Here is a 119,585-nt window from a genome sequence, read left to right on the forward strand (position 1 = left end):
TGCTTTTTGTAAAGGCTGACTGGCCCGACAACGAGGTTTCCCCATTTATCCGCAGGTTTAAAAATAACATCTTTCAATTTTTGTAAATATTTTAGCGACATTTTTTTCCATTTTACTTAGGTTAGATTTCCAAGGCGTACATTGGGAAAGATTCTCAATGTCCAAAGTGACCAACTTAGTGAATACCTCAATGGCAGGACATAGGCTGAGGGCTGGAAATTTCTTAGATTTGTTACATAGATTACGGGGAAAGTCACTAACCTCTGAATTACTTTCTGCCTCCAGAGATTCCAGGGTTTCCAATGCTTCCCTTTCTTCTCTGGTAGGAAATAGGTCATGTAACGCTGTTTTGTAATGTAATTTTTTGTAAATGAGTTTCCTTGCAAATAGATGTGTATCTTTCACCGTAGTGAACTGGTCTAGGTGATGAGAGGGAGGATAGGTAGGGCCCTTCTCTAAGAGTGTTAGTTGAGTTGTGAATAAGGTATGGGTAGATAAATTAATTACCTTATCTGTCACCACCTACCTTTTATATACAGCTGGTATCTCTTCTTTGTCCAGACGTTTAGTATATATTGATCTGGATATTTTGGTTGTTTAACGTAACTTACAAGCACGGTATACAATCATACATATGTGTTATCCTGGCACAATTTTGTGCACAACGCCCCCCGAAGAGCCTCACGCGAAACACGCGTCGGGTCCCCAGCGAGACACCGGTCCATACAGCACTATGGGTATGTTATGACTCATCTTTATGTCAGTGTCAATTTCTCTTCCCAGGCAATGTCAGTATATTTCTGAACATCATAGAAGGTTACACATGTCTTATGGGCACCTTTACTGTTATGATGCCAAAACAACACATATGCATGATTGTATACAGTGCTTGTAAGTTACGTTGTCCAATTACTTGGTAACTGGATTTATTGATACTTGGATTGATAATATTGTCACTTCTTTTCATGTACCCATATTGGTGGACTCACATGGTTGTCTTTCTGTCCTTTGTGTAGTTTTCACCTATGACCTACTATTTTATTGGTTGTGCTCTATTTAGGAGTGTCCGTGGGACCTCCTTTTTTATATTTTTAATACACAATAAAACTGATTTTTTATCTGGAATCATTATGCCTGCTGAGCTATGCAAACTAAACTATTTACCAGTAATTTTCCTGAGTCTGCTGTTGGCGTGTGTCATAAAGGCAATATAACAAAAAAATTACTCTGCTATTGGTTAAATAAAAAGCGTATATTTATCTAGCAGTTGTGCATTTAGCGCAAAGCCTTCTGAGATACGCAAACTAAATTATTTACCACTAATTTTCCTGAGTCTGCTGTTGCCGTGTGTAATAAAGCTGATAGCTTACAAAAATTGCCCACACATTGCTACATACAGGGAATTTATACATAACACATCTGTGAGGCTACTTGTGAAAAATAAAGCCAGGGAATTTTTTTCCATAAAGCATTCAGTATGGGAAAGGGTGACGTTGAGGAACGGGGATGTGGATGTGGTGGTGCCCAAAGGTCAGAAGTAGTGATGAGCGAGTGTGCTCGACACTGCTTGGTTCTAGCCCAAGCATCTCACTGCTCGACATTCTTGGCGAGTATTTCCGGGATGCTTGGGCGGGAGCTCGGGTCCCCGTCCTGCATGTTTGGTGCTCTTAAGAGAGCCAATGAACATGCAGAGATTGTCTGCCACTCACTGTAATGCCGTAGCCATCTTGGTTGTGGCATTAGAGTGATTGGCTGGCCGCATATCGTCATCGGGTATATATAAGACCTGGTGCCCCTATGCTCATCACAGTCTAACCCGGAAACAGGCAGAGTAGGGAGAGGTGCTGCTGTGTGAAGGACAGAATTGGCGGTATAATAGTTAGGTATAGGTATTCCACACCAAGATAGATATCCATCTGAACTAACAGTCCTTCTGAGGACTAATCCAGCTGCATATATTCAGTGGTGATAGCAGGAGTTAGGCAGGCAGGTTTTGTGGACACTGTATACAGCACAATAGGGTCCATTGCACGTTCTGTCTGCTCCTGCTGTTACAGATATCTGTAGACATGGCCCCAGATATCAGGGGCCAGGGCTAATTTTTTTTAATCTTAATCCTGATTAGTAGCTTAAAAAGCAATACAGTACACCATTTTGCTGCTCCATATGCTTGTTAGCAGAATACAGGCATTTTGTTTTATTTTATTCACATTGCTGTATTGTAAAGCGGAGACAATTTTCCATCATCACACCTGATCCCATATTACTGCCGTAATAATAGACATTTTGTTGAGCGTGCGAAATATACTCTATTTAAAGTCAGCCAGCTGTGTGTTGTTGAACCTATTCACACTTGGTGGTTGAACAATGCTATACTAAGAGGCCCCAGCCTAAAACCATGGTCGTCACACCTGATCCCATATTACTGACATAATAAGACATTTTGTGGAGCATACCAAATATACTCGATTTAAAGTCAGCCAGCTGTGTGTTGTTGAACTTATTCACACTTGGTCGCTGAACAATACTACACTACAAGGCCACAGCCTAAAACTGTGGTCGTCACTAGTGTTGAGCGAATTTGTTCGGCGAATGTGCGAAAGTTTCAAATTCGGCACGAATATGACACGTTCGGATTCGTGATCACAAAGGCGAGCAAACTTTCTTAAAATCTGAAAAGTTTAAGAATTTGCACGGGACCATGAATACAGGGCAACCACGACATTTTGAACAGTTTTGCTAGCATAGTGCAAGTGTATGATGGGTGGTGATATGTGTCGGGTGAGTGTGGGGGCTGTGGAGAGCTTAGAACAGGTCAGATCAGCGGCGCACTTTTCTTTTTTCCTGTGGGCGGTAACTTTAACTGAGGAAAGCGCAGCCAGCCAATCATAGCGCAGGAAGCATTTACACTGTCCAGACATAAGGGCTTCTGCAATTGGCTGCAGAAATCACATGTCCTCTCAATATAAAAAGCGGCCATGTTCCCTCAGCTCCATTATATCCATGTCACTGCTGGACGCAGACGCAGCTCAGTGTTCTCCTGTGTAATGAGAGATATTAGCTAGATAGATGGGCGCTTGTGTGGTAGTCAGATAGTGTAGATAATTCCTGGCCTGTGTACCTCTGCAACCGCTGGGGCAGCACATTTTTGGTGTTCTTGTGCAAGTACTGAGATTCTGACAGAAACAGAGGGCCAATGCCATACAATAGTGCTGTGCACCGCTGGTATAGAGCTCCATGTCTCAGTACACCTTGAATCTTTTTTTGCACTTGCTAATGTGATCAAGCAAGCGCAGTGCACCTTTTCATTTAGTGGGGTTGACATTGTGCTCTGCTATTTTTCTGTTGCTATTGTGATATTGAAAGCTGTGTGCACTAAATATTTTTTTAGTGTCAGATACTATTTTAGTGGAGTTGAACTTCAGGTGGTTTCAGAGTGAAAAAATACATTTTCACTCTTGCTACGCCCAGTCCAAAAAATGTTTTTTCCTGTGCCAAAAGTCATACAGTGCTATAAGCCTGCTACTACGTCAGTGGCGGTCAAATTCAGCTTGTACGCACAGTCAAACCTATATATATTTTTGGTTGGCAGACAGAGTCCACCAAAAGTTTTTTACTGTGGCAAAGTTGATCCAGTCTGTTAAAAGGCGGATCCTATTTTAGTGGAGTTGAACTTGTCCTGGTTTCACAGTAAAAAAAACAAAAACTTCTCTTACCTGGCCCAGTCCAAAAAATATTTTTTCCTGTGCCAAAAGTCATAGAGTGCTATAAACCAGCTACTACGTCAGTGGTGGTCAAAGTCAGCTGGACGCAGAGCTTATGCAGAGTAACCCAAATATATTTTTAGCTCTGAGTAAAGTGATACAGCTGGCTAGATCTGAGTTTGAAATACTTTGGAGCATATATTCTATGTCATACTGGCCTCATCCACATTCAAAAAAAATAATTTCTTCTGTTCCTAAAGTAATACAGCAGGGGACATCTCAGTTTGAAATTGTTTGGAGAACATCTCGTAGGTTTTATCGGCCTCATGCACACTAACAAATTTCTTTGTCTGTTAGTAATGTTATACGGCAGGCCATATCTTACCTTGTCATTTAGTGTCACTGAAATTCAGGTGTGTGCTGAGCTATTGCACAGGAAAAAAACATATTTTTCTTTAGTTAATTGTTTGTTCCTACGTCTGTATCTGACCAACATGAGTGGGAAAAAGAGAGGGCGTGGTAGAAGGGGGAATAGGCTTGGTGTTCAAGGTGTATGTGGGGTATGTGGTAATGTTAGTGAAAGCACTAGTGAACCAACACAAACAGGTCCTATCCAAAGACAACTGACAACTTATGTTAGTCCTTTGGCAGCCGCACAGCGATACGCCTTGTTGATAAGGCCCAGAAAGAGCAGGTGCTCCAGTGGATGGCAAGCTCTGCTTCCAGTGGCGTCTCCGCCTCTTCCTCCACCTCAACATCACACGCAGTACAGTCCTCAGAGGTGGCACCCCAATTACTCATGTTTTCCCCTCGTCACAACTGCCCAGCTGACTGTAGCGAACCACAGATGGGCGAGTCTGTAGAACTATTCACCCATTCTACACCATGGGCATCAGAAGTGTACTCCAAACAGTCACAGAGTCAAGGGGAGGAAAGCATCTGCACCGATGCCCAAAATTTTTTTAGCTTGGATTCGGGGCAGGACGAAGTAGGGTAAGAACAGGTTCCTGAACCTCATCACCAGACGTTAACCACAGGGGAGGGAGGTGATCAAGATGAGACTCGGATACCTGAGGCTCATGCGGATTGTACTGTGCTGTCAGGGCAACAAGAGGAGAGGGGTCACTCTGAGGGCGGGGAATGGGATAACACATTTGATGATGACGAGGTTGAAGATCCTACTTGGTGTGAACTCAGAGTGACGCAGCGGAGTAGCTCATCAGAGGAGATGGAGGAGGAAGACGAGGAGGTTACATTTCACCCTATGGCACAGACATGGAGTGATGCAAGCACGAGGAGCACTGCATCCTTCCTTGTCTAAATCTACGTGTGCCTGGGTGCATTTCACCACAGACACCTTGACGACTAAGCATAGCCAAGGGCGTTACATCTCGCTGACTGGGCACTGGGTGACTCTGGTGGCCGTGGGGGAAGGGGCTGATCCACAAATCTTGGAATCCCCAAGGCTTGCAGAAGAAACCTCTGCATTTCCCACTTCCTCCCCTGCTTATGCGTCCTCCACCTCCTCTAGGGCCTCCAACTGCACAAACAACCTCGGCCTTAACGAGACACGCATTCCAAGGGTGCGGAGCGAATACACACCACCTCCATAATGCGCAGTCAGGGCTCACCATAATCAGGCAGTCTTCAAATTAATATGCCTTGGAAATCGCAGTCATACAGGTGAAGAGTTGTGGGCAGCTCTCCAGGCTCAGTTTGAGCAATGGCTGTCTCCGCTGAATCTAGAGCCAGGGAAGGCCATGTGCGATAACGGTGCGAACCTGTTAGCGGCCCTAGGCTGAGGCAAGCTCGCACACGTGCCTTGCATGGCTCACGTAATCAACCTGGTGGTACAGCGATTTCTCCGCCACTATCCTGGCCTGGATGAGCTGCTTCACAAAGTACAGAAGCTGTGTGCTCACTTCTACCGTTTGCAACCCTCATGTCATGGTAGAAGTGGAGGGTACAGTCAGCGTTCTCACGTTAGGCCTAACGTGGGAACGCTGCCTGTACCCTCCACTTCTACCATTTATGGGACTCCCCATCTAGAGACACCCCTGATACAGGAACTGCAGCTCTTCACAGGCTGATGAACCCCTGTCTTTTGTTAAGCTTCTGACTGCAACTTCTCTCTACATTCTATGGTGCCTTCCTACTAAAACAAACTTGATACAATAGCGACTTAATGAATAAGGCCAGTGTGGCCGAAACATCTACCTATTGTCGCCTTCACCACTGTTATTTTTCCTACATTTCATTTGTATGAATAAATTGGCACTAAAAAGCAAAACTTCCTATGAGTTTGCGATGAATTAATTTTTACGTGATTTGAGGACATTTCCAGTCCATTGCATCTGCACCTCAACTCTATTTGACAGTGTGCACGCTAATTTTCTATTTTCTGCCTAGCAGGGGTCAGAGACGCCGATGCTACAGTACCCCCCCCCCTTTACGCCCCCTCTTTTTTAGGCCAGAAAGAAATTTTTCAAGGAGAAACGGGCATGGATGTTCTCCCTGGGTTCCCAAGTTCTTTCTTCTGGGCCAAACCCCTTCCAATCCACCAGAAAAAAGGTTTTTCCTCTTACCCTTTTGGTGGCCAGAATATTCTCTACCTCAAAAACGTCCTCAGCGGAAACCGGAGCAGAGGAAGAACCTGGATTGTTGGGAAAAGAATTAAAGACAACTGGTTTGAGGAGAGATACGTGGAAGGAGTTGGGAATCCGTAAGGTGGCTGGGAGTTTTATCTTGTAGGCCACTGGATTGATTTGTTTAAAGGACTTCAAATGGACAGATGAACCGAGGGCCCAACTTGTAGGAAGGTATTTTGAGCCGAACGTGTTTGGAGGAGAGCCAAACCTTGTCTCCCAGACGGAATTGAGGCGGATCCAGACGTCTCTTGTCAGCATATCTCTTCATCCGCTGGGAGGACTGAAGAAGTGCGGACCTAATATTCTCCCAAATGGTGGAAAAATCGCTGACCAGAGACTCCGCTGCAGGGTTGTCCACAGAAGCGGAGACGGGAAACGGAATTCGGGGATGTTGACCATAGACTATAAAGAACGGAGACTTGGAAGACGATTCGCTCTCATCGTTGTTTTAGGAGAATTCGGCCCATGGCAGGAGATCCACCCAATCAGTATGGTGAGCGTTAACAAAGTGCCGGAGGTAGCTGGTAAGGATCTGGTTTATCCGCTCCACTTGACCATTGGACTGTGGATGGTAAGCAGAGGAGAAATCCAGGGTGACATCCAGCAGCTTACACGTAGCTCTCCAGAAACGTGAGGTGAACTGAACCCCTCGATCGGACACGATGTGGAGGGGTAGGCCATGGAGACGGAAGATGTGAAGGAAGAAGTCCTTAGATAACTCAGATGCAGATGGGAGACCAGGCAGAGGGATGAAGTGAGCCATTTTAGAAAAGCGGTCGGCGACCACCCAAAATGACAGTACAACTGGCAGAGACAGGGAGATCTGTAATAAAGTCCATAGCAATGTGTTGCCACGGGGCATCAGGTATGGGAAGAGGCAGGAGATGACCGGCTGGTAGATGTCTGGGAACTTTGTTGCAGGCACAGGACGAACAGGCTGAGATGAAGTCTACCACATCCTTGCACAGGGTAGGCCACCAGTAATGCCGGGTGATGAGCAGGAAGGTCTTCTTTTGGCCAGCATGGCCGGCTAGTTTAGATGAATGACCACAGCGAAGAACTTTCTCACGATCTGGTACTAATACAAACTTCTTAACGGGTGGAAGACGAGTCAGATCCAAGGGGGCCACCTTCATCACCTTGGAGGGGTCGATGTTGTGCATAGGCTCCTCCTCTTTATCGGAGAAGAGGAAGGATCCGGACAAGGCGTCGGCTTTGACATTCTTGTCCGCTGGGCGGAAATGTAGGACGAAGTCGAAGCGGGCGAAGAACAAAGACCACCGGGCCTGACGCGGATTGAGTCTTTGGGCATTTTGGAGATATGCCAGGTTTTTGTGATCCGTATAGATGATCACCGGGTATAGAGCCCCATCAAGCAGGTAGCGCCACTCCTCCAGCGCCAATTTAACGGCTAACAATTCTCGGTCTCCAATGGAGTAGTTGCGCTCAGACGAGGAGAAGAGTTTGGAGAAGAAGCCACAGGTTACCATTCTCCCGGATGAAGACTTTTGGGTGAGCACCGCTCCAGCTCCGGAGGAGGAAGCATCAACCTCCAGGTAGAATTGTTTGTTGCAGTCCGGACGGTGCAGAACCGGGGCAGAGGAGAAGGCTTGCTTTAAGGAGAGGAAGGCCTGCTCAGCTTCGGGCGACCATACCTTAGGATTTGCTCCCTTACGGGTGAGCGCAGAAATGGGAGCAGTCCGGGAAGAGAAGTGCGGAATGAAGAGACGATAGGAGTTGGCGAAGCCCAGGAATCGCTGAATCGCCTTCAACCCCTCCGGACGGGGCCACTTTAGGACAGCAGAGAGCTTCTCGGGATCCATTTGTAAGCCTGTCTGGGAGATAACGTAGCCCAGGAATGGAAGAGAGGTTTGCTCGAAGAGGCACTTCTCGTATTTTGCACAGAGGTGGTTCTGCCTGAGCCTAAGCAGGACCTGATGAACATCCCTCCGGTGTGTGGGAAGATCCGGAGAGAAGACCAAGATATCGTCCAGGTATACCACCACGCAGGAGTAAAGAAGATCACGGAAGATGTCGTTGACCAGTTCTTGGAAGACAGCGGGAGCATTGCAGAGACCGAAGGGCATCACACGGTATTCATAGTGACCGTCCCGGGTATTGAATGCCGTCTTCCACTCGTCACCTTGACGGATTCAGACCAGGTTATACGCTCCACGTAGATCCAGCTTGGAAAAGATCCTGGCGCCCTTAAGGTGATCAAATAACTCGGAGATGAGCGGCAGGGAATATTTGTTTTTTACGTGATCTGATTGAGTCCTCTATAATCAATACAGGGGCGTAGCGAGCCATCCTTCTTCTTGACAAAGAAGAATCCGGCTCCAGCCGGGGAGATAGATTTCCGGATGAATCCCCTAGCCAGATTATCCTCAATGTATTCAGACATGGCCCGGGTTTCGGCCGCCGACAACGGGTAAATACGCCCACGGGGTGGAGTGGCGCCAGATACCAGGTCGATCGGGCAATCATATGGCCTATGAGGTGGCCGTGTCTCTGCTTCCTTTTTACCGAAGACATCCGCGTAGGACCAGTAAGGAGCCGGTAGACCGGGTAAATTAGCTGGGGTAGGTAGTGGATGAGTCGGGCGAACCGGAACCAGGCAGGTCCTATGGCAGTCCTGCCCCCATCGGAGTACTTCACCGGATTGCCAGTTCAGCACGGGTTCATGTGTCTGGAGCCAGGGTAGACCTAGCAATAGGGAGTGAGAGAGTCCGGACAGCACATGGAAGGAGATCTTCCCTGAGTGCAGCATTCCCACCTGCAGGGTTAGGGGCTCAGTGATGAGCAGGATGGTCACCGGAAGGAGTCTTTCATCCACGGAGCCGACAGACAATGGTTCAGCCAGAGGTTTGGTGGGAATTCGGTATCTCTCTACCAGGAACTGGGAAATGAGGTTTCCAGCAGCTCCAGAATCCAGATGAGCAGTTTCAAAGAGACGGTTCTCTCCCCAGGAGATAGAGACAGACAAAGTCAGGGATGGAGAGGGCTTACTTTTGCCTAGGGCGACCTCTCCAAGTGGTCCTAGGCACTGAAGTTTCCTGGCCTCTCCGGGAAGGAACGGATCAGGTGCTCTTTACTGCCACAATAGAAACAGCTCCCCTCGGCTCGACGTGACTCTTGGCGAGATTTGACCATCTTGGTCTGGTTGGTCTGCATGGGTTCGGGCGAGTGCGCCCAGGGAGTGACTGGTTGAGAGGCAGGTCTCTGGAAAGTAGGAGCAAGGCGGGAGAACTTTCTCTCCCGGGTGGTCTCTTTGGTGCTTTCTTGGAACCGGATGTCAGTCCGGGTAGCGAGTGACACCAGGTCATCCAGGGTGGTAGGAATGTCCCGACCGGCTAGCTCATTCTTAATCCGACCGGAAAGACCCTCACTGAAGACGGACAATAGAGCCTCGTTATCCCAGGCAAGCTCAGAAGCGAGGGTACGGAACCATATGGCATATTGGCCCACGGTGAGACTCCCTTGGTGGAGACGTAGCAGAGAGGAGGCTGAAGAGGTTTTTCGCCCTGGTTCATCGAAGACTTTCCGGAAAGCAGCGAGGAAAGACGACAGGTCGGACACCAGGGGATCCCCTCTCTCCCACAAGAGATTTAGCCATACCAGTGCTTCCCCAGTGAGATGGGACATGATGAATGCCACTTTGACCCGGTCGGAGATGAACTGATGTGCCAAGAGTTCAAAGTGCAGGGTACACTGGTTTATGAAACCTCGAGCTAAGGCGGGGTCGCCACCAAAACGAGGAGGTGCAGAAAGGCGGGGACCGGGGCTGGATGCCATGGTATTGGTGGGCAGCGGCGCTGCCGGAGCGGGAGTCGTACGACTCGAGGTGGACGAAGGAGGAACAGGCAGTGTGTCCAGGTGGGAGTTGACACTCCGCAGGAAGTTCAGGATGGTTTCCTGTTGGGATCTCTGACGGGACACCTCCTGGTATAGGTCTGAGAGCGAGGGAGCTTGGGTGCCACCGGGTTCCATGGCCCGAGCAAACTGTTACGGATCTGGGTGGTGGAACCTCTGTGCCACGGTGCAAGGAGGGACCCAGAGGGGCATAACTAAGTATCAACTCAGACCGACCCTGGTCGTACGGCGGCTAACGACTCCGTGACCAGGGAGGGACCGAGCAGAGGGACCAGGTGCTACTCTGGGGATGACCTTGTAAGAGAGCAGGTGGCTCCCACGGGTCAGAAGACTGGGACTGACCGGTATAGCGGATGGGCACAACAAGCAGGCAGAAGTCTCTGGGTTAGTTGACGGGTGGTCATGGCACGTGACGGCAGAGCAGGCTGAAGTCTCTAGGTTAGCAGACAGGTAGTCACAGCAGGTGACAGCAGGAGCCTCCAGGTAGGCCATCAGGTGGTCACGGCAAGTGACGGCAGAGCCTCCATGTAGACTAGCAGGTAACAGGAGGGTAACAGGCGAGTGCTCCCAGGTGAGCAGACTAGCAGGCACGGCAGGTATCAGGCAGGTAACTGGCAGGTGCTTCCTGGTAATCAGGCGGACTTGCCCATAGACAGACTGGCGGGTTGAACGGAAGACAGACTGTCGGGCTGGAGAGTAGTCAGACTGGCGGACTGGAACAGTAGTCAGGCTGGCAACTGGACCTGAGGGCTGAAGCAGAGGTAAGTATGCTGTGCATCAACTATTGCTCGGGCACCTCCATTTTGGAGGAGGTGCCTTATATATGGGAGGTCCTCTGGTTATTGGTCGGGGACTCCTTAGGACGATGCGCGCGGCCCCTTTAAGAGAGAGGGAGTGCACGCGCCCCAAGCACAGTGCCCGGGAAGCTGCGCGCGCCGGCAGCAGCAGGAAGAGGAGCGCAGGAGGACGCCGCGTGGGGAGCGGGGAGGTGAGAGGGACGGCGTCTCTGCCTAGCAGGGGGCAGAGACGCCGATGCTACAGTGTAGTTTTCAAAATGGTGTTACTTGTGGGGATTTTTCACTATTTAGGCACATCAGGGGCTCTCCAACATGACATGGCGTCCACTAACGATTCCAGCCAATTTTGCATTCCAAAAGTCGAATGGGACTCCTTTCCTTCCGAGCCCCCAAACACTAGCTTTCCACCACATATGGAGTATCAGCGTATTCAGGAGAAATTACACAACAAATGGTATGGTGCATTTTCTCTTTTTATTATTCTGAAAATGCTAAATTTGGGCATAAAACAGAAGTGTTGTGGTAAAAATAAGATTTTTTTATTTTCTCGGCTCAACGTCATAAACTTCTGTGAAGCACTTGTGGGTTCAAGGTGCTCACCACATATCTTGATAAATTCCTTGACGTGTCTAGTTTCCAAAATGGGGTCACTTGTGGGGGTTTCCACTGTTGAGGCACATCAGGGGCTCTTGAAACGCAACATGGCGTCCACTACCGATTCCAGCCAATTTTTTGTTGCAAAAGTCGAATGTGCTCCTTTCCTTCCGAGCCCTGCCGTGCCCCCAAACACTAGTCTTCCACCACATATGGGATACCAGCGTATTCAGGAGTAATTGCACAACAAATTGCATGGTCTATTTTCTCATGTTAGATTTGTGAAAATGCAAAATTTTGGACAAAAGTCAAATTTTTGTGGGAAAAAATAAAATGTTCATTTTTTTCCATTCACATTCCTGTGAAGCACCTGAAGGGCTAATAAACTTCATGAATGTTGTTTTGAGCACCTTGAGGGGTTCAGGTTTTAGAATGGTGTCACTTTTGGTATTTTCTGTCATATAGACCCCTCAAAGTCGCTTCAAATGTGATGTGGTCCCTAAAAAAATGGTTTTGTAAATTTTGTTGGAAAAATGAAAAATCGCTGGTCAACTTTTAACCCTTATAGCTACCTAATAAAAAAAAAATTTGGTTCCAAAATTGTGCTGAAATAAAGTAGATATGTTAGACATGTGGAAAATGTTATTAACTATTTTTTGTGAAATATCTCTCTGATTTAAAGGCATAGGAATTCAAAGTATGAAAATTGTGACATTTTAGAAATTTTCCATATTTTTTTTCACAAATAAACGCAAGTCATGTCAAAGAAATTTTACCAATGTTGTGAAGTACAACATGTCACAAAAAAAAAAAAAACAGTCTCAGAATCAGGGGGATCCGTTTGAAGCGTTCCAGAGTTATTACCTCATAAAGTGACAATGGTCAGAATTGAAAAAAAATGGCCTGGTCACTAACCTACAAAGTGGCTCGGTCCTTAAGGGGTTAAACGGAGTATAATTATTATTATTTATTATTATAGCGCCACTAATTCCTTGGTGCTTTACATGTGTAACAGGGTATACATAGCAAACAATGAGTACAATAATTTCAACAAAAATTAGTCACCGACTGGTACAGGAGGAGAGAGAACCCTGCCGGCGAGGGCTCACAATCTACAAGGGATGGGTGAGTACAGTAGGTGAGGAAATATTTGACAGGTTCCCTAAAAATTTCTGGATTAGTACCGCAGTAATATCTGATATGTATGACGACCACGGTTTTAGGTACTGACCTTGTAGTATGGTATTGGTTAGCGACCAAGTGTGAATAGTTTGGAACAACACACAACTGCCAGACTTTAAATGGAGTATAAAGAACACCTTGTAAACACCACAACACACGGCTCCACTTCGTACACCTCATACACGTAAAGCTCTGCTACGTACGCCTTGTACACGCACGGCTATGCACACCTCGTACACGCACGGCTCCGCTTCGTACCCCTTGTACATGCTGTGACGGATCAGCAATTGGGTAGGCGCAGTTTCACACAGGAATGCAGCCTGCAGGTTCAAAAACAAAGTGATGGTTTATTAAATGTCCATAAACCAACCAGGAAAACAAAACATATACCTTTTTGTGCCAGAAAAAAAGCTGTTAACAGAACAAAACTCAAAATAACCAGTCCATATGCAGCACGGCTTCAGCCGTTTAAATGTAGTGTTTTTCTCTGCCTCCAGCAGACTCTGAGCAGCACATGCAAGGTCTGCTCACCTTGCACAACACACAGCACACTGAGACAGGAGCAGCTGTCTTAAATCAGGCCTTCCAAGACCTGAACGGAAGGTAAGTGAGCAGCTGATCCCCTCCCCCAGCTTTTTCAGCTGCTTGTAAAACCCGGCCCTTTAATGCGGGCCCATTAACTCCCTCTCAGCACTATGTGTGCTGGAGCCTGCTTCTTCGGCGGGTCCTACATCACCGAAGCTTGGTACTTCGGGGACACATACCTCCCGTCCACGACCTGTCCGGTAGCAACCTTACAAACCCCCATTCTGCCCAAAGCGGGAGCCTTGGCACCTTCTGCCACCATACAACAAACCCTTGACAGGGCATCAGCATTCCCATGTTGTTTCCCAGGCCTATGCTCTACCTGGAAACTAAAATCTTGTAGGGCTAGGAACCATCTAGTTACTCGGGCATTGTTCCCCTTCTTTTCTCGCATTCACCGCAGTGGGGCATGGTCCGACACTAACCTGCACCATCTACCTAACAGGCAATATCTCAGAGTGTCCAACGCCCACTTGATGGCTAAACATTCTTTTTCGACTATAGAGTAGTTCTTCTCGCATGTGGACAGTTTTCGACTGAGGTACATTAGAGGGTGTTCGTCTCTGTTAATCTCCTGGGACAAGACTGCTCCCAGCCCGACATCCGATGCATCCATCTGGACCACAAACTCTTTGGAGAAGTTGTGCGCCACCAAGACTGGCTGTTTACAGAGGGCCAGTTTCAATTCCTGGAAGGCCACTTCAGCTTCCGTGGACCATTTGGCCATAGCTGACTTCGTCCCTTTCAGCAGATCCGTCTGCTATCAGGGCAAAGTTAGGGACAAATCTTCGATAGTAGCCCACGATGCCTAGAAATGCCCTGACCTGCTTCTTCGAGAGGGGCTGTGGCCAGTTCAGGATCGCCTCGACCTTATTTATTTGTGGTTTTATTTCCCCTCTACCAACCACGTAGCCCTGATACTTTGCTTCTTCAATCTCCATGGCACATTTCTTCGGGTTGATGGTAAAGCCCGCCTTCCTTAGGGCGTCAAGTATGGCTTGAACTTTTCCAAGAATACGTTCCCAGTCCTGGCTGAATATGAGGATGTCATCTAGGTAGGCCGCTGCATACTTTTTGCGGGGTGCTAAGATCCGGTTCATGGCTCTCTGGAAGGTGGCCGGAGCTCCCTGCAACCCAAAAGCCATCCTGATGTATTGATAACATCCGTCTGGCATCGAGAAAGCCATCTTCTCTCTGGCCTCTTTGGACTGGGGAATCTGCCAATATTCTTTGGTGAGGTCCAGGGTGGTGATGTACCGAGCGGGTCCTAGCCTTTCAATAAGCTCATCTAACCTAGGTATTGGGTAGGCGTCAAACTTCAAGACCTCGTTCAGCTTCTGATAGTCGTTGCAAAACCGCGATTCTCCATCTGGTTTCGGCACAAAGACTATAGGACTGGACCAGCCACTCTTGGACTCCTCAATGACTCCCAGGTTCAGGATCCGCTTCACCTCTTTCGAGATCACCTCTCTGCAGGCCTCTGGTTCTGATATGGTTTTAGGTTGACATGAACATGAGGCTCTGTGAGTACTTCATGCTCTATGGCCTGATTGAGTCCTGGCAACTCCGAAAACGGGTCTTTATTTTAATGTAGCAACTCTTTGCACTGTTGCTTTTGGGCACGTGACAGTGACTCTGCCACCTTGACCTCTTTCACATAAGAGTCAGGCTCCGCCACTAAACACGAAGCTTCCACGGGTTCCCTATCTCACTATGGCTTAATCAAGTTGACGTGGTACACCTGGTAGGGCTTCCTTCTCTCTGGCTGGTAGAGTTTATAGTTGACCTCACCAACCTTTTCAACTATTTCGTAGGGGCCCTGCCACTTCGCTAAGAATTTGCTCTCCGCTGTAGGTACCAGTACCCGATCCCTAGGATTGAAATGTCTCACTTGTGCTGATCTATTGTTCACCCTAGATTGCGCCTCTTGTGCTTGGAGGAGGTGCTCTTTCACGATGGGCATCACCCTGGCAATTCTCTCTTGCATTTGGGCCACGTGTTCGATTACACTCTTGCAGGGTATAGACTCCGCCTCCCAGGTCTCCTTTGCCACATCCAGGAGTCCTTGGGGGTGTCAGCCATCCAACAGTTCAAAAGGGGAGAATCCAGTACAGGACTGTGGTACCTCTCTGATGGAGAAGAGAAGGTACGGAAGTAGGCAGTCCCAGTCTTGGCCGTCCTCTCTACGACCTTCTTTAACATTGCCTTCAAGGTTTTGCCAAACCTTTACACCAAGCCATCCGTCTGTGGATGGTAGACTGAGGTCCGTAGTTGTGTGATTTGCAGAGTTTTGCACTACTCTCTCATCACCTTTGACATAAATGGGGTCCCTTGATCTGTTAGGATCTCCTTAGGTAACCCCGTTCTAGAAAAAAAATGGACAAACTCCCGAGCTATATACTTGGAGGAGTTACGTAGCGGCACAGCCTTCGGATACCATGTCGCATAGTCGAGTACCACTAGGATGCACTGATGCCATCTGGTGGACTTTACCAGGGGCCCCACCAGATCCATGGCTATGCGATCAAAGGGCACCTCGATGATAAGTAACGGCACCGGAGGCGTGTCAACAGAGTGGTCAGCTGGGACAGGACCTACAATAATTTACAATTTCTCGGTGACAACCGGGTCAATACAACCTCTGGAGGATTCGTTCCTGTGTTTTTTCTACCGCCAGGCAACCACCTAACACATGTGCATGGGCCATGTCTAATACCTTACGACTGTATGTTCCCAGCACCAGCAACTGCTCGACGAGCTCCCCTCTCACCTTGGTGACTCAGTCCCCATTGACGGCAAAGTATGGGTATCTGGTGTCACCCCCGGCTCTTGAGCAACAACGTGAAGTATAGACACATTATCAAATGTCCCTTTAAGAGTTAAATCCCTGAGTTGGGCAGTTCCACAGTTTCCCTTGGACACCTCCAGCTCAGGGATGTTGGCGTCAGGAGATCCAGCAGTTCAGACACTTGCATCCCGTTCACGGACACTGAGCACGCCAGAGGGCTCTCGCCGTGTTGATGAACCGCACTAGAGGCAGGGTAGGCAAAGTAGAAGCAATGCCGGCCTATGCTGCAGTCCATTGGCTCAGAGTTCCTGGGCCACCAAGCAGCTATATGGCCAGGGGCATCACAACTACAACAGAGGATGGATTGGGACTGATTCCCCAGCTGCGATTCATCTGCCTCTTGGACTTTGGACGAACGCCCAGTGAAGATTTAGTCCCCTTCTTTTGGGAGCCCCAGAAAGGTGACCTAACCACTGCTAGACCACCCAGGGAGCCCTCTACTGCCCGGTACCTCTCTACTAGGCCCACCAGGTTGTCTGCATTTTGGGGATCTCTCTGGGCAACACAGGACTGAATCGGCTTCGGCAGAGAGTGGACAAACCGATCCACGATCCATGACCACTCTCTCTACCATCTGGCTGGGGAACAAGTCTCTGGCTGCAGCGACTTTTGTACCAGGTGCAGAAGATCAAACATTTGTGACAAAGGAGTTTTGTCCCTGTGGAAGTCCCAGAGGTGGACTCGTACTCTGACTGCCAGGGTTATGCCCAGCCGCCCCAGGATCTCAGCCTTAAACTTGCTATACTCCTTAGAGTCCTGCTGTGCCAGATCAAAATACGCCTTCTGTGGTTCCCCGATCAGATATGGCGCCCACTGCTCTGGTAGTAGTATCTCATGGTCCGCCACCCTCTCAAACACGGCCAGAAACGCCTTGACGTCAACCCCCCGGAGTCATCTTTTGCAACGCCCCTCTCACGGTTTTCCTCACCTGGGTCTCATCGCTTTGGCCTGGAGGTGGTGCGGCTTCTCCGATACGGAGGGCCTCCGCCAGGAGCGTCATCTGTTCCTGCTGCTGTCACTGCTGTATCTATTGCTGTTGAAGCTGGAACTGTTGTTGGTCTGCTGAGCTTGCTGCTGAGGTATATTCGCCTGCACCAGTTGCTTTATCAGCTCCTCCATGTTGCCGGACGAACCTTGCTGGCTGGCGGCCTTCACCCAGGACATATACGTTTTCCTGTAGCAGTCACACTGCCCCTTGGGATTTGTGCCCGCATTCTCCACCAATCTGTGACAGATAAGCTCTCGGGCCGGCGCAGGTTCACACAGGAATGCAGTCCGCAGGTTCAAAAACAAACTGGTGGTTTATAAAATGTCCATAAACCAACCAGGAAAACAAAACATAACAGCCTTTTTCTGGCACAAAAGGTATAATAGAACAAAATTCAAAATAACCCGTCCATATGCAGCACGGCTTCAGCCGTTTAAATGTAGTGCTTCTCTCTACCTCCAGCAGACTCTGAGCAGCACATGCAAGGTCTGCTCACCTTGCACAACACACAGCACACTGAGACAGGCACAGCTGTCTTAAATCAGGCCTTCCAAGACCTGAACTGAAGGTAAGTGAGCAGCTGACCCACCATCCCCCACCCCCAGCTCTTTCAGCTGCTCGTAAAACCCGGCCCTTTAATCCGGGCCCATTAACTCCCTCTCAGCACTATGTGTGCTGGAGCCTGCTTCTCCGGGTCCTACATCACCGAAGGTTGGTACTTCGGGGACACATACCTCCCATCCATGACCTGTCCGGAAGCCACCTTACAGCGCACAGATACGTACACTTCGTACACGCGCGGCTCTGCTCCGTACATCTCGTACACACGCGGCTCCGCTCCGTACACCTCGTACACGCGCGTCTCCGCTCCGTACACCTCCTACACGCGCGGCTCCGACCGTACACCTCGTACCTGCGCGGCTCCGCTCCGTACACCTCGTACACGCGCGGCTCTGCTCCGTACACCTCGTACACGCGCGGCTCTGCTCCGTACACCTCGTACACGCGCGGCTCTGCTCCGTACACCTCGTACACGCGCGGCTCTGCTCCGTACATCTCGTACACGCGCGGCTCTGCTCCGTACACCTCGTACACGCGCGGCTCTGCTCCGTACACCTCGTACACGCGCGGCTCTGCTCCGTACACCTCGTACACGCGCGGCTCTGCTCCGTACACCTCGTACACGCGCGGCTCTGCTCCGTACACCTCGTACACGCGCGGCTCTGCTCCGTACACCTCGTACACGCGCGGCTCCGCTCCGTACACCTCGTACACGCGCGGCTCCGCTCCGTACACCTCGTACACGCGCGGCTCCGCTCCGTACACCTCGTACACGCGCGGCTCCGCTCCGTACACCTCGTACACGCGCGGCTCCGCTCCGTACACCTCGTACACGCGCGGCTCCGCTCCGTACACCTCGTACACGCGCGGCTCTGCTCCGTACACCTCGTACACGCGCGGCTCTGCTCCGTACACCTCGTACACACACGCGGCTCCGCTCCGTACACCTCGTACACACGCGGCTCCGCTCCGTACACCTCGTAAACACGCGCGGCTCCGCTCCGTACACCTCGTACGCACACGGCTCTGCTCCGTACACCTCGTACACACGCGGCTCTGCTCCGTACACCTCGTACACACGCGGCTCCGCTCCGTACACCTCGTACACACGCGGCTCCGCTCCGTACACCTCGTACACACGCGGCTCTGCTCCATACACCTCGTACACACGCGGCTCTGCTCCGTACACCTCGTACACACGCGGCTCTGCTCCGTACACCTCGTACACACGCGGCTCTGCTCCGTACACCTCGTACACACGCGGCTCTGCTCCGTACACCTCGTACACACGCGACTCCGCTCCGTACACCTCGTACACACACGGCTCCGCTCCGTACACCTCGTACACACGCGGCTCCGCTCCGTACACCTCGTACACACACGGCTCTGCTCCGTACACCTCGTACACACGCGGCTCTGCTCCGTACACCTCGTACACACGCGGCTTCACTCCGTACACCTCGTACACGCGCGGCTCCGCTCCGTACACCTCGTACACACACGGCTCCGCTCCGTACACCTCGTACACACGCGGCTCCGCTCCGTACACCTCGTACACACGCGGCTCCGCTCCGTACACCTCGTACACACGCGGCTCCGCTCCGTACACCTCGTACACACGCGGCTCTGCTACATCCACACTGTAAACCCCTGCTGACCCCACACATAAACTTCAGCTCATCCAGCACCATGACAACCAGCACAGCAGAGTCCTGCATCCACTGAGGCCCCTGATCATGTGACCCCTGACTCCTCCCCTCCTGTGACCTCATCACAGCTCCTGTGCGCACAGAGCAACCATATATGTGGTGGCGGCTCTGCAGGTGGAGGTATGTGGAGACCCCCATTACTGGGCGCAGGGGGCAGTAACCCCTTCAGCACGGAGACTCTTTTGGGGTCTAGTGTTGCCCCTTTATAAGAATCATAAGGTTTTTGTTCTGTTTCCTGTAATAGATACATACGACCCAACTATGGAGACAGGAAGGGAGGAAACGTATTGTTCTCATAGTACAGGACCCCTTTACTGCCCCACAGTGTAATGCCCCCATTATGCCCCTTATGCACTATGTATGATGCCCCCACACAGTGTAATGCCCCCATTATGCCCCTTATGCAGGATGTATGATGCCCCCACACAGTGTAATGTCTCCATTATGCCCCTTATGCAGGATGTATGATGCCCCCCACAGTGTAATGCCCTCATTATGCCCCTTATGCACTATGTATGATGCCCCCACACAGTGTAATGCCCCCATTATGCCCCTTATGCAGTATGTATGATGCCCCCACACAGTGTAATGTCCCCATTATGCCCCTTATGCAGGATGTATGATGCCCCCACACAGTGTAATGCCCCCATTATGCCCCTTATGCAGGATGTATGATGCCCCCCACAGTGTAATGCCCCCATTATGCCCCTTATGCAGGATGTATGATGCCCCCCCACAGTGTAATGCCCCCATTATGCCCCTTATGTAGGATGTATGACGCCCCCCACAGTGTAATGCCCCCATTATGCCCCTTATACAGTATGTATGATGCCCCACACAGTGTAATGCCCCCATTATGCCCCTATGCAGGATGTATGATGCCCCCACACAGTGTAATGCCCCCATTATGCCCCTATGCTGGATGTATGATGCCCCCCACAGTATAATGCCCCCATTATGCCCCTTATGCAGGATGTATGATGCCCCCCACAGTGTAATGCCCCCATTATGCCCCTTATGCAGGATGTATGATGCCCCCACACAGTGTAATGCCCCCCATTATGCCCCTTATGCAGTATGTATGATGCTCCACACACAGTGTAATGCCCCCATTATGCCCCTTATGCAGGATGTATGATGCCCCCCACAGTGTAATGCCCCCATTATGCCCCTTATGCAGGATGTATGATGCCCCCACACAGTGAAATGCCCCCCATTATGCCCCTTATGCAGTATGTATGATGCTCCACACACAGTGTAATGCCCCCATTATGCCCCTTATACAGGATGTATGATACCCCCACAGTATAATGCCCCCATTATGCCCCTTATGCAGGATGTATGATGCCCCCACACAGTGTAATGCCCCCATTATGCCCCTTATGCAGGATGTATGATGCCCCCACACAGTGTAATGCCCCCATTATACCCCTTATGCAGTATGTATGATGCCCCACAGTGTAATGCCCCCATTATGCCCCTTATGCAGTATGTATGACGCCCCTACACAGTGTAATGCCCCCATTATGCCCCTTATGCAGGATGTATGATGCCCCCACACAGTGAAATGCCCCCCATTATGCCCCTTATGCAGTATGTATGATGCCCCACAGTGTAATGCCCCCATTATGCCCCTTATGCAGTATGTATGACGCCCCTACACAGTGTAATGCCCCCATTATGACCCTTATGCAGTATGTACAGTGGTGGCCAAAAGTATTGGCACCCCTGCAATTCTGTCAGATAATACTCAATTTCTTCCTGAAAATGATTGCAATCACAAATTCTTTGGTATTATTATCTTCATTTAATTTGTCTTCAATGAAAAAACACAAAAGAGAATGAAGCAAAAATCAAATCATTGATCATTTCACACAAAACTCCAAAAATGGGCCAGACAAAAGTATTGGCACCCTCAGCCTAATACTTGGTTGCACAACCTTTAGCCAAAATAACTGCGAACAACCGCTTCCTGTAACCATCAATGAGTTTCTTACAATGCTCTGCTGGAATTGTAGACAATTCTTCTTTGGCAAACTGCTCCAGGTCCCTGAAATTTTGAAGGGTGCCTTCTCCAAACTGCCATTTTGAGATCTCTCCACAGGTGTTCTATGGGATTCAGGTCTGGACTCATTGCTGGCCACCTTAGAAGTCTCCAGTGCTTTCTCTCAAACCATTTTATAGTGCTTTTGGAAGTGTGTTTTGGGTCATTGTCCTGCTGGAAGACCCATGACCTCTGAGAGAGACCCATCACCTCTGAGGGAGACCCAGCTTTCTCACACTGGGCCCTACATTATGCTGCAAAATTTGTTGGTAGTCTTCAGACTTTATAATGCCATGCACACGGTCAAGCAGTCCAGTGCCAGAGGCAGCAAAGCAACCCCAAAACATCAGGGAACCTCCGCCATGTTTGACTGTAGGGACCGTGTTCTTTTCTTTGAATGCCTCTTTTTTTTCCCTGTACACTCTATGTTGATGCTTTTTCCCAAAAAGCTCTACTTTTGTCTCATCTGACCAGAGAACATTCTTCCAAAACGTTTTAGGCTTTCTCAGGTAAGTTTTGGCAAACTCCAGCCTGGCTTTTTTATGTCTCGGGGTAAGAAGTGGGGTCTTCCTGGGTATCCTACCATACAGTCCCTTTTCATTCAGACGCCGACGGATAGTACGGGTTGATACTGTTGTACCCTCGAACTGCAGGGCAACTTGAACTTGTTTGGATGTTAGTCGAGGTTCTTTATCCACCATCCGCACAATCTTGCGTTGAAATCTCTCATCAATTTTTCTTTTCTGTCCACATCTAGGGAGGTTAGCTACAGTACCATGGGCTTTAAACTTCTTGAAGACACTGCACGGAAGACACAGGAACATTCAGGTCTTTGGAGATGGACTTGTAGCCTTGAGATTGCTCATTCTTCCTCACAATTTGGTTTCTCAAGTCCTCAGACAGTTCTTTGGTCTTCTTTCTTTTCTCCATGCTCAATGTGGTACACACAAGGACACAGGACAGAGGTTGAGTCAACTTTAATCCATGTTAACTGGCTGATTTAGTTATTGCCAACACCTGTTAGGTGCCACAGGTAAGTTACAGGTGCTGTTAATTACACGAATTAGAGAAGCATCACATGATTTTTCAAACAGTGCCAATACTTTTGTCCACCCCCTTTTTTAGGTTTGGTGTGGAATTATATCCAATTTGGCTTTAAGACAATTCTTTTTAGTATTTTTTCATTGAAGACAAAATAAATGAAGATAATAATACCAAAGAATTTGTGATTGCAACCTTTATCAGAAAGAAACTGAGTATTATCTGACAGAATTGCAGGGGTGCCAATACTTTTGACCACCACTGTATGATGCCCCACACATTGTAATACCTCCATTATGCCCCTTATGCAGTATTTTTGATGCCCCACACAGTATAATGCCCCCATTATGCCCCTTATGCAGTATGTATGATGCCCCCACACAGTGTAATGCCCCCATTATGCCCCTTATGCAGTATGTATGATGCCCCCACACAGTGTAATGCGCCCATTATGCCCCTTATGCAGTATGTATGATGCCCCCACACAGTGTAATGCCCCCATTATGCCCCTTATGCAGTATGTATGATGCCCCCACACAGTGTAATGCCCCCATTATGCCCCTTATGCAGTATGTATGATGCCCCCACACAGTGTAATGCCCCCATTATGCCCCTTATGCAGTATGTATGATGCCCCCACACAGTGTAATGCCCCCATTATGCCCCTTATGCAGTATGTATGATGCCCCCACACAGTGTAATGCCCCCATTATGCCCCTTATGCAGTATGTATGATGCCCCCACACAGTGTAATGCCCCCATTATGCCCCTTATGCAGTATGTATGATGCCCCCCACAGTGTAATGCCCCCATTATGCCCCTTATGCAGTATGGATGATGCCCCCACACAGTATAATGTTCCCACAGTACCGCCTGAGGTCCTGCAGTTTGAATAAGTCCTGAGGTTTTACAGTTTGAATAATCCCTCTGGAGTTGGTTTTCCCTCTGCCTGCTCCCCTACATATACCCTCGAGCATGTATACATTCATGTAGGGGAGCAGGCCTTACTAGATATCGAGGCTTTGTACAGTAATATATCGCATGAGGATGATATCAGTGGCGTAAGATGTTTATTGAAATCGATATCAATAGAGTGTAGTAGACATAATGACTTCATGGAGGATCTTCTAAAATTCATTCTTACTCATAACGTCTTACTTTTTGACAGGAAGTACTTAAACGAGCTCAGGGGTACTGCGATGGGGAGCCCCTGTACCCCCTCATCTGCTAATCTATTCCTGGGCTGGTGGGAGGAAACCAAAATACTCAGTGATGATTATAAGTAGTGGCAACCATATATTGGGGTATGATATAGATATATTGACAACATTTTTATCATCTGGTCAAGGACGAGTGAACAATTTCTTTAATTTGTCAGGGAACTCAATATCCATAGAGTGGCCCTTAGATTTATATCAGAGTTTAATTATTACCAGTTGCCTTTCCTTGATGTACCAATCAAGAAAGTACGGGATGGGAGCCAGGGCTGTGGAGTCGGTAAGCCAAACCTTTGACTCCTACTCCTAAATTTCCATGACACCGTCTCCGACTTCATGACTCCGACTCCCTCATACATGGCTCATGTTTAAGTGATTTACAGTAGGACACATTTTATTCGTTCTCCCATGACAGCACCACGAGAGAGAGGATCTGCCCATCAAGGACAGGAAACCTACGGGTTAAAAAGGGCGGCACCTCTCTCTCGCCTCAGTTTAGGTTTCCTGTCCGTGATGGGAGACCTCGCAGGCTTACCTGCAGAAGATGGTCTCTTGCCCCAGAGGGAGCCACAGGGCGTTGGATGGAGCTGTCTGTCCTGGGCCTCTGGAGACGCCACGGCAGGGCTCATTGGGGCACCTCCATGTGCGTTGCGGCAGGCAGTACGAGGCAGGAGATCCGGGCCGCGCCGGCGGGGCACGTGACAGGCGCGGCCCTGTGACGTATTTCCGGTGCGTCGGGGACGTCACCGGAAGTGGGCGGAGCTCGCGTGCGCAACCAGGAAGTGCGCGCGAGCATGAGGACGCCGAAGCCACGAGGAGGACAACGTCAGCTGGGCAGGCGGCGGTGAGCCCACCTGGGGGGGGGGGAACCACGTGGGAACAATTGACTCCCTCCTGGGTTCTAAAAAAGAAAAAAACCCACACATGGTACCTGGCATGGCCAGTATAAAAGAGTCCTGGCAACATACAAAGGTGCTTCCCAGCCCATTGTTATCTTGGTAGACATGGGAGATTCATAGGAGCAGCTTTCACCTCAGCAAGAGCAGCTGCTGCAGGAGCAGCCCTCTGGGGAGCCCTCACAACTGGTGGTGCAACGTTATTCCCGGTCTGGGTCTAGTCGTTCACCACTAAGAGCAGAAAAAATAGTCCGGTTCAGCGTGATTCCCCGCCTTTTATGATGGATTCTTCTGCTTCTACGGTACCAGATATTCTGTGGGGTAAGTGGAATCTTCGTGGAAGTTCTACTAATAGTTTCCTCCTCCTTTTTTCTTTCTATAAACTCCTCTTTCAGAGCAAGAAATGTTCAGCTAAAACGAAACATAAAGAATGTGCCTTATGCAGCAATCCGCTCCCAGATGCATATAATAAGAAATTGTGCCAGCTGTGTATTAACAAAGTAATGGCGGAGGAAACCCCTGGGTTGTCCCTGGACCTAAAGACTTTAATTAGAGAGGAAATAGGCAAGGCTTTGCAAGGCTCAGAATCTACTCATATTTCTCGGGAACCTGAGCCGGGTCCAGATATCTGACATTTCCTCCTCCGCTCTCTCTTCTTCTGATAGTGAATCGGATAGACAGTGTTTTCCTCTGCAGGAGGTTGATGCCTTGGTAAAAGCTGTCCGGTCTACCATGGGCATTGTAGACATGAGGGCAGAAAAGTCTGTGGAGGACTTAATGTTTGGTGGATTAGGTCAGAAAAAGAGAAAACGTTTTCCCGTGAATACAAGAGTAAAAGACCTCAATGATAGAGAGTGGAAAAAACCCGACAGGAAGGGCAGTGTTCCTCCATCTTTCAAGAGGAGGTACCCATTTGAGGATGCCATATGTTCCTCTTGGTCAAAAGCACCAAAGCTGGACGTTGCTGTCGCTAAAGCGGCAAAAAAGACTTCCCTCCCGTTTGATGACATGGGAGCATTAAAAGACCCCCTGGACAGACGAGCCGATACCTTCTTAAAAGGTGCATGGGAGACAGCTGCAGGAGCACTGAGACCAGCAGTAGCAGCCACCTGCACATCTAGAGCCCTGATGGTTTGGCTGGAACAGTTAAACAGTCAGCTAAGGGATGGTGTCTCTAGGAAGGAGATTATTTCTTCCCTTCCACTGATTCAGGGTGCAGCGGCCTTTCTTGCTGATGCGTCTGCGGACTTAGTCAGATTCGCAGCAAAGTCATCAGCTCTGTCAAATGCGGCTCGACGAGCGCTATGGATTAAATGCTGGCTTGGGGATGTACAGACAAAGTCCAGGCTGTGTGCAATCCCTTGCGAAGGGGAATATCTCTTTGGCCAGACTATGGACGAATTATTGGAGAAGGCCGGAGATCCTAAGAAGTGTTTTCCATCAGTACCTCTACCCTCCTTTAAGAGATCGTTTCGGAAAAGAAAATTCATCCGAAGAAGATTCTTCAGGGAACCGGACAAGTCCGAAGAAAGAGGTCGAAAAGGTAGAGGCCTTCTCTTTGGTTCATCTCCAAAAAATCAGCAGAAGCCAGGGAATGCACAATCAGCCCAGGTGGGAGGGAGATTGTCATTATTTTCCCCAGCTTGGGAACAGATTTCTCATAGTAATTGGATTTTGAGCCTGATTAAATATGGTCTAAAATTTCAATTTCAAGCTTTTCCTCACAAGAGATTCATGATTGTTCCCTCTAGTTCCTCCCCAGAACGCCAGACTGCCCTCGTATCGGAAATTCAAGTCTTAATAAGGAAAAACGTCCTGATTGAGGTTCCGGATTCAGAAAAGGGTCTCGGATTCTACTCCCCGCTCTTCTTGGTCCCAAAACCGGATGGGAGTTTCAGGACAATTATAAATCTAAAATCCTTAAATAGCTTCCTTAAAGTAGACACTTTCAAAATGGAATCCTTGAAAACAGTAATAAAGTTGCTTTTTCCCCACTGTTATATGGTAGTTCTCGATCTCAAGGATGCGCATTACCATATTCCCATTCATAGTTACTATCAGAAATACCTGAGGCTGGCCATTGAAATTGAGGGGGTGGTTAAACACTTTCAGTGCACTGCACTTCCCTTTGGGTTAGCAATAGCCCCGCGAATTTTCACCAAATTAATGGCAGAGGTTATGGCCCATATAAGAGAAAGAGACATTCTAATAATCCCTTACCTAGATGATCTCCTGATAGTGGGAAACTCTGTTGTTCAATGCGAGGCCCACCTTCGGGTGACCATGTCTGTCTTGGAGGGCTTGGGGTGGTTTCTAAATTTGGAAAAATCTAGATTAACTCCACTCAAAGCTCAGCAGTATCTGGGGGTCATGTTAGATTCTAAAAAACGGTTATGTTATTTATCTGAAGAAAAAATCACAAGAATCCAGGGTTTGGTAAGACAGTGTATGGATAAACCCTCTATGTCACTCCGTAAAGCCATGTCGTTATTAGAGACCTTAACCTCGAGTTTTTCCGCAGTTCGTTGGTCACAATTTCATTCAAGGGCTCTTCAGTGGGATGTATTGTATAACAACTCAGTCCTAGAAGGACATTTAGACCGTGAGTTTACCCTGTGTCCTCGGGCCATACATTCCCTTCATTGGTGGTTATGACACGATAATCTTTCTAGGGGGGTCCCCTGGGAGTGTAAGCCGATGGGAGTCTTAACTACAGATGCGAGTGCTGCAGGTTGGGGAGCTCACTTCAATGGGAACTTAGTTCAGGGGACCTGGTCAAGGAGTGAGATACAGTTGTCATCAAATGTTAAGGAGCTTTTGGCGGTGGATTATGCGTTCAACAAGTTCCTTACAGGGCCAGCATGTCCGTATACTCTCGGGCAATCAAGTCTCGGTAGCTTATATAAATCACCAAGGGGGAACCCGCTCAAGAGACTTAATGAGGGTAGCGGACAGACTTCTTCAGAATATCATTGTCTCTCCCTTTCGGCTATTCATCTAAAAGGGAAAGAAAACGTCTGTTATGTTCTGCTACCAGAGCTAAGGAAAGAGAGGAAATCTGTCCCTACGATAGAACTCAGCTGAATCCCTACGATGTAACAGGGAACCTGATCCTGCGATCAGACCTGCTAAAGTCCTAAGCTAGTCTGTACGGAGACCTATAGATGTGGGGAAGGAATCCCTACAAGTACTAAGGACTGGGAGGAAAATGGGACACCTCCTAACAGAAAGAGTAGCAGTCAGACAAACAAACAAAATATATAGAACACTGAGGTCCGTAGACCAAGCAAACTAACAGAGTTAGATACAGAGCACAGGCTAGCTAGAAAGTAGTTATACAATGAAGTCCAGCAAAGCCAGAAGGGCGGAGCAGGATTAAATAGGCCAACGAGGTCATGTGACCAGCAAAGGAAAAAACCTAAGAGCAAGGTTCTAACAGTACCCCCCCTTCTAAGAGGATCCTCCGGATCCCCTAGGACCAGGCTTATCAGGAAATCTCCTGTGAAACGCTCTGATAAGTCTGGACGCGGAAACATCATCTGACCTCACCCAAGAGTTATCCTCGGGTCCGAAACCTTTCCAGGCCACCAGATACTGCAAACTACCTCTATACCGTCTAGAGTTAAGGATGCGAGAAATTTCATATTCCCCGTCCTCCACCACCGGAGGAACAGAGGCAGAGGCGTCACCATCCGACACAACAGCTTTTTTTAACAGAGAGACATGAAATACCGGATTAATTCTCCAGGAGGTAGGAACCTCCAACCTAACAGCAGATTGGTTGACAACCTGAAGCACCTTAAAGGGCCCTACAAACTTGGGACCCAATTTCTTAGAAGGAATCCTCAACCGCAGATTCCTAGAGGACAACCAAACCATGTCACCAACAGCGAACAAAACCTCCTGTCGTTTCCTATCAAAGTAGTCTTTAGATTTTCTGTTGGCCTCCTGAAGATTACCACGCACATCCGTCCAAACTCTCTCCAAATCACCGGAAAAATTCTCCTCCTCAGGCACGGCAGATCCCAACTTGGAGAACGACCCAAACGACGGATGTCTCCCAGAACAACAAAAAAAAGGCGAACAACCAGCAGAAGAAGATGTATGATTGTTCAGAGCAAATTCAGCAAGTGGCAGAAACTCAGACCACCCCTCTTGATTGTCTGCCACAAAACAACGCAAGAACTGCTCAACATCCTGGTTTTTCCTTTCTGTCTGGCCATTAGATTCAGGATGATATCCGGACGAGAACGACAAATGAATTCCCAACCTATCACAAAAGGCACGCCAAAAACGAGCCACGAACTGAGGACCCCTATCAGAAACAATGTCAGTAGGAACGCCATGAAGTCTGACAATTTCCTTGACAAAGGCCTTAGCGAGAGTTTTAGCGCAGGGCAGTTTGACGAAGGGAACCAAGTGACACATCTTGCTAAAACGGTCCACGACCACCCAGATGACAGTAAAACCCTCAGAGGGGGGAAGGTCAGTTATAAAGTCCATAGCCAAATGTGTCCAAGGAGCACTAGTAACCTCCAAAGGACAAAGCAACCCCGCAGCAGGAGTATGTGAGGACTTAGATCTAGCACATATAGTACATTGACGCACCCACTTAATGACTTCCTTCTGCCATCCAGGCCACCAAAAACTGCGACCCACCAGTCTCTTGGTCTCAGAGATTCCGGGATGACCTGCCAACCGAGATTCGTGACACTCAATAAACAAATCTCTCCTAAAGGTCCCAGGCACAAACAACCTCCCATGAGGAGTGTTAGATGGGGCATTCTCCTGTGCTTTAAGAATCTCGTCTTCCAAAACGGAGTCCAAAGCAGCTATCACAACACCTTCTTGTAAAATGTTCTCCTCTTTCTCAGCACCAACTGTGGGAGAAAAACTGCGAGACAAGGCATCCGCCTTAACATTCTTAGTACCAGGGATGTAAGTAACGGAGAAATTAAACCGCGAGAAAAACAGTGCCCACCTAGCCTGACGGGCATTCAGGCGCTTGGCAGCATCAAGATATATCAGATTTTTATGATCCATAAGAACCTGAACGGGAAATTCCGCACCTTCCAAGAAGTGGCGCCAGTGTTCAAATGCGAGTTTAATAGCCAATAATTCCCGATTACCAATATCGTAATTCAGTTCAGTCTCCGAAAATTTTTTTGAAAAAAAAGGCACAGGGATGTAATCCATCCCCGTTATCCTGAGACAATACTGCGCCAACCCCCACCGAAGAAGCATCAGCCTCAACCAAAAACGGCTTAGTCACATCAGGCTGCATAAGGATGGGAGCAGAGGTGAACCTCTCCTTGAGATACACAAAAGCTTCAATGGCCTCAGAAGACCACTGAACCGCATCAGCACCTTTCCTGGTGAGATCGGTTAGAGGTTTGACAATACTAGAAAAATTTTTTATGAATTTTCTGTAATAATTGGCGAAACCTAAAAACCTCTGTATCGATTTCAAACCAGTAGGCCTAGGCCATTCCTGTACAGCTTGAACTTTAACCGGGTCCATCTCAAAACCTTCGCTGGAGATAATGTAACCCAAAAAACTAATTCTCTGTACAGCGAACTCACATTTCTCCAGCTTAGCAAAAAGCGAATTGTCCATTAACAATTGTAATACCTCACGTACGCTCCGCCAATGAGACTCAAGATCCGGCGAATAAATCAAAATGTCATCCAAATACACAACCACATTTTTGCCGATCAAAGGTCTAAGGATGTCATTAATAAGATTCTGAAAAAATGCAGGAGCATTAGTAAGACCAAAAGGCATAACCAGATTCTCAAAATGACCCACAGGAGTGTTAAAAGCAGTCTTCCATTCGTCACCCTCCTTCATGCGCAACAGATTGTATGCCCCCTTAAGGTCAATTTTAGAGAACCACTTGGCCCCCATTAACTGATTAAACAGATCAGGAATCAATGGCAGTGGGTAAGGATTGCGTACAGTAATTTTGTTAATCTCACGAAAATCCAGACAAGGACGTAAACCGCCGTCCTTTTTTTTTACAAAAAAAAATCCAACCGCCACAGGAGACTTAGAGGGCCTAATGTGACCGGCGGCCAAACTTGTCTGTATATATTCATCCAAAGCCTTCCTCTCAGGAATAGTAAGGTTAAATAAACGACTTTTAGGAAGAGTCGCTCCAGGGACAAATTCAATAGAACAATCATAGTCTCTATGGGGAGGCAAAACCTGCGATTCCTTCTCAGAAAAAACTCTCCAAAAATCCTGAATAGGAACAGGCAATTCTCCCCTATCCAAAGCTGCAATACGCCCGTTACAACACTTGTCATAACATTTATGGCTCCAGGATTTAATTTCATTGGTAGACCAATCCAGTACAGGATTGTGAAATTTTAACCAGGGCAATCCCAATATTACTGGAGAAGGCAAGTTATTCAAAACTACCAAATCCAATTTCTCATGGTGAACACCATTAATAGTGAGAGGAAATTCACAGACCTTGAGAGTAATATTCTTCAAAGGGGAACCATCCACAGAAACCACAGCAATGGGGGATGATAAAGGTTCGGGTTTTAAATTGAGTCTTTCCAAGAATCCCCCATCAATTACATTCAGAGTAGACCCACAATCAACAAACACCCGAAATTCCATTAATTTTTCCTGAGCAATCGTGGAAGCAGCTAAAAATACACCCTTGGAATTTAAACAGGCAATACGGGCATGACTGACCATTTTTTTTTCTTTCTTCATACGAAGCTCACAGCCTTTAATCAAATGACCAGATTTTCCGCAATAGAAACACAAGCCTTCAGAAAATCGACGGTCTTTTTCTTGAGAGCGAGGTGCCACCGATCCAATCTCCATCGGTTCACCACTGTTCGTACACACATTCTCATAACCAGAAACTGACATAGCAGAGGATTTGCTCTCATTAACCCTTGCACGCAGTCTCCTATCCACCCGTATAGCTAATTGCATAGCCTGTTGCAAATCTTCAGGTGTAGGATAAGCAATTAGCAGGTCTTTAACCCTTTCATTGAGCCCAGCAAGAAATAGACTTTTCAGAGCAGAATCGTTCCACCCTGTTTGAGTAGACCAACGACGGAAATGAGTACAATATTTTTCCACATTACCTAATCCCTGTTTCAAACGTCTCAACTCAGTCTCAGCTGATGCGACACGGTCAGGATCATCATATAATAGCCCCAAAGCAGAAAAAAAACTATCCACTGATCTGAAGCATGTATCACTAGGTTGCAAAGAAAAGGCCCACTCCTGAGGCTCTTTGCGCAAAAGTGACATTATGAACCCTATGCGCTGGGATTCATCCCCAGAGGACTTGGGTCTCAAACGAAAATACAATAAGCAAGCATTTTTAAATGAAAAAAATTCTCGGTGTTCACCAAAAAATAAATCCGGCAAACATACCTTAGGCTCCAAGAAATGTGCTCCAGGACAGTTACTCACGTGCTGACGGAGCTCGGCCACCTCCAGAGAGAGTCCCTGCAGGCGATGAGCCAAATCCTGAACCGACACCATGATGGAACAGAAAAATCTTTCCTTAGAGAATTTGCAGGCTGGACTTACTGTTATGTTCTGCTACCAGAGCTAAGGAAAGAGAGGAAATCTGTCCCTACGATAGAACTCAGCTTAATCCCTACGATGTAACAGGGAACCTGATCCTGCGATCAGACCTGCTAAAGTCCTAAGCTAGTCTGTACGGAGACCTATAGATGTGGGGAAGGAATCCCTACAAGTACTAAGGACTGGGAGGAAAATGGGACACCTCCTAACAGAAATAGTAGCAGTCAGACAAACAAACAAAATATATAGAACACTGAGGTCCGTAGACCAAGCAAACTAACAGAGTTAGATACAGAGCACAGGCTAGCTAGAAAGTAGTTATACAATGAAGTCCAGCAAAGCCAGAAGGGCGGAGCAGGATTAAATAGGCCAACGAGGTCATGTGACCAGCAAAGGAAAAAACCTAAGAGCAAGGTTCTAACAACGTCACAGCGGATTTCCTAAGCCGTATTTCCATAAAAGAGGGAGAATGGTCCTTGAATCCTCAAATCTTCTCCAGAATTGTGGCAATGTGGGGTCTTCCGACAGTGGACTTATTTGCGACGAAATGCAACCGGAAGGTGACAACATTCTGTTCCCTAGACCCCAGAGAAGAACCCCTGACAGTGGACGCCTTTATGGTTCCCTGGAAATTCCCTCTGACATATGCATTTCCTCCCATGATCCTGCTTCCAGCAGTTATAAGGAAGATCAGGGCAGACAGGGCCAGAGTAATACTCATATGCCCCTTTTGGCCCAAAAGACCGTGGTTCCCTTGTCTCCGAAAAATATCCATATCAGATCCCTGGATCCTTCCGGAGATTCCAGACCTTCTCACACAGGGTCCGGTTTCCCATACTCCAGCCTCGAGTCTCCATTTGACGGCGTGGAATTTGAGAGGGTGCTGTTAACCAACAAGGGATTCCCCGCAAATGTAGTAAATACTCTCTTGTCTAGCAGAAAACCCGTTACCACCCGCATTTATGCTAGGACCTGGAGGAAGTTTTTATCATTTACTGAATTTAAATCAGAGGAGGGGCCCCCTATTGGGAAAATACTAGAGTTTCTGCAGCGGGGCTTAGAATTGGGGCTTACCACTAGTACCTTAAAAGTACAGGTGTCGGCTTTGGGAGCTTTGTTTTCTTCCGATATTGCAGCTAATTATTGGATAGCACGATTTATAAAAGCTTCCTTTAGGTGTAGACCCATTATCAAAGCAAAATCCTCTCCCTGGGATTTGAATTTGGTCCTAGAGGCCTTAACTAATCCTCCCTTCGAGCCCCTAGATTTAGCCTCCCCAAAAATTATTCTCCTAAAAACAGCCCTGTTAGTGGCCCTGACTTCAGCCAGAAGAGTGAGTGACATACAGGCTCTTTCCATATGTCCGCCATTTACTCAGATTCTGGATGATAGGATTGTATTAAAACCTGACCCAGCCTTTCTTCCAGAAGTAGTCACTCGGTTCCATAGAACTCAGGAGGTAGTTCTCCCAACCTTTTGCTTTCCCCCCAAAAATCAAAAAGAGGAGAGGCTACACACTTTAGACGTGAGGAGGTGCGTACTCAAATACCTACAGATTTCACTCTGTTTTAGGAAGGATAATTCCCTATTTATATGCCATCAGGGGGCTAGAAAGGGTTGTAAGGCCTCAAAGTCTACGATTGCAAGATGGATTAGAGAGGCCATATCCCTCGCCTACTCCTCAGGGAATAAGGAGGTTCCGGAGGGGTTGAGAGCTCATTCCACCAGAGCGATAGCAACCTCCTGGGCGGAGAAAACGGGGCTTTCCATCGAAGAGATATGTAAGGCTGCCACTTGGTCTTCTCCTTCTACCTTTTATAGGCATTATAGATTGGACCTGGGTGTCTCTGCTGATCTCACCTTTGGGAGAAGGGTGCTTCAAGCGGTGATCCCTCCCTAATTTCCTTTCGTCTCTGTAATTCTCTCGTGGTGCTGTCATGGGAGAACGAATAAAGCCTTAGTTACTTACCGGTAACGGGATTTTTCGGAGCCCATGACAGCACCCGTATATTCCCTCCCTTCACTGGTGTTTTGCACTCCCGTAGAGTTGGCTTTCCTTTGTTTTGTGCACCTTTGGGAGAAGTTGGTGAAAGTAATGTACTTAATGTAATGATGTGTTTATTGTAACTAACCTTGGCGGTCCTCTCATGCTCTGTTAACTAAACTGAGGCGAGAGAGAGGTGCCGCCCTTTTTAACCTGTAGGTTTCCTGTCCTTGATGGGCGGATCCTCTCTCTCGTGGTGCTGTCATGGGCTCCGAAAAATCCCGTTACCGGTAAGTAACTAAGGCTTTTCTCAGCTAAAAGTCTAGACTCTTAGATCAGGAATAGGCAAGACATTTATAGGATTTTTACAGGATGAAAATGGAGAAATGGTAAGAGAGGATGTTGAGAAGGCCGAACTTTTTAATTCCTATTTTGCATCTGTTTTCTCTCAGAAAGAAAATGTAACATCAACTGATCTTCACTGTCCTTTTAAAGGAATAGAAGAATCCAAGTTATCTGTAAACAGAGAGATTGTGAGGGAATATTTAGCTAATATAAATGAGTTCAAGTCTCCAGGTCCAGATGAATTACACCCCAGAGTACTGAAGGAGATCGTAGAAGAAATTTTAGAACCACTCTCCATAATCTTTGAAAATTCTTGGAGAACAGGAGAAGTCCCAGAAGACTGGAGAAGAGCAAATGTTGTTCCTATCTTCAAAAAGGGGAAGAAGGTGGACCCAGGGAACTATAGGCCGGTGAGTCTGACTTCTATACCAGGAAAGATCTTTGAACAAATTATTAAACAACATGTATGTAAGTACATGGATAAGAATGAAGTGATTAACCAGAGTCAGCATGGGTTTGTAACTAACAAGTCATGTCAGACTAACTTAATTTCCTTCTATGACAGAATCACTGACTGGGTGGATCAGGGAAATGCTGTAGATATAGTATATCTTGACTTCAGCAAAGCATTTGACAAAGTATCTCACACCATCCTTATTGAAAAAATGACCAAGTATGCAATGGACCAGGCAACTGTTAGGTGGATTCATAACTGGCTTAGTGATCGGACTCAAAGGGTGGTTGTAAATGGCTTCACATCCAGCTAGATGAATGTCTCAAGTGGGGTACCACAGGGCTCTGTCCTGGGACCTGTATTGTTCAACATCTTTATCAATGATTTAGATGAAGGAATTGAGGGTAAACTGATTAAATTTGCTGATGACACAAAGCTAGGAGGGATAGCTAATACTAGAGAAGAGAGAGAGAGGATTCAAAAAGACCTAAATAAACTGGAGCAGTGGGCAGCAACCAGAATGTTTTTTAACAGGGAAAAATGCAAAGTACTACATCTGGGCAATAAAAATGAAAAAAGCATATACAGAATGGGAGGAATAGAGCTAAGCAACAGTACATGTGAAAAAGACTTAGGTATACTAATAGATCATAGACTGAACATGAGTCAACAGTGTGATGCAGCAGCAAAAAAGGCAAATACAATTCTGGGATGTATTAACAGAAGCATACAGTCTAGATCATGTGAAGTCATTATCGGTCTTTACTCCTCTTTGGTCAGACCTCATCTGGAATACTGTGTACAGTTTTGGGCACCACATTTTAAAAAAGATATAGACAAACTGGAGCAAGTTCAGAGAAGAGCGACCAGAATGGTGACTGGTCTGCAAACCATGTCCTATGAGGAAAGGTTGCAGGATTTGGGAATGTTTAGCTTGCAAAAAAGAAGACTGGGAGAAGACTGAATAGCTGTCTACAAATATGTCAAGGGCTGTCACATTTTAGAAGGATCATCTTTATTCTCATTTGCACAAGGAAAGACTAGAAGCAATGGGATGAAACTAAATGGGAGGAGACACAGATTAGATATTAGAAAAAACTTTTTGACAGTTAGGGTGATTAATGAGTGGAACAGGCTGCCACGAGAGGTGGTGAGTTCCCCTTCAATGGACGTCTTCAAACAGAGGCTGGACAGACATCTGTCTGAGATGATTTAGTGAATCCTGCTTTGAGCAGGGGGTTGGACCAGATGACCCAGGAGGTCCCTTCCAACTCTACCATTCTATGATTCTAGGACATTTCATAACTTTCCCAAATTCTTATGAAAAAATATTCCTCACAAACTGCATTGAACTACTGTACCCAATTTATTATATATTTTAGGCGTCGGAGTGGGTCCATTTTATACCGAATCCACCAAAATGGGCACCGACTCCGACTCCACAGCCCTGGTTTGGACCCTAGGGACACTCATCTACCATAAACTATTAAAGTGGGATAGCCACCACTGCATCCTACTAAAAAAAAAAAAAATATCCAAGGGCCAATGTTTTACAGTTGAGAAGAAACTGCTCTAATGTCACAGATATTAATATACAGGCAATAGACATGAACACCAGATTCAGGGAAAAAGGTATCCAAAGTACATTTTGGATTCCGCACGATTGTTTGCTGAAAAACAGGAGAGAGAGACACTTCTACATACCTAACCAAGACGCCAAGAAAAATATGGGATAACACAAGTAATAGGAACTTGTGACCATATCTTTAATATCCTCAGAAAACACTAGGATGTACTTGTGGCTGACCTGGACCTGAGGGTGCTTTGTGATCTGCTCCCACAATAACTTTCAGAAAGGGTTAGTCAATTAGGGACCGTTTAGTGCATAGTTTCTAAAAAAAACTGCACCCAAGGGGACATGGCTGGATAGAAGAATCTGGTTTCTTTAGATGTGTAGAAAGTTGTACATGTAATTGGATGAGACCATGTAAATCTTTCTCGAGTTCCTCTACAGGTGAAACCTCTTTCCAGAGGGATTATTCCAACTGTAAAACCTTGTATACTTGTATATGTGGCCACATGCACCTACCTCCTAGGTTATGTAAGCACGACCAAGAGGCAGTCTAAGAGGAGTGTCGGGGGGGGGGGGGGAGCATTTGGGCGAAATACACCATGGTTGGGTGTCACGGGTGTGTCAGAGGTGACAGACAGTCGCCCTGCAGGGGTTTGCAGGAGATCTCCACGTTTGGCAATGCAGACAGCTGCCTAGATGAGAGGCTGTGTTTAGGACCCAGATTCTACCTCCATTTAGTCTGGGTGTATATATACCTGGTGTGTCTATGTTGGCGTCGCCGGGTATACTCATTTCTACTTGGAACTTGGCTGAAGCAGTATCACGTCCTCTTTGGAGTCTTGAGGCCGTGTGCCCTGTTGGAGTTTCTTCTAAAGCAAAGTTTTAATTCCCCTGTGTTGTCTTTCCCTTTTGTCTTTAGAGTGCTAGCGGAGGTTGACTAGTGCTCATCTCCTTCCACCCCCAGCTATAGCCTTACGACAGGGATAGTTGGGCAAGGCATGTGATGGGCGACAGCTGCGGAGGCTGTATAGAGACGTTAGGGGGAGACAGGGTGATGCTAGTCCAGATTAGGAGGTCACCTCTTCCCCCTTTTCCATAGTGTCTGGGCTCCCTTTCCCTTTCTCCTCTGTGTTGCACTCACACCTGGCGTGACATTGGGACACCCCATTAGTGAGACACATGAACAGTGCACATTGAGGTGAAACAAGCGACATCTCCTTTTGCATCATTGAGGTGGTTAAACCCAATGTGAGAGGTGGTGATCTTAATAGATGTATCCTCAAAAAAGAAAGTGAATGTATTTCCAGACTGGATTCACTAGGCCCTAAGGGACTGAATGAGCAAATTTCCTATGCCTGTTTTGTATGAATACAGCCCCATTCTGGATTACATTTTAGGATTTTATACTCTACCCATTGCTACTCAGTTCCCTGTGAACGAGGTTCACATATTGTTTTACTTCATCAAGAGATCTGAGCTTCTATATCAGAATTATTTCTTATCAGTTATATCCCAATTATACTATTTAGTAACTAACAAGTGTGGTGTTCCTTGTGTATCTCTAATTATGCAATAGGGGTCAAATATGACCATTTAGGAGTATACTGTGGGCCACCATACCATATATTTTGTAGTGATAAAGTAGATCCACATGCCGATTGCATGATGGAAGGATGTGCAATACTTGTTTTTAGTCTCCCATGATACTGATCTCAGAGGATTTTTCTGTTGGTGGAATGCAATCCAATACCATATGCACTCCGGTGTGGAACGCAGACATATGGGCATGCACATTTGTGGACAATGATCCTAGATGGAATGATGACTACGGGCATGTGCAGTCACAGGTACGAGTTTCACGGCGGCAATCAGTTTATCTGGTGTTTCAGCATAAAGCACGTCACTTCCGGACATGCACACTAGGTGATGGACATTATCGAACCTCTAGCTCATGAGAAGTAGCGTAGGTGCAGTATATTATTGTAGACAGACTCTATTCTGTATATCCTGTGACAATTCACCTCTAGGAATGGGAATGAGCATCATAGTCTGGGAGGGGTTTTGGATGAAGTGGGATATTTAAACATGGACACCTGGCTATTAGGCACGCTATGTTGAACATCATGAATTATCATCCCTGTATCAAGCCTCCTAATGAACCTGTTGGGAAAATGCATTGAGGCGAATTATTGAAACATTCTCTGAGTACCATACCCTTTCCTTTATACATATTGTAGGGGATTTACTCACTGGGGCACAATAGGAGGAAAACAGGAGGCATGTTCTTAAATTTCATGTGGGTTTATTACTTCATAAACCCAGAAGCCAAACAGAAAAGCAAATAGCCTTTAGATCAGGCAAACAAAGTAAATGTCCTTAGCAGGTCTCTACTCAGCCAGGCCTGTGTGGCACACAAGCTGGGGTAGCGTCCAGTGTCTTGGCTTGGTCTGAAGACAAACATACACAGTAGGCCTTCTACCTCCAAACACACAGACTATGTGCCAAACAACAGCCTTCATTTTATAGGCTGTTAACCACACCCAGAGATGAGGTATGTGGGTAGCTGGACCCGCCCATTCTCTCCTAGCTACCCGTAACCCGGCTCCCAGGTGCACCAAACGATCTTCTTAGTGCTTATGTGCTCTAGAGAAACACTCCGGGTTACATCACACAGACCAGCCATCTCTGTGACACATACCTCCCATGGACTACGCGACCATTAGCCACCTTACATACCCCCCCGCCTAAACCTGTGGGGTTGACACCTTTTACTACCAGACAGGGGATTCTCGAGAGAGCATCGGCATTACCATGTAGCTTCCCTGCTCTATGTTCTACAGGGAAGTAGGAGTCCTGTAGGGCTAAAAACCCGAGGGTGACTCTGGCATTTTTTCACTTTTTTCCCTCATCCATCTGAGTGGAGCATAGTCGGATAATAATCTAAATTTTCGACCTAACAGTACGGTAAGGTGTCCACCGCACACTTTATAGCCGAGCGTTCCTTCTCTATGACCGAATAATTTTTCTCGCAGGAGAACAGCTTTCTACTCAGGTAGAGGACAGGGTGCTCCTCCCCGTGTATCTCCTGGGAAAGGACTGCTGCTAACACGACATCTGAGGCATCTGTCTGGAGTATAAACTCTTTCTTGAAGTCCGGGGCAACCAGGACCGGTTGCCTACACAGAGCCAGTTTCATCTTTTGAAAGGACGTCTCCGCCTCTGCTGTCCACTTGGCCTTGGCTGATTTTGTCCCTTTAAGGAGGTCAGTCAGGGGTGCGGCCATCATGGCGAAGTTTGGGATGAATTTTCCTGTAGTATCCCACGATTCCCAGGAAGGCTCTGACTTGCTTTTTCGACACCGGTCTCAGCCAATTTTGGATTGCTTCTACTTTAATATTTTGGGGTTTTATCTTGACTCTACCCATTACATATCCGAAGTACTTGGCTTCTTATTTCCCCATGCCACATTTCTTCGAGTTTATTGAAAACCCCACCTTCCTCAGAGCATCAAACACAGCCTGAATCTTTTCCAGATGACTCTCCCAGTCTGGACTGAAGATAATAATATTGTTCAGGTATGTTGCAGCATATTGCTTATGGGATGCAAGGATGCAATCCATAGCTCTCTGGAATTTTGCAGGGGCCCCCTGCAGTCCAAACGGCATACGGGCATACTGGAAGCATCCGTCCAGCGTAGAAAACGCAGTCTTCTCTTTGGCTACCTGTGCCATGGGGGTCTGCCAATATCCCTCCGTCAGATCCAAGGTGGTTATGTGCCTTGCTGGCCCAAGCCTCTTGATCAGCTCGACGACGCGTGGCATGTGATATGCATCAAATTTCAAACCTCATTCAACTTCCGATAGTCGTTGCAGAATCTCCACTCACCATTGGGATTTGGGACCAAGACAATCAGGCTCGACCAACTGCTCTTGGATTCTTCAATGACACTGAGCTTCAGCATACAAGCTACCTCTTTGGATATCAACTCTTGTCGGGCCTCAGGTATCTGATAGGGCTTCAAGTTCACCCGCACATGTGGCTTCGTCAGAACCTTGTGTTCTATGACCCTTGTGCAGCCCGACAATTCCGAGAACAGATCCCTATTCTTCTGCATCAACTCCCAGCACTGCTGTTTCTTGGCCTTCGTTAGCGTTTCCGCTATTGCGACTCCTCCAACGTCACCTTCTAGCTTGCCCAGCAAGCATGGAGCTTCCACAGCCTCTCTGTCTTGCCACGGCTTGATGAGGTTGATGTGGTATATCTGGTACAGCTTACGTCGTCCCGGTTGATGAACCTTGTAGTTCGCTTCACCCACTTTTTCCACCCTTGCCACATGGCCAAGAACTTACTTTCCACCGTAGTAATTAGCATGAGGACTCCGGTCTCCCGGATTGAAGTGCCTCACTCTGGCTGACTGGTTGTAGACTCTGGCATGAGCTTCTTGTGCCTGGAGGAGATGTTCTTTTACAATGGGCATCACCTTCACAATCCTCTCCTGCATCAGAGCAACCATGCTCGATGACGCTCCTATGGGGCGTGAATTCGGCTTCCCAGATTTCCTTTGTGACATCCAGAAGACCCTGCGAATGTCGGCCATACAGAAGTTCGAATGGCGAGAACCCTCTAGAGGCCTGTGAAACCTTTCGGTTGGAGAACAACAGATACGGTAGGAGACAGTCCCAGTCTCTACTGTCCCTTTCTATGTCCTTCCTCAGTATACTCTTCAGAGTCTTGTTAAACCTTTCGACTAGGCTATCCGTCTGAGGATGGTATACTGAAGTCCTCAGTTGGGAGATTTGGAGGGCTTTGCATAACTCCCTCATCACCTTACTCATAGAGGGAATTCCCTGGTCAGTGAGTATCTCCCTTTGGTAAGCCTGTTGGGGGGAAAAAACGTGGACCAACTCACGGGATTTATTCTTTGCGGAGGAGTTTCTCAGTGGAATCACTTCAGGATAGCGTGTGGCATAGTCCAGGATAACCAATATAAATTGATGCCCACAAGCAGATTCAACCAGGGGACTGACCAAGTCCATAGCAATTCTCTCGAACGGCACTTCAATAATGGGCAATGGCACGAGGGGACTTCAAAAGTGAGAGGTGGGGTCGGTTAACTGGCACGTAGTGCAAGACCTGCAATACTTAAATATTTCCCGGTGACATCTGGGCCAATAGAACCTTTGTAAAAGATAATGCCTTACCAACACCAGATGTAGCAAGCCTCCATGATAAAGGCGGGGCCAGCACATGTGCAAAATACTGATGCAGACAGCCACTCACTAACCTACCAATTCATGGAGGGGGGTGGCTGTCTAGTATTATACATGCACACCGATGGAGTCTGCATAGGGCGCCAGTCACACAGATAAGTGTGGTGCACAGTTTCTGGCTTGCAGCTTGTTGATGACACCCATACTATTAGATCAGGCGGGCTGCCCAGCACTATATACGTGCACCCCCACAAGACATACGCCCCAATTCCCCCAGCCAACACTAAAGAGGCCTGGCCTCATCCTGCAAAAAAATGTGCAAAAAAGATGAAAAATAGTGTAGAAGATAAATACACCACATGAGGTGTTGGTCGATATTTTGGCCAAAATACAGAAGCTCGCAACCCAAACGTCAAGGGTCCTCATACTTGCGAGTCCTAACACTAAACATTAAAAATGGTGAACATTGGACATAATTTCAAAAAACATCACAGTAAGGCTGTATGCCCACTATGCGTTTTTTAAGCGTTTCCGCAGCGGCAATTCCGCTGCAGAAACGCTTAAACGCTTGGTAGAAGGTCTGTCATGTTCCCCAATGATAATCCCATGTGCTGTGCACATGCTGCGGAAATTTCCGCTGCGGATTATCATTGCGGAAAAATCCGCAGCACTACCAATTATTTTGCGGAAGCGCGGCATGTTCGCCGCCATTGACTTACATTGGAACGCATGGAATCCGCATCATTGCATCTGCAGATGCGGAATCCATGCGTTTCAATGTGCGGATGGTACCCGGGTTTGGAGAAGAGGAGACTCTCCTCCGGACCCGGGTACCATAGAACCTGTAAAAAAAAGAATAAAATAAAAAATATACATTATACTTACCTTCTGATGGCCCCCGGTGTCCTTAGCGATGCGTCTTGGCTTGCTGGCAGCTCACGATGGTCTGAAAAGGACCTGCCATGACGTCAATTAGTCATGTGAGGGGTCACGCGACCGCTGACGATGGCAGGTCCTTTAGTCTACCGCGAGCTGCCGGCAAGCCAGGACGCATCGGATAAAGACACCGGGGGCCATCAGAAGGTAAGTATATATTTATTTTTTACCATTCTTTCGGTCACACTATATAAATCCATGCCGGTTGCATGGATTTATATAGTGTGACCAAGTTGTCAAGCACTTTCCAAGTGATGTTAAAATCGCTTGGAAAGCGCTTGACAACCCGCATGCGGAAATGCTTGTGAAGAACGCTTCACTTCCGTACAATCCGCATGCGTTTTTTCTGCCAAGGAGATGCAGAAACGCTCAGGAAAAAATCCAGAGCATTTCTGCATCGTGGGCACATAGCCTAAAAGATAATGCCTTACCAACACCAGGTCAGATTACCAATGCACTGCAGGATGCAGCAAGCCTCAATGATAAAGGCGGGGCCAGCACATGTGCCAAATACTGATGCAGACAGCCACTCACTAACCTACCATTTCATGGAGGGAGTGGCTGTGTAGTATTATACATGCACACCGATGGAGTCTGCATAGGGCGCCAGTCACACAGATATGTGTGATGCACATTGTCTGGCTTGCAGCCTATTGATGACGCCCATACTATTAGGCTGTGTGCCCACGATGCGTTTTTAATGCTTTTCCGCAGCGTTTTTGCATGTAGAAGGGCAGCAATGTTCCCCAATGATAATCCGCAAATTTAATTTCCGGTGTGGATTATCATTGCGGAAAAAACGCAGCACTACCAATTATTTTGCGGAAGCGCTGCGTTTTCGCTGCAATTGACTTGCATTAGTACGCGCCAATTCCGAAAGACTGCATCTATACTTGCGTAATTGGCACGTTCTAATGTGCGGATGGTACCCAGTTGTGGAGGACAGGAGACTCTCATCCACACCCAGGTACCATTAAAAAAGCTGTAAAAAAAGAAGAATAAAATAAAAAATAAATATATACTTACCTTCTGGCGGCCCGCAGTGCACTCCTCCTTGCTTCCCGGCACTTAGCGATGGAATGAAGGACCTGCTCTGATGTCAGAGTCATGTGACGGGTCACACGACGCTGACGTTGGCAGGTCCTTCAGTCTACCACTGCCGGCGGCCGGGACCGAGCGAAGCAAGACAGCGCAGGCCATCGGAGGGTAAGTATAGATTTATTTTTTTACATTCTCTCAGGTCACACTATATAAATCCATGCTGGTTGCATGGATTTATATAGTGTGACCAAGTTGACAAGCACTTTCCAAGTGATGCTAAAATTGCTTGGAAAGCGCTTGTCAACCCGCATGCGGAAACGCAAGTGAAGAACGCTTCACTTCCGCATGTCCCTGGCAGGAAAAAGACATGTACAATCCGCATGTACAATCCGCATGCATTTTTTTCTGCAAGGGAGATGCAGAAACGCTCAGGAAAAAATCCTGAGCATTTCTGCATCGTGGGCACATAGCCTTAGATCAGACGGGCTGCCAAGCACTATATACATGCAAGCACACAAGACATATGCCCCAATTCACCCAGCCAACACTAAAGAGGCCTGGTGGGGTATTTATCATGTGGTGTATTTATCTTATACACTATTTTTAATCTTTTTTGCACTGTGCACCCGCCCTATGCAGACTCCATCGGTGTGCATGTATAATACTACACAGTCACCCCCTCCATGAATTTGGTAGGTTAGTGAGTGGCTGTCTGCTTCAGTATTTTGCACATGTGCTGGCCCTGCCTTTATGATGCAGGCTTGCTGCATCCTGCAGTGCATTGGCAATCTGACCTGGTGTGGGTAAGGTATTATCTTTTACTGTGATGTTTTTTGAAATTATGTCCAGTGTTCACCAATAGAACCTTTGCACGATCCGTTCCTGCGTTTTAACCACTCCCAGATGTCCCCCCAAGACATGTGAATGGGCCATGTCCAACACCTTCCGTCTAAAGGGGCCCGGCACTATTAACTGCTCCACACTCTCCTCCCTCACTTTCTTGACCCGGTACAACAACTCCTTACTCATCATAAAATGGGGAAACCTTGTGTCAGTCCCTGACTCCTGTGCAACCCCATTTATAATAGTGACATTATTAAAGGCTTCCTTCAGAGTTAGGTCCCTATGTTGGGCTGACCCAAAATTCTCGCTGGTCACCCCTAACTCTGGAATTGCAGACTCAGGGGGCACTACCTCCTCATCCCCCACAAGGACACAAAAAGGAAACCTGTCTGACTCTGGGTGTGGTGATATCTCATTAGGGTTAATTTTTTTCTTATCTGAGCCAGCGAACTCAGAACCCTTCCTCCACAGATCCCAAAACAAGCAAAAGTCCCAGCCTATAATAATAGGGTGCAACAAGTCCTGAACGACGCCGACCTCGTGGGACTCTGTACCGTGGGCCATTTCAATGTCCACTCTGGCCCGTAGGGTAGTCTTTAGCATCACCATGAATGCGCTGAACGCCGACTTTTTTCCCCGGGATAATTTGGAGGGGGTCACCAGGCTCCCGGAGTCTAGCAGTGCCGTTACTTCCCATCTGTTCACCTTCATGTGACATGCTTGTGGCCCCTCGCTGGGTGGACAGTTCACCCTGCAGGCCGGATAAGCATAATATGAACAACGTTGTCCTATGCTGCAGTCCATCGGCTCAAGGGTCAGGGGATGACGGGCGGCTATATGGCCTGGGCCGTGGCACCGCCAGCAAACAACATCACCTGTATGGACCTTGGGCACCACCTCCCTCGTCCATTTGGACCTTGGAAGTCCCACCACCTTTTGGGCCTGCACCCCCTGTTGGGAACTCCAGCATGTAGTGGGCTGCCTTCCCAAGGAACCTTCAACCCCCTGGTATCTCTCGATCAGTCCGACCAGTTAATCCGCATACCGGGGATCACCCTGGGCAACCCAAGGCTGTATGGGCCTCGGCAGGGAGTGCACAAACCGGTCCATCACCACCCACTCTACCATCTGCGCAGGCATTGAGGACTCTGGCTGCAGCCACTTCTGGACCAGGTGCAGCAGGTCAAACATTTGGGACAGAGGTGGTTTGTTCTGGTGATACGAACCCACTGTGCCCTGATAGTCATTGTCAACCCCAAGCGTGCGAGAATCTCACTTTTTAGCTTGCCATACTCTTTGGCATCCTGCAAAGCTAAATCATAGTACGCCTACTAGGCGTACTTCTGGGGCTCTCCAAGTCAAGTATGGCGACAATACCTCTGCCCACTGCTCTTGTGGAAATTTCTCCCTCTCGGCCACCCTTTGAAACACCATCAGGAAGGTCTCAACGTCACCCCCCCGGGGTCATTTTCTGCAAAGCCCATCATACCGCCTTCCGGACATGGGAGTCCTCAGTCGGACCTGGGGTTGGAGCGCTCATCCTGTCCTGGATGGCGGTTGCCAGAAGCTGCATCTGTTGACGTTGTTTCTGCTAGTGCTGCTGGATCTGCTGTAACTACAGCCTGTTAGTCTCCTGTTGATGCTGCTGCGACTGGACCAGGTGTTTCAGCAGGTCCTCCATTTCGTCTGGCGATGCTTGCTGGCTTGCGACAGACTTCACCCAGGGCATGCAGTCCATCCTGTAGCAGTCACACGTCTCTGCTGGTAATGCTACCCGCAAGTCTAACACTAATTGTGGAGGTTTTACTCACTTGGGTGTGACAGGAGGAAAACAGGAGGCATGTTCCTTTAAAAGTTCATGTGGGTTTATTGCTTCATAAACCCAGAAGCCAAACAGAAAAGAAAATAGCCTTTAGATCAGGCAAACAAAGTAAATGTCTTTAGCAGGTCTCTGCTCAGCCAGGCCTGTGTGGCACACAAGCTGGGGTAGCGTCCAGTGTCCTGGCTTGGTCTGAAGACAAACAGACACAGGAGGCCTTCTCCCTCCAAACACACAGACCATGTGCCAAACAACAGCCTCCATTTTATAGGCTGTTAACCACACCCAGAGGTGTGGTATGTGGGGGGTAGCTGGACACGTCCATTCTCTCCTAGCTACCCGTAACCCGGCTCCCAGATGCACCAAACGATCCTCTTAGTGCTTCTCTGCCCTAGAGAAACACTCCGGGTTACATCACACAGACCAGCCATCTCTGTGACACATGCCTCCCATTGACTACACAACCATTAACCAACTTAGAATACTTTGATACATATCTGGTTTTATGATTACCCCACGGCTGATGAAAGGGAATCTGTTACCCCCTGGAACTTATCTGACCTCTAATATTGGCATACAGGTGATAGAAATGTGAATCTATACATACCTTTATGCCTCATATTAGAGGTCTGTTTGCTGAGAAATGGCTTTTTATTCAGTGAAGATTCTGATGCTTGCTGGCCTTGGGGAGTGGATTCCCTTTAATAAATACTCACTTAGCCCCATTCTTCGTGCAGATACTAATAAATACAGGACCTATGAGATTTTTACCATATGATAGTTGGATAGTTAGGGGTGTATCATCCATAGCAGCAGCCCACAGGGCCACTATGGTGCCCGTTAAAAAAACACAGAATTTGAGCTTGGTTTAAGTTGGTATCCATGCAGCACATAAATGCTTGTTTACTATGGCCATAAATGAGAAAAAAACTATAAGAAGAAAAATGATCTTAAACCCTGCTGTAAATAAATAAATAAAAAGCAAAAGTGCATTTAAATAAAATAGGGTTCCTAGTAACACTGTTTTTGATCAAAAATAGCATGAAAGCTATCCCACCATGGTAAAATGAACCCATTCTGGATAGTCCTACTCTGCTTAATATTAAAAAACTTACCATGTATCAAAGCCTCAAACTTCTGTGTGTGAATCAGACATGAGAACTAACGTGATAGAAGATTACAGTCCGGGGAAGACGGGAAACATTCATATAGACGACCGGTGGAGATGTAGTCAGTGAAGAACTCTGGCTAAATATGTTTGTAGAGCCGTAGTAGAAGATGAAGATGACGTCGTCCTCCTCATGAAGTAGTTATTTCTCATGTCACGTGTAATGAATATCTCCTGCAGTATTGCTAATGCCGATTGCAGTGTCGGTAAATGAGACGAGAATTAGCTTTATGGAAGATGAGTCTTTGAGAAACGTATTCAGCTACAGACTCCAAGGAAGAAACTGCTTGTTGTCTGTGGCCTAAAATATATAGGTTTTATTACTAGATGTAAAGCAGAAAACGAAATACTGTAAAATAATAAATCTCCTCATATGTTTCCCCTTATTATCTCCAGTAATTGTATTATTACACAATATCAGATCCTCTCAGTGAAGATCTTCTATTTAAGAGAATTTTCCTTATGGACCCATCAAAGATGGATATGGATAGAGACAAGATGGCAGAGAGGATATTACACCTCACCCTAGAGATCCTCTTCCGTCTTACTGGAGAGGTGAGAGATTCTGATGACTCCACATTACATCAATTTTATCTATGGGAATAACAGATGGACAGAACTGGAGAGGTGAGGACTCTGGAAATGTCTGAAGTGAGATTTATTTATATGTCTTTCCATAACCAGGATTACATATTAGTGAAGACCTCTAGTGAGCGCTGTCAGGACCCTGTGTCTGAGGGATGGGAAAGACCCCTGAGCCCAATCACAGAGGCTCCACCTCACCCCCTGATACATGAGGATATCAATGACCAGAAGATCGTAGAACTCACCTACGAGATGATTGAGCTGCTGACTGGAGAGGTGACACTGCTTCGAATGCTGGGACTTTATACAGTAATGCTATGAAAGGATCGGGGGGATGACTGTATCATTGTATGTGTCAGGTTCCTATAAGATGTCAGGATGTCACTGTCTATTTCTCCATGGAGGAGTGGGAGTATTTAGAAGGACACAAAGATTTGTACAAAGACGTCATGATGGAGGTTCCTCAGCTCCTCACATCATCAGGTAATAGACAGGACTAAATACACACGGCCTATAATTATCTGTATGTAAAGAATAAATTCCGTCCCTGTATGTGTTTTTTCCAGAGCTATCCAGTAAGAGGACAACACCAGACAGATGTCCCCATTCTTTTCTTCCACAGGACTGTAAACAAGAAGATCCCAATGTTCCTCAGGATCATCAGGTAGATGGAGAGAAGGTATCATGAGATCTCCCCTATGATGTGTAGACGGCTGTGAAGGTCTTGTGTTCAGTCTTGTTTTATCCACCAGTATTATGTGTTTTCTATTTGTGTAATGAGAACGGTGGAGATGACAGGATTAGAGCTGATCATAGATGTGACTTCTCCATCTGTCTGTGACTTTTACAATATTTGTTTCAGGGTGAAGATCTCACCCATATTAATACTATAGAGGCATATGTGAGGGGTGATGAGTGGTGTAAAGAGGAGATTCCTACATGTGACTACCCAGGTGAGTAGTGACCACTAAATGCAGAGAAGTTACAGATTCTTCTCAGTCACCGGCTGTGGCTGCTTTATCGGTGGTGTAGTCCGGCCGTATCACAATCATATGATCACCATTTTGCCTCTAGACCACAACATTCTCTTCCACCCAAAACTGTTCAAATGATTTTGGGCATTGAAACCCTTTTCCATAGAACTTACAACCTGGAGGATCCACCTACTCACTGTGATTAGGAGACGTTACCTGCCCAGATCTGTAAACCACAAAGCCAGAAAATCACTTAAAAAATATTATGATGGGCCTGTAAGAGAAAGTGGAGGGTAATGATGCTGTTGGCTTCCTAGAACCCTGATATCTTATTGGATGAATCTACCTTTCTCCCTTCTGTTTTGCTGAATGTGCTCATATGGTCCCTACAAGACCAGGTCCAGTCTTTCTGGCCAAACTTCACTTTTATGATTGACCACATTAAATGTGCAGTGAGGCCAAGTGTGAATTTCTGTACAATAACAACAGAGTTTCCCTTTATCCTGACTTTTCAATTTCTTTTAAAACCGACTAATTTCAAACCAAATTGTGATAAACTACACAAAAAAAAACATTACACATGTGACCCGGTGTATCTTTAAGCTAAATTTAAGACTCCTCATCTCTTCACTATTATAAAAAGTTCTCTTTAAATGTCAATATGTCTTGAAACTCATCTGACAGAAAATATTGTCCCTTACGATAGTTTAGATTGCCAAGAGCCACCGAGCCCCATACTCTAATTACCCCAGAGAGGTTTCACCACTAGTTACTCACTACTTACTGATGGAGACTGTTGAGTTTGATCATTTCAGTAGATGTGTTATGGTCTATACTCACAGTTTTGACTATAGTAGTTAGTGCCCAAAATAGTCTGATTTCACCCCTTCCTGCAGCCAGTTTTGTGTTCCTATCTGGGCCCATTTTTCAAATCTGACGTGTGCCACTTTATATGGTGACTAGCTACTGAACTCGTTCTACGCCCGGGTGGTGAGCATTTTTATTGGTATATGGTCTCCCATGCTGGTATGTGTGGTATGTGCTGCCCCCCTCCTGGTATTTGTGCTGCCCCCATCCTGTCCCCACCATCTTATCCTGGTATGCATGGCACCCTCATCCCCAATCCAGGTATGCGTGGTACCCCATCCCTCATCCCCAATCGCGGTATGCGTGGCTCCCCATCCCCAATCGTGGTATGCTTGGCTCCCCTCATCCCCAATCGCGGTATGCTTGGCTCCCCTCATCCCCAATCGCGGTATGCGTGGCTCCCCTCATCCCCAATCGTGGTATGCGTGGCCCCCCTCATCCCCAATCGCGGTATGCGTGGCTCCCCTCATCCCCAATCGCGGTATGCATGGCTCCCCTCATCCCCAATCGCGGTATGCATGGCTCCCCTCATCCCCAATCGCGTTATGCGTGGCCCCCCTCATCCCCAATCGCGGTATGCGTGGCTCCCCTCACCCCCAGTCCTGGTATGCGTGGCTCCCCTCACCCCCAGTCCCGGTATGCTTGGCTCCCCTCACCCCCAATTCCCGGTATGCGTGGCTCCCCTCACCCCCATTCCCAGTATGCGTGGCTCCCCTCACCCCCAATCCCAGTATGCGTGGCTCCCCTCACCCCCAATCCTGGTATACGTGGTACCCCTCACTCCACAATCCTGGTATATGCATGGTCCCCTCACCCCACAATCCTGGTATATGCATGGTCCCCTCACCCCACAATCCTGGTATATGCATGGTCCCCTCACCCCACAATCCTGATATGTGTGGCCCCCTCATCCCTTCCACACTGTACACACAAACAAAAAAAATAAACAGTTATACTCACCTTTCTTCTCTGTACTCCAGCGCTGCAGCGTCCTGTTCTGCCGTAGGCCGGGGGAGGAGAGTGGCGTCATTTTGCTGAAGACACACTGTAAATGTGTCTTCAGTAAAATGGCGAAGGATAGCGCTATGTGCACGCGCCGATCCGACGCCTCACTCCGCCCCCTGTCTCCGGCCAGATTAGAGGCGCCACGGCAACGCTCCTCCTGGTCAGGTAAGTATGCAAGTATGGCGCTGGAGATCGCGGTATGCGTTCAGTGTCTACACATACCGCGATCTCCGGCGCCATACACCTCCTCTTACCTGTAACGGCTGGATGCCTGCTTCTGTCTGGAGCCAGACTGCGCGTCACACATGCGCAGTCTATCGAGGCTTCGGACAGAGGGACTCTTAGCCGATTATATTATAGATAACTTTTGAATTCTTCACAAAGGATTATAGGAAACAAATGGACCTTACAAATAATATTCTAACTTCTCTTGAATCCGACAATCCCCTATATATGGTTGTACACTACTGTCTGGGCACATGGCAGGTTAAAAAGGGAAGGAGCGGCATTTAGCTATTTGAATGCAGATTTTGCTGGGATAGTGTGCAGACACAATGTATTGGGGACACTGTTCGTTGTCACCTGGCAGCTCAAAAGATGGCTACCACAAACAGGCTTGGCGCTATCTACTCCATTTTCCAGATCACAGGGTTTGCCTTGCTCATCATCCTTTAACCCCTCTTCATGTATTTGGACTTAGACAGAGACCCCCTAAGCTTGGGCCACAGTGTTACCTAATGTTCTGTGGTGTGAGATGGCAAGAAGAATAGTCAGATAGCCGGGTCAGAACATGGAGGTCAGAGAAAAGCCGTTAGCTGAGCACATAGGACTGAACCAGAGGAGAACAAGGCTGTATCTGGCAGCTTCCGGCAATATGCTTCCAGCTTTAGCAGGGTGCGGTGCTTTCCAGTTGGCTGAAGCAGGGAGCAGATTACTCCAGCTGGACAGCACACACACCCACACTGCCAGACTGGATGGTACTACAGGTCCCAGCAATCCTAATCTTAGTGGCTGGACAGAGCCTGCGCTGCCCAGAGCTTCTGGTTCTATCGTCTCCTCCATCACCAATGCCGCCTGCAGGATGAATAAGGAGGTGAGAGAAGCAGACGTCGCAGGAGCAGATCCCAGAGGAGATGGGACACACCATTTACAGAAGCCCTAATGTGACCAAATTGCAGAAAACCAGAGCAGTAGAAATCCCCATAAAGTGACTCCATTTTGGAAATTATAACCCTCAGTGAATTATTCTATAGCAGTAGTGACTATTTTGACTCCACAGTCACTTTCTGGAAATTAGCACACAGTGGATGTTGGAGAGTGAAAATTACAAATATATAATTTCATTACCCAACACATAGTGCCCAGATTGTGCTCCAGGAGACACACACCGTAAATTAAGTGGGTTCTTCTCACTATAGTAATGCCAAATACATGGATGCTAAATGTGGTTTGGGCACACTGCAAGGCTCAGAAGCGAGGGGGAGATCTGACTTTGGGAGAGTGGATATTGCTGGATTGGTTTATGGAAGCCATGTTGCTTTTCAAAAGCCTTTGAACCACTAATGATGTGGAAACTTCTGTTTTTCCACTGACAGATGATGGACCTGAGTGGGGACTTGGTTTTTGTGAGATAAGTAGAAGTTTTTATTGATATTATTTTTGCCTACATAACATTGCTTGGTGGCTTTTTATTCCATATTTGGAGGCAGAATGAACAAACAGTTGAACACTACGATCCACTGGTTCATCCTATGAGGTTTTCTATTAGGCTGTGAACTGTTATTGTCTTGGTGAATAATGATGGCTAACATAAGGCAAAATTTAAAAAAAATCACAGAAAAAGATACAGCCTTACCAACACAAATCATATAAGAAATGCACTAGCAGGATGCCGCAGACCCCCATGATAAAGGTGGGGGCAGCGCAGGTGCAAAATACTGATGGAGCAACCACTCACAATCATACCAATTCATGGAGAGGATGGTTGCCTAGTATTAAAGATGCACACAGATGAAGCTTGAATAGGACGCCAGTCACACAGGTAGGTTTGATGCACAGTGTCTGACTTAGGATACTGATGATGTCCATACTATTACATCAGGAAGGCTGCCCAGCACTATATAAGTGCACTACACATGGACAGACACCCCAGTACACCCAACCAACACTAAAATGCTAATGCATTTGTTATCTGATTTGGTGTTGGTAAGGCTGATTTTTTCTGTGATGTTTTCTTGGTAGATAATGATACTTTTACGTAAAGTACATTTTTACGGAGAGTTTAAGTAGAAATATTCAACATTATAAATTTTAAGGATGTGTTATTCATAAATAATAATTGGTTTTATTCTTGGCAGATGACTGTACCAGGAGATCAGAGGAACAGCTGACATCTTCAATTTTTAAATCAGATGATTTTGAGATCACACAAGATACAATTGAAGTGAATGCCATTACTCCAGATATACCATCATCCCTTCACAGCAAAGATCTGTCATCTGATCATTTGAAACAGGTCCTGTCTTCTGATTCATTACCGACTACTAACGAAAATCAAAGTCACAAAATAAGCATTAAAAAACAAATTGCTCCTAAAGCAAAGAAATCATTTTCATGTTCAGAATATGGAAATAGTTTTTCCCTCGAAAAGTCTTTTCTTAAACATCAAAACATTCACACAGCAGAGAATAGATTTTTTTTATTTCAAGTGTGGGAATTTTTTTTAACCAGAAATCAAATTTTGTTAATCACCAGAGAAGTCACACACAGAAGAAGCCATTTTCCTGTTCAGAAAGTGGAAAATGTTTTACTGAGAAATCAAGTTTAACCAAATATCAGAGAACTCACACAGGGGAGAAGCCTTTTTCCTGTTCAGAATGTGGGAAATGTTTTAGCCGGAAATCTCTGGTGCTTAGCCAAACCTGAACTCACACAGTGGAGAAGCCTTTTTTCTGTTCAGACATGAAACCTAACGTGATGGAAGATTACAGTCCGGGGAAGATGGGAAACATTCATATACAGTCATGGCCAAAAGTATTGAGAATGACACCAAAATTATATTTTCACATGATCTTCTGGCCTCTGGTTTTTATTAGTGTTTGTCTGATGTTTATATCACATACAGAAATATAATTGCAATCATATTATGAGTACCAATAGGTTATATTGACAGTTAGAATGAGTTAATGCAACAAGTCAATATTTGAGGGTTGCCCCTTCTTCTTCAAGACCTCTGTAATTCTCCCTGGCATGCTCTCAATCAACTTTTGGACCAAATCCTGACTGATAGCAGTCCATTCTTGCATAATCAATGCTTGCATTTTGCCAGAATTTGTTGGTTTTTGTTTGTCCACCCGTCTCTTGATGATTGACCACAAGTTCTCAATGGGATTAAGATCTGGGGAGTTTCCAGGCCATGGACCCAAAATCTCTATGTTTTGTTCCATGAGCCATTTAGTTATCACCTTTGCTTTATGGCAAGGTGCTCCATCATGCTGGAAAAGGCATTGTTGGGCGCCAAACTGCTCTTGGACGGTTGGGAGAAGTTGCTCTTGGAGGACATTCTGGTACCATTCTTTATTCATGGCTGTGTTTTTAGGCAAGACTGTGAGTGAGCCGATTCCCTTGGCTGAGAAGCAACCCCACACATGAATGGTTTCAGGATGCTTTACAGTTGGCATGAGACAAGACTGGTGGTAGCGCTCACCTCTTCTTCTCCGAATAAGCTGTTTTCCAGATGTCCCAAACAATCGAAAAGGGGATTCATCAGAGAAAATGACTTTGCCCCAGTCCTCAGCAGTCCACTCCCTGTACCTTTTGCAGAATATCAGTCGGTCCCTGATGTTTTTTCTGGAGAGAAGTGGCTTCTTTGCTGCCCTCCTTGAAACCAGCCCTTGCTCAAAGAGTCTTCGCCTCACAGTGCGTGCAGAAGCACTCACACCAGCCTGCTGCCATTCCTGAGCAAGCTCGGCACTGCTGGTAGTCCGATCCCACAGCTGAAACAGTTTTAAGATACGGTCCTGGCGCTTGCTGGTCTTTCTTGGGCGCCTTGGAGCCTTTTTGACAACAATGGAAGCTCTCTCCTTGAAGTTCTTGATGATGCGATTGTTGACTGAGGTGCAATCTTTGTAGCTGCGATACTCTTCCCTGTTAGGCCATTTTTGTGCAGTGCAATGATGGCTGCACGTGTTTCTTTAGAGATAACCATGGTTAACTGAAGAGAAACAATGATACCAAGAACCAGCCTCCTTTTAAAGTGTCCAGTGATGTCATTCTTACTTAATCATGACTGATTGATCGCCAGCCCTGTCCTCATCAACACCCACACCTGTGTTAATGGATCAATCACTAAAACGATGTTAGCTGCTCCTTTTAAGGCAGGACTGCAATGATGTTGAAATGTGTTTTGGGGGTTAAAGTTCATTTTCTGGGCAAATATTGACTTTGCAAGTACAGTAATTGCTGTTAAGCTGATCACTCTTTGACATTCAGGAGTATATGCAAATTGCCATTACAAAAAATGAAGCAGTAAACTTTGGAAAAATTACTATTTGTCTCATTCTCAATACTTTTGGCCATGACTGTAGACGGCCGGTGGAGATGTAATCAGTGAAGAAATCTGGCTAAATATGTTTCTAGAGCCGTAGTAGAAGATGAAGATGTCGTCCTCCTCATGAAGTAGTTATTTCTCATGTTACGTGTAATGAATATCTCCGGCAGTATTGCTAATGCCGATTGCAGTGTCGGTAAATGAGACGAGAATTAGCTTTATGGAAGATGAGTCTTTGAGAAATGTATTCAGCTACAGACTCCAAGGAAGAAACTGCTTGTTGTCTGTGGCCTAAAATATATAGGTTTTATTAGTAGATGTAAAGAAGAAAACTAAATACTGTAAAATAATAAATCTCCTCATATGTTTCCCTTGTTATCTCCAGTAATTGTATTATCACACAAGATTTTTATGATGTTACATCGGCTCATCATCTTCTCATTTAGGTCTCTACAATATCGGATCCTCTCAGTGAAGATCTTCTATTTAAGAGAATTTTCCTTATGTACCCATCAAAGATGGATATGGACAGAGACAAGATGGCGGAGAGGATATTCCACCTCACCCTAGAGATCCTCTTTCGGCTTACTGGAGAGGTGAGAGATTCTGATGACGTCACATTACATCATTCTTATCTATGGGAATAACAGATGGACAGAACTGGAGAGGTGAGGACTCTGGAAATGTCTGGAGTGAGATTGATTTATATGTCTTTCCATAACCAGGATTACATATTAGTGAAGACCTCTAGTGAGCGCTGTGAGGACCCTGTGTCTGAGGGATGGGAAAGACCCCTGAGCCCAATCACAGGGCATCCATCTCACCCCTTCATACTTGAGGACATCAATGACCAGAAGATCGTAGAACTCACCTACAAAATGATTGAGCTGCTGACTGGAGAGGTGGGAATGCTGGGACATTATACAGTAACGCTATGAAAGGATCGGGGGATGACGGTATCATTGTATGTGTCAGGTTCCTATAAGATGTCAGGATGTCACTGTCTATTTCTCCATGGAGGAGTGGGAGTATTTAGAAGGACACAAAGATCTGTACAAGGACGTCATGATGGAGGTTCCCCAGTCCCTCACATCACCAGGTAATAGACAGGACTAAATACACACGGCCTATAATTATCTGTATGTAAAGAATGAATTCAGTCCTGTATGTGTTTCCTCCAGATCTATCCAGTAAGAGGACAACACCAGACAGATGTCCCCATCCTCTTCTTCCTCAGGACTGTAAACAAGAAGATCCCAATGTTCCTCAGGATCATCAGGTAGATGGAGAGAAGGTGTCATGAGATCTCCCCTATGATGTGTAGACGGCTGTGAAGGTCTTGTGTTCAGTTTTGTTTTATCCACCAGTATTACGTGGTTTATACTTGTGTAAAGAGAACAGTGGAGATGTCAGGATTAGAGCTGATCATAGATGGGACTTCTCATCAGTCTGTGACTTTTATAATATTTGTTTCAGGGTGAAGATCTGCCCCATATTAATACTATAGAGTCATATGTGAGGAGTGATGAGCGGTGTAAAGAGGAGATTCCTACATATGACTACCCAGGTGAGTAGTAACCACTAAATGCAGAGAAGTCACAGTTTTATCTCAGTCACCGGCTGTGGCTGCTTTATCGGTGGTGTAGTCCGGCCGTATCACAATCATATGATCACCATTTTTCCTCTAGACCACAGCATTCTCCTCCACCCAAAACTGTTCAAATGATTTTGGGCATTGAAACCCTTTTCCATAGAACTTACAACCTGGAGGATCCACCTACTCACTGTGATTAGGAGACGTTACCTGCCCAGATCTGTAAACTACAAAGCCAGAAAATCACTTGAAGAAAAATATAATGATGGGCCTGTAAGAGAAAGCGGAGGGTAATGATGGTGTTCCTTCCTAGATCCCTGATATCTTATTGGATGAATCTACCTTCTCTCCCTTCTGTGCTGCTGAATGTGCTCATATGGTCCCTACAAGACCAGGTCCAGTCTTTCTGGCCGAACGTCACTTTTATGATCTACAACATTAAATGTGCAGTGAGGGCCAAGTGTGAATTTCTGTACAATAACAACAGAGTCTCCCTTTATCCTGACTTTTCAGTTTCTTTTAAAACCGACAAACTTCAAACCAGATTGTGATAAACTAAAAAAAAACCATTACACCTGCGCCATGATAGATCTGTAAGCTAAATTTAAGACACCTCAACTCTGCACTATTTTAAAAAGTTCTCTTTGAATGTCTAATATTTCTTCTTGAAACTCATCCGATAGAAAATATTGTCCCTTATGATAGTTTAGATTCCCAGGTTTCACCACTAGTTACTCACTACTTACTGATGGAGACTGTTGAGTTTGATCATTTCAGTAGATGTTATGGTCTATACTCACAGTTTTGACTATAGTAGTTAGTGCCCAAAATAGTGTGATTTAACCCCTTCCTGCAGCCAGTTTTGTGTTCCTATCTGGGCCCATTTTTCAAATCTGACATTTGTCACTTTATATGGTGATAACTTTGGAATTCTTCACAAAGGATAATAGGAAACAAATGGACCTTACAAATAATATTCCAACTTCTCTTGAATCTGACAATCCCCTATATACGGTTGTACACTACTGTCTGGGCACATGGCAGGTTAAGAAAGGAAGGAGCGGCATTTAGCTATTTGAAAGCAGATTTTGCTGGGATAGTTTGCAGACACAATGTTTTGGGGACACTGTTCATGGTCACCTGGCAGCTCAAAAGATGGCTACCACAAACAGGCTTGGCGCTATATACTCCATTTTCCAGATCCCAGGGTTTGCCTTGCTCATCATCCTTTAACCACTCTACATGGATTTGGACTTAGACACAGACCCCCTAAGCTTGGGCCACAGTGTTACCTAATGTTCTGTGGTGTGAGATGGCAAGAAGAATAGTCAGATAGCCGGGTCAGAACATGGAGGTCAGAGAAAATACGAAACCACACAAAAGTAGTCAGTAAACGGGTCGGAGTCACAACAGGAAACAAATACACAAGCCAGGAGCTGAGCACAGAGGTCTGAACCAGAGGAGAACAAGGCTGTATCTGGCAGCTTCCGGCAATATGCTTCCAGCTTTAGTAGGGTGCGGTGCTTTCCAGTTGGCTGAAGCAGGGAGCAGATTACTCCAGTTGGACAGCACACACACCCATACTGCCAGACTGGATGGTACTACAGGTCCCAGGCACCCTAATCTTAGTGGGTGGACAGAGTCTGCGCTGCTGAGAGCTTCTGGTTCTGACATCTCCTCCATCACCAGCGCCGCCTGCAGGATGAATAAGGCGGCGCCTGGTGAGAGAAGCAGACGTTGCAGGAGCAGATCCCAGAGGAGATGGGACACACCATTTACAGAAGCCCTAATGTGACCAAATTGCAGAAAACCTGAGCAGTAGAAATCCCCATAAAGTGACTTCATATTGGAAATTATAACTCTCAGTGAAATAATCTATAGGAGTAGTGACTATTTTGACTCCACAGGCACTTTCCGGAAATTAGCACGCAGTGGATGTTGGAGAGTGAAAATTACAAATATATAATTTCATTACCCAACACATAGTGTCCAGATTGTGCTCCAGGAGACACACACCGTAAATTAAGTGGGTTCTTCTCACTATAGTAATGTCAAATACACGGATGCTAAATGTGGTTTGGGCACACTGCAAGGCTCAGAAGCGAGGGGGAGATCTGACTTTGGGAGAGCGGATATTGCTGGATTGGTTTATGGAAGCCATGTTGTTTTTCAAGAGCCTTTGAGCCACTAATAATGTGGAAACCTCTGGTTTTCCACTGACAGATGATGGACCTGAGTGGGGACTTGTTTTTTGTGAGATGAGTAGAAGTTTTTATTGATATTATTTTTGCCTACATAACATTGCTTGGTGGCTTTTTATTGCATATTAGTGAGGCAGAATTAACAAACAGTTGAACACCACGCTCTACTGGTTCATCCTATGAGGTTTTCTATTAGACTGTGAACTGTTATTGTCTTGGTGAATAATGATGGCTAACATAGGGCAAAATAAAAAAAATCACAGAAAAAGATACAGCCTTACCAACACAAATCATATAAGAAATGCACTAGCAGGATGCCGCAGACCCCCATGATAAAGGTGGGGGCAGCGCAGGTGCAAAATACTGATGGAGCAACCACTCACAATCGTACCAATTCATGGAGGGGGTGGTTGCCTAGTATTAAAGATGCACACAGATGAAGCTTGCATAGGACGCCAGTCACACAGGTAGGTGTGATGCACAGTGTCTGGCTTAGCCTAATGATGCCCATACTATTACATCAGGAAGGTTGCCCAGCACTATATAAGTGCACCCCACATGGACAGACACCCCAGTACACCCAACCAACACTAAAATGCTAATGCATTTGTTATCTGATTTGGTGTTGGTAAGGCTGATTTTTTCTGTGATGTTTTCTTGGTAAATAATGATACTTTTACATAAAGTACATTTTTACAGAGAGTTTAAGTAGAAATATTCAACAATATAAATTTTAAGGATATGTTATTCATAAATAATAATTGGTTTTATTCTTGGCAGATGACTGTACCAGGAGATCAGGGGGACAGCTGACATCTTCAATTTTTAAATCAGATGATCTTGAGATCCCACAGGATACAATTGAAGTGAATGCCATTACTCCAGATATACCATCATCCCTTCACAGCAAAGATCTGTCATCTGATCATTTGAAACAGGTCCTGTCTTCTGATTCATTACCGAATACTAAGGAAAATCAAAGTCACAAAATAAGCATTAAAAAACAAATTGCACCGAAAGCAAAGAAGCCATTTTCATGTTCAGAATATGGAAATAGTTTTTCCCTCGAAAAGTCTTTTCTTAAACATCAAAGCATTCACACAGCAGAGAATAGATTTTTTTGTTTCAAGTGTGGGAAATTTTTTAACCAGAAATCAGATCTTGTTATTCACCAGAGAAGTCACATAGAGGAGAAGCCATTTTCTTTTTCAGAAAATGGAAAATGTTTTACAGAGAAATCAGGTTTAATCAAATATCAGAGAACTCACACAGGGGAGAAGCCTTATTCATGTTCAGAATGTGGGAAGTGTTTTAGCCGGAAATCAGATTTGGTTGAGCATAAGAGAACTCACACAGGGGAGAAGCCTTTTTCCTGTTCAGAATGTGGAAAATGTTTTAGCCGGAAATCAGATTTGGTTGAGCATAAGAGAACTCACACAGGGGAGAAGCCTTTTTCCTGTTCAGAATGTGGAAAATGTTTTAGATTGATATCAAGTTTTATCAGACATCAGAGAACTCACACAGGGGAGAAGCCTTTTTCATGTTCAGAATGTGGGAAATGTTTTAGCCGGAAATCATATTTGGTTGAGCATAAAAGAACTCACACAGGGGAGAAGCCTTTTTCCTGTTCAGAATGTGGAAAATGTTTTAGATTGAAATCAAGTTTTATCAGCCATCAGAGAATTCACACAGGGGAGAAGCCTTTTTCCTGTTCAGAATGTGGAAAATGTTTCAGATTGAAATCAAGTTTTAGCAGACATCAGAGAACTCACACAGGGGAGAAGCCTTTTTTCTGTTCAGAATGTGGAAAATGTTTTAGATTGATATCAAGTTTTATCAGCCATCAGAGAATTCACACAGGGGAGAAGCCTTTTTCCTGTTCAGAATGTGGAAAATGTTTCAGATTGAAATCAAGTTTTAGCAGACATCAGAGAACTCACACAGGGGAGAAGCCTTTTTCCTGTTCAGAATGTGGAAAATGTTTTAGATTGAAATCAAGTTTTATCAGCCATCAGAGAATTCACACAGGGGAGAAGCCTTTTTCCTGTTCAGAATGTGGAAAATGTTTTAGATTGAAATCAAGTTTTATCAGACATCAGAGAATTCACACAGGGGAGAAGCCTTTTTCCTGTTCAGAATGTGGAAAATGTTTTACATTGAAATCAAGTTTTATCAGCCATCAGAGAATTCACACAGGGGAGAAGCCTTTTTCCTGTTCAGAATGTGGAAAATGTTTTAGCCGGAAATCAGATTTGGTTAAACATAAGAGAACTCACACAGGGGAGAAGCCTTTATCCTGTTCAGATTGTGGAAAATGTTTTAGCCAGAAATCAAATTTGGTTGAGCATAAGAGAACTCACACAGGGGAGACGCCTTTTTCATGTTCAGAATGTGGGAAATGTTTTAGCTGGAAATCAGTTTTGGTTAAGCACCAGAGAATTCACACAGGGGAGAAGCCTTTTTCCTGTTCAGAATGTGGGAAATGTTTTAGCTGGAAATCAGTTTTGGTTACGCACAAGAGAAAGCACACAGGGGAGAAGCTTTTTTCCTGTTCAGAATGTGGGAAATGTTTTAGCTGGAAATCAGTTTTGGTTACGCACAAGAAAAATCACACAAGGGAGAAGCCTTTGTCCTGTTCAGAATGTGGGAAATGTTTTAGCTGGAAATCAGATTTGGTTAAGCACCAGAGAACTCACACAGGGGAGAAACCTTTTTCCTGTTCAGAATGTGGGAAATGTTTTGTGAAGAAATCATCACTTCTTAGTCACCAGAGAACTCACACAGACGAGAAGCCATTTTCATGTTCTTAATGCGGGAAATGTTTTACACGGAGATCAACTCTTAACAAACTTCAGAGACGTCACACAGGGGAGAAGCCTTTTTCATTTTTAACCGAAAATTATATCTTCATAAAGGGGTTGTCCACTACTAGACCAACTCCTTCTCATTCCTCATGTTTAGCCTTTTTAAAATAAAAACCCTCATACGCACTTCCTGTTCTGGCGCAGTTCCATTGGTGTCACAACTCGCGTTTCCGTAAGGATGTTACATCACACAAGATTGTTACATCACACAATCCTGCTCCCAATCATCGCCACCTTTAGACGTATTGTACATCAACAGGAAGGACATGGCCTGGACACAGCATCAAGAGAACGCACACACTGAGAGCACTGTCTTCAGACCATGTTCCTGGGGCAATTATAAGCAATTTACAGCCTCAAACATGACGTTCGATATGGGAAAGAAAGAAGAGATCGGAGGTTAATCTGAGGTCCTCCACCTCTGTCAGCATGTCTGGTATGCAGCGTTTCTTATGGAAGGTCTTATCTTCCTGCTCCTGAGCCATTACTGCCTCACCTCAGCGTGGAAAAAGAAGCAGTCTTAACCCTCATGATGCCAGACAGCTCCAGACTGTCAGTCCTGCACCAACTTCTCTCTTAATGTCGGCCTCACGAGAAAACAGCTCCACAAATCTCCCTGTACTCTCACCAAAGCCCACATACTGAGCAGTGCTTGCTTCACAGGGACATTTACCCCCCAGCCACAGGTTATTCTGATATGGGGAACAACATAACTTATTTGTATATTAGATTGCGTCTAGCCCTACTAAAGAAGATATGGAGTAATATAGTCAGAGGCTGGAGACCACATACAATACTGAAATACGTCCCCTCACTTCTATCCTGTCACAGCTTACTGACAAGTTACAGAGATTAGAGGATAATGTCCAAGTTAGAGGCCATCATAATGCTCAGAAACTAACACTAGATCTTCACAGGCAGTAAATAAACCATCTGTTTAATATGGTTGATGATCAAGAAAATCACAATAATATCTGGATAAGGGGTATACCTGAGCGCATCAATGCACAAGTGATTATGCCAACACTGCGATCATTATTCACTAATATTCTTGGTGATCCTATTGATAAGGAGGTGGAGATTTATAAGGCGCACCGTACAATAGGCAATCATGGCCCAGATCCTGAGCGTCCAAGGAACACTATCTCTCGCATACATTTTTTCAATGTAAAAGAGGCCATTGTGAGGAAAGCAGAGGAGTTGGATCCTGGTGATTTCAATGGAAAACGCATATAATTGCTCACACATCTATCCTGAATGACACTTGCTAAAAGAAGGGTATTGAAACCACTACTTGATGCCATCCGGGAAAATGGCCTGATGTACTCCTGGGGGTACCCATTCCAGCTGTATATTTTCAAAGATCCAAGCAACATGAGACCTATTTGTGATGCCCTGGACATTCCATATATCTGACTGGCCACCTGCTCCACCATTGCCACAGAGAGTTCCAGCACGTCACAGAAGGTGTTCAATGGATCAGGAACTTGATGGTGATGCAGCCAGATGGGAAAGGAACCTGGCAATCATATGAGCTCCTGAAATGAATCTTGTCTTCCCTGATGAGAGACAGTTTGCAGATGCTTACTTATTTCTTTAAGCATATAATTAGATATATCTAAATAGAGCATTAGGTGCCACTCTTCCACTATATAGAATGTCTAAGTTCATATAAGATCTTAGACCAGGATATAAGTTGAGTCCACATGATACTACTGTAATATAAGGCTTTATTACTTTACTTGCTTTATATTCCATGGTTCCACCTAATAGGAATCCTAGAACTGAAAGTTTGACTTACGCCTGTAAAGACAACCCCCAGTTAGGGACTTGCATTGGGATCTGCTTGTTTCGCAATTTCCTACTGTTTTGATATATTCATAATCTATACTTCTTAGACACTGAGAGGTAGACGTTACTATCTACCGTCTATACTTCCTCTTTTAATCTTTCTCTCTTCCATTCCCCCTTTTTTTCATATAATATGGCACAACTCAAAACTTGTTCATTGAATGTCAGAGGACTTAATGTTCCAGAGAAAGGAGCTCGTGTTATATCATAGGCATAAACAGCACGTACATTTTCTCTTTCTTCAGGAGTCACACTTTAGAGGCGATCATATACTGTACCTCAGATTACTAATAGATATTATTCATCTTGGCGTCCCAGAAAAATGCTGTTTTGAAGTCTAAGGTGCTGAGTATCGGCCGCCACAGATCACTGCTGCATACTATTGTAGAAACACTGTCTGACACGAAGAGGAGGTATGTGTTTGTTAAGATCTCCATCTACTCCAAAATTTTGACTTTGGCAAACTTCTATCTCCCTAATTGTGACCAAATTAAGACATGCTGTCATTACTTAAACAAACTAAAATATTTTGCGGAGGACCTTATCATCATTGGAGGTGACTTTAATTTTGTCTTGGATCCTTCTTTAGACGCGTCCCTGGGCTGGAGTCACCAATCTAAAACACAAACGAAAGCTTTGCTAATTGTGCTTTGGTCTCAACCGGGCGATGTATGGAGGATACTACATCTAGACGTAAAGGATTATACCTATTATTCTCCTTTACACAATATACATAGCCATATAGTCCTTTTCTTAATTAGCCGTCACTTGCCTGCATGGCAACCTACATCTCAGGTAGGAACTGCTGTATGGTCAGATCATGCTCCTGTATATTGTAACTAGCTATTGAACTTTTCTATGCACGGGTGGCGAGCATTTTTATTGGTATATGGTCTCCCATGCTTGTTATATGTGCTGTCCCCCTCCTGGTATTTCTGCTGCCCCCATCCTGTCCCCACCATCCCATCCTGGTATGCATGGCACCCCTCATCCCCATCCTGATATGCATGGCACCCCTCATCCCCATCCTGGTATGCATAGCACCCCTCATTCCCAATCCTGGTATGCATGGCACCCCTCATTCCCAATCCTGGTATGTATGTTACCCTATCCCTCATCCTGATATGCATGGCACCACTCATCCCCCAATCCTGGTATGCATGGCACCCCATCCCTCATCCTGGTATGCATGGTGCCCCTCATTCCTATCCTGGTATGCATGGTGCCCCTCATCCCTATTCTGGTATGCATGGTGCCCCTCATCCCTATTCTGGTATGTATGGTATCCCTCATCCTGGTATGCATGGCACCCCATCCCTCATCCTAGTATACATGGCACCCCTCATCCCAGAAACCTGGAATGCATGGCACCCAATCCCTTATCCTGGTATGCAATGCACGCTTCATCCCCAATCCTGGTATATATGGCTCCCTCATCCCTATCCTGGTATGCATGGCACCCCATCCCCTATCCTGGTACGTATCGCACCCCTCATCCCTATACTGGTATGCATGGTACCCTTCATCCCTATTCTGGTATGCATGGTACCCCTCATCCTGGTATGCATGGTACCCCTCATCCCTATCCTGGTATGCATGATACCCCGCATTGCTATCCTGGTATGTATGGTACCCCTCATCCCTATCCTGGTATGCATGACACCCCATCCCTCATCCTGGTATACATGGCACCCCTCATCCCAATTCTGGTATGTATGGCTTCCTCATCCCAGAAACCTGGTATGCATGGCACGCCTCATCCCCAATCATGGTATATATGGCTTCCTCATCCCTATCCTGGTATGCATGGCACCCCTCATCCCTATACTGGTATGCATGGCACCCCTCATCCCTATACTGGTATGCATGGTACCCCTCATCCTTATTCTGGTATGCATGGTACCCTTCATCCTGGTATGCATGGTACCCCCTGCATTCCTATCCTGGTATGTATAGTATCCCTCATCCCTATCCTGGTATTCATGGTACCCCATCCCTATCCTGGTATGCATGGTACCCCGCATTCCTATCCTGGTATGCATGGTACCCCATCCCTCATCCTGGTATGCATGGTGCCCCGCATTCCTATCCTGGTATGTAGTGTACCCCTCGTCCCTATCCTGGTATGCATGTTACCCCATCCCTATCCTGGTATGTATGGTACCCCTCATCCCTAATCTGGTATGCATGGCACCCCGCACCCCCCAATCCTGGTATGCATGGTCCCCTCACCCACCAATTCTTGTATGCATGGCACTCCTCATCCCTATACTGGTATGTATGGCATCCCTCACCCCCCAATCCTGGAATGTGTGGTCCCCCTCATCCTGGTATGCATGGCACCCCATTCCTCATCCTGGTATGCTTGGTTCCCCTCATCCCCCAATCCTGATGTGTTGCCCCCTCACCCGCCAATCCTGGTATGTATGGCTCCCCTCATCCCTTTCACGCTGCACACATACAAAAAAATAAACACTTAATCTCACCTTTCTTTGTGCTCCAGCGCTGCGGTGTTCTGTTCTGCCGGAGGCTGGGGGAGGAGTGCGGCGCCAGAGTACGTGCATGCCCATACTGCGCTGTCTGGCGCCATTTTGCTGAAGACACACTGCAAATAGCGCTATGTGTATGTGCTGATTCCGACACCTTCACTTCTGCCCCGGTCTCCGGCGAAGAGAGGCAATGCTCCTCCCGGTCAGGTAAGTATGGCGCCGGAGATCGCGGTATGCATTCAGTGTCTACGCATACCATGATCTCCGGCGCCATACACACTCCTCTTACCTGTAACGACTCCATGCCTGCTTCTGTCTGGAGCCAGTCTGCGCAGGCGTGTCGCGCTTGCACAGTCTATAAAGGCTTCAGACAGACACACGCATCCCCGGTTTTATTATAGATCTGACTATGCCGGCCTCCACCAAGGCTTCAGATGTTGGAACCTAAATGATAATCTGCTGAAAGACTCGCTCTGTGTCTCAGACCTTCTTGAGACTATAGACTCCTTCAAATATATGAGCATGATGAAACTGCCTTACCATTTAAATGGGAAGCACTGACATGTGTCCTCAGAGGTATAATAATAAAACCTAGATAAAAGCTAAAAAAGGAGAGAACAGCTAAAGTCTCATTTGCTTGAGCAGATTGATCTCCTTGACAAACAACATAAATGATTTGCTTGCCTCCAGGTATATGTAGACCGGCTTAACACTAGAAGGGAGCTAAAAGTAGTTTCATGGATGGGGTACTCGCAAATATTGTGTAATTTCAGGGCATTTACTTATGGAAGGAACCAAGTGGAAGCTTCCATTCTCGGTACTAGATATGGGGCCTCCTCGAGAAAATGACTTAAAATGTCGTACACTAAAGTTAATATATAAGGTGTGGGATAGGGGTAAAAATATTCTGGGGATTGGAAAGTACACAAACTATACTCCTTTATGGCACACCTATAACTTACCAGAGCTATAGAAGCTAAATAATATTAGTGAGTGGGAGGATAGGGGTACTAGAATAAACGCCATACTGATTGATACATCACCCAATGGATACCATTGCTAAAGCAGTGGATACAAAAGGTCTATTAACCCTTATTTATAGGCAGTTACTGGCCCTACATTTGGATAAATATCCTTTGTTAGTAAAGACAAAATGGGAGGAGGATGTGAGTCCGTTATCTGAGGAGCAATGGGGGAAATACTGGATTTGACACCGAATCTTTCATTGTCAGAGTCACAAAGATTGTCCCAAATTCTTCTCATTCATAGGGTATATAGATACCCAAGTATTTTATTTAAAATTGAAATACAAACGGATGACACATGTCCTAGATGTGGTCAAAAGGACGCCCACCTGATGCATATGACGTGGAAATGTGTAAATATTGGCGACTACTGGAAGGGGGTGATCGCTCTTGTACTATCTGTATTTGGGATACAACTTCAGTTGGAACCTAAAATCTGTATCCTAGGACTCCTGGGAGAAGACGTAGATCCAGACTCCCATATGGCAATAGCTAGCTCAAGAATATTATTCCAAGCCAGAAAGTTGTTGGCACTACATTGGATAGACAATTCTCCCCCAACGATAACAGAACTAAAATCCAGGATAAATAACACTCTATGCTTGGAAAGGGGATCTTATATTAAAGGAACGCTCTCAAGAAATCCATACACATATGGGATCAATGGTTAAATACACCGGGTATTGCTTCAAAGAACCTTCTCAGAAATACTATCCTGGATCGTTTGTACATTTCCTTACAGTAAACCAGGAATGTATATCCTTATATCCAAGGTGTCAGCAAATGATAATCTCAGTCCACACAATTGTCCCTTCTTAGATATATTCTTTTTCTTTTGAAGTCTCAATAGGGAAAAAAATAAGCCGTCAGGAAGTATTCAGATATTTATGTACAAATGTAAAATTACTGTTCCAAAACCTTGTACTATAGAGCGATATTGGGATTTATATCATTGTAAACCGGTTCTTGTATTGTTACTGGTTTTTATTTTTATTTTTTTTTGTCACAAAGTTTATTTAAAAAAAGAAAATGTTGGTAATTCTTAGTTTTGTTAAATAAAAATGATCTGATTGAAAAAAAGAAAGGAGCGAAGGTCTTTACTAGATCAAACATATACAAAATGCCAAGATCACATGTGAAGGTACTCGTACGAATTCACAGATAAATGTGGTCTCTCATTGGCAAGAAGGTTACATCCACACGTGTAAAGGACATACGTATCCAAAATAAAAGGGGCACCCGGGCCAGAAATTCATAACCCCTCTGACATAGCGGAAGCATTTAGTTTCTTTTATAGTTCGCTATATAATATTCATGGACAATACCACGACATGCCACCTAATATTCTTGAAACTAAAAATGACAATTATATTAACCTCTTAACAACATTAGACGTACTAATACGCGTCTGTGCCCTGGGACTTAAGAGCCAGACCCGTATTAGTACGTCATGGCGATCGCCGCCGGGTGTCAGCTGATTGTCACAGCTGACACCTGGTACTATGTGGAGGGAGAGGTCACGCACCGCTCCCAGCACATTAACCCCCGCGATGCTGCGATCGAAGTCGATCGCAGCATTGCGGTGGCAAGGGGAGGTGATCGCAGATACTCACCTCCTCTTCCGGCTTCCAGCGCTGTCTGCCGTGGCTTCCAGGATGTTGCCATGACGACCCGATGTCGTCATGACAACATCCGGGTCACCAGACAGCAGGAAGATTTTTTGGACATGCGCAGTGCATGACAAAAGAATCTTCTCCCTGTGCAGCCCTGACAGCCTGTATAACACAGGAATGGTGCTGCATCCCTGCGCTATACAGGCGATCAGAATAAAAAAAGTGAAAGTCCCATAGTGGGACAAAGTAATAAAGTATAAAAACTATCAGAAAGTGAAAAAAAAAAAAATAATCCACCAAAAATAAAAATATAATGTACCCATCAATAAATATTATAAAAAAAAAAACAAACAATAAAAGTACACATATTTGGTATCGCCGCATCCGGAACAACCTGACCTATAAAATTGTCCCACTAGTTAACCCCTTCAGTGAACATGGTAAAAAAAAAAAACAAAGCAAAAAACAATGCTTTATCACCCTACCGCCAAACAAAAAATGGAATAACACGCGATCAAAAAGACAAATATAAATAAAAATGGTACCGCTGAAAACGTCATCTCGTCCCGCAAAAAACAAGCCACCATACAGCTCCATTAGCCGAAAAATAAAAAAGTTATAGCTCTCAGAATAAAGCTATGCTAAAAAATAATTTTTTCTATAAAATTGCTTTTATTATGTAAAAGTGCAAAACATAGAAAAACGATATAAATGTGGTACCGCTGTAAACGTACTGACCCAAAGAATAAAGCTGCCTTATCAATTTTACCACACGCAGAACAGAATAAAAAAAAACAATTCCTGAATTGTTGGTTTTTGTTTATTCTGCCTCCCAAAAATCGAAATAAAAAGTGATCAAAAAATGTCACGTACCTGAAAATGGCACCAATAACAACGTCAACTCATCCCGCAAAAAAACGAGCCGTCACATGACTGTCTGCCAAAATCTGGAAAAATTATAGCTCTCAAAATATGGCGATGCAAAAACTAGATTTTACAAAAAATGTGTCTTTTAGTGTGTAACAGCTGTCAGTCATAAAAACCCCATATGATTCTGGTATTACTGTAATCACACCGACCCGAAGAATAAAGTCGTCTAATCACTTATACCGCACGAGGAACGGCGTAAAAAATAAACTCTCGGGTTAGGGTTGGGCTAGGGTTAGGGCTGGGTTTGGGGTTAGGGTTGTGATGGGGTTGGGATTTTTTTCAAAAGTAAGAAAAAAGATGACGATATGGCGACTAGTGTTGAGCGCAAGTGCTCGTTACTTGAGTTTGCATCGGGTGCTCTGGTATGCATTGAGTATCGTGGGTATTTGAGTGACATGCTCGAGTCTCCGCCCCATATGCTTCGCGGCCAAAAAAACTTTGCGGGGATTGCCTGCCATGCACGAGCGATCCCCGCATGTTTTTTTTTTGGGTGTCTAATAACCGTGAAACATGCGGAGCAGGGACTCGAGCATGTCACTCGAGCACACGCTGTACATGGTGCATACCTGAATACCCCATGCAAACTCAAGTAGCGAGCACTTGCGCTCAAGACTAATGACAACTTATTCAATATGATGACCTAATGTTATCAAATTCTGTGTCGTACCTCTGGGTTCAAAATGTTCACTATACACCTTAATAAAATCCTTGAGGGGTATAGTTTCCAAAATGGGGTCACTTGTGGGGGAGCTCCACTGTTTAGGCACATCAGGGGCTCTATGCTCAGTATAGAGCATCGCAATAACAATGTCCAATAAACAGATAAAACGCATCAATGTCTAAATTGTGAATAGAAATATTGTTCTTATCGATCTGACACGTAAAAATATAATATAAAATAATATGCACAATAACCAATATGGAGAAACTATAAACCTATAACAATGAACATATAAAGGGGAAAAAAATATGCAAATCAAAACTGATTACATAGTAGAAGATTTACAAGGAAATCCACCCGCATCTGATCTGGTGCAAAGTATAATATCCTGGCAAAGGATCATAGAGCCGCAGATATACCGAGCATTATCTGTCATATCAACGGGAGGCAAATAGATGCATCATTGTAAAACAGACAAGAACAAGTAGAGAACACTGGTGAGATTACTGTGGAGCATTGTAATGGCGAATCAGATTACTGTGGAGCATTGTAATGGCGAATCAGATTACTGTGGAGCATTGTAATGGCGAATCAGATTACTGTGGAGCATTGTAATGGCGAATCAGATTATTGTGGAGCATTGTAATGGCGAATCAGATTACTGTGGAGCATTGTAATGGCGAATCAGATTAGATGGAGCGTACAAATCCATGATATCCAAGAGCTGGATGTATAACAGATCAATGGCAATGGGAGACATCTGCATAGAGTCTGATGGAGAACCTGATCGTGAGGCTATAGATGGAGCAAGCATTTCTATCTGTATCAACGACAAACAGGTAATTACATTATAATAAAGCTGACAAAAACAAATATCTGATGCAGAACTGAATCGTGAAGCTGTGGATGTAGCGGGAATTTCCATCTGTAGCAACGAAAAAAAAATAATTGAATTATACTGCGAAAAAACTGACAAAAATAAATATATGAGAAATGGAAGATAAGCTGCAGAACATTGCAATGGAAATACTCAGTCATTGCTGAAAAATCTTTAAGATATTTGCATCATTTATGTGCGTTCTGCGAAGATGAATCAGCGATGATAGCGCAATATACAGAAAGGCAAATAAGTACACCGGCAAATAATAACCGGAAAAACACAAAATAAATTCAGAAAACCTGGAATGTCACCATATAGATGTCTGCTGGGAATAAACCAGTATGGATTTCATCAATAGATGTAAAACAGGTCATTGCGGAAATTCATTACCCGAAGGGTATTTAGTATTTACACGTCAGATCCAGAAGGCTTCACGCATATTAAGGTGTTTCTGTCTGTTTCCACCCCTTACAGAATAATTAACTTTTTCAAGACCAAAGAAAGAACAATGTGTGAGATCATTATTCTCTATGGACACGACATGTTTTGATGCCCCGGAGTATGTGCTATTAGAACTGTTGATATTGGAAATCTGCTCCGGTGCTCTCTATGAATCCTACCAATTTGTATAAAACAATGTTGTCCACTATTCTGGAGGAAGGCATTTATTTGTCGGTGTTTAATAACAAAATTCAGCGCTGGCTGTTACCTGATTATCCCATTTTACCCATTTTTCATGGGCTCCCCAAAACAAACATGGGTATCCCCCCCCCACCACCCTTCACCCTATTATCTCGGGTATGGGTTCATTGAATGAGAATTTAAGCCAATGGCTGGTGAACATTTGTATCCTCTGGTTATTCAAACACCAGGCTATGTGAAAGATACTACGTCTGTCCTGAGGGTTTTTGACAGGTTCGTGTGGCAGGAAGAATATAGGTTTGTCACCAGCAATGTTGTCAACCTGTATTCCTCCATCCCTCACGCATTGGCCATCATTGCCGTTCAACACCATAAATAAATATAGTGGATATTCTGTGAATTTAAAAAGGTTCATTATAACATAAAATATTTGTTGTCCCACAACAATTTTATGTTTGATTCTAAATATTATTTACAAGTACGTGGAGCCCCCATGGGCTACAAATTCTCACCATCTTTGGCTATTCTGTACATGTTGTGGTGGGAAGAAATTTACATTTTTTCTGATGATAATCCATTTTTGAGCACATTTTTTGGTTTGGTAGATATGTTGATGATGTACTTTTGGTATGGAGAGGTGACCCCCAGTTAGTGTCACAATTTGTTTTGTATTTGAATTCCTATTCCTTAAATTTAAAATTCACTGTCGGCGAACCTTTGATTTCCACTCCATTTCTGGATATTTTCCTGACAGGGATAGTAACATCTCATAAAGTGGACACCACACTATAGAAAACCTTTGTCAGGCAACACATTACAGTAATGTGTCTTTCAATTCTCAACTTACTCTATACAGTTCGCAGGGGAGACTCAGTATAGTTGGAGGGAAGCACTACAATGCCTGTTCAGTGAATGTGACCCATACTACACAAAATATGTAACTTCCAACATAAGTTCTGATCCATCCTCCGTGGATGCTTTTATGCCTAAGGGGAGACCTGCCCACACAACCCCGTGATGACATCACGGGGGCTGGTCTCCAGCCTTTATATTTTTATTAGATTTCTGTTTTTTGCGATAACTTATCGTGGGTTGATCGTAGAGGCCCGAAAGTGACTCCATATGTTCTGTTATGATTTTACCTTTCTCCAGAGACCACACACGGTATAGCTGCCGTCCATTTTGTTACTGTTCGCCACAGCTCCCCGAAGGGACTTACAGCCACAGGAAAATATCCATATTGTTCCTTAGCTGACCCTGCCACCCAAAATATTATCTATGTGGTATTAGAGTCTGTATTGTCAGTTACCCTACCAGTTCTACGTGTGACTAAGTTGTAAAACTGCCTTAACCTCTCTCTGGGACTAGCAAGTTCACCATTAGCTGGGCCCTCTTGCTCCGCTCCTACCGGGGATCCTTCGTCCGGGGATACTTCTTGAGCTGGCTCTTCTGCAGCATTAGGCTCTTCTGCAGCACTTACAGGTTCAACTTGCTGTGGAGGGTCTTCTGGCTGTTCGAAGAATTGGAGTGTTGGAATGATTACTGCTCCTCCTATTTGAGGCCAATCTGCTAGGAAGTCTCCTAAGTCAGTGTGTATCACTGCTTCTTTAGGCTCCTCCGGGATTGTGAGAGGCACTTCTTCTTGAGGCTTTAGCGGGTCTGGACACAACTTTAGGTGATCCCTGGACACTGTTGCAGTCGTCCTTCCTCCTCTAATTAAGTAGGTCTTCTTATTGTCAAATCTTGAATGTAACACAGTGTAGGGTTCTCTCTCCCACTGGTCATCAAGTTTATGATTTCTCTTTTTCCTTTTCAATACTACTTCACCAGGTGTGAAGGGCTCTGCGGACGCGTTTTTGTTGTAGTGCGCCTCCTGCTTATCTCTCACCCGAGTGAGACTGTCCTCGACACAGGCTTGTACCCTCCTGTACTGCTCTTGTCTGGTCATGTCCCAGTCCTCAGTGGTCATATCAGCTTCAGGCTCAACAACACCAAGCTCCAGATCCATGGGCAGCTTTCCTGGCCTTGCCCGCATGAGATATGCTGGAGTGCAATTGGTTGAACTTACTGGTATATGATTATACAGATCTACTAGGTCAGTTAGTAGGTCTGGCCACTGATTTCTCTCCTCAAGTGGTATGGTCTTTAGCAGGTCGATGATGATGTTATTCATCTTCTCACAGAGACCATTTGTTTGTGGGTGGTACGGTGTAGTTCTTATCTTCTTACACCCGTAGAGATGGCAGAATTCCTTGAAAAACTCAGCCTCAAAGGCCGGGCCTTGGTCCGTCAGCACCTGCTCAGGATAACCATGGGGTCTACAGAAATACGCTTGGGACGTCTTTGCTGCTGTCTCTGCCGTCAGGTCTTTGACGGGGGTGACCACCAGGAAACGTGAGTAGTGATCCACCATGGTCAGAGCATAAGAGTACCCTGACCTGCTGGGGGACAGCTTGACATGGTCCAGGGCCATGATCTCCAGGGATCGAGTTGTCTTGATGGGTTGCAGGGGTGCCTTCTGGCTGCTGTAGTCTTTTCTTCTAAGGCCACAGGGCCCACAGTCCTGGCACCACCGCTCAGTGGAGCTGCGCATTCCTACCCAGTAGAATCGACACTTCAGCAGGGTCTCTAGCTTTTTCCAGCCAAAGTGCCCCGCCAGATCGTAGTAGGCCTCCAACACCATTTGGATGTCTGTCTTGGGGACCACTATCTGCCATACCATCTCATGGGTTTTTGGATTGACGTACCTCCGGCACAGCTTCTCACGGTAGATAAACAGCCGGCTTCTCTCGTTCCACAGCTGCTTTGCTTGCGGAGACGCTTCTTTTTCCAGGGAGGCACCTTCTTGGGTTATCAGCTCCTTGATGCGGCTGACAACCGGGTCACTGTCCTGGGTCTCTTTCCAGCTGTGGTGAGGCTGGGGGTTTAACGTCTTTCCACGCTGCCTCCTGGAGGCTCGTTGCTCGTGGATCATCCCATTCCGGTGACAGGCAGGTAGCTCAATCTCTTCCAGGTCATCCACTTCTTCTTCTGTGTCTGACTGGTGAGGCATCCTGGACAGGGCATCGGCGTTCTTGCGGCCCGCCCAGTATTTAATTGTGAATTGATAATTTGACAGCCGAGCCATCCATTGTTGTTCCAGTGCCCCTAGCTTAGCTGTTTCAAGATGGGTCAAGGGGTTGTTATCAGTGAAGGCAGTGAACTTGCTGGAGGCCAGGTAGTGCTTAAACCTTTCAGTGATGGCCCAGACCAAGGCCAGGAACTCCAACTTAAAGCTGCTATAGTTCTCCGGGTTCCTCTCGGTCGGGCGGAGCCTCCTGCTTGTGTATGCAATCACTTTCTCTTGGCGATTCTGCTTCTGACTTAAGACAGCTCCCAGTCCTTCGTTGCTGGCATCGGTATACAGCAGGAACGGTTGGCTGTACTCAGGGTAGGCTAGGATCTCATCACCTGTCAGGATCTCCTTCATCTCCTGAAATGACTTGGCTTGCTCCTTACCCCAGTGGATTTCTGCCTTTGGGGGACTGCCCTACCAGGAGGTCTTGCAGAGGAGCTGCTTTCTTGGTGTAGTCTTTTACAAACCTCCGGTAGTATCCTACTAGTCCCAAGAACTGACGCACCTCCTTGAGGTTCTTCGGCTCCGGCCACTTCTGAATGGCAGTGACCTTCTCCGGGTCTGATGCTACCCCTTCCGGACTGACAATGTGCCCCAGGTACTGTACCTTTCTCTTGAGCAGGTGGCACTTTGAGGGCTTCAACTTCATCCTGTACCGGGACAGTGACTCAAATACCTCTGCCAGGTGCTTCAAGTGGTCCTCGTACGTTTTAGAGTACACTATCACATCATCCAGATAAAGTAACAGAGTCTCGAAATTGCGGTGTCCCAGGCAGCACTCCATCAATTTCTGGAACGTTCCAGGGGCATTGCAGAGTCCAAACGGCATACTGTTGAACTCGCAGAGTCTCATCGGGGTAGTGAAGGCCGTCTTCTCCCAAGCCTCCTCAGCCACAGCTACTTGCCAGTACCCACTAGTGAGGTCAAGGGTGGAAAAGTAATTTGCAGACTTTAAGGCAGCTAGGGACTCCTCTATGCGTGGTAAAGGGTATGCATCTTTATGTGTAATGCGATTTACTTGTCTGTAATCTATACACATTCTTATGCTCTCATCCTTTTTCCTAACTAGCACTAGGGGAGCTGCCCAGGGACGACAACTATCCCTTACTACCCCCGCCTTTCTCATGTCGTGCAACATTTCCTTAGTCTTCTGGTAGTATGCTGGTGGTATAGGCCTGTAACGTTCTTTGATGGGTGGATGGTCACCTGTGGGGATATGGTGTTGAACCCCCTTAATCCTCTCGAAGTCAAGTGTATGTTTACTGAACACCTGCGCGTATTCTTGAACCACCCGGTGTACATCCTGTTTCTGATGGGCAGGAGTGGTGTCTGTCCCAACATGGAGCTTTTGACACCAATCCTCCACCTGGGTTGCAGGGTCATTATCCTCCACTTCATCTGGTGAGGTTAAGGACTCCGCCTTGTGAATGCAGTTGTTATTTACAGCATGCAATTTGGCAACAGTGGCATAACGTGGCAATCTGACCTCATCTTCCCCACAGTTGAGAAGATGGACGGGCACCCTCCCATTGCGTAAATCTACCACTCCTCTGGCGGTTAAGAGCGTGGGTCTGTGCTCGGAGCAAAGGGGTTCTACTACCGCCTGGTAGCTCTGTCCTCTAAGACCTATGGCAGCTCTACACCAGATAAGCATTTCACTCATTGGGGGGATCACAATGGGTATGGGGTCCGCCACCCGCACATTACCGATTTCACCATCTGTTAACCTTACTTGCTGTTGGTACATCAGGACTCGGATCTCCTTCTGCAACGCCCTCCGCTGTCCTGGTCTGGCAGTGTCAGCTATCTGTTGGAGCAAGAACACAACTTTTCCCAAACAGTTACCAACAATGTTAGTGCCTAGTACCATATACGGATTGGTATAATCAGGATTAGTCTCTACTACAATTAGTCCCTGGTCCTTCAGCTCCATTCTCCCCACCTTTACAGTCACATTCTTAACCCCGATTAGGTTAAGGGGGAGTCCATTTGAGGCATAAACCGAAAGATTTGGAGCTGGCGGGCTTAAGTCGTCCATGGACCAGAACCTCTTGTAGAGGACATCAGGCATTATGGCTACCTGTGATCCTGTGTCCAGCAGAGCGTGCGTCGGGATGCCATCCAGCACAATGGACAGGAAAGGTCTTCCTCCGACGAACCTGTTATACCAGTCTGATGGGCCTGGGGAGTTTACTCCTGGGTGTCGGCCCTCGGCCCCAGGGTTTTCTTGTTTAAAGGACAATTCTGGGCGGTGTGTCCTGTCTTGCGGCAGCGGTAGCAGGTAGGGTCCTTCTGTGGATGGCGCTGGTCACTGATCCTCGTAGAGGGTGGTGTTGTCCTCCTCCTCCTTCGCATCCAGGAGACATCCTCAGGGCTGTCGGCTAACAGGATTTTCCCTCCTTCCTCGGGCTCCGTCCGCAGCTGCAGAGCACTCAGCACAGTGGTCAGGGTTTTGCTCAACTGGCGCACTTCAGAGCGCAGACTGTCCAGCTCTCTAGGGGACGTTGCTGGAACCTTGGCTTCAGCAGCCACTGGGGAAAAGGTGGGTGTAGCAGGCACTGGGGTAGCCCCACCCTGGTAACATTGGATGGCATTTGTTTCCAGGGGCTGCAGTCCTTTTATAGCTGTAATGCACACGCCCGGGCTGAGCGGCATGTGCGTGTGATTCCACTGGACCGTGCCGGAGAGTCAATGCCTGGAGGGGCGTAACTAGGTATTCACTCGATCCGACCAGGGTCGCACAACGGCATACGACGCCAGTGCACCAAGGAGGAACCGAGCAGAGGGACCAGGTGCTACTCCAGGACAGACCCCGGACACGGCTGTTGACCCACACAGGGGAATACAGGAACAGACAGGTTAGGCTGGCACACAGACTGGTGGGTATGCAAACAGGCGGGTATGCAGGCAGGGGAGTACAGGCAAGCACGGCTAGAGTGCAGACAGGGAGGCACTAGCAGGTAGGAACACAGGTGGGATAGGACCCAGTACACACTGAGACTCAGGAACAGAACCACAGATGTGGCGGACAAACACAGCAGAGTGAGGCCGCCCAGAGAGGTGAGCGAGAGCAGGGCAGGACAAGACCGCCTGGAGCGGTGAGCAAGAGTAGAGCGGGACAAGGCCGCCTGGAGCGGTGAGCAAAGGGTCAGAGCTGAGCGAGACTGCCGGAGCAGTGAGCAAGGAGTCAGAGCAGGACGAGGCCGCCTGGAGCGGTGAGCAAGAGTAGAGCAGGATGAGGCCGCCTGGAGCGGTGAGCAAGAGTAGAGCAGGACGAGGCCATCTGGAGCGGTGAGCAAAGGGTCAGAGCTGAGCGAGACTGCCGGAGCAGTGAGCAAGGAGTCAGAGCAGGACGAGGCCGCCTGGAGCGGTGAGCAAAGGGTCAGAGCTGTATGAGGCCGCCTGGAGCAGTGAGCAAGAGTAGAGCAGGACGAGGCCGCCTGGAGCGGTGAGCAAGAGTAGAGCAGGACGAGGCCGCCTGGAGCGGTGAGCAAGAGAAGAGCAGGACGAGGCCGCCTGGAGCGGTGAGCAAGAGTAGAGCAGGACGAGGCCGTCTGGAGCGGTGAGCAAGAGTAGAGCAAGACTGCTGGAGCAGTGAGCAAAAGGATAAGAGCGGAGCGAGACTGCCGGAGCAGTGAGCAAAAGGGTAAGAGCGGAGCAAGGCTGCCGGAGCAGTGAGCAAAAGGGTCAGAGCGGAGCAAGGCTGCCGGAGCAGTGAGCAAGGCAGAGCAGGCTAGAACCGCCGGAGCGGTGAGCAAGGCAGAGCAGGCTAGAACCGCCGGAGCGGTGAGCAAGGCAGAGCAGGCTAGAACCGCCGGAGCGGTGAGCAAGACAGAGCAGGGGGGACAGGGCTCTGTTCACACGGAACAGACAGGAAGGGAAAGGCAGAGCCAGATACCCACAGGGTACTTGCAGTGAAGTAGCGAGTGGACCACAAACTCACAAACGGGAGTACAGAGACAACAAGCAGGAGTTAGGTACGAGTTCAGACTCTGCAGAAAAAGGAAAGGAATGGACATAGAGAAAAAAACAGGTAAAAGATAGGAGAGAGTTCAGACTGGAACTGAGTGTACGGAGGAGACCGACACTGCAGCGGGATACAGGAACGGGTCTGGGAATACGGCCCCCAGAGAGGCGGAACGAACAGGCAAGGAGCGTGTTCAGACAGGACAGACAAGATACAGGAGCGGGTCTAGGTAGTCGGCCCCTAGAGGCGGGAGGAACAGGCTAGGAGCAAGTTCAGACAGGCCTGGAAATACAGCCTCCAGGATAGGCAGACAAGAGAACACAGAACGGGACCTGGCATCTTCAGAGTGAAAGCACACACTGAATGAAACACAATGCTCAGGCAGGGATTGATTGGAGCAGCTGGGTTAAATACCAGGTGACAGACAGCAATAGGCTGAGGACGCACAAGGGGTGTGACCCACAGCAGGTACAAAAAGCAGGAAGTGATCGGGCGCCGCCCTTAAGCAGCAGAAACAGACACAAACAGAAAGCATGGAGGGAAGCCAGAGAGACATTCTGGACTGGAGATCAAGTGCGCACTCTTGCACAGTGGGAGATGGACCACTATGCAAGGACGCCGCCAGGTATGTTACAGTACCCCCCCCCCTTACGCCCCCTCTTCTTCAGGCCTGCCAGAATCTTCCGCAGGGAATTCGAGGGCCAATCCTTCACTTCAAGGAGATCACTTCCACTGTCCACAGGAAAAACTGGTCTCATCTGGTTAGCTAGGATGCTACCTCCTATCCAGCCATCCTCAGCAACAGACGAAATGGGTGGAGTACCAGGAACAGCACACAAGGAAGTCTCTCCACATATTTTCAGGTGGCACCCCAGAGGGTACAGGAGACAACTGGAAGTCCTCCACCGGGTTGGAGGGGGGCAGAGACTTGGGGATAATCTCTGCTTCGAGGTACATCTTGTCAAACTCACAGGAAGAAATAGACGGGTTATCAGGTACAGGGTGAGAAAAAATCACTGTCTCTTTGTTATCTGGTGGTACCCCGGAGGATTCAGGAAACAACTGGAGGTCCTCCGCTGGGTCAGAAGAGTGCAGAGGCTCAGGGAAAACATCTGCTTCAGAGTACACTAGGTCGGACACACTGGACGAAGCAGGGGAGGTATCGGGTGCCGACTATAGGAAAGTCTCTGTCCATTCACCACCAGGTGGCACCCCGAAGGGTTCTGGAGACAACTGGAGGTCCTCCGCCTGGTCGGAGGGGTGTAGAGACTCATGAATAACCTCTACTTCGGAGTACACTAGGTTAGACTCACTAGGCGAAGCGAGCAAGGTATCAGATCCAGGATATAGGAAAGTCTCTGTCCATTCACCACCAGGTGGCACCCCGAAGGGTTCTGGAGACAACTGGAGGTCCTCCGCCTGATCGGAGGGGTGTAGAGACTCGGGAGTAACCTCTGCTTCGGAGTACACTAGGTTGGACTCACTGGACGAAGCGAGCAAGGTATCAGGTACAGAGTATAGGAGAGTCTCTGTCCTTTTGCTACCAGGCAGCACCCCGAAGGGCTCAGGAGACAACTGGAGGTCTTCCGCCAGGTCGGAGGGGTGAAGAGACTCATGGGTAACCTCTGCTTCGGAGTACACTAGGTCGGACTCACTGGATGAAGCAGCCGAGGTATCAGGTACCGAGTATAGGAAAGTCTCTGTCCATTCGCTACCAGGTAGCACCCCGAAGGGTTCAGGAGACAACTGGAGATCTTCCGCCTGATCGGAGGGGTGTAGAGACTCGGGGGTAACCTCTGCTTCGGAGAACACTAGGTAGGACTCACTGGACGAAGCGGGCGAGGTATCAGGTGCAGAGTATAGGGAAGTCTCTCTCCAATTGTCATCAAGTGGTATCCCGGGGGATTCAGGAGGCAACAGGGGGTCCTCCGGTGTGGATTCTGGGTGGGCAGCAGTCTCTTCGGGCAGGAGAACTGGTGCACTACCCACGCACATTACCCGTTGGGGCTTCTCCGGGATACAGGGAGATGAAGCTTCAGTAGGGACTTCAAGGTTGGTGTCAGGAGGTCTCAGGGAGGACAGACCCTGGCGTGACGGCTTGCCTCTACGTCTAGCACGTCTGGACTGTCTCTTGAGGTTGGGAGAAGTATTCCGGAGAGCGTAGTCACCCTGTGAGGATTCTGGGTGGGCAGTAGTCTCATTGGGCTGGAGGACTATTGCGCTACCCACACACATTACCCATCGGGGCTGCTCCGGGATATTGGGAAGTGAAGCTTCAGCAGGAGCCTCCGGGTTAGGATCATCGAAGACCATTAGAAAGGCCACCAGGAAGGCCATTATGTCCAGGACGATAGGATCCTGTGCGTCCCATAGAGGGGTGATCCAATTCAAGGCATCACCCGCTAGGTAAGACATCATGAATCCCACCTTAGCCCGATCTATGGGAAAACATAGAGGGTAGAACTTGAAGTGTAGCATGCATTGCTCCACAAATGCACGACTCTGTCTTGGATTCCCATAGTAACGTGGCGGATCCGCAGGAACGAGTGCAGAAAGATCCATCTGGACGGGTGCGTAATTTGCCTGGAACTCAGCTAAGGAATAAAATTTTTTACTTATTTATTTTTAATGCACGTATTCGCTGGAGAACGTCTAAGAGAGCGAAGGCCGTGGGGCTCAACGGGAACCATGGCCTGAGCATGCTGTAATGCACACGCCCGGGCTGAGCGGCGTGTGCGTGTGATTCCACTGGACCGTGCCGGAGTGTGAATGCCTGGAGGGGCGTAACTAGGTATTCACCCGACCCGACCAGGGTTGCACGACGGCATACGACGCCAGTGCACCAAGGAGGAACCGAGCAGAGGGACCAGGTGCTACTCCAGGACAGACCCCGGACACGGCTGTTGACCCACCATGGGAATACAGGAACAGACAGGTTAGGCTGGCACACAGACTGGTGGGTATGCAAACAGGCGGGTATGCAGGCAGGGGAGTACAGGCAAGCACGGCTAGAGTGCAGACAGGGAGGCACTAGCAGGTAGGAACACAGGTGGGATAGGACCCAGTACACACTGAGACTCAGGAACAGAACCACAGATGTGGCGGACAAACACAGCAGAGTGAGGCCGCCCAGAGAGGTGAGCGAGAGCAGGGCCGGACAAGACCGCCTGGAGCGGTGAGCAAGAGTAGAGCAGGACAAGGCCGCCTGGAGCGGTGAGCTAAGGGTCAGAGCTGAGCGAGACTGCCGGAGCAGTGAGCAAGGAGTCAGAGCAGGACGAGGCCGCCTGGAGTGGTGAGCAAGAGTAGAGCAGGACGAGGCCACCTGTAGCGGTGAGCAAGAGTAGAGCAGGACGAGGCCGCCTGGAGCGGTGAGCAAAGGGTCAGAGCTGAGCGAGACTGCCGGAGCAGTGAGCAAGGAGTCAGAGCAGGACGAGGCCGTCTGGAGTGGTGAGCAAAGGGTCAGAGCTGGACGAGGCCGCCTGGAGCAGTGAGCAAGAGTAGAGCAGGACGAGGCCGCCTGGAGTGGTGAGCAAGAGTAGAGCAGGACGAGGCCGCCTGGAGCGGTGAGCAACAGAAGAGCAGGACGAGGCCGCCTGGAGCGGTGAGCAAGAGTAGAGCAGGACGAGGCCGCCTGGAGCGGTGAGCAAGAGTAGAGCAAGACTGCTGGAGCAGTGAGAAAAAGGATAAGAGCGGAGCGAGACTGCCGGAGCAGTGAGCAAAAGGGTAAGAGCGGAGCAAGGCTGCTGGAGCAGTGAGCAAAAGGGTCAGAGCGGAGCAAGGCTGCCGGAGCAGTGAGCAAGGCAGAGCAGGCTAGAACCGCCGGAGCGGTGTGCAAGGCAGAGCAGGCTAGAACCGCCGGAGCGGTGAGCAAGGCAGAGCAGGCTAGAACCGCCGGAGCGGTGAGCAAGGCAGAGCAGGCTAGAACCACTGGAGCGGTGAGCAAGGCAGAGCAGGGGGGACAGGGCTCTGTTCACACGGAACAGACAGGAAGGGAAAGGCAGAGCCAGATACCCACAGGGTACTTGCAGTGAAGTAGCGAGTGGACCACAAACTCACAAACGGGAGTACAGAGACAACAAGCAGGAGTTAGGTACGAGTTCAGACTCTGCAGAAAAAGGAAAGGAATGGACATAGAGAAAAAACAGGTAAAAGATAGGAGAGAGTTCAGACTGGAACTGAGTGTACGGAGGAGACCGACACTGCAGCGGGATACAGGAACGGGTCTGGGAATACGGCCCCCAGAGAGGCGGAACGAACAGGCAAGGAGCGTGTTCAGACAGGACAGACAAGATACAGGAGCGGGTCTAGGTAATCGGCCCCTAGAGGCGGGAGGAACAGGCTAGGAGCGAGTTCAGACAGGCCTGGAAATACAGCCTCCAGGATAGGCAGACAAGAGAACACAGAACGGGACCTGGCATCTTCAGAGTGAAAGCACACACTGAATGAAACACAATGCTCAGGCAGGGATTGATTGGAGCAGCTGGGTTAAATACCAGGTGACAGACAGCAATAGGCTGAGGACGCACAAGGGGTGTGACCCACAGCAGGTACAAAAAGCAGGAAGTGATCGGGCGCCGCCCTTAAGCAGCAGAAACAGACACAAACAGACAGCATGGAGGGAAGCCAGAGAGACATTCTGGACTGGAGATCAAGTGCGCGCTCTTGCACAGTGGGAGATGGACCACTATGCAAGGACGCCGCCAGGTAAGTTACAATAGCCATGTCCTTAAGATTGTCAAAGGTGGCATCTGGATGATCTAAGGACCACCATCGCACAGTCCTGTTCTCCTCTGGAGACCTCAGTCCCCGGACAAACTGTTCCTTCAGCATTTTGTTTTCATTTTCGATGCTGGTCGGACTAACCTGTTTCAGAGCCCGCAGAGCCCCTTGTAGACGCCAGGCATAGTCCCGAACATTGTCCTCCGGCTGTTGAGAACAGTTGTAGAACCTCATCCGGAGGTCCGTCTCAGTATGATCCTCAAAAACAGTCTGTAGCTTTTTAAAGATTGCGGACACTGACTCCTGGTCTGCGGCTGACCATGTTTCCACTTTCCTTTCCGCAGCACTAGTCAGTTGTCCTAATACAACAGCGGTTCTTTGCTTGCCTGTCATAGAGTACATGTCCAAGATACCGCATATCTTCTGTTTGAATCCAGACAGGGTATCTGGTTTGCCGTTGTACTGGGGGAGCCACTTTGCTACAGGAATGTACGGTAGAGTTATGAGGATGACAGGAGTTACAGGCGCTGCTGGTGGAGCGGCCGCTTCGGCCGTCTCAGCGCCGGGCGCGGGTTGAACATCAGGGCCGTTAACCGGTATTCCGGCGTTGTGCTGTTCGTCGGACATTCTGGCGCCCCCCTAGCGAACCGTGGCCTACCTTCTTTTCTTTTCTTCCGGTAGGCCGCAGCTCCGCAGGTGACGGTCATCTTCAGGACCTTGCGTCGCTTGTGTCCTACGTCAGAGCGTTCGGCGACGCTCCTTCCAGGACCTGGTGCTTCCTGGTTTGACGTCGAGACGTGGGGCGTGTCCGGGGCTTTGCGCGCTTTTGCAGGTACGCCCCTCAGTTTCCCGCGGTTACGCCTTTCTTCTCGCTCGACGGCCCAACAATGGCGGCAATCTTCACCACAGTTAAAACACACAGTTTTTAATTAAAGGCGCACAGTACCTGGTGGCAACGGGCATAACACTCTGTCGTTGCAGCGGGCACGCGATCCTGTTCGTGACACCAGGAAAGATGACTAGCCCAGGGGATGGGGATGACTCAGTACCCGGGCCTTTGCCTGGCCTTGGGGATGTCGCGGTGGTCGGCTCCCGGGGCCGTACCCTGGGGTCAGCTTTAAAAAAGGGATTGTTTGTTAGTTTTATGAAAGTTCGTGACGCCACCTGTGGTTTCTGGTGAGAATCACCAGCGCTGCGGCAGTCCACTGAGGCCGGTGATAAGGCATTTCGATGGTACAGCTCCCCACAGTTGGAGCTAGGCCTCAGAGCAGCGTACGGAGAGGGGGATGCAGGACAGGCGAGACCCAGCCGGGTCAGAGCAAGAACAGGGACAGACACGATATTCACTTCAGTACCTTTTACTGATGGAAATTCAGGCACGTCCCGGAGCACTGCAGGGTGAAGGGTGCATATCAGGATCCTCCCCAATGAGCGGGTGTTTCTTGCCTCTGCATAGTAAGTTTCTGACTAGGCCTAACTTTATCTCTGTCCTGCACCGGCTGACGTTGTGGTAGGGCCTTCTCTTGGAGTGCACGCTCCCAGCTTGCGGGGCCTATGCGTCTCCTGGCTCTGTTACATATCAGCTCTCTGGTGAACCTGGGACCTGTAGTTCTCCAGGGATTCCGGTTATGCCTTACTGGGTCGTAGAGATCCCGGTAAGCTCGGACCCGGTGTCCGGTATATGTTTTGGGGTGAGCTGGGTAAGCTCCTCTGCCCCCACAGCTACTCACTTTCCACTCGCCTTCGGCCACGCTCGAGCCCTCACTAGGCTACTCACACTAACGGCAGCTTGCTGCGCTTCACCGATCTTATGGTGCTGGCACACCTTAAGCTCACTATTCTGAACTACAACTGAGTCTTAGTCTGGATGAGCTCCACTGCAGGCTAGCAACTGCAGGAGCTGACATCGCTCTGTCCTCTGAGGTAACTCTTCTCAGACTGTACTGGACTAGACTGCGAACTGAAACTAGACTAGACTGAGCTTGACTTTGTATTGAGGTCTGTACTTTCTGAACTCTCCAGAGGAGCTCCTAACTGCCTAGCTCCACCTTCCCTATTTATATCCCTAACGGGCTCCCTCTGCTGGTCTGAGGTGGAAGGTGGAGATGTGTGAATGTTTATGGGGGCCTCTTGTGGAGGAATCCATCAATGCACTCTTCTAGGATCTGTGATACCAAGCGCAGCTGGGCGTCACAATTCCTTGTATGTAGTATTATTCGGTCACTATGTGGTGATATGTGGTCTAGTCATGGTGTGTCGGTATTCTTTGTATGTGGTATTATTCGGTCACTATGTGGTGGTAATATGTAGTCCGGCCATGGTGTGACAGTTTTTGTCCATTTGTATGTGATATTATTTGAAAAAATGTATGTGACACATTCCCTTAAAGAAAAATAAACAAAAATATACCTAAATAGAGTACTGGATATTTTAAGAAATGTTTAATAGGTTAGAGTAGAGTAGGGCCCGGCCAGAAGAGTCTACCTTGTCGTGTCGGCGGCTTACAAAATCTTTTGGTCAAAAGAAAAGCTGCTGGCTATGTATGTGATATGGTGTTCTATGGGAACTGTTAGGGTATGTGCACATGGTCAGGAGCCGCTGTGGGTTTGGCACTGCAGCTTATGCAGCATCAAACCTGCAGCAGCCAGGTGTTACAGCATAGTGCATGGATTTCTAGAAATCCCATGTCCACTATGCGACTTTGTGCACCTATGGATCACAAACGGAAACTGACATGCGTCGCGTCTTTCAGACCCGCAGCATGTCAATTTCTCTTGCGGGTCCACATGTGGACTTTCTCCACAGACTAACATCTATGAGGAAACTCCGCATGTACAAAAAAAAAAAAAATCGCGCCACTCAATTGCATAAAATGAGGGCAGAAGCCGCACAGCTATCCCGCAGCTTTGGGGCCGCAGGCTCCTCCTGAGCGTGGGCACATACCCTTAATGTGTGATAAGGATGTGGTGCAGAAGTGGAGTTTTTCCAAGAGTGGGTGGTGTGACTATGGAAGGTTTGAGGAGTGGAGGTGGAGCTGGGGTGGAGCCTGGGCGGAGACTCAAGGGTGCCCGAAATTTTTTTGCCAGTATGGGGCCTGAAATTCCTGGTGGCAGCCCTGCCCACATATACATACTCATATAATCTTTTATGATATAGGGGTCTTCTGGAGAGGGCTGCAGAACCCACTGTGGAGGAGGGGACACAGCAGACGGGACTGATTTCAGCTTCCTGCCCCTGCGTGCTGTCCCATGCTGTGGACTCTCCTCCCCCACACTCTACTATTTGAGGAAATGCTGCTGGGAAAGGAACCGCAGGAGGCAGAAGACCCCCTGTAAGACCCTGCAGGAGGACAGACAGCAGTCAATGAGCGCTCTCATCAGTCTGATGGGGAAGCGTTCATAGGCCAGCGGCCTCTCTCCTGCATGACATGTCCCCTTTTTCATTGTCCACACTCTGCCCAGGGTATCAAAAATCATTACGGATGGGAGTGGACGGGGTTAAGCAGCATCAGCCCTCAGTCAAGGGGCCCCATAGCAGCTGCGTGATCTACTGCCTGAGCACTGCTCCCCTTCCTGCATGGGCCCCCCTTCACCTCTGGGCCGGGGTGCGGCTGCATCGGCGGTGTGTCCACCCCTGGCTGAACCCCTCGCTGCGGCTCTGAGCAAATATAATATTATTTACACACAAACGAGAGGTAAAGAAATCAGTGTCACACCTGTGGGATAAGAACGTAAGAACGCCCATTACACCCTCAGATGACTTCCCTCGTGGGTACAGTGTCCGAAATGGGGTCATTTTAGGGGGTCGTATGTTCTTCACACCTCGACGGCTTTGCTATTGGCTGCTCCGTACACCTCGTACACGCGCGGCTCCGCTCCGTACACCTCGTACACACACGGCTCTGCTCCGTACACCTCGTACACGCGCGGCTCCGCTCCGTACACCTCGTACACACGCGGCTCTGCTCCGTACACCTCGTACACACACGGCTCTGTTACATCCACACTGTAAACCCCTCCTGACCCCACACATAAACTTCAGCTCATCCAGCACCATGACAACCAGCACAGCAGAGTCCTGCATCCTGATCATGTGACCCCTGACTCCTCCCCTCCTGTGACCTCATCACAGCTCCTGTGCACACAGAGCAGCCATATATGTGGAGGCGGCTCTGCAGGTGGAGGTATGTGGAGACCCCCATTACTGAGCGCAGGGGGCATTAACCCCTTCAGCACCGAGACTCTTTTGGGGTCTTGTGTTGCCCCTTTATAAGAATCAAGGTTTTTGTTCTGTTTCCTGTAATAGATACATACGACCCAACTATGGAGACAGGAAGGGAGGAAACGTATTGTTCTCGTAGTACAGGACCCCTTTACTGGCCCCACAGTGTAATGCCCCCATTATGCCCCTTATACAGGATGTATGATGCCCCCACACAGTGTAATGCCCCCATTATGCCCCTTATACAGTATGTATGATGCCCCCACAGTGTAATGCCCCCATTATGCCCCTTATGCAGGATGTATGATGCCCCCACACAGTGTAATGCCCCCATTATGCCCCTTATACAGGATGTATGATGCCCCCACACAGTATAATGTTCCCCCAGTAGCGCCTGACGTCCTGTAGTTGGAATAATCCCTCTGGAGTTGGTTTTCCCTTTGCCTGCTCCCCTCCATGTATACCCTCGAGCATGTATACTTGCATGTAGGGGAGCAGGCCTTACTAGATATCGAGGCTTTGTACAGTAATATACCGCATGAGGATGGTATCAGAGGAGTAAGACATTTCTTGATATCGAGATCAATAGAGTGTAGCAGACATAATGACTTCATGTAGGAGCTTCTAAAATTCATTCTTACTCATAGCTACTTTCTTTTTGACAGTATTTCCACCAGCTCAGGGGTACTTTGATGGGGAGCCCCTGTGCCCCCTCGTATGCTAACCTATTCCTGGACTGGTGGGAGGAAACCACAATATTCAGGGATGATCAAGGTGTGGCTTCCATGTATTGGGGTACAGTATAGATATATTGATGACATTTTTATCATCTGGTCGGGACAAGTGAACAATTTCTTGAATTTGTCAGGGAACTCAACATCAATAGAGTCGGCCTTAGATTTACATCTGAGTTTAATTATTACCAGTTGCCTTTCCTGGATGTACTAATCTAGAAAGAACTTGAATGGGACCCTAGGGACACTCAACTACCATAAACCTACAAGCACTAATAAACTATTGAAGTGGGATAGCCACCACCCCATCCTCCTAATAAAATTTGTCCCTTGGATATTCCTTTTATGGTTGAGAAGGAACTGTTCTAGTGTCACAGATATTAATATACAGGCAATGGACATGAACACCAGATTCAGGGAAAAAGATACCCACAGTACATTTTGGATTCCACACGATTATTTGCAGAAAAATGGAAGAGACAGACAATCCTCCATTCCAAACCAAGAGACCAAGAAAAGATGGAATAACACAAGTAATAGGAACTTACAACAATCAGAGTGACCATATCTTTAAAGGGGTTGTACACTACTTTATATTACCCCCCCCCCATGTATCCCCCCGGGGCCCCTAAGACTTTTTGTAAATACCTTAATTTGCAGATGATACCTGTGAGCGGCGCTATTACTGGCTGCTCACAGGCATCACGTGAACCCAGCTGCTGCCGACTCTGACATCCGCTGATGTCACGACAAGTGCTGGCAGCGGCCGGAGGTCTTTGTCTTCCGCGTTCTGCATTCCAGGTGGATGCCAGGCTGTGGGTGGGGTTACCCCCCGCGTCACACCCGGCATCCACCGCGCCCTCTGCCATTCCCTATTCATTGGGAAAGCGCGCGGTGGATGCTGGGTGTGATGCGGGGGGGGTAACCCCGCCCACAAGCCAGCGGCCACCGCGGGGAGCCCAGCGCTGAGTCACGCCTCACTTGTGACGTCAGCGGGGAGTCACGTGCTGCCTGTGAGTGGCCAGTGATAGCGCCGCTCACAGGCATTATCAGCAACATAAGACTTTTTGTAAATATCTTAGGGGCCCCGGGGGATACATTGGGGGGGGAGGAATATAAAGTAGAGCACAACTTCTTTAATATCCTCAGAAAACACTGGTATATACTTGTGGACGACTTGGACCTTTTGGGGTGCTGTGGGATCTACTTCCACAATAACTTTCAAAAAGGGTTGGTCAATTAGGGACCATTTAGTGCATAGTTTATATAAAAAACCTGGACCCCAGGGGACTTGACTAGATCGAAGAATCTGTGGTTTCTTTAGATGTGGAGAACGTTTTACATTTACTTGGCTGAGACCAAGTAAATCGAGTTTCTCTACAGCTAAAACCTTTTTCCAGAGGGATTATTCCAACTGTAAAAGCTCAGGACTTGTATATATGGCCACATTCACCTGCCCCCTAGATAATGTAGGTAAAACCAAGAGGGAGTTTAGGAGGAGGATGGGGGACTATTTGGGCGATATACGCCATAGTCGCGACACCCCATTAGCAAGACAAATGAACAGTGCACATCGAGGAGAAACCGGAGATCTCGCCTTTTGTATCATTGAGGTGGCATGGAAATTGAGGAGTTGGAGGCGGAGGTTTGGCTTACCGACTTCACAGCTCTGATAATTACTTCACATGATCTAGACTGTATGCTTCTGTTAATACATCCCAGAATTGTGTTTGCCTTTTTTTTCTGCTGCATCACACTGTTGACTCATGTTCAGTCTGTGATCTATTAATATACCCAACTCTTTTTCACACGTGCTGTTGCCCCTGTGTATTTGCTTTTTTCATTATTCTTGCCCAGATGTAGGACTTTGCATTTAAAAAACTTTATTTTAGTGGCTGCCCACAATTCCAGTGTGTTTAGATCTTTTTGAATGCTCTCTCTCTTCTCTAGTGTTAGCTATCCCTCCTAGCTTTGTATTATCAGCAAATGTAATCAGTTTATCCTTAATTCCTTCATCTAAACCGTTGATAAAGATGTGGAACAACACAGGGCCCAGTACATGGCCTTGTGGTACATTACTTGAGACATTCTTCCAACTGGATGTGCAACCATTTATGACCACTCATTGGGTCCGATCACTAAGCCAGTTATGAATCCACCCAACAGTTGCCTTGTCCATTTCATAGTTGGTCATTTTTTTAATAAGTATGTTATGAGATACTTTGTCAAATGCTTTGCTGAAGTCAAGATATACTATACTGTGTTTCTCTGATCCACCCAGTCAGTGATTCTGTCATAGAAGGAAATTAGTTAGTCTGACATGACTTATTAGTTACAAACCCATGCTGGCTCTGGTTAATCACGTCATTCTCATAAAGATACTTGCATACATGTCGTTTAATAATTTGTTAAAAGATCTTTCTCGGTATAGAAGTAAGGCTCACAGGCCTATAGTTCCCTGGGTTCACCTTCTTTCTTTTTTGAAGATCGGGACAATATTCACTCTTCTCCAGTCTTCTGGGATTTCTCCTGTTCTCCATGAATTTTCAAAGATTTTGGAGAGTGGTTTAATAATTTACTCTATCTCCTTCAGTACCCTAGGATGTATTTCATCTGGACCTGGAGACTTGAATTAATTTATGTTAGCTAAATATTCCCTCACTATCTCTCTTTTTATAGATAGTGTGGATTCTTCTATTACTTCAATAGTACCGAGAAGATCAATTGATGTTACATTTGCTTTCTTAGAGAACACAGAAGCAAAATAGGAATTTAAAAGTTTGGTCTTCTCAGCATTATTTTTTACCACTTTAGCATTGTAAAAATCTTATAGCATCCTTGACTTTTGCATTTAGCCTTTTAGGAATATACTGTGGGCTATCATCCCATATTTTTTGTAGTGGTCTAGTATATTTACATGCCTATTGCATGATGGGACTATGTGCAATACTTGTTTTCAGTCTCCCATGACGCTGATCTCAGAGATAAGACTTTCTATACTGGTGGAATGCAATCCAAATCCATTATGCGCTCTGGCGTGGAACGCATGCTTGCAGACATGCGCAGTCGCAGGTAGGAGACTTTTGATGATCTCCAGCGTGGATCGCACACATCCGGTTATGCGCAATCATAGACAATGATGCAAGATGCACTCTGGCGTGGAACGCATAACTACGGGCATGCACAGTAAACGGGTACGAGTGGAGCGGCAGCAATCAGTTTCTTTGGTGTTTCAGTCTAAAGCACGTCACTTCCGAACATGCACACTAGGGGATGGACATTATCTGACCTCTAGCGCATGAGAAGTAGCGCAGGCGCAGTACATTATTGAACCCCCTGACGTGAACCCCAACCGCATTACCCCACTCGCCACCGCTACAGGGCAGTGGAAAGAGCGGAGGCTAAGCACCAGATTTGGCGCATCTTATGGATGCACCATTTCTGGGACTGCTGAGGGGTGATATTAATAGCTGCGGAGGGGTCTAGTATCTATGCACCCTTCCCTGGCTATTAATATCAGGCCGCAGCTGTCTAGTTTAGCCTTTTCTGGTTAGATTTTATAGAGGGACCCCACGTCAACTTTTTTCTGGGGTCCTTCTGTAATCTAGCCAGTAAAGGCTAAACAAACAGCTGTGGGCTGATATTAATAGCCAGGGAACTTTTTTGGCTAATGGCCCCTTCCGCAGCTACTAATATCAGCCCCCAGCGGTCGGCTTTCCCTTTGCTGGTTATAAAAATGACGCGGGAGCCCACGTCATTTTTTTTTAAATAAATTTTAGGCTCTGTGCCCACGATCCGGACGTAGCAGCGGTTGGACGCATATTTTTTGCGGAGTCCAAAACGTTGCATTCTATACTATTCTATTCACTGAACCATGCGTATTTACCGCATTTTATACTTTCTAGTGGTCAATTTTCTGTTGCGCAGACTGGCGACTCCGCAAGAGAATTTGACATTCTGCGGTACTCAAAGACACACTGCATGTCGGTGTCCGCAGGTGATTCTCAGCCTCTGATGCACGCATAGTGGACATGGGATTTCTAGAAATCCCATCCACTATACTGTAACAGCTGGGCGCTGTGGGTTTGATGCTGTATAAACATGCAGCATCAAACCTGCAGTGGCTCCTGTTCGTGGCCACGTACCCAAACTCACCCGCAGCATGTCAATTTCTGCTTCAGACACGCTAGTCTCAGCTGCAGATTTTGACCGATTGAAGTGTCATTATATGCAGTGGATTCACATGTACTGACAACAAAAGTGCTGCTTTAGAACACCTAATTTTGGACGCTACAAAAATACGCTGCATCCAAATCGCTGCTGAGTGCTGATCGTGGGGACGTAGTGGCTAGTGAACCAGCTGTGAGATGTTAATAATGGCCAGGGGCCATGTTTGCAAATGGCACCTTCCCAGGCTAAAAATAGCAGCTCACAGCAGCCGCATAAATTACATGAATAGAAATGCTAATGAAGATTGGGTGAATGGGACTAGCTGACACCTAGCTCTTTAATTTGGTTACGACAAGGTGTCAATCAGACCTTTTCATGACCAAACTTAATTAAAGTAAAGTAAAGAGAATAAATAAACACACAGACACAGAGTAAACACTTTATTGGAAATACAACAGGCACATTCTTTAATCATTCAAATTAACCAATATACTCACCCCAGTTCTGATGGTAATCCAAGGTTTAAGCAATGTCCCACCAAATAACTTTATTTAGCTCCAAAAAGCATTCATTGATGTACAAAACCGCGTCAAAAACGCATGTAAAATCTGCATGCGTTTTCCCTGCCAAGGATATGCAGAAACGCTCAGGAAATTTCTGCTTTAAATATGCATCATGCGCCCATAGCCTTAAAAATATATATATCATGAGCATTTCACAATGACAACACCTAATTTTCTTTGCCTGCTAATCATGATATCACGTTTCATTGTTTTCAAAATGTGGTTCACTCACCAATCTCAGATAGGATTGTCTTTAGGAAAAACTGATCTAGTTTTCAGCATCAATTTTAGCTCTATTTTTTTATTTCTTATTTTGAAACTATTTTTACATTAGTCCCATAATGACACTTTGTTCACTCTTAAACCGAGCATTAGGTATATGTGATATGTGGCATTTGAATATTTTAATTTACAATCTTGTTTTTATATATACACTGCTCAAAAAAATCAAGTGAACACTTAAACAACAGAATATAACTCCAAGTAAATCAAACTTCTGTGAAATCAAACTGTCCACTTAGGAAGCAACACTGATTGACAATCAATTTCACATGCTGTTGTGCAAGTGGAATAGACAATAGATGGAAATTATTGGCAATTATCAAGACACCCTCAATAAAGGAGTGGTTCTGCAGGTGGGGACCACAGACCACATCTCAGTACCAATGCTTTCTGGCTGATATTTTGGTCACTTTTGAATGTTGGTTGTGCTTTTACACTCGTGGTAGCATGAGATGGACTCTACAACCCACAGAAGTTGCTCAGGTAGTGCAGCTCATCCAGGATGATACATCAATGTGAGCTGTGGCAAGAAGGTTTGCTGTGTCTGTCAGCGTAGTGTCCAGAGGCTGGAGGCGCTACCAGGAGACAGGCCAGTACACCATGAGACGTGGAGGGGGCAGTAGGAGGACAACAACCCAGCAGCAGGAGCACTACCTCTGCCTTTGTGTAAGGAGGAACAGGAGGAGCACTGCCAGAGCCCTGCAAAATGACCTCCAGCAGGCCACAAATGTGCATGTGTCTGCACAAACGGTTAGAAACCGACTCCATGAGGGTGGTATGAGGGGTCGACGTCCACAGATGGGGGTTGTGTTCACAGCCCAACACCGTGCTGGATGCTTTGCATTTGCCACAGAACACCAGGATTGGCAAAGTTGCCGCTGGCTCCCTGTGCTCTTCACAAATGAAAGCCGGTTCACACTGAGCACATGTGACAGACGTGACAGAGTCTGGAGACACAGTGGAGAGCGATCTGCTGCCTGCAACATCCTTCAGCATAACCGGTTTGACAGTGGGTCAGTAATGGTGTGGGGTGGCATTTCTTTGGAGGACCGCACAGCCCTCCATGTGCTCGCCAGAGGTAGCCTGACTGCCATTAGGTAACAAGATGAGATCCTCAGACCCCTTGTGAGACCATATACTGGTGCGGTTGGCCCTGGGTTCCTCCTAATTTAGGACAATGCCAGACCTCATGTGGCTGGAGTGTGTCAGCAGTTCCTGCAAGATGAAGGCATTGAAGCTATGGACTGGCCCCCCTGTTCCCCAGACCTGAATCCTTTTGAGCACATCTGGGACATCATGTCTCGCTCCATCCACCAACTGACTGTCCACAGCCTGTCCAGGAGTTGGCGGATGCTTTAGTCCAGGTCTGGGAGGAGATCCCACAGGAAACCATCTAGGATGTGTTATTTGAGTGTTCCCTTTACTTTTTTGAGCAGTATGTCTAAAATGTCACCACATAGCCTGGCAGTGACCTAACTCAATTGTTAAATACGGTACCTATTATTAATTTTTTTTTAAATTCTTTAAAACATTTTTTTTTCTTTCCCTTTTCTCCTTTTCTCTCTTTTATTTTTCCGTTCGTTACATCCTATCTCTAGGCACGGTGTATAGCTTGTCAATGAATTTCCCTGAGTATTCATGTTGTGTATGAACATTTACAAGAAGACCCTCTCAAATTCTACCTCACGCTCACATCAGTTTTGTCTCAGAGGAAAAACAGTAGCATCAAACCAAGATGAATGTGAATGGAAGGGAATCTATCACCCCCTGGGACTTATCAGACCTCTAATATGGGCATACAGGTGATAGAAATGTGAATCTATACATACCTGAATGCCTCATATTAGAGGTCTGGTTGCTTTGAAATGTCTTTATTCTTTATTTTTTCTCATTCTTGGGGGATGGGAAGAAATCCCTGCCTACTTTGCTAATTACAATGTCCCCACCACCCCCCCTGCAAGTCACAGTGTCCTGTGACGTGCAGTCTTGTCTTCCAGATCCGGCACATGCGCAAATCTCCTATAACGCAAGGGGCACTTTTTTTTCCCGGCTATATATTTACATTTCTATCACCTGTATGCCCATATTAGAGGTCTGTTAAGTCCTAGGGGGTGACAGATTGCCTTTAAGGCTCTCTGGATGTAAACTGACCAAAACAATAGATCTTATAGGACTCTTTAGTATTAAGAACTGATCTCCTAATGAGAAGTCATAGGAATTTGCTCCAAAGGGGTGATTAAAATTGCTATCAAACCACTCGCCCCTGCTGACTACCCTTTATTTTTTGCCCATAATATACTGATGAGACAACCCACAAGTTCCCGTCTAGTCTAATAGTATGGGTGTAACAGGCTGTAAGCCGGATACTGTGCACTACCCTAGTGTGAACAGCACCCTATACAAGCCTTTTTGTGTGCAATTCAAATACTAAGCAGTCACCCCCTCCATGAAATCATAGAATCATAGAATGGTAGAGTTGGAGGGGACCTCCTGGGTCATCTGGTCCAACCCCCTGCTCAAAGCAGGATTCACTAAATCATCTCAGACAGATGTCTGTCCAGCCTCTGTTTGAAGACGTCCATTGAAGGGGAACTCACCACCTCTCGTGGCAGCCTATTCCACTCATTGATCACCCTAACTGTCAAATTTTTTTTTCTAATATCTAATCTGTGTCTCCTCCCATTCAGTTTCATCCCATTGCTTCTAGTCTTTCCTTGTGCAAATGAGAATAAAGATGATCCTTCTACAATGTGACAGCCCTTGAGATATTTGTAGACAGCTATTAAGTCTCCTCTGTCTTCTTTTTTTCAAGCTAAACATTCCCAAATCCTGTAACCGTTCCTCATAGGACATGGTTTGCAGACCGGTCACCATTCTGGTCGCTCTTCTCTGAACTTGCTCTACTTTGTCGATGTCTTTGTTAAAATGCGGTGCCCAAAACTGGACACAGTATTCCAGATGAGGTCTGACCAAAGAGGAGTAAAGTCCGATAATGACTTCACGTGATCTAAACTGTATGCTTCTGTTAATACATCCCAGAATTGTATTTGGCTTTTTTGCTGCTGCATCACTCTGTTGACTCATGTTCAGTCTATGATCTATTAGTATACCTAAGTCTTTTTCACATGTACTGTTGCTTAGCTCTATTCCTCCCATTTTGTATATGCTTTTTTTCATTTTTATTGCCCATAAATGGTAAGTTGTGAGTGGTTGTCTCATCAGTATTTTGCACCTGTGTAGCCGCCATCTTTATGTGGGTTTGCTGCACCCTGGTAGTGCATTTGGTTTTGAAGATCTGGGCAGGTAAACACTGCTGTGTTTTTTCTTGAATTTTTGGGGGAATTTTAATTCTTCTTAGTGAGGCTTTGCTGTTTGTGTCAAGCTTTTGGGGATGGAAATTTCATTCTCCAGCAGGACTTGGCACCTGTCCACACTGACAAAAGTACCAATACCTGGTTTAAAAACAACAGTATCACTGTGCTTGATTGCCCAGCAAACTTGACTGACCTTAACCCCATAGAGAATATATGCGGTATTGTCAAGAGGAAGATGAGACACCAGACCCAAAAATGTAGACGAGCTGAAGGCTGCTATCAAAGCAACCTGGGCTTCCATAACACCTCAGCAGGGCCACAGGCTGATCGCCTCCATGCCACGCTGCATTGATGCAGTAATTGATGCTAAAGGAGCCCAACCAAGTATTGAGTGCATTTACTGAACATACATTTCAGTAGGACAACATTTCGGATTTTAAATACATTTTTCAAGCTGTTGTTATAAAGTATTCTAATTTACTGAGATAATGACTTTTGTGTTTTCATTGGCTGTAAGCCATAATCATCAACATTAACAGAAATAAACACTTGAAATAGATCCCTCTGTGTGTAATGACTCTATATATGAGTTTCACTTTTTGTATTGAAGAACTGAAATAAATTAACTTTTTGATGATATTCTAATTTAGTGAGATGCACCTGTATATAAATCTAAATTGCAATTCAATAGAGAGCAAATTTATCATATCTAAAGGAAATTAACCTGCCGACATTCTCGGGTAAAGATCAAGAATATCTGAATAGTCCTTTACAGTTGGAGGAATTACAAATGGCGGTAGCCTCTATGACAAATAATAAGTCGCCAGGGCTGGACGGGCTTGCCACGGAAATATATAAGAAATTTGGGAATATCCTACTTCCTCACTTACTGGTTACCTTTCAGGATACAATTAAGGGGGAAGCTCTGCCTCATTCAATGCAAGAGGTGTTAGAAAAAACCTAACAGGAGAGTTCTATCTTGCTGGTCACATGACCTTTTTTGCCTATTTAATCCTGCTCCGCCCTTCTGGCCATGCTGGACTTCATTGTAATTTCTACTCTTAAGCTAGCCAGGTGCTTTGTAACCTCTCTGTCAGTTTAGCTAGGTCTTTGGACCTCTATGTTCTATGTTGTTTGTTTGTCTTTTTACTGCTACAATTTCTGCTAGGAGGTGTCCATCTTTCTCCCAGTCCCTAGTTCTTGTAGGGATCCCTCCCTCACATCTATAGGTCTTCGTTCAGACTAGCTGAGGACTTTAGCGGGTCTGATCGCAGGATCAGGTTCCCCGTTACATCGTAGGGATCTAGCTTAGTTCTATTGTAGCGACAGATCTCCTCTCTTTCCTTAGTGCTTGTAGCAGATCATAACAGTAAGTCCAGCCCAAAAATATCTGTAAGGAAAGATCTCCAGTTTCCATCATGGTGTCGGTTCAGGATTTGGCTCAACGCCTGCAGGGACTCTCTCTGGAGGTGGCTGAGCTCCAGCAACACGTGAGTAGCTGTTCTGGAGCGCATTTTGTGGAGCCAAAGGTACGTTTGCCTGATTTATTTTTTGGTGAACAGCAAGATTTTTTTTCCTTTAAAAATGCTTGTTTGTTGTATTTTCGTTTGAGACCCAGATCCTCTGGTGATGAATCACAGCGCATAGGGTTCATAATGTCACTTTTGCGCAAGGAACCTCAGGGATGGGCCTTTTCTCTCCAACCTAGTCATCTGTGCTTTAGTGGATAGTTTTTTTTTCTGCTTTGGGGTTGTTGTATGATGATCCTGATCGTGTCTCATCAGCTGAGACTGAATTGAGACATTTGAGGCAGGGATCAGGTAATGTGGAAAATTATTGTACCAGGCAATTATTGTATTGTACCAAAAAATTAGAGAAATACTACAAAAATACTGGTACATACTGAGACAAGATCCCCTTTTACGGGATGTACTACCAGAGTGACCAGGCATCACCTTTAGAAGGGGTAAAACACTCAGAAACATTATAGCACCTAGTCGCTTGAAAACATCTGTAGTGAAAAGCTCTGGAAGAAAAAAACAAACGTCTCTCCAATCTAAAACTACTAATCCTATAACAAAAAAGACAACCAATACACTCAATGGCACTTTTAAATGCAACCAGAAAAAGTGCCAATGCTGCCAAACAATAACCCATGGCCATCAATCTATCACCTCCAATAGCACAGGAGAAACCTTTCCCATAAAACATCACCTGACTTGCACTAGCAGCTATGTTATATATGTAATTACATGTAGTTGCGGAATGCAATATGTTGGCCGGACGACACAGATGGTCAGATCACGGTTAAACGCACACCAACATAATGCGAAAATTGGGCTACTAACACATAGCCTATCGAGACATCTCCTACTAAATCATAATAAGAGCTTTGAGATAAGTTTGACTCCTGTCGAAGAAATTCCGCAGAACATATCAAACAGAATCCATCTACTGAATAAGAAAGAGGCTTTCTGGATGTACAGATTGCGCTCTCTACATCCGGACGGCCTCAATGATAGATTGGAGAACATATAGAACATCGAATTAGATCAGGACAGCATTGCTGACCAATAGAAATATTTAGAAAGAATAGAATATATGGTAACCCAGGCTAGATATATTTTTTATTATATATTTTTTATGATATACTCTTGGGTTTGCCCATAAACCCCTGACTAGTGAAGCCAGCATCATGAGGACATCCATAGCATAGAGGTAAATACTAATGAGAGAAACTCAATAGACCCTAGAGTGTGGACTACACGAGTTCAATCCCAGTAGAAAAAACTAACTTATCAAAGAAGTTCCCACAGCAATTAAAGATATAGAACTCACAATATGACTAGATTAAAGTAAGATGTTTTTTTTTTTTTTTTCTTTTTTTCCTCATTTTTTTATATATTTTTATTTTTAATTTTTATTTTTTATTTTTTTTAAAAAATTTTCTTTATTTATTTTTTTATTTTATTATTATATATATATTATTTTTTTTTTATTTTTTTTATTTATATATATATATATATATATTTTTTGTTTTATTTATTTATTTATTTTTTTCTTTTGTGTTGTGTTTTCTCTCATAAAGAAAAGTTTTTCTAGTAAAAGAAGTATAATATAATAGTCCTAATATGATCATTGAATATATGTTGTATGTGTGGATAATGCTATAGATTTACATTTTTTATACATCCACTCATGCTGTATACACGCAAATCAATGTTTGTAATGTTTTTTATGTGTGTGTGTTTTTCACCATGTATTTTATCATGTATGCAAATATACCTGTAACAACAAAAGAAATAAGGACAAGCTAAAGCTGCATACTGAAAACCACCAAGCAGCAATTAAGCTAATGAAGAACCACCAGGTCTCAACCATTTAACATAATTAATTTATTCAAGTGAACCTATATAGACTATATAACTCTAACAGACTGTAAAGCAATATCTTACCTGAGGAAGGCTATTCTGTACCAGTATATAGCCGAAACGCGTTGTTCTATGTATCTTTTTTTATGATTATTTTTATCTAAGTAAATTTCTGAAGACTTTTAATACCTCTGCCTGGTGCCTGTCTCCTGGGAGCGCTGAACTGACTGGATGAATCCTTTCATTTTCTCCTGACCCTCACTATTAATGGTATTCACCAAGAGAATTTGGATTTGGTGGTATTAAATAATTTGCCTTCTCCAGTAGTTTTGGGGTTACCCTGGTTAAAATTGCACAATCCTGTACTGGATTGGTCTACCAATGAAATTAAGTCCTGGAGCCCTAAGTGTTATGACAAGTGTTGTAACGGGCGCATTACTGCTGTGGATAAAGGGGAATTACCTGTACCTATTCAGGATTTTTGGAAAGTTTTTTCTGAGGAGGAGTTGCAAATTTTGCCTCCCCATAGAGACTATGATTGTACCATTGAATTTGTCCCTGGAGCGACTCTTTCTAAAAGTCGTTTATTTAATCTTACTATTCCTGAGAGAAAGGCTTTGGAGGAATACATACAGACGAGCTTGGCCGTCGGTCACATTAGGCCTTCCAAGTCTCCTGTGGCTGTTGGATTTTTTTTTGTTAAAAAAAAGGACGGCGGTTTACGTCCCTGTCTGGACTTTCGCGAGATTAATAAAATTACTGTACGCAATCCCTACCCACTGCCATTGATTCCTGATTTGTTTAACCAGTTAGTGGGGGCCAAGTGGTTCTCTAAAATTGATCTCCGGGGGCATACAATTTGTTGCGCATGAAGCATGAAGGAGGGTGATGAATGGAAGACTGCTTTTAACACTCCTGTGGGTCATTTTGAGAACCTGGTTATGCCTTTTGGTCTTACCAATGCACCAGCATTTTTTCAGAATCTTATTAATGACATCCTTAGAGCTTTGATCGTCAAAAATGTGGTTGTGTATTTGGATGACATTTTGATTTATTCGCCTGATCTGGAGTTTCATTGGCGGAGCGTACGTGAGGTATTAGTTATTAATTGACAATTCGCTTTTTGCTAAGCTAGAGAAATGTGAGTTCACTGTACAGAGAATTAGTTTTTTGGGCTACATTATCTCCAGCGAGGGCTTTGAGATGGACCCGGTGAAAGTTCAAGCTGTGCAGGAATGGCCTAGGCCTATTGGTTTGAAATCGATACAGAGGTTTTTGGGTTTCGCTAATTATTACAGAAAATTCATTAAAAATGTTTCTATTATTGTTAAACCACTGACCGATCTCACCAGGAAAGGTGCGAATACGGTTCAGTGGACTACTGAGGCCATTGAAGCTTTTGTGTTTCTAAAGGAGAGGTTCAGCTCTGCCCCCATCCTTATTCAGCCTGATGTGACTAAGCCGTTTTTGGTTGAGGTTGATGCTTCTTCTGTGGGGGTCGGTGCGGTGTTGTCTCAGGAAAACAAGGATGGAGTGCATCCCTGTGCCTTTTTTTCCAAAAAGTTTTCTGAGACTGAACTTAATTACGATATTGGTAATCGGAAATTGCTGGCTATTAAACTCGCATTTGAACACTGGCGTCATCTCTTGGAAGGTGCTGAATTTCCCATTCAGGTTTTCACTGATCATAAAAATCTGATCTATCTTGATGCTGCCAAGCGCTTGAATGCCCGTCAGGCTAGGTGGGCACTTTTTTTCTTGCGGTTTAATTTTTCCGTTACTTACATCCCGGGTACCAAGAATGTTAAAGCTGATGCTTTGTCTCGCAGCTTTTCTCCCATGGTCGGTGCTGAGGAGGAGGAGAGCATTTTACAGGAGGGTGTTGTGATTGCTGCATTGGACTCCGTTTTGGAAGATGAGATTCTTAAAGCACAGGAGAATGCCCCATCTAACACTCCCCATGGGAGGTTGTTTGTGCCTAGGACCTTTAGGAGAGATTTGTTTGTTGAGTGTCATGAGTCTCGGTTGGCAGGTCATCCAGGAATTTCTGAGACCAAGAGACTTGTGGGTTGCAGTTTTTGGTGGCCTGGATGGCAGAAGGAAGTCATTAAGTGGGTGCGTCAATGTACTGTGTGTGCTAGATCTAAGTCTTTGCATGCTCCTGCTGCGGGGTTGCTTTGCCCTCTGGAGGTTCCTAGTGCCCCTTGGACACATCTGGCTATGGACTTTATTACTGACCTTCCCCCCTCTGAGGGTTTCACGGTCATCTGGGTGGTCGTGGACCGTTTTAGCAAGATGTGTCACTTGGTTCCCTTCATCAAACTGCCCTGTGCTAAGACACTCGCTAAGGCCTTTGTCAAGGAAATTGTCAGACTCCATGGTGTTCCTACTGACATTGTTTCTGATAGGGGACCTCAGTTCGTGGCTCGTTTTTGGCGTACCTTTTGTGACAGGTTGGGAGTTCATTTGTCATTTTCATCTGGATATCATCCTGAGTCTAATGGCTAGACAGAAAGGAAGAATCAGGATGTTGAGCAGTTCTTGCGTTGTTTTGTGGCAGACAATCAAGAGGGGTGGTCTGAGTTTCTGCCACTTGCTGAATTTGCTCTTAACAACCATACATCCTCTTCTGCTGGGTGTTCGCCTTTTATTTGTTGTTCTGGGAGACATCCGTCTTTTGGGTCATTCTCCAAATTGGTATCGGCTGTGCCTGAGGAGGAGAGTTTTTCTGGTGATTCGGAGAGAGTTTGGACGGATGTGCGTGGTAATCTTCAGGAGGCTAACAAAAAATCTAAGAGGTACTTTGATAGGAAACGGCAAGAGGTTTTGTTTGCTATTGGTGACATGGTTTGGTTGTCCTCTAAGAATCTGCGGTTGAGGATTCCTTCTAAAAAATTGGGTCCCAAGTTTGTAGGGCCCTTTAAGGTGCTTCAGGTAGTTAATCAATCTGCTGTTAGGTTGGAGGTTCCCACCTCCTGGAAGATTAATCCGGTGTTTCATGTTTCTCTATTGAAAAAAGCTGATGTATCAGAGACGCCACTGCCAGTGTTTCCCCGGTGGTGGAGGACGGGGAATATGAAATTTCCCGCATCCTAAATTCTAGACGGTATAGAGGGAGTTTGCAGTATCTCGTCGTGTGGAAGGGTTTCGGTCCCGAAGATAACTCATGGGTGAGGGCGGATGATGTTTCTGCTTCCAGACTTGTCAGAGCGTTTCATAAGAGGTTTCCTGATAAGCCTGGGCCTAGGGGATCCGGAGGATCCTCTTAGAAGAGGGGCTACTGTTAGAACTCTCCTGTTAGTTTTTTTCTATCTTGCTGGTCACATGACCTTTTTTGCCTATTTAATCCTGCTCCGCCCTTCTGGCCATGCTGGACTTCATTGTAATTTCTACTCTTAAGCTAGCCAGGTGCTTTGTAACCTCTCTGCCAGTTTAGCTAGGTCTTTGGACCTCTATGTTCTATGTTGTTTGTTTGTCTTTTTACTGCTACAATTTCTGCTAGGAGGTGTCCATCTTTCTCCCAGTCCCTAGTTCTTGTAGGGATCCCTCCCTCACATCTATAGGTCTTCGTTCAGACTAGCTGAGGACTGTAGTGGGTCTGATCTCAGGATCAGGTTCCCCGTTACATCGTAGGGATCTAGCTTAGTTCTATTGTAGGGACAGATCTCCTCTCTTTCCTTAATGCTTGTAGCAGATCATAACAAGAGGCAGTGATTGATGTTATACCTAAGACAGGCAAAGATCCTTTACTTCCCGATTCATAGAGGTCCATATCTTTATCAACTGATCATGCCTGTGAAGTGGTGTGGAATTAATGCCGCTATATAAATGAGTAAAATAAATAAATATCAAGATCATTGTGAAGGTTTTGGCTTCTAGATTGAACACAGTAATATCTACAGCAATCCATACTGACCAGTCAGGCTTCATGCCTGATAGATCCACAACTGTCAATATCCGAAGATTTTTTCTTAACCAGTGGATCGTGATGGGGATAGACCTGTACGCTCGCTTGATGCCACTAAGGCATTCGATTCTGTTGAGTGGGAATATTTATGGGTGGTGTTGGAAAAGTTTGCCATGGGATATGGTTTCATCTCATGGCTTAAATTACTATATAGTAGGCTGGTGGCTAGAATATGAGTAAATAGGCATCTCACCTCGGCCTTTGGACTGAGCACGGGCACACGGCAGGGGTGTTCACTGTCTTCCCTGCTCTTTGCAATGGCCATTGAGCCCCTGGCAGCGATTATCAGGGAGAATCCAGAAGTAATTGGGTTCCGTAGAGGGAATAGAAGAGAGAAGGTTGCCCTCTATGTCGATGACACTTTGCTGTTCTTGGCTAGAGCTTCTGAGTTCCTTCCTATAGCAATAGAAATGATAGAAACATTTGGAAAATACTCGGGTCTGGTGATAAACTGAAGCAAATCGGTTATACTTCCATTGGATAATATAGATGAAAATGCTTCCCGTTAAACTAACTCGGGGTTACAGGTGGTCTCTGAGTTTAAGTACTTAGGCATTAACATAATGGCAAAAATAAATGATTATGAGAATCTTGACCTAATATTTAATAAAGTTTAGAGGTAAACTGGGGGCTTGGTCCAAGCTACCGTTATCGGTTGTGGGCCGTGCTAATCTGGTCAAAATGATCTGGATGCCACAGTTGCTGTATGTTCTACACAACTCCCCATTATGGATAAATCAGAGATTTTTCTTGAAAGCTAACCAGGAGTTTAGAAAATTAATATGGGGCAAACAGACAACGAGAATTAAGCTGGAAATACTGCAAAGGAATAAAACAATGGGCGGCCTTGCAGTCCCAAATCCATGGGTATATTATGTGGTATCTCAACTTCAACATATTCAGGGATGGAATGACCATGGGACGGGGAAGCTCATCGTTTGTTGCTACAACATTATCTCCATTCAGATAAACTTTATGAAGTGCTGGAGGCGCATACATTTTGGACACTTGGAGGTAAAATACCAACTATTCTATTAATTCACAAACTTTGGGGGTCGATGAAAAAAAATTACAGGGTGTAGAAGGTGTTTCGCAATTTACTTCATTATGGAACACTCCATGGCTTCCAAATCGATACCAACTGGTGGGATTCTAATCCTGGAATCCTGGAGTTCTAGGGGTTTAAATAGATTTAATCAAGTGTTAATAGGTGATTTGATTAAGGAATTTTCACAGCTGCAAAATAAATTCTATAAAAATTTACAATTTCGGCACACACATAAGGCAGAAGGCATTGTTCTGGATGTGGGGCAACCTCAAAACACAATAATACAGAAAATAGCTAGTTCACATCGGTCTCAAGGACTGATTTCACTACTTTATAACATTCTTCTGGATATAATATTGACAAACCATCCTATGTGATCAAAGACAAAATGGGAGAGTGTGGTAGGCCCTATAGAAGAAAATCATTGGCTAGATATATTGGAAAATGTCCCACAATTATCCTTGAGCGAATCTCAATTGTCTCATATATACATTGTGACAAGGTCACTGGCAAAGTACTAGCGGGGAGATATGCAGCACTGCGATTAATAGCTGCAGTAATTATACATAGAAAATGGTTCCAGCACATGAGTGGGTTAATCAGCCATCTTAGTGCTAGGGTGTTTAAACACCTGTAGAAAGGGAGGAACTCAGAGGATAAAATCACAGCCTTTTCAGAGCATTTGGTAGAGGGCCTGGAGATGAAAGCTCTGGAGCTGTGGTGTGCATGTTAAGGAAAGCTAAACCTTGGGTTGTTTTGTTTCTTAAGCAGATGGTTACCCGTAGCAACAAGGACTTTGCCATACATTATGGTTATGTTTTATTTTCCTGTTAGGCCAGGAAGTCCGTGTTTGTTTTTGCTAACATTGCTGTAGTTTACGCAGTGCTCTTAATAAACTCAGCAGAAGCTTTAAAGAGACAGTGTTCCTGTGTACCTCTATGAGCAACCAAGTGAGTCGATTTACCACAACGTGATACATCAGGTACAGTATATAGGACGCTTCAATTCTTATATAACATTTCGTTCAAGTCCTCATTGTACTAGATGCAACACTTACTCAGCAGACATGCTTCATATTTTGTCCTTATTCAATGCAGAACTTTCACCATTGCTATGTATACTGGGATATGTTGAAGATATGACTAGTGATGAGCATGGCAAAATAGCGGTGGCACGTATGTTGTATATGGCAAGGAAATTAATAGCCCAAAAATGGATAGCAGATCAGGAACCTGTGATGTCAGAATTTATAGACAAAGTTAATTGGCTAGTAAACTTGGAAAAAAGAGATGTTATCTGTAAATATAAGTTATGGAGTTTATGGATTGATAGCTCCGGTTTGGCGTCCAAGGAATTGGAGAGATTTCGCTACATCTATGTTCTGGTGCCCAAAATAGTTAATTTTTTTTTAAACAAATGTTTAACATGTTAAAAAAAAAATGAAATGTGTCTTATGCGTATTGCATTTTTTTTGTTTTTACAAGAATTGTTGGTTCCAATTTTCTTTTGAAACTTTTTAAAATCTGCTTTTTTCAGGTGTTTTTCTTGTAATATAGAAAAGCCTAAGGCCAGACATAAACCCCATAAACACTGTACTTGTAGACTTGGGTATCAAATAATTTCTGTCCATGGTGTTTGTGCAAACAAAAAAGCTTTTATAAAAGCCTGAAACTTCTGTGTGTGAATCAGAAATGAGATCTAACGTGATAGAAGATTACAGTCTGGGGAAGACAGGAAACATTCATATAGACGGCCGGTGGTGATGTAGTCAGTGAAGAACTCTGGCCAAATTTATTTCTAGAGCCGTAGTATAAGATGAAGATGTCGTCCTCATCATGAAGTAGTTATTTCTCATTTCATGTGTAATGAATATCTCCTGCAGTATTGCTAATGCCGATTCCAGTGTCGGTAAATGAAACAAGAATTAGCGTTATGGACGATGGGTCTATGAGAAACGTATTCAGTTGCAGATTCCAAGGAAGAAACAACTTGTTGTCTGTGGCCTAAAATACACTGCTCAAAAAAATAAAGGGAACACTCAAATAATACATCCTAGATCAGAATGAATGAAATATTCCCATTGAATACTTTGTTCTGTACAAAGTTGAATGTGCTGACAACAAAATCACACAAAATCATCAATGGAAATCAAATTTATTAACCAATGGAGGCCCGGATTTGGAGTCATCCCCAAAATGAAAGTGGAAAAACACACTACAGGCTGATCCAACTTTGATGTAATGTCCTTAAAACAAGTCAAAATGAGGCTCAGTATTGTGTGTGGTCTCCATGTGCCTGCATGACCTCCCTACAACGCCTGGGCATGCTCCTGATCAGGTTGCGGATGGTCTCCTGTGGGATCTCCTCCCAGACCTGGACTAAAGCATCCGCCAACTCCTGGACAGTCTGTGGTGCAACGTGACGTTGGTGGATGGAGCGAGACATGATGTCCCAGATGTGCTCAATTGGATTCAGGTCTGGGGAAAGAGCGGGCCAGTCCATAGCTTCAATGCCTTCATCTTGCAGGAACTGCTGACACACTCCATCCACATGAGGTCTGGCATTGTCCTGCATTAGGAGGAACCCAGGGCCAACCGCACCAGCATATGGTCTCACAAGGGGTCTGAGGATCTCATCTTGGTACCTAATGGCAGTCAGGCTACCTGTGGCGAGTATACGGAGGGCTGTGCGGCCCTCCAAAGAAATGCCACCCCACACCATTACAGACCCACTGCCAAACCGGTCATGCTGAAGGATGTTGCAGGCAGCAGATCGCTCTCCACCGCGTCTCCAGACTCTGTCACGTCTGTCACATGTGCTCAGTGTGAACCTGCTTTCATCTGTGAAGAGCACAGGGCGCCAGTGGCGACTTTGCCAATCCTGGTGTTCTGTGGCAAAAGTAAAGCGTCCTGCACAGTGTTGGGCTGTGAGCACAACCCCCATCTGTGGATGTCGGGCCCTCATACCACCCTCATGGAGTCGGTTTCTAACCGTTTGTGCAGACACATGCACATTTGTGGCCTGCTGGAGGTCATTTTGCAGGGCTCTGGCAGTGCTCCTCCTGTTCCTCCTTGCACAAAGGAGGAGGTAACGGTCTTGCTGCTGGGTTGTTGCCCTCCTATTACTCCCTCCACATCTCCTGGTATCTGCTCCATGCTCTGGACACTGTGCTGACAGACACAGCTACACTTCTTGCCACAGCTCGCACTGATGTGCTATCCTGGATGAACTGCACTACAACTTCTGTGGGTTGTACTGTAGACACCGCCTCAATCTACTGTACCTCTAGGGGTGAGAGCAATAGCAAAATGAAAAAGTGACCAAAACAACAGCCAAAAAGGATGAGAACAGAGAAATGGTCTGTGGTCACCATCTGCAGAACCACTCCTTTATAGGGGGTATCTGGCTAATTGCCTATCATTTCTACCAGTTGTCTGTTCCATTTGCACAACAGCAGGAGAAATTGATTCACAATCAGTGTCGCTTCATAACTGGACAGGGAGATTTCACAGAAGTGTTATTGACTTGGAGTTACATTGTGTTAAGTGTTCCCTTTATTTTTTTGAGCAGTGTATATAGGTTTTATTAGATGTAAAGAAGGAAACTAAATACTGTAAAATAATAAATCTCCTCATATATTTACCTTATTATCTCCAGTAATTGTATTATTATACAGGATTCTTTATGATGTTACATCGGCTCATCTTTTTCTCATTCAGGTCTCTACAATATCAGATGCTTTCAGAGAAGATCTTCTATAAAAGAGAATTTTCCTGATTTATCCATCAAAGATGGATATGGACAGACACAAGATGGCAGAGAGGATATTACCCCTCACCCTAGAGATCCTCTTCCGTCTTACTGGAGAGGTGAGAGATTCTGATGACGTCACATTACATCATTCTTATCTATGGGAATAACAGATGGACAGAACTGGAGAGGTGAGGACTCTGGAAATGTCTGTAGTGAGATTTATTAATGTGTCTCTCCATAACCAGGATTACACAGTAGTGAAGAAGACCTCTAGTGAGCGCTGTCAGGACCCTGTGTCTGAGGGATGGGGAAGACCCCTGAGCCCAATCACAGGGCCTCCACCTCACCCCCTGATACATGAGGACATCAATGACCAGAAGATCCTAGAACTCGCCTACAAGATGATTGAGCTGCTGACTGGAGAGGTGACACTGCTGGGAATGCTGGGACATTATACAGTAACGCTATGAAGGGATCGGGGGATGACGATGTCATTGTATGTGTCAGGTTCCTATAAGACGTCAGGATGTCGCCGTCTATTTTTCCATGGAGGAGTGGGAGTATTTAGAAGGACACAAAGATCTGTACAAGGACGTCATGATGGAGGTTCCCCAGACCCTCACATCACCAGGTAATAGACTGGACTAAATACACACGGCCTATAATTATCTGTATGTAAAGAATGAATTCAGTCCCTGTATGTGTTTCCTCCAGATCTATCCAGTAAGAGGACAACACCAGAGAGATGTCCCCGTCCTCTTCTTCCACAGGACTGTAAACAAGAAGACCCCAATGTTCCTCAGGATCATCAGGTAGATCGAGAGAAGGTGTCATGAGATCTCCCCTATGATGTGTAGATGGCTGTGAAGGTCTTGTGCTCAGTCTTGTTTTACCCACCACTATTTTATGTTTTATACTTGTGTAATGAGAAAGGTGGAGATGGCAGTATTAGAGCTGATCATAGATGTGACTTCTCATCTGTCTGTGACTTTTCCAGCATTTGTTTCAGGGTGAAGATCTGACCCATATTAATACTACAGAGACATATGTGAGGGCTGATGAGCGGTGTAAAGAGGAGATTCCTACATATGACTACCCAGGTGAGTAGTAACCACTAATTGCAGAGAAGTCACAGATTCTTCTCAGTCCCCGTCTGTGGTTGCTTTATCAGTGGTGTAGTCCGGCAGTATCACAATAGTGTGATCACCATTTTGCCTCTAGACCACAACATTTTCCTCCACTCAAAACTGTTCAAATGACTTTGGGTATTGAAAGCCCTTTTGTATAGAATTTACAATCAGTAAGATCCACCTACCCCCTGGGATTAGGAGACGTTACCTGCCCAGATCTGTAAACTACAAAGTAAAATGACAGCGTACGTAGAATGTGCTGACAAGTTAGAAAATCACTTGAAGAAAAATATTATGATGGGCCTGTAAGAGAAAGCGGAGGGTAATGATGCTGTTGGCTTCCTAGAACCCTGATATCTTATTGGATGAATCTACCATCTCTCCCTTCTGTGCTGCTGAATGTCCTCATATGGTCCCTACAAGACCAGGTCCAGTCTTTCTGGCCAAACTTCACTTTTATGATCGACAACATTAAATGTGCAGTGAGGGCCAAGTGTGAATTTCTGTACAATAACAACAGAGTTTCCCTTTATCCTGACTTTACAGTTTCTTTTCAAACCAACTAACTTCAAATAAGATTGCGATAAACTATACTAAAAACATTACACCTGTGCCATGATATATCTCTAAGCTGTGCGTGGCTGATGGCTGTAATATACATTTATTCACGCCTGCAGGAGATGTGTTGGCATGGCTCGAGCCCTGGTTTCGTGGATTCAGTCCACGTCATAAATTCCATTATGTTTTCAATCCTAAAGAATTCAGATTACTGCACAATCTCTCCTGAAATGGGGGCGCTAATACTTTCTCTACTCTTCTGGTCAGTACTCATAGTAGCTCCAATGGTCCACCATAAATGAGTGCGGCTCCGGTTTAGTGTTGGAGCTCTCTCTTATATATACGTTGTTGGGGATCTAACATTTATTTAGTCTATATCTTTTTTTACAGGTTCATTCTCTATGATACTTTGATTGTGGTGGGATCTGTCTCACTTATTTGAGTCTGTAACTCCCTGATAGTCTTTAAAAAAAGGTCTCCATTATCTCTGCCAAATGCCCGAGGTTCAAATTTAAGATACCTCATCTCTGCACTATTATAAAAAGTTCTCTTTGAATGTCTAATATTTCTTCTTGAAACTCATCCAATAGAAAATATTGTCCCTTACGATAGTTTAGATTCCCAAGAGCCATCGAGCCCCATACTCTAATTACCCCAGAGAGGTTTCATCACTAGTTACTAATTTTTATAGATCCACACAAAGTGACTCCATTTTGGAAATTATAAACCTCAAATAATTAATCTTTAGAAATAGTGACTATTTTGACTCTACAGCCACTTTCCAGAAATTAGCATGAAGTGGATGTTGGAGAGTGAAATTACAAATATGCCATTTTATTACCCAACACATAGTGCCCAGATTGTGCTCCAGGAGACACACACCGTAAATTAAGTGGGTTCTTCTCACTATAGTAATGCCAAATACATGGATGCTGAATGTGGTTTGGGCACACTGCAAGGCTCAGAAGTGAGGGGAGATCTGACTTTGGGAGAGCGGATATTGCTGGATTGGTTTATGGAAGCCATGTTGATTCTCAAGAACCTATGAGCCACTAATAATGTGGAAACCTCTGTTTTCCCACTGACAGATGATGGACCTGAGTGGGGACTTGTTTTTTTGTGAGATGAGTAGAAGTTTTTATTGGTATCATTTTTACCTACATAACATTGGTGGCTTTTTATTCCATATTTGGGAGGCAGAATGAACAAACAATTGAACACCACGCTCTACTGGTTCATGCTATGAGGTTTTCTATTGGACTGTGAACTGTCATTGTCTTGGTGAATAATTAATAATATTTTTTTTTACATATCTTGCCATTTTAATGGACAGTTTAAGTAGAAATGTTCAAAAATATAAAATTCAAGGATATTTTATTAAAAAATATTAATTTGTTTTATTCTTTAGCAGATGACTGTGCCAGGAGATCAGAAGGACAGCTGACATCTTCAATTTTTAGATCAGATGATCTTGAGATCCCACAGGATACAATTGAAGTGAATGCCATTACTCCAGATATACCATCATCCCTTCACAGCAAAGATCTGTCATCTGATCCTTTCATACAGGTCCGGTCTTCTGATATATTACCGACTACTAAGGAAAATCAAAGTCAAATAAGCATTAAAAAACGAACTGCTCCTAAAGCAAAGAAGCCATTTTCAAGTTCAGAATATGGAAATAGTTTTCCCCTCAAAAAGTCTTTTCTTAAACATCAAAGAATTCACACGGCAGAGAATAGATTTTCTTGTTCCAAGTGTGGGAAATGTTTTAACCAGAAATCCGATCTTGTTAGGCACCAGAGAACTCACACAGGGGAGAAGCCTTATTCATGTTCAGAATATGGAAAATGTTTTAACCATAAATCAGATATTGTTATCCACCAAATATCCCTCTCAGGGGAGAAGCCATTTTCATGTTTAGAATGTGGAAAATGTTTTAACCATAAATCAAATTTTGTTAAGCACCAGAGAACCCACACAGGGGAGAAGCCTTTTTCATGTTCAGAATGTGGGAAATGCTTTGTACAGAAATCAACTCTTAATACACATCAGAGAACCCACACAGGGGAGAAGCCTTTTTCATGTTCAGAATGTGGGAAATGCTTTGTACAGAAATCAACTCTTAATAAACATCAGAGAACTCACACAGGAGAGAAGCCTTTTTCATGTTCAGAATGTGGGAAATACTTTGTACAGAAATCACATCTTAATGCACATCAGAGAACTCACACAGGAGAGAAGCCTTTTTATCATGTTCAGAATGTGGGAAATGTTTTGTACAGAAATCAACTCTTAATAAACATCAGAGCAGTCACACAGGTGAGAAGCCTTTTCATGTTCAAAATGTGCGAAATGTTTCAATCAGAAAACGCATTTTGGTAGCCACTGGAGAACCCACGCAGGGGAGAACGCTGCAACAACACCCAACTGGTCTCTGTACAGACTAGAAAGGCCCTAGCTGCACAACTAAAATCACCTCGTACCTACATCACCAACACCTATATCCACTAACGCTTGGGTCAGAGACATTGTCTCCTACAGCTACAAAATAGAATTTTCCATGCTCCCTTGTTTTCGAGACCCACCCCACTAAGACTCCTTCCCTCATTGCCGGCTTTTTCAAGGCTATTGATTCGCTATCCAAAGCGGGCATCATGATCCCAGTTCCAGGACACCGAAACATCAGACACTGGAGGCAGTCCGAGGGGCCGGGGCAAAGCCAAAGACCCTACGCACAATCCTGCCCTTATGCACCAACAGCTTATTACACAGTTTTACAATACATCAGACATGTGTTTAAATGAAACAAGCAAAGGCATAAAGTTTTCAATGGTAATAAAATGCACTTTTATAAAATTAGAATTGTTTCTATATATGTTAAAATGTTCTTTTGACAATATTTCTACAAGTAAAAGTTTGAGATTTCTGTGGTAATGGTTATTTGTTCCTTTTAAACCTGTTCTGAGTGTCAATAAAATATTTCTCTGGTTAAGTTTCCACATTTTATTTTAGCCTTTCATTTTACTCATAGGGCAGGAAAAGCCCATGATGCATCTGTGTAAACCATATAAAAGGTACTGGCTTAGACAGGTAAAGCATTTTTGAAACGATGTAGTTCACTTGTACAAGCTGCATAGATGAAAACCTGCTTAAAGGGAACCGGTCACCTGGTTTTCCCCATATAAAGTACGACAACCACCTGTATGGCCTTTATATACACAATTCTAGAATGCTGCATATAAGTCCCCAAGCCGATCTCCGTAACTGGAATTGGATGTTTCGACCCCAGCAGTTCTCCAGCCGGTCGCCCCCGCACATTTCGTCCCCAGCATTTGGCCCCCAGGATGTTTTGCCCCCGCACATCTCACCCCCGCACATATCTCCCCCAGTTCGCCTCCGTCCGGGGGCAAAATGTGCGGGGGCGAATCTTGATAGGGGTGAAATGTACCTGGGGGCAAACACATGGGGACGAACTGCTGGGGGCAAATTGCTGGGGGCGAACTGCTGGGGGCGAAACTTCCTATAACCAAAATTAACATATTTTTAACCATCCAAACAATGCTATTTAAATATTCATGATGGCTGAACTGCAAGCAGTCAGTCTCACTTCATCATATATGATTAACTGTGAAACGCTGCAGTGTTCCAATTACACTATACTTTTAGAAGCCATAGACTTCATCATTAGACTGGCTGTCTGGAGAATCCTCCGGTGGGTCCAGGCCTCTCCTTCAGGGGCATCTATAACGCCTGACCTCGCAGATGGTATGGTGTCACTGAGATTTTAATGTTATTTACTGTTGAATATCATATTCAGCGAATACATCAGACCGGAAGCGGCAGACGCGATGACATTAGTGCCTGCCGTGCCTCAGGCCACACGTGAGGACATTACTAGATTGTGCCTCAGACCACACGTGAGGACGTTGCTAGGTTGTGCCTCAGACCACACGTGGAGACATTGCTAGATTGTGCCTCAGACCACACGTGGGGACGTTGCTAGATTGTGCCTCAGACCACACGTGCGGACGTTGCTAGGTTGTGCCTCAGACCACACGTGGAGACGTTGCTAGATTGTGCCTCTGACCACACGTGAGGACGTTGCTAGGTTGTGCCTCTGACCACACGTGAGGACGTTGCTAGGTTGTGCCTCTGACCACACGTGAGGACGTTGCTAGGTTGTGCCTCAGACCACACGTGAGGACGTTGCTAGGTTGTGCCTCAGACCACACGTGGAGACATTGCTAGATTGTGCCTCTGACCACACGTGAGGACATTGCTAGGTTGTGCCTCTGACCACACGTGAGGACGTTGCTAGGTTGTGCCTCAGACCACACGTGAGGACGTTGCTAGGTTGTGTCTCTGACCACACGTGGGGACGTTGCTAGATTGTGCCTCAGACCACACGTGGGGACGTTGCTAGATTGTGCCTCAGACCACACGTGGGGACGTTGCTAGATTGTGCCTCAGACCACACGTGCGGACGTTGCTAGGTTGTGCCTCATACCACACGTGGAGACGTTGCTAGATTGTGCCTCTGACCACACGTGAGGACGTTGCTAGGTTGTGCCTCTGACCACACGTGAGGACGTTGCTAGGTTGTGCCTCAGACCACACGTGAGGACGTTGCTAGGTTGTGCCTCAGACCACACGTGGGGACATTGCTAGATTGTGCCTCTGACCACATGTGAGGACGTTGCTAGGTTGTGCCTCAGACCACACGTGAGGACGTTGCTAGGTTGTGCCTCAGACCACACGTGAGGACGTTGCTAGGTTGTGCCTCAGACCACACATGAGGACGTTGCTAGGTTGTGCCTCAGACCACACGTGAGGACGTTGCTAGGTTGTGCCTCAGACCACACGTGGGGACATTGCTAGATTGTGCCTCAGACCACACGTGGGGACGTTGCTAGGTTGTGTCTCAGACCACACGTGGGGACGTTGCTAGGTTGTGCCTCAGACCACACGTGAGGACGTTGCTAGGTTGTGCCTCAGACCACACGTGGGGACATTGCTAGATTGTGCCTCAGACCACACGTGAGAACGTTGCTAGGTTGTGCCTCAGACCACACGTGGGGACGTTGCTTGTTAGGTTGTGCCTCAGACCACACGTGGGGACATTTCGAGATTGTGCCTCAGACCACACGTGGGGACGTTGCTAGGTTGTGCCTCAGACCACACGTGGGCACATTGCTGGATTGTGCCCGCCATGCCTCAGACCACGTGCAGCAGATAGCAGAGCAGAAAGGCAGTTATTTATATTATTTCAATTTGAATTCTCACCAGGAACATGTTCGTGTTGTATTACAAAGATTGAAGGAAAAAATTACTTGTTTGCTAAAATTGAGAATTTTTTTTTTCTGTTCAGGAAATTTAATTCCTGTGGATCATTTTATCGGCTAATTGGGTCCAACCTAGTAACCTGAAAGCGTTGCAATAATTTGTAGGATTCGCCAAATATTATAGGAAATTCATTAGGGGTTTTTCTCAGATTGCTGAACCTCTTACTGATCTCACACGTAAGGGGGCAGATATCCAGGTTTGGCCACCGGATGCTATGAGGGCTTTTGAAAAATTGAAAAAGTCTTTTATGTCTGCTCCTGCTCTAATCCAACCCGATCTCTAAGAACCATTCATTGTGGAGGTGGATGCTTCGGAGGTCGGTGTAGGAGCCGTTTTATCTCACAGTTTCAAAAAACTGACCAATTTGCGGCCATGTGGCTTTTTTCTAGAGAAAATTTTCGTCTGCTGAAAGAAATTCTGTTGTTGGGAATTGTGAGTTACTCGCTGTTAAATTAGCCTTTAAGGAATGGAAACATTTTCTGAAGGGGGCTGTTCATCAATTCACTGTGGTCACTGACCATAGGAATTTAGCATATATTGATCAGCTGACTGGCTAGCTCCCTACACAGGCCAGATGGTCTTTATTTTTCTCTAGATTCAATTTCTCTATCACTTTCAGGCTGTGAAGGCTGTCGAACTATAAGACAGTTTAAGTTCAGTTTCTCCTCCAGAACCTTGATCCTCCATTTTATCTAAGGGCATTGTGCTTTCTGTGATGTCCTCAGAGTTGGAAGCTGAGATACGTAAAGTCCAGTCGCTGGCTTCTTCTGCCGCTCCTGGGTCCAAATTATTTGTAGTTGTGTACCTAAGATCGTGACTGTGGCAGCAGTTTCATGAATCCATCTTGAGTGGTTATCTTGGGATCACAGCTATGTGGAAAGCTATTACTAGGCTTTTTGGTGGCCGTCTATGAATAATGATATTAAAGATTTTGCATACAGGAGCACAGTGCTGACCTGAAGTGAGTACTGGAGCCTCCTGTATTATGTCTCTAGCCTCACTACTCTCTCCTGTCCTCCACTCCAACAAAAGCTGTTTTTTCCTTTTTTGCCCCACACAGTTGCAATTTCCCTGCCTGCTCTACACTTTCTGCCCTCTAGTTGATGATATCACAGTACCTTCCCCCACTGCTCTCTGTGATGGTGACAGCGGTTCCCCATCTTCTTCATTGTTGCCGTTATTTATGTGTGTAAAGTACAAACACAAATCACATACAGTATATACACAATATAAATAAATACAGTGTATATGCCATCTGTATTGATGTGAATGTGTACTATATACGTGTAACATTTTTAGATAAGTCAGACATTAAACAGCATATATGCTTTAGCTAAAAGTGCCACAAAAAATAAAACACATGTACCTTTTAAAAAAAATACCTGGAATTTTTATATGCAGAATGAATAAATTAACATATCTATAATGTTGTTTATACCAAATGTATAATAGTAAAAAAATAATTACCACCTCCCCACGCCCAAAGAAATTACTAAAAGTAAATCATTAAAAGGGTTGTCCCATTTCAAAAATTTCTCCATAAGCTCAGGGGTATAAAAACCAAACAAACCCAAAAACTGAGGTTTTACTCTTTCTATCTTTGTTGATTGGCTGCAGCTGTCAAGTTGTGTCTGCAGCGCTGTAGTCAATCACTGAACTCAGCGTGTGATGTAGACATCACAAGCCACTGAGTTCGGTGACAGATCACAGTACTGCAGACATGAAGTCACCGCTGCAGCCAATCAACAACAGGTGCGGGAAGTGGCAAGTGGAAGCTCACTATTATCACGCACTATATATATATTACAGTTGAAGCATGTTTTTCTCAATATCTGACATGAAATCAGAATAAACCTTTCACGTTTTAGATCAATTAGGATTACCATCATTTTTAATATTTGCCAAATGTCAGAATAATGAGAGAGAGAGAATGTTCGAAGGAATTTTTATTAGTTACTGCAAAGTCAAAAGTTTACATACACTAAGATTACTATGCCTTTAAACAATTCTGCACTGCCCATATGATGATGTCATGGGTTTGGAAGCTTCTTTTTTTGGCAACATCTGAGTTCAGGTCACTGTTCTTAGGATGGTAACTGTATGCACCAAAGTTTGGTACTTTTAGTGGGGGAGGGGCTCCGGGAGTTCCTGAGGAGGAACGTTTTGCTTCATTGCTCTCCTCAGTATGGTGGGAGATCTGAGTAATTGCACCTGTCTCCCATGATTTTCCAAACATATAGCGGACAGGATACGCTCGCCAGGTCCGGACCTGAGTGTGAATGACTTTGTGTGGTTGTCTACCAGGAATATCAAGTTGAAGGTTCCTTCCCGGAAGCTGGGACCTAGATTTATTGGTCCCTATAAAATAACCGCCGTCATTAATTCAGCAGCATTTCGTCTTGAGCTACCTGAGGCCCTTAAGATCCACAATGTGTTTCACAGGTCTCTGCTCAAGAAATATGTAGAACCTCTTGAGTCCTCACCCCTACCGCCGCCCCCAATCATGCTTGATGGTAATCTGGAGTTCCAGATTTAGAGGATTGTAGATTCTCATCTCAAGCGTTGTTCCCTACAGTACTTGGTGCATTGGAAGGGTTATGGTCCAGAGGAAAGGATGTGGGTTTCAGCATCAGAGGTGAATGACCCTAGGTTGGTTTGTGCATTCCACACCTCTTATCCTAAGAAACCTGGTCCTGAGTGTGCAGAGGCCACTCGTAGAAGGCAGGGTACTGTCACGGGTGTGTCAGGTGTAATTGTCACTCTGCATCTGGCTGTAGAAGGTCACTGCGCTTGGCATTGCAGACACCTTAATCCTTCTTCCTTTAGGACCCAGCAGTGACTTCTTTTCTGCTGCTGATTGACACACCCTGGTCTGGTTGTTTAAAAACACTCATTTTGCTTCAGGGAGTCACCAGTCATATTTCTATGTACCAATGTGCAGGTATTAGGGCTCTAGTAGTCGACTAGCTTCTT

General features: G+C 46.0%; 1 pseudogene; it reads left to right on the top strand.

Moving 5' to 3' along the window:
• Window positions 1–19,520: 19,520 nt before the first annotated feature.
• Window positions 19,521–114,020, top strand: LOC141213599 (uncharacterized; annotated as a pseudogene).
• Window positions 114,021–119,585: the final 5,565 nt, after the last annotated feature.

Source organism: Phyllobates terribilis, unplaced genomic scaffold, assembly GCF_046119375.1.
Source record: "Phyllobates terribilis strain yellow unplaced genomic scaffold, ASM4611937v1 Scaffold_200__1_contigs__length_3551848, whole genome shotgun sequence".
Lineage (NCBI taxonomy): Eukaryota > Metazoa > Chordata > Amphibia > Anura > Dendrobatidae > Phyllobates > Phyllobates terribilis.